Raw genomic sequence first — 130,710 nt, forward strand, 5'->3', positions numbered from 1 at the left:
TGGACAACCAGACTGACTTGGAAAGTGGGACTAAAATAGATAGAGTTAAGATTAACATAATATGAGGGCACAGCAAGCTCCAAGCTTTTTGAATATTGCATGGAAGCTGGAGATGGAGAGACATTCTGTATTCATAGGACAGAGAGAACAAGAGCCTGTAATGGATAAACCCAGAAGTTAACCTAGATGTGGCACATTGAAAATTTCACTGGCATTTAAATTGGTTTAGTATTGTCTCATGCACAATGAAAAATTTTGTTTTGTGTGCCATCCATACATATCATTTCAATACAACAGTGCATTGAGGAGCTATAAGGGAAAACAATAATGGAATGCAAAATCCAGTGTTATGGTTATAGAGAAAGTGCAGAACATGCAGACAATAAGATGCATGGCCATAACGAGGTAGATTATGAGGTCAAGAGTCAATCATTCAATAGTCTTATAACAGTGGGATAAAAACTATCCTTGAGCCAGGCTTTTGTAATGGGATGTGGAGAAGAGGGAATGTCCAGGATGGATGGGATCTGTGACTATGTTGGCTGCTTTACTGAGGCAGAGAGAAATATAGACAGAGTCAATAGAGGGGAGGCTGGTTTCCATGATGTGCTGAGCTGTGTCCACAATTTTCTGCAGTTTCTTGTGGACTTGAGCAGAGCAGGTACTCTATCAAAATGTGGAGATCTTCCAACATCCAGGCACTCTTTCTTTTTTTTCTTTCTTTCTTTCTCTTTTTTTTTCTATAGGGAAGTTAGGGGGGAGGGGTTAAGGGGAGGGGGAAGGGTTATATACATTTTTTTTCTATACTTTACTCTGTAATCACTTAAAAATGCAATATTTAAAAAAATGATTTTTTTATGATGCATTGATAAAAATTGGCGAGAAAGGAATCTTCTTTAATCTTCTGAGGAAGAAGAGCTACTGGTATGCTTCATTGGGCATGGCATCCAAGAGGATGGACAAGTTCAGGCAATTGGTGATGTTCATTCCAACGCACTTGAAGCTTTCAACCCAGCAATGTAGAAAATTGCTCAAACAAGAAGCAGATTAAATCCAATCCAAAGAAACTACAGTGTTTTCTCTATCTTCATCTAAGCTACGGAAGGTGTCATAACAAAATGCTATTAATCAATAGGAAATAATATTTGCATGAACAGTGAATGCGCCTTTAAATGCCATATCTCACAACACACCATCAGGCTTGGATGTTGCTAAATTCACCAGATGCGTCACTCTCCTATCACCAATCTATAAGCAGTCAGGGCTCATACCTAACATGCATATGGCTCACAACATGCACTCTACATGCCTAACACCATCGCACAACTTGAAAATATTACCAACTATTCAAACATGACATCCTTTACTGATTTTTCCCTTCCTCTTGCAAAACTACAACTAAAAAATAGATGCATAAGGAAGGAATGTGTACACATGGTCATCTTAATTTCTATAATGAAAACAGTACTACTCCTTAGTACATGGGCCTTTGCCAATTTTCTGGTATTTGGGCTGAATCAAAGACATCTTCATTTTTCGTCCTGCTTCCCATATCTCACTTTTCATTAATTTCATCTTCTCTTCTAAATCATGTTGGAGATCTGACTACACTTGTAGATTCTACCGGTTTTATGCCCGTGACATCTTAGAATCAGAATCAGATTTATTGTCACTGACATATGATAAGAAATTTGTTGCTTTGCAGTAGCAGTACAATACAAAGACATAAAATTCTGTAAATTACATAAATTTATAAATAATGCAAATTAGTGAATAATGAGGTAGTGCTTATGGACCATTCAGAAATCTGATGGCAGAGCAGAGAAGGTATTCTTAAATCACTGAGTGTGGGTCTTCACGCTCCTGTTTACCACTCTGATAGTAATGAGAAGAGGGAATGATCCACATGGTGTGTGTCCTTCTTGAGGCACAACCTCTTAAAGATGTTTTAAATGGTGAGGAGAGTTGTGCCCTTGATGAAATTAGTTGAGTCTTTTGTGATCCTGTGCATTGAAGGCTCTATTCCAGGCTACAATGCAAGCAGTCAGAATGCTCTCGTACAGACATGTATAGAAATTTGTAAAAGTCTTTGGTAACATTGCTAATCTCTTCAAACTCCTAGCTAGATAGAATATTGACACCCAGGGATTTGAAGCTGCTCTCCCTTTCCTCTGTTGGCACCTGAATGAGGAGTGCAGAGTTTTCTCCTGACTTCCCCTTCCTTAAGTCCACAATCAGTACCTTGTCTTGCTGAAAGTGAGTGTAAGGTTGATGTTGAGATATCACCAAACCAGTCAATTCATCTTACTGCTGTCAGCACTCCAGTTAGCATGATCCAAGAAGTAGTGTGGATGACCGGCTGCAGCAGAAATGGACACCACAATCCATCACCTCAGAGCAGAGCATAGTTCTCACTATATGGTTGCAGTCAATGCAGTTAATTTACCCTGGTTCAAAGAGTAATGCAAAAAGCCAAACAGTGTACAGCACCAGGAATGCTTAAATTGAGATGATAACTTGGTGAAGTTGCAACAGAGAGCTACATGTTTTCTAAGGAGCAAAACTCTATAAAATAGACAGAGCTATGTGATCCTGCAACAAATGAATCATAATCATAATCAAGTTTATTATCAAGAAGACAGGAAAGTCAGCTTCCCTGAGATCTACCATTCACTAACACACTGGCCAATTTACAATGGCCAATTAACCTATCAACCTCATACATATTTAGAAATTGGAAAACCTTAAGGAAATCCATGGGAGAAAATGCAAACTCCACATAGAAAGCACAGAGAGTCCTAGTGGTCAGGACTGAACCCAGGTTGCTAGAACTGTGAAGCACTGTTGTACTAGCTCTGCCAGTGTGGAATTGTTCAGGAGTGGTCAATTAACAGTTGAGTTTCTACCTTAGTGGTGTTTTGACCTACATTGTTCAGTCTGTATGGTAATTAATAAGATTAACAACAAGATGAAAAGCATTTGAGTGGTGAGAAAATAAAATAGATTCCTAGTTGACACTTGTTCACCTTGTTGTAGTTGGAAAAATGACAAACTACAGAGGCAGCATGAATCGGAGCATGAGTGGATTAACTTTAGAATGCGCATCCAAAAGGTTTTGTTGATTCAATTGTAGTACGTAAATAATGGAGTGAATTTAGAAGGCAGGTAGAGAATGAGTTATGCTTTTCCCAATGCAACTCAAGGCAAGGAGAGCATCATGCTAAAATAAGAATGAAAAAGCAATTCTAGGTTCAGATCAAATTTCCTGTAATTATGCCACATTCCATCGTGATATAAGAGGACAATTGAACAGATAAAAGGAGAAATCAACTCCAAAATTAGCTCCATCCTCATTGGTGGTAGGCCCCAAGGCCATAAGAAAGCTGAAGCATTTGCAACCATGATCTGCCAGAGGTGCCTAGTGGATGATCCAGCTTAGATTCCTCATGAGATTCCCATGATCACAGAAAGCAATTCTCAGTTAATTCAGTTCATTTCACATAGTACTAAGTGACAGTTAAGGCAGTGTTGGATAATGCAGAACTAGATAACATCTTAGCTGTAGTACTGCAGAAATAGGCTCCGGAACTAACAGTTTTTCTAGCTAAGTTACTCCAAAACAATTAGAATATTAGTTACTCAACAATATAGAATGATGTCCTATCCACATAAGCCATACAAATCCAAACTGGATAGCTACAATCCAATCAGTGTATTCTGAATTATCAACAACATGATTGAAGGTGTATCAAGTGGCACTAACCCTCCAACAGTCTACTCATCAGTGTCTACTTTGGACCATTTAGTTCCATATTTTACTGTAGTCTTGGCTCAAGTAAGGACAAAAATTTTGACATGAATTTGAATTGACTTTATTTCTTACATCCTTCACATAATGAGGAGCAAAAATCTTTACATTACATCTCTGTCTGAATGTAATTTGTAATAAATAGTATGTAGAGTAAGATATACAACAGAACAGTCAATATAGCTTAGAAATACAATTGTGTCAGCGTGAATTAATCAGTCTGATGGGCTGATGGAGTCTGTCCCAGAGTCAGTTGGTCCTGGCTTTAATGCTGGGGAGCCATTTCCTGGATGGTAGCAGTTGGAACAGTCTGTGGTTGGGGTGACCCGGGTCCCCAATGATCCTTCGGGCCCTTTTTATGCACCCGTCACTGTAAATGTCCTGAATAGCGGGAAGTTCACATCCACAGAGCAACCCTCCAGGAGAATCCAGGCAGAAGACTTGTTGTTTAAGCATTTCAATGGTTTCTTCAACAACATGCACAAAACGCTGGAGCAACTGAGCAGGTCAGGCAACATCTACAGAGGGAAATGTACAGTCTACACTTCAGCTTTCATCAGGACTAGGCCTGAAGCATCAACTATTCATTTCCTTCCTTAGATACTGTCTGATCTTCTGAGTTTCTCCGGCACTCACTGTGTCACTCAGGATTTCCAGCATCTGCAGAACTTCTTGTGTCAATGGTCTGTTTAATCTTACTTGATCATTTGTGTGGCAAATGATCTTTATTGTGTGAATGCAGTAACATACAAGAGTCATTAGCAGATAGCCCAATCATAGGTCAACCACTCTTTGGTATGCTGCAGTGGCTCAAATGTAACTGGCACAATAAATGGTTACAAAATGAAAGTGTAAGTGCTGGTGCAATTGGGCTTTATCATACATGTTGAGCAGAGCCCCTTCTAGTTCCTGTAAAGGACAGTGTTAACATGTAGACATGTGAAACAATACATTCTGTTTTCTTAGTGCCCTCTCTGTAACAATAGACAGCCAACTTTTGATATGTTGTGAGAATTTGTAATTTCAGCCTGAAACAACCTAGATACATCAGAATTTGTTGTCAAGGTCAATTCAATACCCACCGGTAAAGCAGTCATATTTAATGGTTATTTTTGTGGTTGCAGTAGCTGGAAAATTTTATTGAGGGCATCTTTATTGAAATATAGATGCCGTATGCATGTTTGCTTGCTGAATGTCTGATAGCAGAATTTCTCACTGATCAAACATGTGGATATGGCCTCTGCTCAGAGCTCCTCTTCCATTAGTTCTACTCCTTCCTTATTTAGTACCTTGTCCTGGTCCGTGCCGTGGTTCTTATTCTTTTGCGCAAATTATATGCCATGAGAAATCATTATTATTACCAATGTATCTGAAAAAACTGGTGCAGAAGACTCGAAGTCAACAAAAAGATCTTCAGCACCTCCCACACCACTTCCTGTAGAATTTTGCAACTGAAAACAATGATAAAAACCACTAAGTCCTTGTAGAATCATAACAGCCAAACAAAATCAACAAGTATCTAACCTTTGATAATCTCTATAGAGAACTGGTATAGGGTCCTTCCTGCAGGCAAGGGGAATAAAGAGATTAGGTGGGTCAATGAGTTCCCAAATGCCAGGTGTTGTATCAGCTTGCATACTTCCTCTGAACATTCAGTGTGCCCACAAAGAAACCCTCCCATTATGGTGTCAGACACATTTTCTTCAAGGATGCACACGTGCCTTAAAAGCCATCTTTGAATTCTAAGAGTGTTGAAGGCAATCAGGTCTAGTTTCTCACCTCAGCATTCTCCTACAATGAAGAAATTCAGAAAATCACTCTTTCGTGATGTATTGGTGTTAAAGAACTTTTAATAATAAATGATCATCTGAATCTTCCTTAAGATCATCATAAGGAAGAACTGTTAATTTAGGAACAACTTGTGGCTCTTTAAAGAGATAAATTGGGGATATATTTGGAATTTTAAATAACCAAGTAACAAAATTGTTTTCTATATTAACTACAATAGCTGGCACATTACAGAGAGAGAACAACTTAGGAATGAGCAGTGCCAACTTTAAAAAAAATAAAACTGCAACAAATGATCAGAAATCAACATTTTTAGCTATAAAGTATCTTACATGTGTCAAAAAGCTAAATATACAATGTTTCTTTAAGTAGTGGGTGAACAGATCTAATTCTTTACTTGTAACTGAGTATTTGCCTTATTAAATATTTTAATTTGTTATGCCAACCACTGGGGCATAACATGCTTTTGACAGGAAATTACTGAAAATTATTTTTACAATAAAGTTTTAGTTTCGCATAAACAATTCAGTAAATAATTAATAAACACAATGTGTAGTAAAATTACTGTTGCATTAATACAACTTGAAATGTAATAGATATAAAAAACCAATAATTAAAACATGTATTTTCAAATGATCATTTAAGACCTCAAAAGTGTTTAAAATAGTGTAATAAGTATTAGATGAAACATTCTGTAATATTTTAGAAAAATAATACTTAAATAATGTTGTTCTAATGAAAGGGATAGTGAAATTAAAACTACATAACTTTTCTTTGAGTAATAGTGAAACTTGATATTTTCTGAATAAATCTCCAATCAAGTTGAAGAGATCAATCTTTCAGGAAGGTTAGAAGCTAAAATAATAGTCTACCTCTTAGATTAAGGGTTTTCACAAGTGTTGAAAAACACAGGTGTCAAATTCAAAAATTCTCCTTGTTAAGAGGCAAACCTTCAACAAAGAACCACAATGAGACTGGGTCACAAGATGTGATGATGATATACAGTACTTATCCCAAACATATTTCCTGCTGAGTATCAACAGAATCATGGAGAGGGAGCTAACATCACATTTAAAAGCAAACCACTACATATATATCCCAAACATGCTTCACTTAAACAATTATAAAATATTCAGCTGCAATATGAAGAGAAATAGAATTCAAAACTCTAGAGGAATTGAATTTAAAACAAAGTTAAATTGAAATTCTATTTGGAAAGGACTGTACTACATACAATTCTGTTTTCTCTGGAATTCTGTGTTATGGAAGTTGTATAGGTATAAGAGAAGATGTTAAAAAATTTACAAGGATAACACCTGATATAAGAGAAATAACCAAACAGCCTAATGCTTTTTTGTCTAGAAAGAGAAACCTCAAAAGTTGATCTGTTAGGGGACCCCTTCACATGTGTTTTACAGTAACAGTGCAAGAAAGGAAGCAACACACACAAAATGCTGGTGGAACACAGCAGGCCAGGCAGCATCTATAGGAAGAAGTACCGTCGACGTTTTGGGCTGAGACTTTTCGTCAGGACGTCAGAAAGGAAGCAAGTCATTTGCTTCTTCATCCTGTCAGAATCTTGGGATTCTGGTTCATGCAATTCATTGTCACCCAGGACCTCTTCAGTGGCTGCATTTGTCCTCACTAAATTCCCAGGATTCTGCCCACTCCAAATGTTCTCTCTGTCATCCACGAGGCTTCGATCATTATTTCTACACTTGTCTCTGCTGTTTACTTCCTCCCTTAATCAAATATCTAATCAGGCATCAGCATTCAGACATTCTAGAGCACTCCTATCCAAACTTTGAAGTACAAAGGAATGTTTTAAAAAAAGAATACTTAAATAATTTAATCTATCAAAAGAAACAGAGAAATTAATACCATTTAACCTTTCTATTAGCAATGGAAAAACCTGAATGTATTTGGTGAGATCACCTTTTAGAAGAACTTCAACCTAAAACAACAGTTTCAGATTTAGATTAAGAGTTTTCCCAAATATCAAGCAACACAGGCATCAAATTCAAAGATTCTGCCCTTCCTCAGCAGTAGTGAGGAAGAAGGGTGAATAGAATGATGATTCTTACATATTTCGGATCTTGGTCTTGGTCAGGAGTTCCTGAAAATATGCTGATTGGATGAAGTGAACTATTGGGAGAAATAGGATATAAAAGCAGAATTTAAGTATATTGCTTAACATTTTGAACAATCTCATTTGCTCTCAGTAATGATACTTATAACTTTACCTCTCTGACCTTTCTGGATCTCTCTTTCTGTATTAAAGAAGGCAAAACATCCACTGATGTTTACCATAAACCCACTCACTCCCACAGCTACACATCCTCCCACCCTGTCTCTTGTAGGGATACTATCCTCTGCTCTTAGTTTCTCCATTCCCACTGCATCTGTTCATGAAATGAGCCTTTTCACTCCAGGACATGCCCAGAAAAGCCATGGGATGTTGGCAGAGCTAATGATGGCGCTGGGGGGGGGGGAGGGTGATTTCTCCCAGCTCAGCAGTGAAACAGTTAAATTCTTCCGATTCTAATGTCTCTATTTTCCTTTCAGGGTTGCTGGGTGCTATTGGGATCTTTGATCTACAGCAGCACTGTAAGACTGTGGTTCTGCACAACAGCATGGTGCTGTACCTGGGGCTCACCAATCAGCTGTGCTTCAGCATGTCCAAATTTGGCCTGACATCAGGAGCCCTCTGGCCCATTGTGGCCCTGTGGACATGAATTCTTGCCAGTGTCACGTACAGAAGCGTAGTGGGAGCCAGAACATTGAAGACACCAAGAGTGGCTTGATGGAGGGCTCTGCACTCAGTAATCACTTTGCCAATTGTCAAGTCAGGAAACTTGAAATAAAAGAGCAAACTGACTGTAACATTGAAATAGCGACTGTTGCCTCCCTGTCACTGTGGAAGGGGCAATATCTGTTTCTCCCTTGTTAATCAGAGAGAGAGCCTGTGGGATGTTGGAAATGTTGGAATGAACAGTTAGTTTTTGATGGACTGTAGAGCATGGTCTCTCTTTGGGGGCTTTGCTGTTGCTAGCATGGTGGGTGGTGGGAATGCTGATGCTTTATGCTAGAATAAGTGGGGAAAGTGTTGATGCTGCTTGAGTGTTGGAGAGGGTTAGGGGGCTTTGGGGTTGTTATGGTTTTTCTGTCATTCATTCTCTGGGGGGGGGTTTCATCTGTTTTGAGGATGTCTGCAAAGAGTAAGAATTTCAGGTTGTATATTGTAAACATTCTCTGATATTAAATGGAACTATTGAAATGTCTTCATTTTTCAGAAAGCATGTTTTTTCCTCTACAGTAATTGTTGGTGCCCTCATCCACAACTCCTCCATTTCCTGCATTTCTGGTTTCACCCCAAGCTACCCACAGAATAAACAGAGGGAGAATTCCATTGGCCCTTACCTTTCAATCCACCACCCTCTGCATCCAGCGCATCATTCTTTGTCATTTGCACCAACTGCAACGCAATCCCACCACCAATCCAAGCTCCCGTTCCCCAACCCTTGCTACTTCCCACAGGGATCAATCTCACCGTGACTCCCTACTTCATTAATCCTTTCCCACCCATCCTTACCTGTCACCATGCATTTTTCCCCTGCAACCATAGGAGGGTGCAAGACCTGCCCCTACACCTCCTTCCTCACCACCATCCAGAGACGCAGCCAGTTCCTCCAGGTGAGGCAGATATTCACATGCATATCCCTCAATCTTGCTTATTCATTTCGTTGAGATGAAACCCAAACTGGGAGACTACCTTGCCAAGCAATTGTGCTCTTTTGGCCTGCTTGAGCTCCTAGTCACGAAGAATTTCAACTCCCCTCCCCATTCCCAAACTGACCTGTCTGTCCTTAACCTCTTCTGCTGCCAAGGTGAGGTCCAATGCGAACTGAAGAAACTATGTTCTGCCCGTATAGTCTACAACCAGATGTGAACATTGAATTCTCCAGAAACAGATAATCTGTTCCCCTGCGTTTCTTTTTCTCTTTCTTATCCATACAGTTTCCCTCATCTCCACCTCCCCAAACCAACTTTTCCAATACACACCACCTCGGGCCCTTATTAGCCAGTTTTTTCTGCTTGCTCACCTGGTTTCATCTGCCTTTCACTCACACACAACCAACTTGATCCCCTATTCCCTCCACTTTCACAACCCCACCATTCCCATCCTACCATTATCTCTCCTTTATCTGATTCCACATATTATTTTCCATAAGTGACATTCACTTGTTATTACAACTAATCACTTCCAGACTCTGTCACTATTGGCATTGCTCCTTTTACCAGCGATTTCCAATTGCCCATCACCTCCTCCTCAGCTGGATCCACCCATCAACTGCCAGCTCCTGCCTCATCCATCCCCCTCACTTCTTTTTTCTTAACACTCTCAGTCCTAATGCTGGGCTTCAACCCAAAACATTGCCCATCCCTTGCCTCCACAGATACTGCCTGACCTGCTGAGTTCCACCTGCTTTGGAGGGGACAGTCTGATGCATTGGCATCAACTTTCAGCATGTTTTTTTTACTTCCGTGCTCAGTAGTTAATGCATGATGGCTGGAGACATCAAGCTGCTTAGCCAGTGTTTCTGTGGCCACTGCTTCAATACTTGTACAGTAAATCCACATTTTTTTTAATTCAAGGGGCCCAACATCAAAATATTTTGAATCATCTGTCTACCATTTTTATAACTGCATATCAGTAAACTTTCCTTGTAGTGCCTCTCATTTACTGCTCAAGCATTTGTCATCTAACAAAATATTTGATGTTCCACGCAAATCTTCAAAAGTACTTTAATTTCAGACCAGTTATGTTCATTGAGTGCTATATTGCTGTGACTTGTAATACTGAGTCTGACTTCAACTGCTTTAATGACTGATTTATCTAATATTATTGAAAAGTTAATATTAAATCTGGTTCTACCACCCTCTTCAAATAACAAACTCTGGAATTTTGCCAATTTTCTTAAACCATGGCAATGCTTCTGATCTGCTCTTATTCCTCCAGTATTACTTCATAGAAAATATGGACAAATGTCTTTATCAAGCTAAATTATTATCAGTAACAAGTAGAGGAATTTCTTGGACGCTAACTTTAGTCAAAGACAAACAGTGACTCAGAAAGCAACGTGGGTAAGGAAGAAACTCCAAGTGATACAGTGACAATTAAATGTAAATAACAACACTGGGGATTTCCTTTGGGGTTCTTCTGATTGGTCACCAGAAGATTTGCAGAAACCCCATCTGTGCTTCTATCAGTAGCTTCCCTGTTTGCCATACCAATGATAGATAGAACCCCAGAGGAATTTTTGGGAAATATTGTTTTTGATTAATTTCCAATACCTATCAAAGATAAGATTAATTTCACTTCCCAGTGTCTGTAAAAATAATAAGCATACAATTTAAGCATTTTATTGATTGTTGTAAGACATATAAGTCATAACATATTATTAATGTTTTTACATTTCTAACATTGAGTAATTGGGTGCCTCTACATTTATCTTCTTCCCAGGCTGTTCTTTTTAAAGGATGGAGGGTTGAATTAGTGGCCAAGTCCTTATTAGGGTTTAAGCAAACCTGAAGGCTCCCTCCATTACATATCTATTTTCAGGCACTCACTCATCTACATAACATTTATTGATCATACTCTGTTCCTCATTTCTGTCTATATTTCAATCCCTAGATGAGAGTTCATGTCAACATGAAAATCAGTTTTTGAACTCACTCTACAATATACTATAATTTGTCTTTTTCATTGAAACATGGAGTGCACTATAATAAATTAGTGAATTGTGGCTTATTGTAAATAGAGTTTAATGACTTAAGCTGACTTCTATGAATGCCTAGATAATGTTGGGACTTGAAAGCATGGTCTGAAATGCTGCCCAGCTGCAGAAGTCGCAGAAGGCTGCCAGCCATGTTTCCGAGATTCTTTCTTTCATGCTGGACTATTTGTCCAAGGTTGGCTCCTTATGCCTGCTTTCTGGCAAACCTATGGATGATGTACAGGGGTTAGTTGATGTGGCATCACCATGAATGCACATACTTTTAAGTGCTTCCATGGGGCAGAAATCCCTTAATGTGCTGAATGGGAGCATAGCTAAGGGCAAAAATTATGTTAGACAGGGAGAAGAAGCCTCTTGGATGTGCAAGCATGAGGTTTCAAAATCAAGAGGCTATTTTTGTGTGAGGTACAGCATTCAGTATAGTGCCTATGCATTGTCATCAGTGTGCATTTAGAACTACAGTATCCTTCACACTTACTGTACTTGTTTAGCTACCAGTATTCTTTCCCATTGAATCTTAAAGAAGATGTGGCTTCATATCCACTATTCTGACTATGTCCATAGATTGGGATCATTGCTGGAGAAGATGAAACCAGCAGAAACCAAATAGGTTATATTTGGTCAGAACCAAGATCAATATTCATTAGTAACAAGTGCCTACTGGGCAGGGCGGGGGGGGGGGGGGATTGTGGTTACTGAAGGTTTATGTTATAATGACTCTATCCTCACTTCAGCAGTAAGACTACAAAGCAGAAAAGAAGGAAAGAAATGAAAGACAAGAGAAAGAAGCAAAAATGGAAGGCAGGAAAAACAAAGCTGAGTGACAAATATTTCAGAAGGACAAATGAGAAGAAAAAAGGGTGAAATGGCATTGTTTGTCAGGAAGGAAATCAATGCAATGGCGAAGAAGAAAATCATGATGTGGAAATTGTGGGCTGAACAAGGAAACACCAAAGGGAAGAAGATATCAATGGTGATTACCTGGAAGCACACAAGTGGTAGTACTGATCTAAGGAATACAATTAAAATGAAATTTGAGAAGAATACAAGAAGCATACAAAGCAATATACATATAGATCAAACATGATAAACATTAACTCTCTGAAGGAGAAATTCCTGGAATGTATACACAATGTTTTTTTTTAGATTTTACGTACATTGAAAGCCCAGTGAGAAAATAAGAAGCCAGCCTGGACTGGATACCTGAATAGGAAAGAAAGGACTAACAAACCCTTTATATACGTCCTTTAGGAATGAGTGACCAAAACATTACAAAGTTCTACATTAAGAAGGAGAGTGAATTAGGATCCTAAATCTGAACAAAGGAAACTACAATGGTATGACAGATTGGGCATTCTTATTAAATGGGATGAAGGTGGCTAGGCATGATAATAAGTACCTGAGTTACCACAATTATTCATACTTGTCTGACATAAAAATAAGTCATCAAAGAAAGCTCAGCCATGGATTACAAATGAAATAAGGGTTAATTGTAGACAGAGGCATGTAAAATTGTCAAAGAAAGCAGCAGGCCATAAAACAGTAAGACATAGGAGCAGAATTAGGCCAGTTGGCCCATTGAGTCTTTACCATTCAATCGTGGCTGATATATTTCCCATCTCAGTCCCATTCTCCTTCCTTCTCCCCGTTACCTTTGACACTCTTACTAATCAAGAACCTATCAACCTCTGCTTTAAATAACCATCTATATCCATCTTGGCAATGAATTCCACAGATTCATCACCTCTAGCTAAAGAAATTCCTCCTTATCTCTGTTCTAAAGAGATGTCCTTCTATGCTGAGACTATGCACTCTGATCCTAGACTTTCCAACTAATGTCCGCTCTATCTTGGACTGAGGATTGGATGTTTGGGATTTAGCAGTGGATCAATTAGATGGAGAAGATGGAATATATGAATATGCTCCCAGGGAACATAAAAACTGACTCAAAACTTCCATAAATATGTGAATAGAAAGCTTAGTGGAAATAAATGAAAATCCCTCTACATTAAGGAACAGGGGAAATTACAAATGGAAGCAGAATGACGGAATAATCAAATACATAATGCACTGGTGATCATCACCCTAAATTTTTTAGACTGGTGCAATTTGTATAAGAATCAACCTTATGAATTAAAGTGGGAAGATTAAAAACTGGGAATTACAGACTTGTAAGCTATTATCAGTGATGGAAAAATGCTGGAATTTATCATAAAAAATCTAATTAACACTTGAAAAGCATTGAGTAAGATCAGCATAGGTTTACAAAATGGAACTCCCGTCTAGCAAATCTGAGTGAGTAAGTAGGTGAGTGAGGCCTCCGTTGGTCAGAGTTGACCATGGATGTTGCATCCTAGATGTCTAGATACACAAGCCTGAGCAGTACAAAAAAGAGAGTAAGCTGTTGCCCATGTAGCAAACACACCCTCCCCCCACCAGAATCTGATGAACCCAATGGAAAGGCAGAGACCGATACAGTTTGGTACCAGCAGCATTGCAAGAGTTACCAGTCAGCATTGAACTCAACCTTAGGGCCTTAGGGACTTGAGCTTCAGATTTTTCACTCAGAGTTTACTCCTGAAATCTTCCCCAAGAGTGGGTAGAGCCACAAGGCAGTAAAGGTTTGAGATCAGAGTTTCCCTTCTCCTAGATGAGCTGTCAACATCAGCTGATGAGCCCCAAGGCACCAGTAACCCACTTCTGCCCCTTTTGCTGTCAGTAGACAGACAGACAGACATACTTTATTGATCCCGAGGGAAATTGGGTTTTGTTACAGCCGCACCAACCAAGAATAGTGAAGAAATATAGCAATATAAAACCATAAATAATTAAATAATAATAAGTTAATCATGCCAAGTGGAAATAAGTCCAGGACCAGCCTATTGGCTCAGGGTGTCTGACACTCCGAGGGAGGAGTTGTAAAGTTTGATGGCCACAGGTAGGAAAGACTTCCTATGACGCTCAGTGTTACATCTCGGTGGAATGAATCTCTGGCTGAATGTACTCCTGTGCCTAACCAGTACATTATGGAGTGGATGGGAGTCATTGTCCAAGATGGCATACAACTTGGACAGCATTCTCTTTTCAGACACCACCGTAAGAGAGTCCAGTTCCAACCCCACAACATCACTGGCCTTACGAATGAGTTTGTTGATTCTGTTGGTGTCTGCTACCCTCAGCCTGCTGCCCCAGCACACAACAGCAAACATGATAGCACTGGCCACCACAGCTTCATAGAACAACCTCAGCATCGTCCGGCAGATGTTAAAGGACCTCAGTCTCCTCAGGAAGTAGAGACAGCTCTGACCCTTCTTGTAGACAGCCTCAGTGTTCTTTGACCAGTCCAGTTTATTGTCCATTCGTATCCCCAGGTATTTGTAATCCTCCACTATGTCCACACTGACCCCTTGGATGGAAACAGGGGTCACCGGTGCCTTAGCCCTCCTCAGGTCCACCACCAGCTCCTTAGTCTTTTTCACATTAAGCTGCAGATGATTTTGCTCGCACCACGTGACAAAGAAACAGTTCTGCTGGGCTTAGTAGCTAAGCCACACATGAAGACCAGGACCTGGACTTGGATGTCAGAGGCTATTTGAGGTGCACGCCATTGGGGCCATTTAATAGGTAGTGGGAACTTGTCACTGTTACCACTCCCAGTTATAACAACCTTAAGGAACTAAATCTACTCATGTTATTTCAGGATGTAGCAACTAGAATAGATAAGGGAGAACCAGTAGATGTGGTATATATACTTCGATTTTCGGGAATATTTTTAGAAAACTCCCATATCAGAAGTGTGTGTGCAAGATGTGGAACCACATGTGGAATTGTGGTTCAATTACCTAGATTGAGAATTGGTTTAAAGACAAAGATCAGAGAGAGGGAATCATGTATTTCTCTAGTGGGGCATTGCAGAGAACAGTACTTGGCCTCCTGCTATTCATAAACTATATCAAGAACTTAGTTGAGGGAATTTTGGTTAGGCCACATTTGGAGCACCATTCTAGTCACCACATTACAGGAAGGATGTGAAGGCTTTGGAGAAGGTACAGAAGAAGTTCACCAGAATGCTGCCTGGATGAGAGAATATTAGTTATAATGACAGGTTAGACAGATATGGATATTTCTGCATGGAGTGTCAGAGGCTGAAGTGCAACCTTAGAGAGATATAATATTATTAGAGGTATAGACTGAATAGATAGTCAGACTCTTTTTTCTCTCCCAGGGTGGAAAAGTCAATACACAAGGGTATAGGTTTAAAGTCAGAGAGAGAAGGTATAAAGGAGATTCAAATCTTTACATAGTAAGTAGTAGGTACCTTATATATGCTGCCAGAGGAAGTGATGCAAACAGATACAACAGTAATATTTAAGATGTATTTAGACAGGCACATGAACAGTCAGGGAAGGGATGGACAATTCAGATTGGTTTGGTTTGGCATCATGGCCGGGACTGACATTTTGAGCTAAGGGCTTTCTTCTGTGCTATTCTGCTCAATGTTCTATGTTTTAAATATTACACCTACAGTTTTCAGACAATGCACAGTGAGAAAAAGATTGAGGAGAATTGAGGAAACTCTAACATGGTTTCGACAAATTAGATAAGTAGGCAGATGCATAGTGCATGGGGGATTTTAAGGATAACTTGATGGTAACCTGTAACTGCAGATACTGGAAGTTGTAGTGAAAGAAATAAACAGCCGGAAGAACTCCATAGCTTAAGCAGCATCTGTGGAGGTAAAGTGATAGTTGATGTATTGGGTCAAGATCCTGAATGACGATTGAGTGCTTATAAGGAAGACATAGTATAAAGAGTTGAGAGGAAGAGCTGAGACAAAGGCTGGTAGAACCCGATTGATGGGGGTTGGAGGGAATGATTAGCAGATTGAGGAGGGGCAAGGGTAGAGACAGAGGCTGGTGGATGATAGGTAGAACCAGATAGGGAGGGTAATGGACAGATTTAAACAGGTGAGGAAGGAGATGAAAAAGAAACCCAAGGAAATGTATATGTGTGACAAAGAAGATCCTGCAAATCTTGAGCAACACATACAAAATGCTAAAGGAACTCAGTGGGTCAGGCAGCATCAATGGAGGGAAATAAACAGTCGACATTTTGGGCTGAGACCCTTCAAGGAAAATATGTGTGATAGGCAGACATAACAAGGTAGAGGATTTTGGTGAAATTGGGTAACAATGTGAGAGAGATAGTAAAGGTGAAAAAAGATCAGTAAGAGTGGGAAAGCATCACAGGCCAAAGGTAACTTCAAATTGCAAAATTCCATGTTCACACCATTGGGCTATAGGCTACCCAAGTGGAATATTTTTACTACAAAATATGTCGAGGCATCTGAGTACAATCTTCATATCATCATGCTTTAGGAAGAGATCATATAATTGATGCAGATAATTGTTGACTCCTCTGAGGACACAGTGCAACTTTTGTAACACCATGTTTAGTTGAAGAAAATGAGGCACAGTCTTTCTATCAGTTTAAGCAATGCACTGTGAGCTTCAATTGATTTATTTAAAGATACAACACGGTAACAGGCCCTTCCAGCCAAAGACAATCACCAATTTGGATAGCATCATTGTTTCTTACAGAATATTTCATGTCCTAGTAATCTATTGCATTACAAAAATTATTTTAACCTAATCACTATTGATACATTATCACACCTCTTTATACCATTCACTTAGAAACATAGAAAACCTACAGCACAATACAGGCCCTTCAGCCCACAATGCTGTGTCGAACATGTACTTACTTTAGAAATTACCTAGGGTTACCCATAGCCCTCTATTTTTCAAAGCTCCATGTACCTATCTAAGAGTCTCTTAAAAGACCCTATTGTATCCACCTCTACCACCGTTGCCAGCAGCCCATTCCACACACTCACCACTCTCTGCGTAAAAAACTTACCCCTGACATCTCCTCTGTACCTACTTCCAAGCACTTTAAAACTGTGCCCTCCTGTGTTAGCCATTTTAGCCCTTGGAAAATGCCTCTGACTATCCACACAATCAATGCCTCTCATCATCTTATACACTTCTATCAGGTCACCTCTCATCCTCTGCTGCTTCAAGGAGAAAACACCAAGTTCACTCATCCTATTCTCATAAGGCATACTTGCCAATCCAGGCAACATCCTTGTAAATATCCTCTGCATCCTTTCTATAGTTTTCACATCCTTCCTGTAGAGGGGTGAACAGAACTGAACTCAGTACTCCAACTGGGGTCTGATCAAATATGATGGCAGAATATAGTATTAATGGTAAGACTCTTGGCAGTGTGGAAGATCAGAGGGATCTTGGGGTCCGAGTCCATAAGACACTCAAAGCTACTGCGCAGGTTGACAGTGTTGTTAAGAAGGCATATGATGGGGTTGAATTCAAGAGCTGAGAGGTAATGTTACAGCTATATAGGATCCTGGTCAGACCTGAACTTGCCTTTTCAGAATCTGCTTATCAAAAATCCTTGTGATCTTAAATATCTTATCAGATTACTTCCACCTTTTTTTTGTTCTCACAAAAAAAAAACAACTGCTTCAATAGTGCCTTATCAATACAGAACCACTGATTTCTGGTGACACATTAGTAAACCTATGCCTTACTTAGATCAAGCCCTATCTTTTTTTGATATTCTATTACTTTACTGATGGAATGACATGCACTTATTTTCATATCTTTATCAACATCCCCATTTTACCACTTCCTGTCCTGTACCCTAAAAAAAAATCCTTTCTTTTTTTATACATGTTTTGTTATTCTTTACCTCATATTTTGTTGCGGCACAGTAATATTTGGATTTCCACAAAATCTGCAAAACTACTCAGAGATTAGGTACAAGGAAATGCCATTGATATGAATAAGTACATGGAAATGGAAGACAAAGTGAAAGAATGTGAAGTTATCATTTCACTGGTTGAATGGTGCTGGTACGACACTGAAATGTTATAAAACACTGAACAGGCCCTGAAATCTGAAAGGCCATTCCTTTGTGCAATGTTTGAGTTTTTTTAACAATAACCAAGAATGTTGATGAAGACAAGGGGGCAGACATAGCCTATAGGAGGTATTTGATAAGGTTCCATATGGTAGGCTGCTATAGAAAGTCAGATGGCATAGAATCCAAGTGTACCTAGCTACTTGGATACATAATTGACTTGAAGGTAGGAAGCAAAAAATGATGGTAGAAATGTGTTCCTCAGAGTAGAGGACAGTGATTAGTGGAATGCTTCAGGGGTCACTTGTGTCAACTATTTGGATGAAAATGTACCATGGTTGGTAAGTTTGCAGATGATACAAAAATAGGTTGTGTCGTAGATATTGAAGATGGCAATCAAAGGATCTTGATCAGCTAGGTAAGCTGTCAAGGAATGGTAAATGGAGTTTAGCTAAGTGCAAGGTGCTACATTTTGGTAAGACAAATAAGGGTAAGCTTTTCACAATGAAGGGTAGGGAAATGATCAGTGTTGTAGAACCCAGAGTCCTAGATGTACACAGATGTGAATGGGACACCCAGATGGTATGTTGCCTTTCAGGTGCCAGGAACCATTTTGGAGGGGGGAGGGAGCAGCCAGATGTCTTGGTACATATTGGTAGCAATGACATACGAAGGAAAAGCAATGAGGTCCTGAAAAGAGAATTTAGAGAGCTTGGTAGAAAGCTGAGAAGCAGGATCTCCCGGGTAGTAATTTCTGGATTACTGCCTGTGCCACACAACAGTGAGGGTAGAAACAGGATGATTTGGCATATAAATGTGTGGCTGAGAAGCTGGTACAGGGGGCAAGTCTTCTGGTTCTTGAATCATTTGGAACTCCTCTGGGGGAGGAATGACCTGTTCAAAAGTGACAGGTTGCACCTGAACCTGAGGGGGACCAGTATTCTCGTGGGCATGTTTTTAGAGCTGTTGAGGAGGGTTTAACTAATTTGGCATGAGGGTGGGAACTGGAGTGAAGGGACTCAGGATAGGACAGATGGTAAAGAAGTAATACAGCATGCAGTCAGACTGTCAGGAAGGGCAGGCATATGATGGGACTTAGTTGCAGCCAACAGGCTGAGTATCAAAACATTAAGGATGCAGAATCAGAAAGGATAGCGAATACGGTACTCAAGGTGTTTTATCTAAAGGCACGTAGTATAAGAAATAAGGTAGATGATCTTGTTGCACTGTTACAGATTGCCAGGTATGATGATGTGGCCATCACTGAATCGTGGCTGAAGGTTGGTTGTAGTTGGGAGCTGAATGTCCAAGTTTAAACGTTATATCAGAAGAAAGGTAGGCAGAGGGGTTGGTGTGGCCCTACTGGTAAAGAATGGCATCAAATCAGTAGTAAGGTGTAACATAGGATTGGAAGATGTTGAATCCTTGTGGGTTGAGTTAAGAAAATGCGAGGATAAAAGGACGTTGATGGCAGTTATATATAGGCCACCCAACAGTGGCTGGGAGGTGGACCACAAATTATAACAGGAAATAGAAAAGGCGAGTCAAAAGGACAATGTTATGGTAGTCATGGGAGAGTTTAACATGCAGGTCAATTGGGGAAATCAGGTTGGTAATGGATCTCAAGAGAGAGAGTTTGTTCAATGCCCAAGAGATGGCTTTTTAGAGCAGTTTGTCATTGAGCCTACTAGGGGATCAGCTATACTGGATTGAGTGTTATGTTATGAACTGGAGGTGATTAGGGAGCTTAAGGTAAAATAACCCTTAGAAACTGGTGATCACAATATGATTGAGTTCAACTTGAAATTTGATAGGGAGAAAGTAAAGTCTGATGTAGCAGTATCTCAGTGGAGTAAGGGAAATTACTGTGGTATGAGAGAGGAGTTGGCCAAAGTAAATTGGAAGGAGCTGCTGGCAGGGATGTCAGCAGAGCAGCAATGGCGTGCATTTCTGGGAAAATTAGGAAGGCGCAGGACATGTGTATTCCAAAAATGAAGAAATACTCAAATGGTAAAATAGTACAACCATGGCTACCAAGGGAAGTCAAAGCTATTGTAAAAGCAAAAGAAAGGGCATATAACAAAGCAAATATTAGAGGAAAGATAGAGGATGAGAAGTTTTTAAAACCCGCAGAGAGCAACAAAACAAATCATTAGAAGGGAAAAGATGAAATATGAAAGCAAGCTAACAAATAATATCAAAGTGGAAAGTAAAAGTTTTTCAAGTATGTTAAAAAGAAAAGAGAAATGAGAGTGGATATAGGACAGTTGGAAAATGAGGCAGGAGAAATAATAATGGGGGGCAAAGAGATTAGAAATGGCATCAAAGGTTATGGGGAGAAGGCCGGGAACTGGGGTTGAAGAAGAGAAAAAAAAGGATCAGTCATTGAGCAAACTCGATGAGTCAGTTGGCCTAATTCTACTCCTATGTCTATGATTCCCTGAAAGTGGCATCGCAGATCAACAGGCTGATGAAGAAAGGTTTTGACATAGATTGAGTATAAAAAGTGGGAGGTTATGGTGCAGTTGTACAAGACATTGGTGAAGTTGTGCTTAGAGTATTGTGTTTAGCTTTGGGTACCCTGTTACAGGAAAGAGTGCAGAGAAGATTTACTAAGTTATTGCCAGGACCCAAGGGATTGAATTATAGAGATAGATTATGCAAGCTTGGACTTTATTGATTGGAGTTTAGGAGAATGATGGATGATCCATTAGATGTGTATAAAATCATAAAGGGCATAGACGAGGTGGATTCATACACTCTTTTACCTATGGTTGGGAAATGAAGAACGACAGGACACAGGTTTAAGGTGGAAGGGGTGAGATTTAATATAAACCTGAGTGGAAATTTTTCACCCGGAGGGTGGTCTGGTAATATGAAATAAGCTGATTATCTATTGTTCAATAATGAAGTTTATGAAGATCACTGAATCTCAGACACAGTCCTGAGGAACTCAACTAGTTATCATTGGTGAGGAAGCAATTGTGAGTAAAAGACTGAAAGAAACTCAAAGATAGCTTATCAGTCTCTTGAACTGATCTTTGCCAAAAGATAACTCATGAACTCTCGATCTCTCTATTTACCTCATTTTCAGCCTTGCACTTTATTTACCAAGTTGTAAATGCAACACCAATGACATTGGTACTGGTAACACCATACTCTGCGTTTTTATGCTTACTACCTTGATGCCAAACATAATTTACTAAGCCTTTATAAGGCTTTTCCTCAGCCTCCTACATTTCAGTGAAGATTAACATAGCCTACTCAATCTTTCCTTGTAATTCCAGTCACATGGTAGGATATCAGAACATCCAGGGACATCCCATGGCAGATGCACAAGCTCCACGCTGACAGCATCAGAGTCAGAAACAAACCTGAGTTGCTGTGGCTGCAAGGTAGCAGTGCTAAATGCCACATTACTATACCTTGAGGGAAAGATTCTGACTATGTCTCCTATCTCTGCCAAACATAATTTGTTAAGACCCTATAAGGTTATTCCTCAACCTCCTACATTTCAGTGAGGATAAACACAGCCTATCCAATCTGTCCTTACAATTTCAGCTCTCCAATCCAACTGAACCTCTTCTGCACACTACCACATCCTGTAGTATAGTGACCAGAAATGAACACAATACGCTGAATGCAGTCTAACCAATGTTTTGTACAACTGCAGTATGACGATCCACATCTTATACTCGATTCCTCTGTCTATGAAAGGAAGAATATCATATCCTTGTCCATTTGTCTCTCCCCACTAATCTCCTTCCTGCAAGTGGCCTTAGTGCTACACCTGCCCATTCACCTCCTCCCTCACCTGCATTCAGGGCCCCAAATAGTCCTTCCAGTTGAGGTAACACTTCGCTTGGGTCATCTATTGTGTCTGGTGCTCCCAATATGGCCGCCATTGATGAGACCCATTGAAAATTGGGGGACCCTTTGTCAAGCACCTCCACTCCATCCGCCAAAAGCGGAACTTCCTGGTAGCCAAACATTTTAATTCTGATTCCTATTCCCGTTCTCAAGGTGGAGGAGCAACAGCTTATATTCTATCTGTGTAGCCCAGACCTGATGGCATGAATATTGATTTCTCCTTGTGATAAAAAAAACTTTCACTCCCCCTCCCCCCTTTTTTTTATTCCCCACTCTGACATCTTACCTCTTCTCACCTGCCTAGCACCTCCTGCTGGGTCTCTTCCTCCTTCCCTTTCTCCTATGGTTCACTCTTCTCTCCTAGCAAGATTCCTTCCTCTTCAGCCTTTTACCTTTCCTACCCACCCAGCTTCACCTATCACCTTCTATCTATCCTCCTTCCCCTCTGTCTATCTTTTTATGCTGGAGCTTTTCCCCCTTCTTTTCTAGTCCTGAAGAAGGGTCTTGGGCCAAAATGTCGACTGCTTATTTATTTTCAGAGATGCTTCCTGACCTACTGACACCTCAACTAACAGGCTCTTGAGCAAACGAAGAAAACTATTGAGATGTCCCCACAACCATTGATCTCCTTTTAAGGCCTCTTCATCTTGTTATTTATTGCTATTTATTTATATTTGCACTACTTGATTTATGCTCTACTTGATCTTTCATTGACCCTGTTTACAGTTACTATTCTATAGATTTACTGCATATGCCCACAGGAAAAAGAATCTTGGGGTTGTATGTGGTGACATGTATATACTCTGAGAATAATTTTTACTTGATCTTTTGAAAGTTGAACTTTAAGTTCCTACAGCACTTTCTGTATGTTGATAAGAATGCCATATGCCTATATCACAATCCTATCCACCTGTGTTACCACTGTCAGGGAGCTACCAATTTTCATCCCATGATTTCTCTGTCTGCCAATCCCGTGAGGATTCCTGCCATTTATTCTACAGCATAATTTAACATCTGCAAATTTACTAATCCTACCCTCTACATTCTCATCCAAGTCATTTATCATATTACTGACAACAAATGTAAAGAACCAATCAGTGCAGTACACACTTGTTGCAGATTTCCAGTCAGATCAACACCTACTCTTCATCTCTTCCTCCTATCACCCACACACTTGTGGATCCAGTTGGCCAACACACCTCAGATCCTTTGTGATTTGATCTTCTAGAGCATATATGTCAAACTCAAGGCCCGCGGGCCAAATCCGGCCCGCGGTGGAATTATCTTTGGCCCACGAGATAATATCTAATTACTATTAAAGCTGGCCCCAGTAATTGAAGCGCCTATGGCGTATGATATGGCTAATGCTGAGTTTATTCAGGTACCAGGTTTTCAGGGTTTTTAGTATTTATTCGGCAGTCTTGCTCGGCAGTCTTCTTCATAAGAAACGGAATTTGTAAAGTGAAACACTTTGTAGTTATAGCAGAGACTGAGACACATGAGAGCAGGCTGAAAAAACGGAGGCAACGAAAGCTGCGTTCGCACGCGTCCGACAGATCCAGCCCGCATGAAGCTGCATTTTGCTCAATCCGGCCCGTGACCTAAAATGAGTTTGACACCCCTGTTCTAGAGCTTCCTACATTGCAGGGCCTTACCAAAAGCTCTACTAAACTCCAAGTAAACCATGCCTACTGCTTTCCCTCATTAATTTTCCTTATAATGTCCTCAAAAGACTTTACCAGATTTGTGAGACTTGATCTCTCATACTCAAGATCCTGCTGAAAACTATTAATGAAGTGAAGGTAAGTCCTGTTCCTCAGAAACTTGTCCAACAACTTTCCTATCACTGATGTAAGACTCACTGACCTCTATTCTCCAGGCTTATCCCTATTGACATTTTGAACAAGAGGACTACATTAATTACCTGGCATTCTTCTGCCACCCCTTACCTTACCTACTCCCTCGGAGCCCCAGCAATTTCCTTCCTTGCTTCTATTATCATCCTGTCAAGCCTGACACTTTATCAGAATCAGAAACAGGTTTAATATCACCAGCATATGTCATGAAATTTGTTAACACTGCAGCAGCAGTACAATGCAATGCATGATAACCATGGGGAAAAAACTGAATTATTGGATGTGTGTGTGTGTGTGTGTGTGTGTGTGTGTGTGTGTGTGTGTGTGTGTGTGTGTGTGTGTGTGTGTGTGTGTGTGTGTGTGTGTGTGTGTGTGTGTGTGAAATAGTCAAGTTTAAGTAAGTAGTGCAAAAATAGAAATTAAAAGAAGTAGTAAGGTAGTGTTCATGGGTTCAACCTCTCATTGTCTATTTAGGAATTGGATAGCAGAGGGGAAGAAGCTGTTCCTGAAACACTGAGTGTGTGCCTTCAGGCTTCTGTACCCCCTTCTTGATGGTAACAGTGAGAAGAGGGCAAGTCCTGTGTGGTGGGGGCCCTTAATGATGGATGTCGTTGTCCTGAGGCACCACTCCTTGAAGATATTTTGAATACTACGGAGGCTTGTACCCTTGAAGGAGCTGACTAGTTTTACAACTTTCTGCAACTTACTTTGATCATGTGCAGAAGACCCTCCTCCATACCAGACGGTGTTGCAGCCAATCAGAATTTTCTCCATGGTACATCACATCTGTAGAAGTTTCCAAGTGTTAAAGGTGACAAACCAAATCCACAGTAGTGTGCTCCAGTTTATGTGACACTTCCTCCTTCCTGATACAGACCTTCTCTGGAATATCAGAGTAACCTCCTCTGAACTATCCAGCATTTATTTCCTTTTCTCTACTGAACAGTAATAAGAAGTATTAATTTAGCATCCAGCTCATATTCTGTGGCTCTACAAGTAGATTACTCCTTTCAAACCCTGAGGGACCTATTTCTCACTTAGGTATTCTCTCTCTTCGAATATACATATAAAACCATTTAGGATTTTTCTTACTCCTATTAGCTTGGGTTCTTTTTGCCTTCCTAATTTCATTTTTGTTTTCTTTTCTATCCTCAAGTGACATATAGGAAATAGGTATCAAATATAGAAACATAGAAACATAGAAAACCTGCAGCACAATACAGGCCCTTCGGCTCACAGTGCTGTGCAGAACAGGTCTCTACCTTAGAAATTACTAGGCTTACCTATACCCCTCTATTTTACTAAGCTCTATGTACCTATCCAAAAGTCTCTTAAAAGACCCTATCGTATTCACCTCCACCACCATTGCCGGCAGCCCATTCCACCCACTCACCACTCTGAGTAAAAAACTTACCCCTGACATCTCCTCTATACCTACTCCCCAGCACCTTAAACCTGTGTCCTCTTGTGGCAACCATCTCAGCTCTGGGAAAAAGCTTCTGACTATCCACACAATCAATACCTCTGATCATCTTGTACACCTCTATCAGGTCACCTCTCATTCTCCTTTGCTCCAAGGAGAAAAGGCCGAGTTCACTCAACCTATTCTCATAAGGCATGCTCCCCAATCCAGGCAACATCCTTGTAAATCTCCTCTGCATCCTTTCTATGGCTTCCACATCCTTCCTGTAGTGAGGCGACCAGAACTGAGCACAGTACTCCAAATGGGGTCTGACCAGGGTCCTATATAGCTGCAATATTACCTCTCAGCTCCTAAATTCAATTCCACGATTAATGAAGGCCAATACACCATACGCCTTCTTAACCACAGAGTCAACATGCACAGCTGCTTTGAGCGTCCTATGGACTCGGACCCCAAGATCCCTCTGATCCTCCACACGGCCAAGAGTCTTACCCTTAATTCTATATTCCGCCATCATATTTGACCTACCAAAATGAACCACTTCACACTTATCTCCACTTCTCAGCCCAGTTTTGCATCCTATCAATGTCCTGCTGTAACCTCTGACAGACCTCCACACTATCCACAACACCCCTAACCTTTATGTCATCAGCAAACTTACTAACCCATCCCTCCACTTCCTCATCCAGGTCATTTATAAAAATTACGAAGAGTAAGGGTCCCAGAACAGATCCCTGAGGCACTCCACTAGTGACCTTCCTCCATGCAGAATATGACCCGTCTACAACCACTCTTACCTTCTGTGAGCAAGCCAGTTCTGGATCCACAAAGCAATGTCCCAATGAATCCCATGCCTCCTTCCTTTCTCAGTAAGCCTTGCATAGGGTATCTTATCAAATACCTTGCTGAAATCCATATACACTACATCTACTGCTCTTCCTTCATCAATGTGTTCAGTCACATCCTCAAAGAATTCGATCAGGCTCGTAAGGCATGACCCGCCCTTGACAAAGCCATGCTGATTACTCCTAATCATATTATACCTCTCCAAATGTTCCTAAATCCTGCCTCTCAGGATCTTCTCCATCAACTTACCAACCACTGAAATAAGACTCACTGGTCTATAATTTCCTGGACTATCTCTACTCCCTATCTTGAATAAAGGAACAACATTCGCAACCCTCCAATCCTCTGGAACTCTCCCGTTCCCATTGATGATGCAAAGATCATCGCCAGAGGCTCAGCAATCTTCTCCCTCGCCTCCCACAGTAGCCTGGGGTACATCTCATCCGGTCCCAGCGACTTATCCAACATGATGCTTTCCAAAAGCTTCAGCACATCCCCTTTCTTAATATCTATCTACATGCTCAAAATTATCAGTCTGCTGCAAGGTATCACTACAATCACTAAGATCTTTTCCCATAGTGAATTCTGAAGTAAAGTATTCAATAAGTACCTCTGCTATTTCTTCTGGTTCCATACACACTTTCCCACTGTCACTCTTGATAGGTCCTATTCTTTCACGCCTTATCCTCTTGCTCTTCACATACTTGTAGAATGCCTTGGGGTTTTCCTTAATTCTGCCTGCCAAGGCCTTCTCATGGCCCCTTCTGGCTCTCCTAATTTCCTTCTTAAGCTCCTTCCTAGTAGCCTTATAATCTTCTAGATCTCTAACATTACCTAGCTCTCTGAACCTTTTGTAAGCTTTTCTTTTCTTCTTGACTAGATTTATTACAGCCTTTGTATACCACAGTTCCTGTACCCTACCATAACTTCCCTGTCTCATTGGAACATGCCTATGCAAAACTCTAAACAAATATCCCCTGAATATTTGCCACATTTCTTCTGTACTTTTCCCTGAGAACATCTGTTTCCAATTTAAGCCTCCAATTTCCTGCCTGATAGCCTTATAATTCCCCTTACTCCAATTAAACACTTGTCTAACTTGTCTGTTCCTATATCTCTCCAATGCTATTGTAAAGGAGATAGAATTATGATCACTATCTCCAAAATGCTTTCCCACTGAGACATCTGACACCTGACCAGGTTCATTTTCCAATACCAAATCAAGCACAGCCTCTCCTCTTGTAGGCTTATCTACATACTGTGTCAATAAACCTTCTTGAACACACCTAACAAACTCCACCCCCTCTAAACCCCTCACTCTAGGGAGATGCCAATCGATATTAGGGAAATTAAAATCTCCCATCATGACCATTACACCTTTCCACGATCTGTTTCCCTATCTACTTCTCGATATCCCTGTTACTACTAGGTGGCCTATAAAAAATACCCAGTGAAGTTTTTGACCCCTTCCTGTTCTTAATCTCCACCCACAGAGACTCCGTAAACAATCCTTCTGTGGCGTCCACCTTTTCTGCAGCCGTGACATTCTCTCTGATCAACAGTGCCACGCCCCCACCTCTTCTGCCTCCCTCCCTGTCCTTTATGAAACATCTAAAACACAGCACTTGAAGTAACCAATCCTGTCCCTGAGCCTTCCAAATTTCTGTAATGGCCACCGCATCACATCTCCAAGTACTGATCCATGTTCTAAGCTCATCCGCTTTGTTCACAACACTCCTTGCATTAAAATAGACACATCTCAAGCCTTCGGTCTGAGCATGTCCCTTCTCTATCAGCCGTCTATCCTCCCTCTTGCACTGTCTACAAGCTTTCTTTATTTGTGAGTCAACCTCCTCTTCCCCAGTCTTTTCAGTTCAGTTCCCACCCCCCAGCAATTCTAGTTCAAACTCTCCCCAGTACCCTTAGCAAACCTCCCCACCAGGATATTTGTTCCCCTGAGATTCAAGTGCAACTCGTCCTTTTTGTACAGGTCACACCTGCCCCAAAAGAGGTCCCAATGATCCAGAAATCTGAATCTCTGCCCCCTGCTCCAATCCCTCAGCCACGCATTTATCCTCCACCTCATTCTATTCCTATTCTCACTGTCATGTGGCACAGGCAGTAATCCCAAGATTACTACCGTTGTGGTCCTGCTTCTCAACTTCCTTCCTAACTCCCTGTAGTCTGTTTTCGGACCTCCTCCCTTTTCCTACCTATGTCGTTGGTACCAATATGTACCACGACCTCTGGCTGTTCTCCCTCTCACTGCAGGATATCTTGGACGTGATCTGAAACATCCCAGACCCTGGCACCTGGGAGGCAGACTACCATCTGAGTTTCTTTCCTGCATCCACAGAATCGCCTATCTGACCCTCTAACTATAGAGTCCTCTACCACTACTACCTTCCTCTTCCCTTCCCTACCCTTCAGAGCCACAGGGCCAGACTCTGTGCCAGAGACATGGCCACTGCTGCTTCCCCCAGGTAGGCCATCCCCCCCAACAGTACTCAAACAGGAGTACTTATTGTCAAGAGGTACAGCCACAAGGGTACTCTCTAGTACCTGACTCTTCCCCTTCCCGTTAATGACTGTTACCCACTTGTCTGTCTCCCGTGGCCCTGGTGTGACCACCTGCCTGTAACTCCTCTCTATCACCTCCTTGCTCTCCCTGACTAGACGAAGGTCATTAAGCTGCATCTCCAGTTCCCTAACTCGGTCCCTCAAGAGCTTCAGCTCAACACACCTGGTGTAGATATGGCTGTCCGGAACATAAGCCTCCTAATTACCTGATTAAGCCTTTAATACCCATCAATAACCAATGTTTGCTAAACCTATTATCCTTGCTTCTTACTCTTACAGAGGTATGTTCACATTAAACTATTACTATATTGCTTTTAAATAACTCCCACTTATCGGCCCTCATCCAGCTCCTATTTTACACTATCAGAATCTACTGCTGATGACTAGAAAATCAACTGAAGAGCCAGAATGGATTTGTCTCACAATTTTTGCACAAGTAATTACTATATTTACCATTTTCATGGATAGATACAAGTTTTGTAGCTGTATCAAAGTACCTTGGCTTGAATAATGACATAGTAAATTTCCTGATTTTAAGCCACTTCTTCAAATGTTGGTATAGTTGACACTTCTGGGCCAATCCTTTCTCTTGAGTAGTTTCTCTGCCAAAATTTTGCAGACAGCTCAGTATTTCCTTCTAATCAAAGTTACTATTTTCTGTCAAGTGCACAACAATTTGGTGAAGGCACAAGTAATTGCCACATCTGTGCCATTACTGTTTCTGGAAATGGACTAATTTGTAATTGTGGTTCTCAGCAGATACACAACTACTATTGTTGTCCTGAAGTTAAGAAGGTATCACACAGATGGAATAAAAATGGTTTGTTAACCAGAACAGAGGGCATCTCTCAAGAACTCTTAAGAGATAAATTAGAAGGTCATCTTAAACAGAAAAGCTGAATGTAAAAAATAATTATTAGTTACCCAGTTTGCCCACAACAATATACATAAATTTTAAGAAGATGGGTTTTTATGAAAGCAACAATCTCATGTACCCATCATACATTACTATTATTTTATTGCAACAGAGCAACATAGTTAAGTGAGTCTTGATGCAATTTATGTTTTTTTTGCTCTGTTGATTTTTTTCTGGTAACTTATTTCATAATTCTATTACTTCTTCAAACATCTAGCTTACTTTCATAATCCATATTTCCCAACAATTATTTCCTGATGCTGGGCATACAATTCCTTCATCTCAGCAAATACTTGTCATCAGTTATGCTTCATCATTCCTTTCTATCTCATTTCTTTAAAACATATATGACATTCCATTTTTAAGATTGCTCGGTAATAGACGATGCAACAAAATATTTGCAATTATTTTTCCCGTCCTGTTGCAGATTATGTCTCACAATAATCTGTTCAAGAAAATGCTTTAAAAGTTAAGTTATGAATATGTGTACATTCAGATCTAATTGTATATTAGCAGTTTGGCTATTGAAAGCAGTACTCTCTCCCTGTACCACCTACTATCTATTAAAATGAAACCTGAGAACTCTCACAATCCAATCAGATGCCCCAAATCCCTTACGGTTATGTATAATAGGCTGATATTTTTGGACCTAATATCACTAAAATTTTGGCCCACTCTCCATCCTAACCACCCCCCTCCATCACAGTGACCTTCACCACCTGCAGGTCTTATCGTGTTGTGAAAATTATTGCCACACGCAAGCAGGTGTCATACTGTGCTGAACGGTCTGATCTGATAATGTTACCATATAAAATGCTACATCTGCACCAAGTGATTAATGGCTGGAAACGGCTGAGAAACATCAATGGGTTTGGACAGAAAGCAAACTGGAGTGTGGTGCTAGGCCTTGCCTCTGTAGAAGGAAATGTGAGCAAATGGCAAACACCATGAAGGTTGTTGGGGGGAGGGAGTTAGGGGTGAGCTGGGAGTTTAGACAAGTTCACAGTTCAGGCTAAAAGTGGAGAACCAAAAGGCACTTAGATAAAACTCTTGAAGCCAACCCAACTCTAAGCATACCGGATTCTGCTTCTCTTTAGGATCAACAACTAGGCCAGGAAGGGAAATTTATAAAAGGGCATCAGGCATTTCGGTATCAACTGCCAAAGCCCTTGGGATCAATTGTAAAGGATACTCCTTTTTCACTAGAAAGAATACCATTAGTCAGTAAACTGAGCTGCAATATTGACCATCACTGGGTAAATGCTAATGACAACAACAATGACTAGTCATCTACTTCTGTATGGCGAAGTAAGTCTCATTATTTGCTTATCATGGTGTAGTGCACCATACTCATCTTCAAAGTATTATGATGGTATTGGGTTTGCTAACCACAAAGTTCTAAACTCAAGCCCTGTCCAACATAAATAGCCATGGGTACCTCCACTAAAGGAAGGTTATACTGTAACTACCAAACCTTCAAAGACTAGTTCACTTCCCTGTTTATCCACCATGGCGAGCTTAGCTGCCAACACCCACTATTTGAGAGGCACATCCCCTCTTCCTACCAAGAAAGAGGTGCTTTCAGCCAACAAAGTAGTTTAAACACAGTTCACTTATTTTCAGTGATTTGTGTTTAAAATATTGTTAAAATACATTTAAAACTCACAGAAGATTCTTATCTTATAAAATACTTCCAAATTATAAACTATTTCTAGAACGCAAAGTATTTCCAAAACACAGATACATTTCCTATAAGCTAAAAGGACATAGCCATGAACCACAGATAAACTAGTCATCTGTCAGGGGAATGGGTTCCAGTTCACCACATGTTTCTATCATGCTTCTTCATGTTCCATGGCCATTCCTAATAAGTCTGAACTGTCATCTGCATTTATACTATTTTTTGCTACTGGGTGCTGTCACATGTGATATTTTTCCAGATATCTTTTAACAAAAACTGGTTAAAAGCTTCTGGAGACAGAAATCGCAGGTACCCATGAAGCTGACTCCTGAGTACACATACCTTCCAACTATTAACAGATCAGCTATTTGACATGCTAAATGATAATATCCATCTGGTCTGCAAACATCTTTGAAAGAAGCAACTTAGCCAGTGTTGTCTTTTGAAGCAAACCAAAGCAAACAACCCATTGTCTTATACTAAAGCTCTTCAGCAATAAGCCCAGGTGATGTGAGCTAGTATCCTGTGTTCTATAGACAGTGTGTCTGTTTACAAAGCTGTCTAACTTCAAACTGAACACTGCTTGCAATTGACATTAAAACTGAAGATTGGTTCCCGTTTATAACAAGAAGCTAAAGAAAAAATATTGGTTGGAAGTTTAGCTTATCAAAAACAACATTTTGATCTTTAGAATTATTAGCTGCTGTGTTTAGAAAACTGAGCTTGACAAAAAAATCAAACCTCCTGGCCCAGGACAGTGAATATTAATCGCAGTATCACCTGCTAAAATTAATCAAATCCTGACTTTGAAAATCCTGACAGTGTAATTCAATACAGTGAAATATGAAGGATCGCTGATTTTATAAGAAAACGAACTGTGCTTTTTTTTTAAAAAAAACTAACTACTAGAGGAACTCAGCGGATCAAACAGCGTATGTGGATGCAAAGGGATGGTGGAAGTTCTGGCTGGGCACCCTGCATTGGTACATTTGCGAGGAGGTAAAGCCAAGGGAATTTGCTGCAAAATTCATGGCTACTAAAACTGATCTTGCGTGTTTCATGTTTTAGTTCACGAGAGTGGAGAAAAAGTGGTCACTTTGAATAAAGATGGAGATGTCTCAAGTAATTCGAAATTGAATGTACAACCATAAGGTGACATGGCTGACAGTTTAATCTTCGACTTCTTCGGTGTTCCTCATTCTGGGAATAACAACCGGGCGTATGTGGTCCACACTTCCCCATTGCCCCTCACAACGTGTAACAACCCCGCCGTGCTGACACGGCCGCAGTTCCGAAGCTGTGTAACACATACCGCGATGTAAGGAGGAGCGCCTGATGCCTTCTCCCAGCACTTGACAAAAAGGGCATCTGCCGCCAGCGAGCCCTGGGCTCTTCCACCAATCCCAGCACGAGGGTGTGTGCGCGTGGCCGGCGCATTGGAAGGAGGAAGTCGAGCGGGGAGCGATGTACAGCTGCGGGGACTCCAAGTGCAGCCTGCACATGGAGCAGGAACTGCCGGGCTGTGTCTGCTGCCAGCGACCAGGGATCCAGGTAGGAAAGAACAGCCATACAACTCGTCTAACTTTACCCGAAACTTCACACGGCGTAAAAATGGCACATACATACACGGGACTACAATGATCTGGGATTGTCATTTGCAAAAAATAATGCGGAAAGTCTAACATTATTTTGTCATAGTTTGTTGGAGACACCTGTTAGCTTGGTTGCAACGCCTTTCTGTCATTGCTGTCTCGACTAGTATATGGCCGAAACGATTTCGGGAGCTTATCATCAAAAATTTGAATATGGATCTTTGACCGTCTATCAATCTATCTATCTATTTATCTACCTACTTATTTATCTGTGTATCTAGAAGTTTTTTTTTGGTGGGGTGTTATTCATATAACTTTGTAGCGTTGCAGAATCCCTGAGCACATTATAGCCAATATTAAAAACTGTTTCGAAAGAATAGTTTCCATTATAGCGTATTGTCGGAATTTGAATATGAAACTATGTGTCTCGGTAATCTATTGAAATAATTTTACAGTGAGAAACGATTATGCGACGTTGTCGTTTATTAACTCTGTTCAGAAGCTGACACACAGGCCACTTCATTTTCCGACGTTGCTTGAGGAATTTGCAAACTACAGCGGTGCACTTCTCTCTTCCCAGGATATTACACTACTGAAAGTTTCGAATAAACGTAATTCTGGAGATTAATTGAAGACTTTTTCCCCCCATTAGAATCGCTAACATGCACGGTCTAGAGAATGAGGAAGGTTAGTTGAACTATCTTGAGGAAGTTGTTTAAAACAACTTCTGTTTTTCAGATGCGGTATAGAGAACTTTAATCGATCGTTAATTTCAATAAATTCCGACTTATAGCTATTTGCGGCCACCTGTAATTTATCCAGATTTTCAGATAATTTGGGCAAATGTTTCCATATGCAAGGAGGATGCTCACATAGATTCATTCCCACCTAGAGTTTGAAAATTAATATTATTCTGTATATTTGTGAATTCATAATTATATAGAGTTGGGATCTGTAGTAGGAGGAACTCGTTTATTTTGAATGCTTGCTATATGCCAAATTAGTATTCAGATATTTGCATAAATCTTTATTTGTGTGGGCGGGGTGGAGGACATTAAAATGAACATTGGATATTTTAGGATTTGGTCATGTCTGACAAGTTTGTAGATGATGGCTTTTAAATTGTTATTTGATAATCTTGATAATATATTGCAATACTGGTTTTGCAAGGTTTAGTTTTGTAATTGCTGAGTATGAAGGCTGACCACATTTCCAACAAACATGCCTGGATATCAATCAAGAGAAATTGCAAACCTACAAAAATCTGTAAATTATTTCTACCCGACTGAACCTCAAGCACCTATTCTCTGGTGTTTGCAGTTGCTTCGAACCAGTGTTTAGAACATAAAGTGCTATTGCAGAAGGGTTACAGCTTCCCACCATTTGTTCCAAATCTGTGGAGCCATCTGTCAGTAAAACAGGAAGGCATGGGTTCCCTTTCTCTCCTAGGCTTGTTTCGCTATTTTAGGGAGATTCACTTCTCCCTGTGTAGGAGCTAACTAACAAAATTGGTCACCGAGACTTCCCGAAGAAAGGACAGAGTCTAAGGCTGCTTTTCCGCCCATCTGCTGCTGTATGAGGTGTATTCATTATTAATCAAGGCATAGCTGGTGCTGCTCAAATATGCAGTCCTGCTTGGGTAAATGAGACATTCTTCTGTAAATTGCTTCATTTTTGATTGCTGATTGTACAAGTGTCACAAAGCTGACTCAAGGTTCATCGATGCATGCTCAGTAAATTAGAGAGAACATAACTATAGATCAACCAGAGAATGAATTCTGTGCTTCTCTTCACATACAATGACCTAGGGCCATTTAATTTTCTGCTTAATTTTGTTGCAGTCAGTTTGCATTTTTGGGTTATTATGGAGTGGGAAATTAACAATAAATAACAAATTTTGTCAACCTCTGCCTGTAATGAAATTTCTATAAATCTTTGTAATCTGTGTAAGATCAGGATCTCCTTGTCAGAAAGTAATGCGCAGGTTTTTTTAAGAGTATTTGGAACTGCAGAAAGAAGGGCATATTTTTTCCATATTACTTAGCGAGTTTGAATAGTAAAAAGTTTCATTATCATCTATCCAGTAACACGCCACATCATTCCTTTCCTCACAGCAGAGTGCCAGCAAAATATGGAAACTGAAGAGGCACAGGACGTTTCCCAACTGTCTGTTGAGACAGGTAAATGGCACTTATGTATTTGCTCCAAACTCAAGTACAGTTTATTTCATTGATTAAGACATATTTGCTCCTGATTTTTTTTCATTTTTAATATTTTGTGTGATATTATATGAAGTTAATTTCTCAAGTTTTGCATTATTGCACATATGACAGTTGAACTCTCATGAACTGCTGCAGAAAGGGCGGAGAGTACACACCCGCAGGCAGCGTTTTAGATAACACTTTTTTAGGCTGATGCTTGGCTTGCAGAACATGAGCAAATCCCTTTTAACAATATTTTTCCATGAATAAGGTCAACTGTTAACAAAAAGATTTGTATCAGTAACAGAGAAGTGTTCACAATGGATTGAGGAACAACTCATAGGATCGATTGCACAATGTGAAAGAAAACAAAATTTCTACTTTGTATGAACGTTATTTTAATATTGTAATCAAGATTTAGTATTTATTTCTTAATACAAAAACACATTTTGAACAATTTTCATGTTTAGAGTTTGAATTTCCTTTAATTTTCATATTTCATTTGATTATTATGTTGTTTAAAACATCTTTTCTTCCTTGACTTTAAATATATTGAATTAATAAATTTTATTCAGTCATTTGCTTTGAAACATTACCTGGTTAATTCCTTCAGATGAAGACTTGTTTCTCACCCTTGGCATAATTTTCCCACACATGTGGTACACATATAAAACATTAAATACAATGATTAGTGTCACACATCCACCCCCACATCCACACCACATTATCTTCGATATTGTTCCACGTTAGCCACTGAGGTTTTTGAGTACCAAGTTCTCATATTCACAATGATAAGACGGTGTTTCTCCTGCACAGTTCTCTACTGTCTATTTCCTGAGCGGTTAATATTTAATTTGTTGTATGAAGATAAACTGTTAAAATTAAATAAAATTGCTGACTACCTCATTTTATGAGTTACTTGATTATCTTTAGAGAAAAACCGTGTTACTTAATAGAAATATATAATGTGCGTATTAACTCTAATTGTAATTCTGGATTTATTTCACATGTGGCAGTTATTCCCCCAAGTCCAGGTTCCTCCCAACAGCTGCTTATCTGTTTGTCCCGTTCTTAATATCAGCTGGTCAGCTTTCTCTCCAAGTGCTTTGAAACAACCACTCATTCCCTGGTTAAGGTCTTTTTCAGGACTTGCATCTGCTCAAAGCACTTTAGCTTGCCGATGAATTCTTAAATATACTTCCAATGTTACAATCTTTTCATTGGAGTGAACTGTGATGCTTTTCTGATTTGTTTACATCCTGATGTCGAGGTCTGCAAGAAATTGCAAAATAAAAATCAAATGACAAACTTTGAATTTACAGTCAAATATTTTAACAAACAGAACATTTGCACCAAAATATTTAATATAACAGGAAAGATAGGAAGGGAGGCAGCACTTGTGGAGAAGCATCAGAAGAGTTACTAACCAAACTTATAATGTGAATTCAATTTATCTCTCAGATACCACTTGACCTGTTGAGTACATCAGGATTTTCTGTTTTATATCTGACTTCTAGGACCTGCAGTATTCCACTTTTAAACCAATCCATTAAATTTGGGCCATTGACTTTGTATACTGAAAACACTAATAAGTATTTTTCAAAAAGAGTTAGCATATATTTTTTCAGTATAAATACATTCTTGCTTTCTACCTCTAACTCCTTTATTCTCTAATGGCCTAAAAAAATTATAGTAAAGAAAAGAAAGGATTTCACTTAAGTAGTATTTTTCAAGATCTCAGGATGTGCAAAGACAATTTATTTGTTAATAATTATTTTTTATATAATGTTATGTGCTGCAACACAATAATCAGAATCAGGTTTACTACCACCGGCATGTGACGTGAAATTTGTTAACTTAGCAGCAGCAGTTCAATGCAAACAATTCAAACAGCTACCAGAAAAGATATTGGACTAGGTTTCACCTTGAGCACCAAATAAATATCATGGTATTTTGTTAGGTTTGTATTCATCTGTAGAAGATGGTTTTCTCTGAATTTTGCATTTTGTAAAAAACCTGTGCCCTCTATAATCAACCAAACTGATGAAAAATAAGCAAAGGCAGGTTCTGAACTAGGAAGTGTTAATTAGAATCATAAATTCAGTGTCAAATTAGTACAGGAAGTAAAATAAAGAAAAGAAAGAATAAATTGAAAAAGAGGACAAAAGTGAAGCAAGAGCACTATTTTAATTAAACAAAACCAAACTTGGAAGCTGAAGAAAATGGAGTTCATATTTGTAAAGGTTACATTTTAATTCCTGAGACACAATTAGAACATAACATCCTTAAAAGAGTGCCTTACAGAAATGACAAGCCACAATTTGGTGGTAAACTTAGTATAAGAACTTAATGCTACCTAATACATTTGGAATTGGACTGCAAGTTGCTACTTCTTCAGTTATCAATGAAATAAAATGTCTGCAATTGCCTTTGCCAATGGTAATATCTTTGAATTTTTGGATCTTGTGCTAGAAGATGAGATGATTCTTTTTTGGCCCAGACATGCTCAATTAATCAAATAGTTTTATTCTGTATCATTTTTTAAAATTAATTCAATGATTGCAGTCAGTCTGAAAATCTGCTTCAGAGGGCGTTCTATTTTACCATGTAACGATTTTTAGATAAGACTAGCAACATTTCAAATGTAGTGCAGCTAAAGTAAATGCACTAACTAGGCATCTGTACTAGACAAACCTTGCTGACTGAATTGCATGTAAATAAAAATGAGTGCAGATCAACTCATCAGTATTTTCACAGCAAAATCTAGAACACGCACACTGAATCATTTATTTTAGCTGCATTGCCTTGAAGGTGCTGCTGCCTTACTGAAAGATTGCTGTAAGGAAAGTTAGAATGTCTTCCGAGACATATTTTCAAAGTGATTACAAACATAGAAATAAGTTACAAAGTGCAAAACTTATGGCATAGAGTGGCACTGTTAGATTCACCGAACCTATGCAGGTCAAAAAATGTCACTGAACTTAATCCCATCTTCTAACAGTAGATCTATAATTCAAAAATATTACCATTGGCAAATTGCCAGCATTAGCAAATTGTGAATCACTGTTAAGCAAATAATTGGATCAGTCAATTGAACAATGTGACTATGCAAGGTGGATACTCTGCAGTAAGTGTTGCAACTTCAGGCTTTCCAAAGCCTTTCCCTATCTATAATGTTGTATGGTGGAATATCCTTGACAAGTCTGTTCCATCAAGACTCAGTGCAGTAAAACAGCATATTTAAATGCTAACATCCATGTTAACCATTCACTCATTTCACCACCAGCAGACAATAACAGATTGTGCTGCCTCTATAAGATCCAACAGGTATTTCCCAAAGCATCCTTGACAAAGCCTTTGAAGCATGTAACCTCGGCCATTGAGAATAAAGGCAATACACACATAACCGCAACTCCACTTCAAAGTAATATATTTATAATATTCTACTATTCTTCATTGACTTGGGTCATAGTCATGGGGCTCTTTACCTTCTTACACCATGGTGTAACTTCACCACAAAGACTACAGGACTTACGAATTCAAAGCATCACCAGTTTCTCATAGGTAATTAAGGAGGCAGCACACAGCTGTCTCTATTCTTAAGCAATGTCTATATTTCATGAATAAATCAATTTTCAGATATATTGTTGAAAAAAGTTATAAATGCAACCAATACGACCAAGGATAATTTGTCACTAATATCAATCTGGATACAACAGCAGCTAATTTGATGTTTCTCTAAAGGTAATTTTTTTCATAAACTTAAAGAAAAGTAAAACATATGGAACAAGCTTCAAAATGTGGGATTTTTGTCAAGATACTCAGTTACATTTCTCTTTCCAGTGTATTTTCCTATGATGTAGTGTGAAATAATGTACATATTATATACCGTCAGTGGCTACTCAGATACAGGAATCTCACCTGAGTGAGTGCATGTTTCTGGCCTTCTGCAGTTGTAGCCCAACAACTTCAAGGTTCAGCATGTTGTGTGTTCAGAGATGCTCTTCTGCATGTTATGGCTGTAATGTGTGGTTATTTGAGTTACTGTCACCTTCCTGTCAGCTTGACCCAGTATGGCCATTCTCCTCTAACCTCTCTGATTAGCGAAATGACCTCAGGGCATGGATCACCACATTGAATTATGATATCGTAGCTATTAGTGAGACTTGGTTGCAGGAGGAGCAGGACTGGCAGCTGAATGTACCAGAGTTCCGTTGGTTTAGACGCGATAGAGTAGGAGGAATTAAAGGAGAAGGGGTGGCATTACTAGTTGGGGAAAATGTCATGGCAGTGCTCAATCAGGACAAACTGGAGAACTCAGTTAGGGACGTGTTATGGGTGGAAATGAGGGATTAGTATTATATACAGCCACATTAACATGGCTATATTACAGACCATCCAACAATCCACAGGATTTTGAAGAATTTGTGAGATTGCAGGCTTTTGCTATAGAAGGTGATTTTTAACTTTCCATGTATTGACTAGGACTCTCATACTATAAAAGGAGTAGATGGGATAGAGTTTGTCAAATGTGTTCAGGAAAGTTTCCTTAGTCAGTATGTAGATGTCCCAATGAGAGGGCATGTGATACTGGATCTGCTATTAGGGAATGAGACAGTGCAGGTGCCAGAAGTTTGTGTAGAGGAATGCTTTGCATCCTGGGATCATAATGCCATTGGTTTCAGAAGGATTGCAAGGGACAAAACTGGTCCTCTGGAAGACCAGAATGGTAATCTATGAATGAAGCCAAAAGAGGTGGGGGGGACTTTGTTAATTTCTTGCATCTGTATTGACTCAGGTGACAGATGTATGGAAGTGAGGCAAAGCAGCATCGGCTTCATGGACCCTATATAGATTATGGAGGGTTTGCTCTCTTGAAGCAAATTAGGGTTGATAAATCCCCAGGGCCTGACAAGCTGTTCCCTTGGACCCTGTGGGAGACAAGTGCAGAAATTGCTGGGGCCCTAGCAAAGATAATTAGATCATCGTTAGTGACAGGTGAGGTACCGGAGGACTGGAGGATAGCTAATGTTGTTCCATTGTTAAAGAAAAGCTCTAAAAATAAACCAGGAAATCATAGTCCATTAAGCGTGATTTCAGCAATGGGTATAGTTATTGGAAGGCATTCTAAGGGACCAGATATATATGAGTAATTGGATAGATGTGGACTGATTAGGGATAGTCAGCATGGCTTTGTGTCAGGTAGGTCATGTCTAACCAATTTTTTGAGTGTTTCAAGGAAGTTAACAGGAATATTAATGAAGGCAAGAGAGTGGACGTTGTCTACATGCACTTTAGAAAGGCATTTGACAAGGTTCCTTAAGGGAAGATGGTCAAGAAGGTTCAGTCACTCAATATTCAGGATGAAGTAGTAAATTGGATTAGACATTGGCCTTATGGGAGAAACCAGAGCATAGTTATAGATGGTTGCCTCTCTGACTGGAGGCCTGTGAGTAGTGGAATGCCGTAGGGATCGGTTGTCATTTGTCATCTATGTCAATGATCTGTTAACTGGATAAGCAAATTTGAAGATGACATCAAAATTGGGGGTGTTGTGGACAATGAGGAAAACTATCAGAGCTTGCAGCAGGACCTGGACCAGCTGGAAAAATGGGCTGAAAAATGGCAGATGGAATTTAATGCAGACAAGTGTGAGGTATTGCACTTTGGTGGAACCAATCAGGGTAGGTCTTACACAGTGAACAGTGGGCACTGAGGAGTGCTGTAGAACAAAAGGATCTGGGAATGCAGGTCCATAATTCATTGAAAGTGGAATCGCAGATAGAGATAGGGTTGGAAAGAAAGCTTTTGGAGCATTGACCTTTATAAATCAAAGCATTGAGTACAGGAGATGGGAAAGTTATATGAAGTTGTATTAGATGTTGATGATGCCTAATGTGGAGTATTGTGTGCAGTTTTGGTCACCTACCTATAGGAAAGATGTAAATAAGGTTTAAAGAATACAGAGAAAATTTACAAGGACATTACCAGCTCTGGAGAAACTGAGTCATAAGGAAAGATTGAATAAGTTGGGACTTTATTCCTTGGAATGAAGAAAATTGAGGGGAGATTTGAAGGAGATATACAAAATGATGAGGGGTATAGATAGGGTAAATGAAAGCAGGCTTTTTCCACTGAGATTGGGTGGGTCTACAACTAGAGATCATGGGTGTATATATTTTATATTGGGATGGGAATTTATCAACATTTATAAGTTCCAGAACCCCTGAAAGTATCCTCTCTGGTTATCATTCAACAGACACTAAATTGGTCAAGTGGCATCTAAGGAGAGGAATAAACAGTTGATGTTTTGGGATGAAACCCTTCATCAGGACATATATATGTGTTTATAATTGTCATTTCTATTATTTACATTCCTCTATTAACTTCAATGTCCTTCTCATTCCTACTAACCTTAAAGCCAGGGACAATGTTTTCAATTAGAACATTTATTATCTTCCTCCTCCCACACTCACTGCTTTGGTCTCTAAAAAGACCTAATCTTTATTTTACTCTTTTCCTTGGCATTTTTTTGAATTTATCTGCTTATGATTTGTTGTGCTGGCTTTGTATTCCAGACTCTTCTTCTGTTTGATCCCTCTGCCCTCTAGTTATTCTGTAGTGTCAATCTCTCAGTGTTGTAATAAGCTGTATTTTATTTACCTTATACTGTATGTTCTGTAACATCCACTGAGATCTTAATTTCTGAGTTCCCCTTATTCTTTTATTGTGAGCGTATTTGGTCTGGACTCTTATATCTCCCCTTAACTGGCTTTCTTTTCTCCCTGAATCATACATGATTCCGGTGGGTCCTGAGATGTTTGATCTGGAGAGGATCTTTCCTCTTATGGGAAGGTGCACGAGGTACCTAATAAAGTGGTCACAGACTGTATATAACATAAATTTTAAGTAAAGGGGGAGAGAAGGTAAATAAAATACTAGATGCTCTTGGAAGTCATGAATTGATATTCATGCTGTAAGTTCAAATCTGCTTCATGCAGAATGGTTTTGACCTTTTTATAATCTGCTGCTGCCAATGACTTCATGGGCCAGATTTTACCATCCTCCATTGGTCAATGTATCCTTGTCTTCCTCATCTGCCCACTGCAATGCAGACGAATGGAACATGCCAAAAATGAGATCTTAAGCTCATCCATCTGACCTCCCACTCTGAGGCCAGGAGTAGAGTTAAGTCACATTAAGCTGAGGATAATTTGTATCTGGCCCCTGACCATCATGATGGTTGGCAATCTGACGTGATCCATCTCTTTTAAGAGGGGTTACCAACCTGGACAGGTTAAGTAACTTCCTTCTTCCTTTATTTTAATTAATATTAATGTTTTCATTCATTAAGTCAAATGAATATATATTTATTATTATTGATACTTTTAAATAAAATTATAATTTTTAAATTTAGTTTAATCTACCCCCACTGTTCTGCATATCCTGATTAACAGAGACAGATAACAACAACTGATAGGACCTTAGACACATGAGATATCGATATAGTAAGGGTGGGGTCTCAGGTACCACCACTTGAGATCAGCTTGCTGTTCCCAGCAAGTTCTGTTTCATGGAACAGTTGCAAAAGTTAAACCTCATGCTCAATTAAATATGCAGGTTACTGTAGCCTCTGGAATAAGGGGAGATTAGAAGTGCGGAGGTAGTAATGGGGCAGGTCAATACTGACAATTTCCATCTGCTTTCCATGTACTGACCTTCATGGATTCTAACTTTGTAATAACAAGCCGAGACTCAGTGGCCTGAAGGACCAGATTCCATGCTACAGGACACTGACTCAATAACTCTTATGGGATTTCTTACCCTTTAACACTTTGTACACTCTGCTAAATTTACCTCCCTTTTTGTACCATAATTAAAATCCAAGTATGATTTAAATAATAGAATAATTCTAGGTTTGACTTGAATGATTGCATGAAACCTTTGCATTCTGTCAAGTAAGTAACCTGTTAATGATTTCAAACACTTTGATGGCCAGTACATTTTCCTCAAGGCTGTAATTTAAATTAATTCTTAAAGTGTGTGAGATAAGAAAAATAAATCACTGTTTTCTTTAGTAATTACACCTGGTAGAACACCAATCATTGAAAGCATTTGGATTCATTTGAGTTCAGAAAATAATTTTGTACGTAATATATGTAATGTGTTTGCGACTCATGGGGTTGAAACATTTATGTTATGCCAATATTGAAAAAAAAATATCAGGTAAAAATAAATAAGTTTTTTGCATCCTGGTAGGCTTTTACATACTGAGTGGCCATAAGGCTTTGTTGTGGACCCTTAGCTAATTACACTGGGCTGGGCATTTCTGGCATGTTTGCCTCTCTGAGTCAGCCCACTTACCCCATCTTGAGGGAAGTACACTGTGATCTAAATATCCATCTTCGGATCTATTTCTTACTAGTGATCATCTTTCCCACCCTTTAAGACCCCCATGTGCCTGTATTTAGCTTTCTGGATATGAAAATCTGATCTTCGGGATGCTCCAGTCTGCATGCCGACTAGCTACAGGGAAGATGACCCACAGCATGGAAGCAGGCCCTATGGCCCATCTAATCTGTGCTGTCCCAGTTTTCTGCTGAACCCCATCTGCCTGAACTCAGACCACAGCCCTCCAAACACCTCTCTCATCCGTGCACCTATCCAAACTTCTCTTAAATGCTACAGTCAAACCTGCATCTACCACTTTTTCTGGCATCACGTTCCACACTCAGAACACCCTTGAGTGGAGTAGTTTCCCCTCAGGTACCGCTTAAACATTTCACCTTTCAACCTAAACCTATGACTTCTAGTCCTAGTCTGACATAAACCTAGAGGAAAAAAGTCTGCATGTACTCACCTTATCTATGACCTCTCGTAATTTTATATACCTCTGAAGATCTCCCTTCATTTCCTTTGCTCCAAGGAATTAATCTATCCAAGTTATCCCTGTAACTGAGGGCTTTTGCTTTCAGTCAATGCTGTCATGTTAACAATTCTTATATTCAGATACACAAGCAGTTTTAAATAATTGTAAAACATTAAAGATATGAAAAAGTTGTTTCCCTTTCCTTCCTTTTTGAATCCGCAGACTTAGAATACTGACTGAGCTCATTAGAGACTCGGATTTTCAGGGCATAGGTTTAAGGAAGAATTAGAGATCTAGGCACATTTGAAGACGTCCATTTTCATCTAAAAGGTGGTTGAAATGTTTTGTAGAGTTTCAGGTGTTGGGGAGACAGGTAATCTCACAGTATTTGTATTTGGATGAGCACTTGAAACAGCGTTTCAAAGGCTATGGGCTAAATGTTGGAAAATGGGATTATTACATATAGGTACTTGTTGGCCCTGTTCTTTAAATTACAATTGTGACCATTTCACAGTCGAATCATGCCAATCATGAAATTTGCTTGGGCATTCCTATTGTGTCACCCTATGGTACTAATGCAGTTTCAGTACCATAATGTAGGCAGTGGTGTTGCTCCTCATCCAGTGCTCCTTTGAGTGCTCTAGAGGGAAGACAGCTTTTTAATTCCAAGGCAATAACTTATAAAGACTGTAGGTAATGTAAGTCAAATAGTGACAACATGTTTGGATCTCTCTACCCACTCACTGAACAGACCTTCCTGAACCTACCCACCCTCCTCACATCTACGGTTCACCCTGACTGGAGGTGCATCTGGTTTCCCAGCCCCTATATAACCACATGTTTTAATCAGTCTTCCCCTACCCACATCCAATACCATCCCAATTCCCTTTCCACCCATGGACAATGCCAAACCAACCCCACTCCCCTGCCGCAAGGAGAAACAGCTTAATTTCCCTCTCTTTCCACATTCAGCACTCTAATACCTCTTCTCTACACATCTAATTGATCCCACTCCCATGTATTGTGGTAGTGTACTGTACTGAACCTTCATGACTACCCATGGGGTGTGATTTCATAATCCCATCCTCTATCCATATGCAGTTCATCATACTCCCCATCCCCTACACTATGAAGAACTGGCCCAGTGCACTGTCCTGCCAGTATGTTGAGTCATCCTGTTCCTTCTCCCCTGTCCACATGAAGAAGTACCCTGATACCACTCCCCTGGCCACACAAAGCACCCTCCCTGCTCATTTACCACTCATTTCCTTCCCTACATCCATCGTGTACAATCCTGCATCTCTCCTCTCGCCACCTTGAGTTCCATTCCAAACAACCCCACCTGCCCACACACACCACCAACTCCTGACTTAATTGATACCTGCAATTTTTCCCCCTTCCACTTTGCCACTGAACTCCATACCTTAGACTTTGAGTGGTATGTTACCTGGAGTCAAGGTAAGTTCCACAAATATTCCAGCATCCCCATCATAGGCTGAACTGCCATATCCAACCTGACCTGAAAACGTGTTATCAAAAAGATGGGATGCATTGGGATTTCTAAGGAAATATCGTTAATATGATACCAGTAAGTGTCAGCTCACAGAGGGATTTTGATCTGTTCTTTCATGAAACATAGCAACTTAACTTACAGGTACAGTACAACAAAATATATGCTGGCTTCAGTACAAGGGAGTCTGATGTATAAGAAATATAAATGTTACTGTATGGAGCTTTTATGTGACCAAGCATGGATTTTTGAAATTTTATGTAGAAATTGGACAACATAATGCCTGGTTTTAAGTGTACAAGCGTTTGAAAATAGAATGATATTGTGAATATGTGTTCATCGCTGAGTTGCACAGTTTGGGGAAATGGAACAGCAAACTGCCAGCACTGTTCTATACCGAAGCATGTCAGATGTTTCTTGGGATGCACGGAGTACCACTATTCATCATGCAGCACATGCACTTTGAGCTCATTTTCAGATGAAACGGAAGTCACCATTCCTATAGTAGATAAGTTGATGCATGTTGTCATATCACTTTGTCCCTTGCAACTACCTGATGGAAAAGGACACACCTTGTATCTCTGGTTTAAAGGGACACTCAATTAACTGACATGTAGATTCAGTTGATTGATTTATGGATGTGGAGATTATTATCTAGGGAAGGACTGAGAAAGATTGATTTGTATTCTCTTGAGAGGCAATCCCATTGAATCCTTCTGAAAGGATTGACAGGACAGATGGCTTTCTCCAGTTAAATATTTGAGAATTAGGAGGTTGAGCCTCGGGATAACAGATTAGCCATTTTAGTCCGCGATTTGCAAAATGTTCTTTTACTCAGGCATGGTGGATCTTTGGAATTTTCTTTGTCAGAGGGTTACAAATGCTCTGTTATTGGCATTTATTTAAGACTAACATGAATATAGTTTTGGATATGGGAAGAAATGAATAGGAGAGTGGATGGGAGTAAGGCTTGAGGCATTAATGCTAGCACATTATTTGCTAGCTCTACTGTCTTTTCATACTTCTGTTCACTTTATATTCTTATGATGGATGGAAAAAGATAATTTAAGAACAATTGCCATTATTCCACAAGCAAAACTTTCCTCCCATTCATTTGACATTATTCTAATAAAGATCTCTCATCTGAAGGGTTATCCCTGTTTCCCTTCCACTGATACTTGATGAGTGCAACTTTTTTGTTTAAGATTTCTATTTTCTTTGTATTGCTTAGTTATTGTAATCAATTCATTTTTGTTTAGGGAGTAAAGAAGCTCTTCCTATAAATGAACAAACTGAACAACTTGAGCAGATGCCCATCCCTGAAGATCTATCAACCAGTGCTGGGGGCAAAAGCAACCCACAGGGTGACAAAGTCATTGGTAAGTGTAAAAATTTTGGTGTGGTTACTAGGGGTGGTGAACGTGTGGCACGTGTGTCTAAAATTATACACACAAAATTTTGTTATGATGCATTAAGCAGTGCTGCCCCTCAATTCTTTAAACCTCGCCCACAATGTAAAGATACATAATGATCTTTACTGCCAAATGAGGCAGGATTTTTTTTACTGCCTATTCACATTTCTTATGTATGAGATACAATAACAATACTATTTAGAAATGATGTTTCTTCAGTTTTCTTTTTAAAAGATTTCTAAATGACTTCATTGATTTCAGTCGGTCTCTGTTAAACTTTCATTAACAGTAAAATAATGAATATATGAAAATAAGCAAATGACTCAGCCTTTTTTCCGTAAAAAGGTCCACAATTATTGTTACTAATTCATTAATCAGTGATAATCTCTGTTCAAAATTACTATGGCACACAAGAGGAATTTTTTTAGAAGATTATCTTCAATTTGGGCGCACGCTCTCAAAAAGATTCATCACTCTGGAACTGTGCAGGTCATTCAGACAAACTGATCCCTCTCCCAGAGTTAATGGAACTCCTCATCATACTTTTTACCAATTTTTACCATCTTTAACTACTTTTAACCTTTTCTCTCTCATGCATTTATCTGGCTTCCTCATAAATATACTGTTCTAATAAAGGCAGAGATAAGATGCTATTAAAATGTGTTGTCTAGAAATTCATCCCTAATCAGTATCATTCAACGTATTATATAGCAGTGGTAGCTCAAGGTACTCTGCTAACAAAATGTCACATTTTGGAGGCAGTAAACTTTGTGCTTCAAGCTTTGTATCATGATAAATTGTATTCAGCGTTAACAGCTAGAAAAGGAATTCGGTTTCAGTAAGCAAACTACCAAGTTAGGAGAGCTTTGATGAGTATAAGTGCACAATAAAATATGCCATACAGAATAGCATGTAATTTTTTAATGTGCAGAAGGGCTCCAAACAATTCTACACTGGTCTTGGTATTGTAGAGTTACAGTGTCATAGAGTGTTGTAGCATAGAAACAGGCCTTCTGGCCCATCTAGTCCATGCCAAACTGCTATTCTGCCTAGTCCCATCAATTTGCACCTTCTTGCATAGTGCTCCATATTCCTCCCATCCATGTACTCATCCAAATTCTCCTAAATATTGCAGCCAACCCTGCATCCACTACTTCTGCTGGCAGCTTGTTCCACACTCGCATCACCCTTTCACCCGTAACCTATGACCACTAGTTCTGGTCTCACCCAACCTCAGTAGAAAAACAACCTGCTTGCTTTTACCCGATCTATACCCCTCGTAATTTTGTATACTTCTTTCAAATCTCCCCTCATTCTTCTACATTCCGGGGAACAAAATTCTAACCTATTCAACCTTGCCCTATAACTCAGGTTCTCAAGTCCTGGCAACAATATTGTAAATTTTCTCTGGACTCTTTCAATCTTATTGATATCTTTCCTCTAGGTACGTGATGAGAACTGCATATAGTACTCCAAATTTGACCTTAACTAAGTTGTATGTCTCATACAACTTCAACATAACATCACAACTCCTGTACTCAGTATTCTGATTTATGAAGGCCAATGTGTCAAAAGCTCTGTTTACAATCCTATCTACCTGTGATGCCACCTTCAAGGAAGTATAGACCTGTATTCATAGATTCCTTTGTTCTACTGCACTCCTCAGTGCTCTACCATTCACTGATAAAGTCCTACCCTGGCTTGTCCTCCCAAAGTGCAACACCTCACACTTGTTTGCATTAAATTCCAACTGCCATTTTTCCACCTGGTCTAAATTTAAATGTGCCCAGTGATTTGGCTTTACAGCCATCCAGGGCAATGAATTCCAGGTTCACCACCCTCTGATTAAAGACATTCCTCCTCATTTCTGTTCTAAAAGGACATTCTTCTTTTCTGAGGCAGTGCCCTCTGGTCTTAGACTCTCCCATTATTGGAAACTTTCTCTGCACATCCACCCTATCCACTCCAATCAATATCGAAACTCCAGTAAGTTCAGACCCAGAGACATCAAACACTTCTTTCATTCCTGCAATCATTCTTGTGAACCTCCTCTGGACCCTCTCCAATGCCAGCACAGCCTTTCTTAGACGAGGTGCCCAAAACTTCTCACAATATTCTAAATGAAGTCTGACTAATACCTTGAAAAGCTTCAACATTACATCCTTGCTTTTATATTCTATTCCTCTCAAAATGACTGCTGGGACTACATTGCCTTCCTTATGACTGAGTCAACATGCAAGTTAGCCTTCGTGGAATCCTGCACTAGGTCTCCCAATACCATTTGTTCCTCTAACTTCTCAATTCTCTCTCCATTTAGAAAATACTCAATGCCTTTACTCTTTCTACCAAAGTGCAGGACTATATTCTGTACTTCTCTGCACTGTATTCCTTCTGCCATTTCTTCATCCATTCACCTAATCTGTCTGTGTCCTACTGCAGACTCCCTGCTTCCTCAATACTAACTGCCCCTCCACCTATCTTTGTATAGTCTGCAAACTTGGCCACAAAGCCATCAATTCTGTCATCCAATTCATTAAACATAATGTGAAAAGTAGTGAACTCCACACCAACCCCTGAGGAACACCAATAGTTCCAGCAGTCAACCAGAAAAGGCTCCCTTTGACCCCACTCTTTGCTTTTTGCCAGTCAACAATCTTCTGACAATGTTATTATATTTCCTGTAATACCATGGGCTCTAATTTTGTTTAGCAGCCTAGTGTATGGCACCTTGCCAAAGAACTTCTGGAAGTCAGAGTAAAAACATCACCTGACTCTCCTTTGTCTGTCCTGCCTGTTATTTCTTCAAAGAATTTCAACAAATTTGTCAGGCAGTATTTCCCCTTAAGGAAACCATGCAGACTTCTGCATATTTTATCATGTGCCTCCAAGCACCCAAAACCTCATCCTCAATAATGGACTCAAACATATTTCCAACCACTGAAGTCAGGCTCATTAGTCTATAATTTCCTGATTTTTGCCTCCCTCTCTTTTTAAAGAATGGAGTGACATTTGCAAATTTCCAGTCATCTGGAACTGTTTCAGAATCTAATGATTCTTGAAAGATCATTACTAATGCCTCCACAATCTCTTCAGCTGTCGCTTTCAGAACCTTGCGGTGTAATCTGTCTGGTCCAGTTGACTTATCTACCTTCAGACCTTTCAGCTTCCAAGCACTTTCTTAGTAATAGCGACTAAAGTAATTTCTGCCCACTGACTATATTAGAATTCTTTGCATACTGCTGGTGTCTTCCACAGTTGAAGATTGATGCAAAATATTTACTTAGTTTGTCGCCATTTCTTTGCCCCTTCATTGCTGCCTCTCCAATGTCATTCTCCAGTGGTTCAATATCCACTCTCATTCTCTTTTCTTCTTTATATAGCTGACAAAATTCTTTTACATTGCCTTGTAAAAGTTTTCAGCCCCCAGCACTTTGTTCACATAAATAACTATTATAACCAGAGACTTTGATCAATTTAACTGAGAAATTTTATTTGTGAATCACATGCATCTTTTTTTCACAGTAGACCCCAAAAAACAGGGAAATTTGTAAAGCATGAAAAACTAAAAATTCAAAAACTGAAATATCAGCAGTTCAGAAGTATTCATTCCCCTTTGCTCAGTACCACTTGCTGAACCACTTCCCACAGCTATTACAGCCAGTAGTCATTTGGATAAGTCTCTGTTAGGTTTGCACAACATGATAAAGCAAGATTTGCAAAGTTGCTCCAGGTTTGCCAGGTTAGTTGGGGAGCAGTGGTGGCCAGCAATATTGCTGTCTTGCCAGACATGTTTGATTGGGTTAAGGTCAGGACTGACTAGGCCTCTCAAGAACATCACTTTTCTTCATTTGAGCCACTGTGTGGTTGCTCTGGGTATGTGCTTCGGGTCATTGTCCTGCCAAAAGACAAACTTCCTTCCCAGTTTAAGTTTTGTGGCAGAGGCTAGCTGGTTTTATCCATGATCTCTCTGTATTTAGCCTCATTCATCTTCCCAGCAATCCTGATCAAATTACCAGTCTCTGCTCCCCAAAAGTATTCCCATAGCATGATGCTACCAATGCCATACCTTACAGTAGGGATGGGGTTACCTGGTTGATGCACAGTATTAGATTTACACCACATTTACTGCTTAGCATTAAGGCCAGAAAGTTCTACTCCGGTCTCATCCAACCTTCTTCCACATCTTTACAGTATCTTCTAAGTGATGCCTTGCAAAGTTCTTAAGGGCAAGAATATGGTTTTTTTCAGTCAGATGTTTTTCTTTGCCACTCTTCCATAAATACCCTTTTTGTGTGAAGCCTGAGAGATTATGAAGTCATGGATTTCATCTCTGGTTGATGCCACTGACCTCTGCAGCTCACTCAGAGTGACTGTTGACATAGGCTCTCTTACAAGTGTCATTCTTCTACAATGACTAAGTTTAGATGGGCAGCTTGACCTAGGCAATGTGGCTGTGGTTTCATACTGTTTCCACTTATTCATGATGGAATGCGCTATGGTCCGAGATATGTTCAGTGCCTTTGAGATGGTCTTGTACCCTTCCCCAGATTTGTGCTTCTCTATTATCATTCCCCTGACTTGTCTTGAATGCCTGTTTGTCTTCATTTTGGTTTGGTCAATATCTACCATATGGTTGGATCTTACAGAGAAGGTATTTATTCTTATGAATTCACTGAACACATGGGATCCTCCAATTTCCTAATTCAACAAATAGGGTGAGTTGGAAGGGTAATTTAATGTACCTATGGGATGTTAGCAGAGCAATTGGAAAGGGGGTGAATACTTCTTCAGCCACACAATTTTGTTTTTTAATATTTAGTAAATTGTTGGCAGATTAAGATTTTTTCTTTTGATTTGACATGATGCACAATGTTTTGTAGATTAGTTCAAAAATCCTACTTCTACATATTTTAGATTTAGAAAATAAGAAAGTAAAATGTGAAAATAGTTATGGGGCCGATTACTTTTTCAAGGCACTATATTATCTAGCTTGCATTCATATTTCATTTTTCCTCTCCTGATTGCTGTTTTTAGTTGCCTTCTGTTGGTTTTTAAAAGCTTTCCATTAATTTTACTACATCATATGACCTCTCTTTTGTTTTTATATTGTCATTGACTTCCCTTTTCAGCCACGGTTGCCTCATCTTCCCTTTAGAATATTTCTTTAGCTTTGGGATGAACTGATTCCATATCTTCTAAATTACTCCCAGAAACTACAACCATTGCTGATCTGTTGTCTTCCCTGCTAGTGATGGTTGAAATAATGGCAGAGGACTACATAGACCAGGAATATTCATGTGTGATAACTGGGCTGTGGTGATTTCAAACATAGAGGCCAGGTGTGACAAAATAGATTTAAATCTGTTTTGTGGTGAGCCTACTGATTTGAGCTGGGGTTACGTTCAGGACAGTCAGAGGAGAAGTCGGGCAGGTTTTCTGAGAAGTGGTAATTCCTCTTGCAGAGAATGTGAGGAAGGGAGACATGATTATTCTTGATGTTTACTATGGTAGAAAAGCCTGCTGGCAATTGTTTGCTTCATTCTGAGAAGACACATTTGTATAATGGATTCTAAAGATGGTGAAAGACAACCCAATCCTAGGCCAGTGCTCACACACACAGTATATTAGCGGAGATATTTTTAGGTGCCCATTATGAATGCCTGAAAAATCATATGATCCTAAGACCAGAAGATATTATTCTGTGGAATTGGTTCTTTATCTTTCTGCCTCTTCAAAATTATCTTATCACATACCTTTATCATTTTAAACACTGCCGTCTGATTATATTGCAAAGTGCTTTAATCCTTTGAAGAATTTGGAGGACTATGAGAAAAGAATAGGATTTACTCCAATTGAATAATTCTTCTTACGGTACAAATCAAGTATGATGAGGCAAATGGCTTTCATGGTATCTGTAACCCAGTTAAACTCAGGCACCATCTTACTGTGTTCTGAGTTCCTTCTAAAACCAACATACCTTGGCTACTTGCTGGATCCAAAACCGAAAGTAGGATTCCTAATGCAATCTGACTGTAATGTGTTGGTCCAAATTCTTTGCATTCTAGCCTGTGTGAAATGGAACCTAGAAGAGCATCAGAATAGACCCTTGGACCCACCATCTCTATGTTAACATGAAACCACATGTTAACGTGAAGTCACTTATCTGCCTGCACATGGACCATATCCCTCAATTCCCTGCCTTTGCAATGGCTGCCTAAATGCTTCTTAAACATTGCACTTCCATCTGCTTTACCACCTCTCTGGCAGGTGTTCCTGGTGCCTACAACTCTGTGTAAAAAGAATTAACACATAAATCTCCTTTAAACTTTCCTGCACACAGCATAAACCTATGCCTCCAGCATTTGACAGTTATATCCTGGGAAAAACACTCTGTCTACCCTGTCTCTTATAATTTTAAATACTGCTGTCAAGTCACCATCCACCACCAGTACTCCGGAGTAAACAATCCAATTCTGTCCAACCTCTCCTTGTAGCTAATACCAAGCAACATCCTGCCAAATCTCTTCTGCACCCTTTCCAAAGCCTCCACATCCTTCCTGTAATGTGGCGACTGAAACTGCACAAAATACTCCAAATACGGCTTGACAAATGATTTACACAGCTGCAACATGATTTCCTGACTTTTATATTCAACACCGTGACTGCCAAAGGCACATTTGCCTATCTACTTGTGTTGCAATTTTCAGCGACGTGTTGCCTCAGATCACACTGTACATCAGAACTTCAAAGGGTCCTGCCACCTACTGTATACTTTTGTTTACATTTGACCATCCAAAATGCAAACTTGTCCAGATAAATCTTAATCTGCAACTCCTCTGCCAACATTTCCAACTAGTTTAGATCCTGTTGTTAACATATTTCATTATACACAATGCTGTCAGTTTTTTGAGTATTTGCAAATGTATTCATCAAGTCACCTACATTTTCATCCAAATCATGTACATGCACAACAAACAACAAAGGTCCCAGCATTGATCTTTGTTTAACACCACTGGCCACAGACATCCAGTCACAATAACACCCCTTCACCACTAGCCCAATTTGTCTACTATGACAATGCTAATTTTGAACCTAATCTAGCAAGTCTTTATGGATTCACTGTGCCTTAGTATTCCAGATCTGTCTCCCAACAGAGACCTTGTCTTTGGCTTTGGCTTTACCAAAGTCCATGTATACAACATGGATATTTTAAATGGAATTTTGCATCTGTATTCACTCAGGAGATAGACACAGAGTTTATAGAAGTGAGGCAAAGCAGTAGTGAGGTCACAGACTGTATACAGATCACAAGAGAGGTGTTGTTTGTTGTCTTGAGGCTAATCAGGGTGAATTTGGGCCTGGGGCCTGGCAAGTTGTTCCCTTGGACCCTGTGGTAGAAATTGTAGGGGCCCTAGCAGAGATATTTAAAACATCCTTAGCCGTGGGTGGGATGTTAGAGGAAGCTAATATTATTATGTTGTTTAAGAAAGGCTCTAAAAATAAGCCAGGAGATTATAGGCCAATAAACCTGACATTAGTAGTGAGTAACCTATTGGAAGGTATTCTAAGGGATGAGATATATGGGCATTTGGATAGATATGGGCTGATTTGGGACTGTCAACATGGCTTTGTGCATGTTAAGTTAGCTCTAACCAATTTTATAGATTTTTTCAAAGAAGTTTCCAGGAAAGTTGATGAAGGCAAGGCAGCAGATTTTAGCAATACCTTTGACAAGATCCCACATGGGAGGTTGGTCAAGAGGGTCAGTCGCTTGACATTCAAGGTGACATAGTGAATTGGATTAGACATTGGCTTTAATTCTATGCGTCTCTATTTTCTGTGAATGCCCACAAGAAAATTAATCTCAGGTAATATATGTGACATATATGTACTCTGATAATAAATGTATTTTGAACACTGAACTTTGATGGGCAGATGGAAGTAGGTGGGAAATAAGAAGTCTTAGTAACAAAAGAGAGAGAGGTGGAGAAGGTAAATAATGGGACAAAGACCTTGGGTGGATGGCTGAGAGTGGGAAAGGAACATAGCAGGAGTATGTTTTTACTGTTCATACCATTATGTTATAGAAAACTACCGTAGTTGAATGAATTTCCATGCCTAAAAAGAAAGCCTTTTATGCATTTTGAAAGAATTCATCAGATATGAACTGTTACAAAACTGTAAAGTTTTGACAACAACAAGTGTAGGCTTTGTGAATTCAAGCTAAAATGTTAGCATAGAAAATCTTGGGATCAAGTCACCAACTTGATGTCTCACAGCCAGATTCAGTAGATGGGAACATGGCTTACAGGCCTTTCAGGTGCCAGGTTAACTGAAGCATATAAAAATAGCAAATAACTAAACAGGCCGAACAAGTTCCACAATGGAGCCCTGCCCTGAATAGAAATCAAACATTTTTAAACCTGTCCTACAACAGCCTGCGTCAACATCATATTGATATTGTGATTTGAAAAGAAATTGTTTTAGTTCCCTTTTGTTCTTGTAAAAATATGCATTTTTGTATTTGTGTGTAATAGGAAGATGTATCATATAATCAAGAACTGAAGTCAATGAGCCATTTTATTTCCCATCCATCAACTTATGGGCATATGTATCCACACCCAAATTCCTATAAGCATTAATCTGGCGTACTGATATAAGGATGTATTTAAAGTACATTAAAACCTTTGTTGTCTGGAATTCTTGTGTACTCAGGGGTTAGTTTCTATTAAAGATTGTTTGATGTCACTTCCAGCACACAAGTGTATAGGGGAATGGAATGATTGTTATTCCAGATTTAATGCAGTACTAACAAAAACAGCCAATAGGATAAAGAACACAATAATAATAATAAAATAAATATAGATACATAAGATAGCTTATATAGATAAAGTGTATATAAAGTGTACATAACATGATGCTAGGTACAGGAGTGTGTGTACATAAGGCAACTCTGGCAAGTGTGTGGTTGGGTTGGTCAGTGGGTGGAGGTGTTGATCAGCCTTACTGCTTGGGGAAAGTAACTAATTTTGAATCTGGTTGTCCTGGTGTGGATGTTATGTGGTTCTGATGGGAATGGGACAAGCGGTCCAGGAGCAGGGTGGGTGGGATCCTTCATGATATTGCTGCCTTTTTCTGGCACCTTTCTATATATGTCCATGATGGTGGGTGGGCTGATTCTGGTGATGCATTGAGTGGTTTGGCTACCCGTTGTTGAGTCTTCCTGTCTGCTGCAGTGCAGTTTCTGTACCATGCAGAGATGCAGAGATGCAGCATGTTCCGATGCTCTCTACTGCGCATCTATAGAAAGCTGTGATTATTGATATGCATGTTGAATCTCCCAGTAATCTGTGTTACTAATGGAGAAGTAGACTGCCTTTTAATTATTTGAATCTATGTTTCTATGGTTTGTTGTGGAATACTGACTGTAGTAGTATAGTGGGCTCTACTTATAAACAAAACCTAGAATCACTGTAAAGTGAAAGTTATTAAGCATGCAATTTCATGATAAAGCATTGGCTAGGTTTGAAAAGTGCTAAAGAAAAATTTTGATAATTCTAATTGAAATCTTACTGATTGAAATTTTACTCTATATCTACATTTTAACAATACCAATATTTTAATAATGGAAAAATGTATGGTTGTCTTTACTCTTTGGGCATTAAATATAAGGAAAATTTGGCCTGGATATTGCCTGGTTTTAATTCCATTGAAATAAACAGAAGATAAATCCAGCAAGTTCTGTTTGAGTCATCTCATCTAACCCAGCAGTCTTCTGATGTCTTCATCAATGATATGTAGTAAAGATGGCAAGATGCAGTTTAGAGTCACTGATAAATTGTTACTTTAAATGGCTTCAATATATTAAGAAAATGCTTAAAGTCCCATGTACTTACTTCTGCAATTACACTCAATAATACAGAATATTTGGCATAATGGCTTCAAAAAGGGAGAGAGACAATAAAGTTAATGATTCAGTTTCAGGACTTTAATCAGAACATTTTGAAGAAAGATTATCAACCTGAAACATTAATTCTCTTTCTTTCTCCACACATTCTACATCACATCAGTATTATTTCTTTTCTTTAGTTAGGATTGGAATCAGAATCAGATTAATGTAAAGCCTGTTAAAAATAACTAGAGATGGAGCATGTTTTGGAGCCAATAATCCAAAACAACATTACTTACCATTCAGAAAATTATTGGCTAATAAATGGATGCCTTTGTAGAATAGGAAGGCTACAACTAAATTACCAGATTGGATAACGGTAAGAATTGATGTCTATATGGACAATTAAAAGCCTCATATTAAAGACTATCACATAGATTCATTTTCGAAACCCAGAGCACCTGTGAATAGTAGAAGTTTTGAGATGAAATTGACAATAGAACAAAATTAAAGTATTTCACCTTGCATTGCTGATCCTAGCAGATACTTCATTGATTTCAAAGGGTGTGGATTTTCTCAGTGGTAAGAATTAGTGGTAATATCTCATGGTGAGAAAGCTTTGGGTAAACTATCATAGATATGAGTACATGTTTTAGCAATTAAGTGAATGGTCAGATGATCTACTTTGGGTATTGGTTAAGTCATCAATTTTTGACAAAGCATTTAGCAACTTTTGTGCAGGTGGGATCATTCTGAGGTGAAAATAGTTTTCACTAATAACATAAGGTCTACTTATTCATTTGCTAATGTATTTTTTTACTATGCCTGATTTTCTTTCCCATATAAAATGATATGAAGCACTTAAAAGATTTGGCTGGAGTACATTTTGTGCTATTTTTACCTCTCTGTTTTCTCTATTTGTACACACACCTGAGCGGAACAGCAAGACTCAGTTTAGCAACCCATTCAAAAGACAGTTTAACACCAAGGTATCAACCATGATCATGACCAGATTGCTCAAATGGTGCTTCAGCCATGAACACTTGTGATGCATAATCAAGACTATTACAGCTGACCTTGACCCTTAACATCCTAAAGCTTTGATTGGTTCATTCTTGCTGAATACTAACAAATAATAAGTGAAGTTGTACACGTGTACACTTCTTGTAGTGCACTTACAACAGAACCATTTTCAAGTGAGGTACAAACAAAGCAAATTCTTCATCACAAAACAAATTATTTGATCAATCAACTCTTCATGTGCATAGCACCTATCCCTGCCTGTGTTGGGATTCTGTGAATGCAGCCAATCAATTAATATTCTCAGAGTAGGTTAAAATGTTGGCACACCAGTGTGGGTCAAAAGGCCTGTAGTGGCTCAAAAGTGTCATAGAAACATAGAAAATAGGTGCAGGAGTAGGCCATTCGGTCCTTCGAGCCTGCACCGCCATTCAGTATGATCATGGCTGATCATCCAACTCAGAACCCTGTACCTGCTTTCTCTCCATACCCCCGATCCCTTTAGCCACAAGGGCCATATCTAACTTCCTCTTAAATATAGCCAATGAACCGGCCTCAACTGTTTCCTGTGGCAGAGAATTCCACAGATTCACCACTCTCTGTGTGAAGAAGTTTTTCCTCATCTCAGTCCTAAAAGGCTTCCCCTTTATCCTTAAACTATGACCCCTCATTTTGGACTTCCCCAACATCGGAAACAATCTTCCTGCATCTAGCCTGTCCAATCCCTTTAGAATTTCATATGTTTCAATAAGATTCCCCCTCAATCTTCTAAATTCCAGTGAGTATAAGCCTAGTCGATCCAGTCTTTCTTCATATGAAAGTCCTGCCATCCCAGGAATCAATCTGGTGAACCTTCTTTGTACTCCCTCTATGGCAAGAATCTCTTTCCTCAGATTAGGGGACCAAAACTGCACACAATACTCTAGGTGCGGTCTCACCAAGGCCTTGTACAACTGCAGTAGAACCTCCCTGCTCCTGTACACAAATCCTTTTGCTATGAATGCCAACATACCATTTGCCTTTTTCACCGCCTGCTGTACCTGCATGCCCACCTTCAATGACTGGTGTACAATGACACCCAGGTTTTGTTGCACCTCCCCTTTTCCTAATTGGCCACCATTCAGATAATAATCTGTTTTCCTGTTCTTGCAACCAAAGTGGATAACCTCACATTTATCCACATTAAATTGCATCTGCCATGAATTTGCCCACTCACCTAACCTATCCTAGTCACCCTGCATCCTCTTAGCATCTTCCTCACAGCTAACACCGCCGCCCAGCTTCGTGTCATCCGCAAACTTCGAGATGCTGCATTTAATTTCCTCATCTAAATCATTAATAGTATATCATACTAGTGCGGTACCCCACTTGTCACTGCCTGCCATTCTGAAAAGGTCCCATTTACTCCCACTCTTTGCTTCCTGTTTGCCAACCAATTCTCTATCCACATCAATACCATACCCCCAATACCGTGTGCTTTAAGTTTGCACACTAATCTCCTGTGTGGGACCTTGTCAAAAGCTTTTTGAAAATCTAAATATACCACATCCATTGGTTCTCCACATCCACTCTACTAGTTACATCTTCAAAAAATTCTATAAGATTCGTCAGACATGATTTTCCTTGCACAAATCCATGCTGACTTTGTCCGATGATTTCACCGCTTTCCGAATGTGCTGTTATCACATCTTTGATAACCGACTCTAGCATTTTCCCCACCACCGATGTCAGATTAACCGGTCTATAATTTTCTCTCCCTCCTTTTTTAAAAAGTGGGGTTACATTAGCCACCCTCCAATCCTCAGGAACTAATCCAGAATCTAAGGAGTTTTGAAAAATTATCACTAATGCATCCACTAATTCTTGGGCTACTTCCTTAAGCACTCTGGGATGCAGACCATCTGGCCCTAGGGATTTATCTGCCTTTAATCCCTTCAATTTACCTAACACCACTTCCCTACTAACATGTATTTCCCTCAGTTCCTCCATCTCACTAGACCCTCGGTCCCCTATTATTTCTGGAAGATTATTTATGTCCTCCTTAGTGAAGACAGAACCAAAGTTCAAAATTCAATTGGTCTGCCATGTCCTTCTTCCCTATGACCAATTCACTTGTTTCTGACTGTAAGGGACCTACATTTGTCTTGACCAATCTTTTTGTTTTCACATATCTATTAAAGCTTTTACAGTCAGTTTTTATGTTCCCTGCCAGCTTTCTCTCATAATATTTTTTTCTTTTCCTAATTAAGCCCTTTGTCCTCCTCTGCTGGACTCTGAATTTCTCCCAGTTCTCAGGTGTGCCGCTTTTTCTGGCTAATTTATATGTTTCTTCTTTGGACTTGATACTATCCCTAATTTCCCTTGTCAGCCATGGGTGCACTACCTTCCCTGGTTTATTCTTTTGCCAAAATGGGATGAACAATTGTTGTAGTTCATCCGTGCGATCTTTAAATGCTTGCCATTGCATATCCACCGTCAACCCTTTAAGTATCATTTGCCAGCCTATCTTAGCTAATTCACGTCTCATACCTTCAAAGTTACCCTTCTTTAAGTTCAGAACCTTTGTTTCTGAATTAACTATGTCACTCTCCATCTTAATGAAGAATTCCACCATATTATGGTCACTCTTACCCAAGGGGCCGCGCATGACAAGATTGCTAACTAACCCTTCCTCATTGCTCAATACCCAATTTAGAATGGCCTGCTCTCTAGTTGGTTCCTTGACATGTTGGTTCAGAAAACCATCCCGCATACATTTCAAGAAATCCTCTTCCTCAGCACCCTTACCAATTTGGTACACCCAATCTATATGTAGATTGAAGTCACCCATTATAACTACTGTTCCTTTATTGCACGCATTTCTAATTTCCTGTTTAATGCCATCCCCAACCTCACAACTACTGTTAGGTGGCCTGTACACAACTCCCACCAGCGTTTTCTGCCCCTTAGTGTTATGCAGCTCTACCCATATCGATTCCACATCCTCCAGGCTAATGTCCTTCCTTTCTATTGCGTTAATCTCCTCTCTAACCAGCAATGCTACCCCACCTCCTTTTCTTTCCTGTCTATCCCTCCTGAATATTGAATATCCCTGATGTTGAGCTCCCATCCTTGGTCACCCTGGAGCCATGTCTCTGTGATCCCAACTATATCATATTCATTAATAACTATCTGCACATTCAATTCATCCACCTTGTTACGAATGCTCCTTGCATTGACACACAAAGCCTTCAGCCTTGTTTTTACAACACTCTTAGCCCTTATACAATTATGTTGAAAAGTGGCCCTTCTTGATTTTTGCCCTGGATTTGCCTGCCTGCCACTTTTACTTTTCACCTTACTACTTTTTGCTTCTACCCTCATTTTACACCCCTCTGTCTCTCTGCACTTGTTCCCATTCCCCTGCCACATTAGTTTAAATCCTCCTGAACAGCAGTAGCAAACGCTCCCCCTAGGACATTGGTTCCAGTCCAGTCCAGGTGCAGACCGTCCTGTTTATACTGGTCCCACCTCCCCCAGAACTGGTTCCAATGCCCCAGAAATTTGAATCCCTCCCCCTTGCACCATTTTTCAAACCACGTATTCATCTGAAATATCCTCCTATTTCTACTCTGACTAGCACGTGGCACTGGTAGTAATCCAGAGATTATTACCTTTGTGGTCCTACTTTTTAGTTTATCCCCTGACTCCCTAAATTCACCTTGTAGGACCTCATCCCGTTTTTTACCTATATCGTTTGTACCCATGTGCACCACGACCACTGGCTGTTCACCCTCCCATTCCAGAATGTCCTGCAGCCACTCAGAGACATCCTTGACCCTTGCACCAGGGAGGCAACATACCATCCTGGAGTCTCGTTTGCGGCCGCAGAAATGCCTTTCTATTCCCCTTACAATCGAATCCCCTATCACTATAGCTCTCCCACTCCTTTTCCTTCCCTCCTGTGCCGCAGAGCCACCCATGGTACAATGAACTCGGCTGCTGCTGTCTTCCTCTGATCAGTTATCTCCCCCAACAGTATCCAAAACAGTATATCTGTTTAGGAGGGAGATGACCTCAGGGGACTCCTGCAATACCTGACTACTGCTATGCTGTCTGGCGGCCACCCCTTCCCTTTCTGCCTGTGTAGCCTTTACCTGCGGTGTGGCCAACTCACTGAACGTGCTATTCACGACTTTCTCAGCATCGGGGATGCTCCAGTATGAATCCAATCACAGCTCCAGATGCTCAGTGCGTCTCCACCAGGCTGTTGTACAAAGAATCTGCCTGCAGCCACGAAAGAAAGTACATGGTTCAAGAACAGAGGGACGCTGGAAGGTCTGCCTCACTATGTTGGTGGTGATCTGCATGTTTTTTACTGTTACCAATACTGACCAGCTTCAGGCACTGAATGAGTGCTCAGTGCCCACCCGTTGGCTCATAAAGCAGGAAGTCTGATATGTGTGGTGTCAAACCGGTTGACTGTCCACACCAATGGTTATTGAGTGAGAGAGAGAACTTTGGAGAGTAAGGTGTTGATTGCCATACACCTGTGCAAATCCCTCTTCTTTCTGAGCATTGCTGTTTCTGTAGCTCGATGCATTGTTCCAGTTAAGAACTCATTGGTCAGATTGCTCCATGCCAGTGATTATTAGGGAAGCTGTGTTTGTGCATCTCTCTCTCTCTCTCACACACACACACACACACACACACACACCCTGTGGCAGTTGCCTCAGACAGTGGTTGTGGGCATTGACTTAACAGATGTTTTTCACTTGTTTCAGTAACTCTGGAAGCATCTTTTAAAGTCATGCCTTGTCTTGCTGATTTTCATAGTGCTCTTTTGTCACAGACAAAAAGGTGCTTACAAATGGCCCAGTAACTTCTTTCCTTTGAAGGTTACATTGTATATATACTGTACGTATTTCTTAGTCTGATCCATCATTTTAGTGCTGTTGATCGTCACTTGATTTGCCTTCTATGTGTTTAATAGATTTGTACTGCAGAACAAAGAGCACCACAAAGGCCTTGAAACCCAGACATGATATAATCCTCAGACAAAATGTCTATGGTTGTAATTTTTTTCAAAATAATATAAACAATATTTTACTCTGAATCATGTCAAATAAGTTGAGTCACTTGACAAATGATTGGCAGCATAAAGGAATCAGAGGCAGGTTTACTATCACTGACATATGTAGTGATTTTTTTTTGCTTTGTAGCAGCAGTACAGTATGAGACTTAAAATTTACTGTAAATTACAAAACTAAATAAAAAGTGAAAAAGAGGAATGTGTTCATGGGTTCATGAATGTTCAGAGATCTGATGTTAGAGGGGAAGAAGCTGTGGGTCTTCAGATTACTGTACTGACTCATTGATGGTAGTCATGAGAAGAGGGCAAGTCTTGGATGGTGAGGCTCCTTGATGATGAATGTCACTTTCTTGATAGATCATCTCTTAAGATGTCCTCAGTGGAAGAGAGAGTGATACCCATGACGGAACTGGCTGAGCCTTCAATCCTGAGCATTGGAGCCTCCACACCAGGCAGTGGTGCAGCCAGTCAGAATCCTCTCCATCGTGCATCTGGTGAAATTTGCTAGACCCTTTGGTGACATACAAAGTCATGCTCAAACTCCTAATGAAGTTTGTGATCACATCAACTTGTTGAGCACAGGATAGTTCCTCTGAGAAGTTGAAGCCCAGGAACGTTAAGGTGCACACCACACCACACCACAGGCTGGTGCACGTTCTTCTGACCTCTTCTTCCTGAAGTCCTCAGCCAATTCCTTGTTGAGTACAAAGTGTTGTTGTGACACTATTCAATCTGTCAATCTATCTCATTGCCATCTGAGACTCTGCCAACAACAGAGGCCACATCGGCAAATGTTTGTGAATATAGGAAGAGCTGAGCACTGGAAGCATGCATCCAAACTGCAATTAATAAACGACATACTGATGTATGTTTTACTGTTGGTTAGATGTTTCAAAGCCAATGAGAGACACAGTCAGATTGTATCCGCTGTAGACTTGTTCTTGCTGTAGGTGAATTACAACAGCTCCAGGTCTTTACTCAGGCAGGAGTTCATTATAGCCATGATCAATCTCTAAAGTACTTCATCACAGTAGATATGAGGTTACCAGGTGATAGTCATTGAGACAGCTCACCTGCTACTACCGGTAAAGTTTGTGGCATCACAGAGTTAATTACCTAAAGAGTCTTGAATATCATAATGTTTATTACACAATAGACACAATTAACATTGAGATTACTATGGAACAGATTTTGATAGAAGGAAAAAACTGAAAAATTATAATGGAAGTGTTTTGTCTATAGAGTTGTGATAGTTATTGAAATACAAAACATTTAAAATACAATGGGCCTTCATTTCCATGTGGATTCTCCAAAATTTTTACTGTAACTTCATTTGTGGGGAGAGAAACAGAGATTTCAGTAGGTAATTTGACAAACCACTGGAAATTAATAACATCAATGTTTATCATTTTAAATGCATTCTAAAAATAGTGATAAAGTTCTCAGACTCATGGATTATTTCAGTAATGTCTCCTACTATAAAATTGCCTGTTGTTCTATCAAAAATCTAACAGGTTTTTCACCCTGATAATAGACTAATAACTATCATATAAAAAATAGAGCATAGAACAATACAAGCCTTTCAACCCTAATGTGGTGTTGCTATTTTAACCTACTCCAAGATTAATCTAACCTTTCCCTCCCACATAGCCCTCCATTTTTCTTTCTCCTAAGAGTCTGTTAAATCTCCAAACGTGTCTGCCTCTGTCAGCACCCATGGCAGTATTTTCTATGCACTTCCACTCTCTGTGTTAAAAACTACCTCTGAAATTCCCCCTTTACTTCCCGCCAATCGCCTTTAAATTATGCCCTCTTGTATTAGCTACTGCTGCCCTGGAAAAAAGTCCCTGGCTCTACCTATACCTCTTATCATTATGTACAAATCTATCAAGCCAACTCCCCTCTTCCTTCGCTCCAACGAGGAAAGCCCTAGCTCACTCAGCCCTTTGCTCAAATTGTATTTTCAAATATAAGAACATTTTTTAACAATTTGCACTCTTATTGAGTTTCTTTGGTCTTATCTCCTTGGGTGTCCTACAGTGTGAAGATAAATGAAAGTTACAAAATGCAGCTGTCATAAACCGTTATTGTCATACAATATTTTAAACACATTTAAAAGTTCTTATTAACGTTGTAGTGCTTAACAGACTGTCTTCATTCATACTCATTTAAAAACAGATACACTGAATTACAGGCCTGAGGCCTGTGTTCCAAACAGAAAGCATTTCTCAAGAAGTTACATTTGTTATTATGAAAATAGCTGAGTGTGCAATTCATGAATACAATTTCTTGATCATTAAGGCATCTTCAACTCCACTGAATACTACTTTATAAAACAAAAATTCTCACTAGAATAGTCAGTGTGGCTAACATAGTAACATAGATCCTTAGGCCTTCTTCACAATTCAGTATGATCATAGTTGATTTTCTACTTTAGTAGCTTGTATCACTTGGGTTCCCGTATCACTTGGGTTCCTTTGGCATTTGCTTTAATTGCCTGCTGCGGTAGAAGTTCACATTGGTTCACCAACGACTTCTTCTGATAAATAGCATTCCTCCTGCTCTAAATTCTGCAGCCATCTGGAATAACGTCATTGTATCTAGTCTGTCTAGTACTTTTCTGTTTAGAGTTTTGGATTAGAGTTTTAGTTGGGAATATAAAGTACATAAGCACTACATTATTATTATGATACTAGCTTTAGTTATTTTCCTAAATAGGAGTAAAAGAAAACTCATTTTCAGAATCTGGTTAGTTATCCAAGGAAGTCAAAGTAGGAATTTCAGTAGATGCTTATTTGCCAATTACAAGGCCTATGACTGGTGGAATTCACTCCACAGTGGCCTTCTTTAGATGTGTTTTCTTTCTATTGCTCATAAGCTATATGGAAGTGAGCGTGGCTGATAAGGTGTTGATGTGATTGAGTTGTCTCACAAAATGCCCAATACAGTGAAAGTGGAAAACATTTTGTAGATTGTCCAAGACACATTAAAAGGAGTTTTGCGTAAAAAGAAGATAACAATCCAAAACTGTAAGGATCTGTTTGTGGTGGATATATTGGGAAAAATAAAAATATTTGATTTTATTGTCAATTGTTCTTTGAGAGTGTATATCAATGTGAGGCCACAGGAAGAATATCAGACATACTTTGTTCCAAATCAGGAAAAATAATTTTTAACTACTTATACATCATTGATGTGGCCGCCCATTTGCAAACCTTTGTGCAGCTTTGGCCACTCGAAAAGGATGTAGCCAGATTGATAGGGATGCAAAATAAATGACACAGATAATTGTGGAAGGATTATTACTAGCATTAATCCAAAGAAACAGAATTTTTTTATACGTGTGTAAAGACAAATCAGGGGCAACCTGAGTGTAGACTTCAAATTGATGAATAAAATAAATATAACACATGTAATTTTATATTGTAATTTTAATTACAACATAGATTAAATATCATGTGTTTCTGGCCATTGTGGAAATACTCATTCTCAAAGTAATTGACAAGTAGGATGATGTTCCATCAGAATTTGTTAATACTAATTCACTGAACTTCATATAAATTATTGTCAGGCAGTGACACTGAACTTATAAAAATGTTAAATATTTATTAAACTCATGTAGAATGATATTCAAGGCAGGCGTATTTTTGAAATTTCATTGATGGAGGAAATTTATCTTGGATAAATTAGCTTCTTAAAGAAAATGTAGTCAAAGGCAGTAAAATTGTAGCTATACATTTTATTATTTTGGTGTGAATTGATAGTAGTCTTACCTTATTCAATAGATCATCATGATTTAAGTTCTTAAACTGGGTATTATTGTTTCCTGCTTAAAAACAAAAGATCTTTTCAGAATTATAATGAAATAGTATTTCCCTTGGGGTTTGACATAGAAATTCTATTTCTATTTTAATAATGTAGCCAATATTCCTTTTTATCATATTAAATAAACTTGGTTATTTTTCTATTGTCTCCAAGGGTAGGCGTCAGATGATCTATCAGGTGAAAAACTAGTAAAATTTTTTAGTTTCTTTCCCCAATGAGATTTAACATCTTGACACTGTGTGATATGGAAATCTGTGCAAACGAATCTGATTGTTAAGTAATTCCCTTCACTGATATGTGCGAAAATAAGTAAAAAGTTTTGCAAAAGTAAGATTCGCAAATTGAAGCTGAGTGATGTTTAATACTGAACCTTTTTTTTAACAACCATTGCAATTGCATTTTGAATACTGTATTACTTTGAGCAAAAATATTCAAATCTTTTTTAATGTAATTAATGTAGATTAGAGTTCAGGTAATGTCTTTGATATGCCGTGCCCTATCAAGTACCAAAGTAAACATAGTTCAATTGAATTATAATTAATTTGTTGAATCTGTATCACTTTTGTTTCCCTGCTTATTATATTTTATCCATTTTTCGCCTAATATGGGATGCTTCAAGATGTAATGGATATTTGATTTTAAAAATAAAAATAGGATCAACAAAAGGGAACTCAGTAATAAAATGTTCAGGAAGAAAATGACACATTCAGCCTGACACATAATTTATGCTGCAGTATATACTATTTTTTGGCAATAGTAAGTAAAACTTGAAGTTTTAAGTATCAGTTAAGCAACAGTCGTTGGCTTCAGCACTCTCTGAATATCGTTTTTTCTAAAAAAAAATACGGGTATCTTTAAGGAATTTATCTAGGAAACCTATTAACTGAGAAAAGCTTTTGTAAAATGTTTTATGCCATTGCCTAAAAATTGGTTTGCATGACATCATATTTTGTGCACAATGTTAATCAAAAATAAAGCACAATTAAATGTTGGGAACAATATGTGAGTTTTCTGTTGCTTGTGATATTCAGGCTGGATCCTCTGTGTAACTAATGCACTAATACACAGGCGTACCAGGCACTCAGAGTCCTGGGGCATACAATGCACACCTGAACTTAAGTTCATCAGTTCCACAACTCTAGTTTGCATCATCATTGTCTGTATGTACCACAGAGTACCTATCCAGAAGTGTTAAAGCCACTCTGCAACTTCCATTAATTTGATTTAAATAAGAACTCACTGAACAGACGGAGCTAGCAATCTGAACTTCCTTCCCTTCCTAACTCCATAACAACTGACCAATCCTCATTTCCAAACTATCATCTCCAATTGTACATCCGCAATTAGCAAGCCTTCGCCAATATTGTATCACCCTAATAACCTACTCAACTTCACCATTCAACTACCTATCCAATCCTGACCCACAACTCCAACCTCAATCTTGATAACATGAACGACTCTTTTGATTACCAGTTTTGTATCATAATAACAATTTTTTTCCAGCAACGTACGATTCTACCCTCTTTACCCCCGTCCCACCCCCTACCCACCCAACAATTGAGTTTCCAATCTTCCAATCTCTAGTCTCGACCTCAGGCATACTCCTCTAGATTCAGCCATTTCAGATTCACCTAATCTCTTTTGCATGCCTTGCAATGCTCATGCTTGTTAAAGGCCTCCTGTGTTCAAGGTCTAACCATTTGATAAAGCACTATTGGTTTTGTATGTTGCTGAACACAACTGCATTACTCACCCTTCCAGGATCCATTTTAAGGTATCAGTATTTAGGTGATTATTGAAATGCAATTTTGTTTCTTAAAAATATAAATATCAATAGTGATTTGTGTATGTATGAATTAGAGAAAGGAAGAAAATGGAAGAACTTACAAAGAGCTCTTGAAATAGGCCATAACGTTGCTATCTTGACCATTTTTGTATTTCTGCAAACAAGCTGTAGTTCTGTTCAATGTTGGATAAGATTCTGAACACTTAAATGAGATCAGTATTTTCTCAATATGAATACCATGCAGAAATCTAATTTTTTTGATTGCTGTTATGTGACATGCCAAGTCTGACAATGTTTTTTTCTGAGCAGTACTATTTACAGAATTAATGTTGTTTTAATGAGTATACATTGGTTACTGAAGCGTTACCAATGGCAGTGCAGGTGTCAGCTGTTAAATGTCAGTGGTGAGCAGAAAAGGTACAAGCTTGTGTTATTTATGACAGAATGATTAAGGCCACAAGAACTGATAAACTCAGTCTGCTTGAGAGAAGAAGCTCTTTGCTATGTGGCTTCTGCTCACATAGTGTGCTTACTGATCTAATCTGCAACAAGAGGAAGTTGCTTTTATCAGAGAAAAACATATCTTCTGTTCAAATCAACCTCATCTCTCTGGAGAGCTGAATTATCTTGCAGAATCTAACGGTGACTGCAACAGAGCTCAGGCATGCAATGAACAGGGAGTGGAATTTTTAAGTGCACAATAAAGAGCTCGTGGCAGTAGGTTGCTAACCTCAGTATTTTAGCTTTAAACTCTGATATGTTAACAACAGGAAAATGTTTTAGTTTTCAGTATTTATTCAGTCTGGTGCAGGGATGAACAATGTATTATCACAAGGTTTGATTCTACAATTTTGCAGTATTTTTATGGTTCAGTTTGGGCGGGCTGTATCTGGCCTATATTGTGGAGACAACATCAGATGCATTTAACTTCTGTAATAACACAGCAGTGTATTTGGAAGTGCAAGAGATGATTTTACTCTACTGTGAAAATAAAATATTACATTCTATCTCTAAGCTTAAATGGTTTCCAAAGAAAGTTGTTTGTAATTGACAACTTTTTTTTTGTTGGTTATAAAATAACCAACAATGCATGCATTGTGTATTTATGTTAAATTACAGCAGTTTTAAATTATTTCAGCATCAAATTCAGATTTTGAGAGAAGTCACCGATCTGGAAATAAAATGATTTTCACCTGTCTAGTCGGTTCTCAAAATAGTTTTTTATAAAAATGTAATTTCACTGAAAAAGCAAGCAAAACACCTTAGTATAAACATGCTGAGGTTTTTTTTTGAGTCGCTTTTCACATGGAACTACTTCAAATATAGCTCTGCATAAATGCTTGTGATAATGTATACTTGCTTAAAAATTGGATTGCACAATTTTGGATTCTGCAAAATGTGATTGCATTTAGAATTGAAGCATGAAAGATCACAAATTTAGCCAAAGTGCAATGTGAAACATCATTACGACCTGAAACAAGACCCAAAATGGAACCCGCGCCACCCAACTCAACGCTAATCTTGACACTCAGCTCTACAGCAGTCAGCTTCAGTCCTCAGAGCAACACCCACATCGCTGACACACAGTAGCAACAACATTTTGGCTGCCATGGTGAAGACTGAAAGAAGCTGCAGGGAAGAGGGAAGGAATTCTCAAGTTCATTCATTCACAAGGCCTTGCGTGACTTGATCAGCAAGGTGTAAACTAGGATACAGGTCCTCTAACTACAGGAGCTGGAAGACTGACTGGGCTTACCAGAGGAAGAGCCTTGAAATGTCTGGCTGGAGGTGTTCCTTGATATGCTAGTACCTGTAGTGAGACACCCCACACACTTGGGCAATGTAGAGAGAAAAATTACCTTTTCATAAACTGTATGTCACTGTTTATACCTGCAGAGTGGAGATCATTTTGAGAAGGTGTATTTATGTAACTGGAGCTACATTACATTCAAGTGTAGTAATCAGTGCAGTTAGACCTGCGGAGCAAGCTGTGTAGGATTTTTATCTGTCAGCTCGACTTCCCCACCCTACACCTCTTTGACTCTATCTAATTATTGGCGGATTTTGTTTATGATAATATTTGGAATATGGAGGGGTTATTTCATTGGATTTGGGGACTATGATTTCACAAATACCACACAAGGAGTATTTCTCTTTCAGCGAGTCCATTAAACACATTCTGATAATTCCAATCAGCTGAGAAATGAGACTGAGAATGCTGTGCCAGGATCCCTCCCGGTAGCCACCTTCCTCCTCCAATTCTTGCTGTGCAGGCTCTACCTCATGGTCTCAGATGTCCACGTTCTTCCTCTGCCATTAGACAGGTCAAAGTTCACAAGTTCTACGTTCAAAGTATTTATTATCAAAGTACATATATGTCACCATATACAACTCTGCAATTCATTTTCTTGTGGGCATACTCAATAAATCCAATAACCGTATTAGAATCAATGAAAGCCCTTACCAGCAGGGTAAATAACCGTGTGCAAATACAAAATGAAAGAAAGAGAGAAAGTATGTAAGGAGTCCTTGAAAGTGGGTCCATAGGTTGTGGGAACAGTTCAGTGATGGGGCAAGTGAAGTTATCCCATCTAGTTCAAGAGTCTGGTAGCTGAGGGGTATAAATGTTCCTGAACCTGGTGGTGTGAGTCCTGAGGCTCCTGGACTACTTTCTTGAAGGCAGTATCGAGAAGAGAGCATGACTTGAGTGGTGGGCTCCCTGATGATGGATGCTGCTTTCATGCGACAACAGTTGTATACTTTACCCGTCTGTGGTGGAGTGGACTGTATCCACCACTTTTTATAGGGTTTTCTGTTCAAGGGCATTAGTGTTTTCATACCAGGCTGTGATACATCCAGTCAATATACTCTCCACTACATGTCTACAGTTATAGCAGTTTGTCAAATTTTTAAATGTCATACCGAAACTTCATAAACTTCTAAGGAAATAGAGGTGTTGCTATGCTTTCTTTGTAATTACACTTATGTACTTAGACCAGGACATGTCCTCAGAAATGATAACATTGAGGAATTTAAAGTTGCTGACCCTCTCCATCTTTGATCCCCTGACTGGTTCATGGTCCTCTGGTTTCCTCCTCCTGAACTCAATAATCAGCTCCTTGGTTTTGCTGACATTGAGTGAGAGGTTGGTGTTGTGGTGTCACTCAGCCAGTTTTTTAATCTCCCTCCGATGTGTTGATTCGACACCACCTTTAATGCAGCCTATGACAGTGGTGTCATCAGCAAACTTAAATATGGTATTGGAGCTGTGCTTAGCCACACAGTCATAAGTGTAAAGCAAGTAGAGCAGGGGTTTAAGTACACATCCCTGTGGTTCATCTTTGCTGACGGAGATTGTGGAGGAGACATTGTTGCCAATCCGAACTGGCTGGGGTCTGAATTTGAGGAAACTGGGGATCCATTTGTGCAAGGAGGTGTTGAGGCCAAGGTATTGAAGCTTATTGATTAGTTTTGTGGGGATTATAGTATTGAAGGCCAAGCTTTAGTCAATAAAGAGCATCCTGATGTTTGAATCTTCACTGGCCAGGTGTTCCAGGGTTGAGTGAACGGTCAATGAAATGGCATCTGCTGTGGACCTCTTCTGCTACTAGGCAAATTAGAGTGGATCCAATTTGCTTTTCAGGCAGGAGTTGATATTTCATCACCAACATCTCAGAACACTTCATCACCATGGATGTCAGTGCTACTCGATGAACGTCATTGAGGCAGGTTACCACATTCTTCTTAGGCCCTGGTATAATTGAAGCCTGCTTGAAATAGGTGGGTATCTTGGACTGAAGAAACAAGAGTTTACAGATCTCAGTGAACGTTCCAGCCAGTTGATCAGCACAGGTCTTTAGCACTCAGCCAGGTACCCCACCTGAGTCAGATGCTTCCTGTGGATTCACCCCCCGAAGGATGTCTTATGTTAACCTCAGAGTCTGAAATCATTGGAGGTTGTGGGAGTTAATGATGGTTCCTCCATGTTTCCACATTCAAAGTGAGCTTAGAAGATGTTGAGCTTATCAGGAGGCGAAGCCTTCTTGTCACCTATTTCACTTGATTTCATTTTGTAAGAAGTGTTAGCTTCCAAATCCTGCCACAGCTATTGAGCATCCTTCATTTATTCGAGTTTAGTCTGGAAGTGCCACTTTGCCCATGAGATGGCTTTCCAGAGATCATATGTGGACCTCTTGTAATTTTCTTGGTCGCCAGACTTGAATGCTTCTGATCTGGCCCTCAGCAGATTGTGGATGTCATGGCTCATCCAGGACTTCTGGTTGGAGAAGACTCTGAATGACACTCGTCTACAGCTGTCCAGGTAGTATACGGTGCTCTGAGATGGATATATCCATGCTTCCTACCATGGCATACCCTGTCCAAAAATGTCCATGGTGTCACTACTGACAGACCCCGAAACCATTTTCTGTGCAGTTAAGCCCTAGGGAGCATGTTCCCTGTTAGTTTTTCTATACTCTGTTGACTTAGGAAGGCATCAGAATGTCTGAAGTCATTCTGCATTCATTTAGATGCTGCATACTCTGAGCCCCCACTCTCAGAGGACTGTTCCTTTAAAAGCAACAAGTTGATACTCAAGCTTCCTCATTCTTCTGATAGTTTTCCACACTGGTTGAAGTGTGGAGTTTTGGACTTCATTTTTATGTTGTTGTAGTTGGGAACATGTGGCATATGACTCATAACATTATTCGGAACATGCCTGGAAATGATCCAGATTTATGCTTAGCTGTCTTTCAACTGGAAATGATGGATTTACTCTGACTAAAATTTAAATATTTGTGATTAGTTCCTAGAACTGGGTACTGCGCAGCTGAATTACTCTGGTGTTCAGTTGTGTATGATATGGATTTTGCTTGTTAGCACATCTTGGCCCACCCAGAAGTAAATTTGTAAGCATTTTTAAATGATCCCAAAGTCACTATATGAACTACCTAAACAAAAAGATATTTCCAGATATTTGTCATTCTTGGTGTGAACTAAGTTACATTAGTTCTAAATTAGTTCAACATTACTCTCATGATTTATTTTGAAGACCTGTCCTTGCATTATTTGCTACTTTTTTTCTTAATTTCCCTTGATTAACTTTGTGTAAGATACGCTTTTACTTTTTGCGCTGGCTACAACAGCAATCCCAATGAATATTTTTCCCAAAACTTTGAATTCTAGACCTGCTTTTAAAAAATAATGCAAAGAAGCAACTGTTCTTTCACATTGTCAGTAATATATTATTTCCAACACGATTGTGAAATTTTTGAGTATTCCACAGGATGTAAGTCGATTTCTTAAACTTTGGAAGTTTCACAGGATGTAATACAAATTGCTTAATATGTAAAATGACTATGAATTCTGGCAACTTTATTGAAGATGAATTCTAGAGTACACTTCCAATTAGGACAGATATAACACTTTGATTATTTTAGTTTAAAACACACTTAGAAATTGTGGCTGTAAAATTCAGCCACTGTAGTTGCCTTTGTTTGGACTCATATCAACATGGTCCCAAAGCAACAAATAATCCCTGCAAACAGTTGTTGGTATCTTTGTGCTAGTCCTGATATTGTTGAGAGGACTAACAAAGTTCAAAGTAAAATTTATTACTGAGTACATACATGTCTCTACATACAACCCAGAGATTCTTTTCTTGTGTGCATACTCAGCAAATCTATAGAACAGTAACTGTAAACAGGATCAAAGAGCAAGAGCTTAGAAGACAACAAACTGTGCAAATGCAAATATAAATAAATAACGAGCATGAAATAACAAAATACAGAATCCTTAAAATGAGACCATTGGTTGTGGGAACACCAACAGCATGAGTGTCGTTATCACCTTTTGTTCAAGAGCCTGATGATAAGGAATAGTAATTGTTCTTGAACTTGGTGGTGTGAGTCTTGAGGCACTTGCACCTTCTGCATGATGGCAGCCGAGAAAAGAGTATGGCCTGGGTAGTGAGGATCTTTGATAATGGATGTTGTTAATCTAGGACAATGCAAAGATCTGCACAGAAGGATGGAAAACTGGTGGATTATGATATCTGTGTTTGTGCACTGATCAGTTAGTCATAGAGGTGAACAGAGCAGCAACAAGAAACCATTCCTGTCTACTCCCACATACTGTCAGCACTGTATGTCCAGTTTAAGTGGACATGAAGTTGCTAGAAGGGGAAGAAGGAATGGGAAGAGTAAAAGCATTTGGCAAGTGACCATATTAACTGTGATCTAAGAAACAGTTCTCTTACATGAACCCAGGTAGGACAGAGTGTGGAAGTATCTCTGTTTCAGTTAAAAAAAAAATAATTGAACTTACTTACTTGTTGAAACCAGAACTTCAATTTAACAATAAAGGCGGAATATAGTTCCACAAGCAGTCAGCATGAGAAACTAGCTTCTTCGTAGTGTAGGGAGCTATTGACTTGCATGTATGGTGTTTTGCAGGAATCACACTTCATCTCAGTAGTGTATTGGAGGATTCCATCCTCTCATTATCCTGCCAGTAAATGATGAAACAAAGGTAAATATTCAGTGATCCAGCAGCGTTAACTGTACTTGAGCCATCACACTAAACCAAGAGGTTATTACTGAGCAAAAAGGATGCCAGTGCTTCTTGGACTGTTCTGTAGGAACCATGTTGCACTCGGTAAATAGACCATAAGCTGTATATTGTTGCACAACTCTCTCATGTTGCTTCTACTTCTAATATCCAACCATACAGCAGCAGTTCCAAAAGCATGTGAAGAAGGGATAGTGCGACCTTGGTAGCCTATTTCTGCATGGATGAGTTACAGCAGATGTACCAATTCCCCTTCATCAATATCTCCACAGTCTACAACATCGCTCATCCCAGTTTTCACTTGGCTGCAGGGCAAAATAAAAGCCAACCAGAAGGAAGTTTTTCAAACAGAACTTATCCATTAATGATGTCAGATTGTACAGATAAGTGAACTAAATGCTTCTGTGCACTCCTTCAGAATGTATCTCCAGCACACTGAAAGTTTATTTAGCTCCTATTCTGGTGTCTCCTGTAGGACCACCCCATGGGCTGCAGTACAGCTGGTCCATGTCCGCTGATTATCATTTGAAGAGACTGCAGTAACTTAGGAGGATAACCTCAGGTATCTCTGGGCCAACATGGACAACAAGTAGCCTGACAGTTAATTAGCTGGCTGACAGGCAACAGCAAGATCCCAGCACACAACAATTGCCTTTCCCCAGAAAAGCATCCAGAAATCCTCATAATGTCATGAAGGGCAGAATCAATGCCATCCAACACCCTTCGAATGCCACAGCAGCACTGATGTAAACTAGGATGGCAGAGAATACAGCTTGTGTGAATGATGTATGAACTTCCTGGCAGCACCCCAACACTGGTTGCCGTCTGTTTGTGCTGAAATGGAAATGAGTTTGCAGGGGTTGCTCATATGCACAGTCTCCCATGAGATCCTCAGAGAAAAGCATGGACTCCAAACTCTACACAAAGCTCTGTTCTCCTTGCTCCATACATTGAGTTCAGGCTTGCTGGCACACCTGTCAGTCAATATCCTTCAGCCGCCTTCTGTAGCAGTGGTTCCCAACCTTTTTTATACCATGGACCAATAGCATTAAGCAAGCGGTCTGTGGACCCCAGATTGGGCACCCCTGCCTACAGAATCTGTAGGCAGTCCAACCAGAGTACTCACCTGAAGTCTCTGCAGCAAAAGTAATTATAATTTAACATTCAAATTTTGCTCTGTTTCGGTTTGTGAGCTAGTAAATAAACTAGTGAAACTATATGGTGAAACTAGTAGGTGAACTAGTAAATGTTATACCAGGTGGTGGAAACCTTCATCTTTCTCCCTGCACAGCCTTCTTGGCCTAAAGTCAGTATTGGCCTGTCTGAAAGGAGGAAGGGGAGCATAAGTCAGTGAGGGCAACTTTACATAATCTTTCTATTGTTGAAAATAAATTGGAAAGAGGACCAGCAGTGAGAAGGAGGATGAGGTTTGAGTATCTTACTGTCTTCTTCTGTCCAGTGGCTCATTATGGCAGCATCATCTATGGTATTACTAATCCCTTCAGTTCTGCTGCAAATACAAAATGGCTGTTCACCGAATATCTGATAATATGCTTGCGTCATTCAGTTATTGCTCATGAATAGCTGACAGTGTGAGGAAACTATAAGGCACAGATGTGTGGTACATGGGTGAAGATGCAAAGAAGCACAATTTATTAAGATTGCTGGCAAGTTAGTAATGATATTGAACAAATGACAACACTACCAATACTACTACAGTACTATAAAACTGTGTATTATTCCCTATTACTTACTGACAGAAGAATTCGCCCATGTTGCATTCCTGTGACTGTAAATGAACAAAGTCAGCACAGGCACCTGGTGCAGATAATGGACTGGCATCATACAATGCGTTCAATGATTGCATCCTTCCAAATCTTCATTTTCATTGTAACATTCAGATGATCATCACACCTTCAAATTCTTTGTGGGCAAAGAAGTGAGATCATTTCATTTTCACTTCCAATCATTTCTTGCATCTCCAAGCCTGAATACTTGAAACTGCATTGAGCAACACAGTTGTGAATTGTCATATTGCTTATCAGTGATAAAAATCGCTGCTTTTTGAGCACAAGTAGATGCAACTGACGCTAATTAAAAACTGTTAGCTCTAAGCATGGTATAATGTCTTAACAGCCACCCAAGTGCATACATATCTCGAAGCTGTTCAGCAGCAATCTCCTGTCCCAATTTAGCAGTAGTACATGCCTTTAAGAGCTGTTGAGACACGGTGTCCAATGGTTGTCACCTTGGAGCAGGATCATGGTCTCAAATAAATGAAGGGAACCCTGGCTGTTTTCATAGTTAGACTTTGTTCTTTAAGTGTTGCCCCAAATAAGTGGCTGCTCCGATTAACCAAAAACCACTGTGTTGCATTTGAACATACATTCTCTGACCTGGACTAAATTATAAAGCCTTTAGTAACATTGCATCCAGATCCTTGAAGGTTGACTCTTGGCACTGAAAATCACCATCATCTCCTCACACTGCATTCTTTGTGTAACTGGAGAAAATCCTGCTCCCTTTCAAAAATGGTTTCATTTCCACCCTCCCTCCCCCCCCCCCCCCCCCCGGTCTATTGACTGTGTCCTCCTCTATACTATTGAAAACCTGTGGAGCTTGCTTTCTCCCATGTGGCACCATTATGGAATGCTTCCCAGAACATACTTATTTGTGGAATTCTTGTCAATGCCTGCCATAGATACTATGCACCGTGTGCCTGCAGCAAGCCTGGCCTTTAACAGATTGGTCTTGATTTAACTGGTGCTTAACAAACTTGAAGGTAGATTCACATGGGAGGCGATTAGTCAATGGAGTTTGATAAGGAGGCAGTTTTGATATACTGACTGCATTTAGTGGAAGAAGTATGGGTTAATTACATATCTGTAACAGCTTACAGATCCAGTCCAATAATGTTCTTCCCTAAAAGTAGGGTAATGAAGTTGCTTTTGTGTGAAATAAGGAAATTGTGAAATACCTTAGCACAAGTTTGATGTGTTCAGAGGGAGTTACAATTATTACCAAGGAAAATTTCAGCGACTGAAAAATGATTTTTGAGTGTATCACCAAATGTTTCTCAAAAACATTATGAATTTCTGATACAAATTGTGAAGACAAACGAGAAGACATATTTTAGGATTCAAATGTTGTTAAAGTTCACAACAATTTTAAAACTGTGACTACAATTCATAGATTCTGTTTAGATAATGACTTTTAAGTGAAGTTTTACTTAATGAATATATATCTTATTTTTATAAATTACATTTGAATGTAGCAGTGAAAATTCTAACACATCAGTGAAAATGAATTGAAAACAAACTCTGACCTGTACAGGCATTGCAAACTAAACAAATGTAATGTTGTCTGAGTGATGCCCATGTGTAGGGAGATAGTCTGGAAATGGTTAAAGCCATTCACATACAAAGTCAATTTCAACAGTAGCAGCATGTCTTAAAGTAATGTTGAGAACCTATGTCAACATTAAAGTCCTACCCTTTTCTGGATGAAATGATGACTTCATTCTTTCCAGATATTCCCAGCCTTCTTTCTGTAAGTTAAGATCTAAAGTCCTTCATAGTTATGTTGTCTGACCTCTCCAAGGTGATAACCAGTATTGGACAGCATATCCCAACAGTTTTTAGAGGCACGAACGACCCACATCCATCAGCCACTCAACACACTAAGAACATGTGCCCCAAAATATTTCAGAGCAAGTGCTATTACAAGAAATAATGGAGCATATCTCCCACTATTTCACCTCTGTATGAGTTTAAAACACAATTACATGCTCTTATCCATAAATAGTGTGAGAGTTTCATATAAGCACTACGTCAGTGTGAGCACTGGACAAATCATACCACACAATTTCCTTTTGATAATTATTAAATACCAAGCCAAAGCTTTCATTTCTCAAAGCTGTACTTGGCCACACGATCTGATAGGATGATAGAGAAGGTGTACTGCCTGCTTACCTGCATTGGTTGTGACATTGAGTATGAGAATAAAGACGTTATGTTATGTTGCAGCTAGACAAAATTTTAGTTAGGCCACTCTTGGAGTATTGTGTAGTTTCTGGCCTCCACATTTTAGGAATGATAGCTTTGGAAAGACTACAGTTTACCAAGATAATGCCTGAATTAGAAGGTATGAGCTATAGGAGAGGATGGACAAACTTTGGTTGTTTTCTCTGGAGAATTAGAGGATGAGGCGAGACCTGATAGAAGCTTATAGGACTATGAGAGAAATCGATAGCATGGCCAGTCAGAAGGTGAATGTCAGATACGAGAGGAGGTGCATTTAAAGTGAAGGGGAAAAGTTTAAGGAAAGAGTGTGGGGCAAATGTTTTGCACACAGATCAATGGGTGCCTGAAATGGACTGCCAGGAGCTGTGGTGAAAGCAGATACAACAGTGGCATTTAAGAGGCTGCTAGACAGACTCTTGAATATGCAGGGAATGGAGAGATGTGAATCATATGAAGTCCAGGAAAGATTTAGTTTGACTGGGCATCCATGCTTGGCATAGATATCATAAGTTGAAGGACCTCTTCCTCTGCTGGGCTGTGCTATGTTCTATGATTTTTGAGCATTTAACTGTATCTTACATTCACTATTTTAAACAGATGTTAAACCAAATAAAAATGTGTGAAATTGCACAGTTAGTAATGTAGCAGGCTGAATTTTCTAAGTGGCCTTTGTTGATCAGAAATTTGTAGCCAAAGCCTCTTTATACAGTGTATACAATTCAATCATTAGTTCACCTCATTAGCTTCTGGAGAGCAAATCAGTTGGGTTTCTTACAAATGGCATATACATAGTTAAACATGCACAGGCAATGTCTGCTGCAGAATGTTGCAATTGTCCATTATGTTGAAATATCCATGAAGGCAATACATTAATATTTTTCATACTCAGATGCTACCACTTGGTCACAATTGGAATGCCTCTTTTTCTGGGAAACATTATTTGCTAACCGTACCTTCTGATAGTTCCTAAAACTTGACAAGTTAAACTTCTTCAAGCACCAGAGTACATAGACTCTTTGAATTATTTTTGTCACGTGGATATGTGGTGCATTCAATTGAACTGTAATCCCTGAAAGCTATTTTAGAATTAATTTGTCTTTCACAGTAGAGCCATAAAATATTACAGCACATCACCGGCCCTTCAGCCCATGATGTTGTGCCAACCGTTTAACCTAGTCTAAGTTCAATCTAATCTTTCCCTTCTCCATAGCCCTTCATTTTTCAATTATCCATGTGCCTAACTAAGAGTTTCTGAAATGTCCCTGAAGTATCTACCTCTATCACCACAGAGCGTTCCACACACCCACCACTCTCTGTGTAAAAGAGCTTACCTCTGACATCCCTATACATTTCTTCAATTACCTTAAAATTATGTGCACTCATATTAGCGACTTGCAAAAATTATGAGTATTGTCTATGTATGATTGTTCCAGTGGATCAACATTTTTACACAATAGGTAACAATTTCCAGGTTTGTACTAATCTAATTGATCATATACAGAGCAGTGGCCAAGTGTCCTCCATGCTTCTGAATGACGAGCTAGTCCAAGATCATTTTAAGATCTCTGGCTGAAAGAGATCTGCTGCCACCAACCTGGCCAGTTGATAAGTTCTAAGTTGCCATTGACTGAGAAGGATGTTGCTTTGGCAAGACTTAATAAGTTTTGCTATTGTAGATATTCCTAGAATATTGTTAGATTATTGTAATGCTCCAACTGATTCAGGAAGCATGAAGGATGTTTAGTATCTTTACTAGCCATGGCATATAAATGACCATTGCTCACCAAGGTTGACTCTCGTTTGCCCTTAGATGTGTCATAGCAGGCCACCTAGTTGATCACACCACTTGCGGGTGGATAATAAATACCAGCCTTGTCAGCAAAACCCACATCCTGAAAATGAATTAAAACAATGCCAGAGGAAGTCATTTTTTAAATGAATGATTGATTTTAAAATAACTTCATGCATTCATGCAAATGTGGCTGTTGTGGCTCACAAATACAGGCTTTGTGGAAAAAGCTTCAGCCATAATTTAGTTTAGCTCCCTTAACTTCTCCAAAGACCCGGTATTTTTTAAACAAATGATGCTGTAAGTAGGGAGCAGAAGGTTTTCTGCTGTTCAGTCTGGCAACGTTCATGTTTATATTTATTTTCTATCTTCATTTATAGTAATGTTTGTTTGTATTTTGACAAAAATGGCATACTATTACACTTCAGAATCAAGAGTGGCTGCTTGCAACTTTTCTTTCTTTTGCACGTTTGCTGCTGACAAGGAATGGTTTTACTGGGAAAATGACATTCAAACATTAGGTCATATAAAAACTATGCCATAATTTTTAACAACCATAAAAATTCAAGTTGGGAGGACTTTCGGATCTTATACCTTTCACTGAATTGATATTCCAAAGTGAACCAATTACTATTTCCGTTCAGGGAAAAAGAGGGGCAAATATATAGATATAGCCTGGGACGGTGTTTGTAATTGATACTCTACGAATATGAGGGGAAAAATTGCTAATTCACTAATACTTGACAGATGTGTTGAATTAGTTATTGCAAATCTCACAAAGCTTTTAGTTACTGATAATTTCAAGGAACTTTTTTTTCCATTAGCATGTCACAGATATTATTATTAAAAAGACAGTTCTTAAACTCTACCCTCCTCACAATGGGAGAATGGATCATGGGGAATCATTGCATGAACTTTAATCAAAATTAATGAAGAGAAATTGCATGGTCATAAATTGGAAGCACTGATTTAGATTTTATTTCTTGTTACTTATTACTCAAAACTCTATGCTAACAAGTGGCAAATTTTAAAATATCCTCTTGCATTTAGCTGTGCTGTGTTCCTTGTGCACTGTATGAAAACCCCCATGGTCTGTGCCATAAAAGCTAATTTTGGAATGCAGACATCAGTGACTTTCATTTGTAAACCGTATTCTCATGCACCTTATATATGTGAGAGCGGGTGTGTGCACATGTGTGTGCTCATGTGGGGGTGGGTGTGAATATGTGGGCAAGTGTGAGTGGGTGGATTTGTATGTGAGTTGTATGGCTGTGTGTTTTGAGTTGGTGGTGTAAGTCTGTATAAGTCATTGAGTGCAACTTAACCTCCCAAAACAATTTACGATGTTTCTGATGGGTTACTCTCAAAGGCTGAAGAAACTCTAAAAAGACACTGATATCAAAGTAATTTATCCCTTCTGCAGCTTGCAAACTGACCTATTTTTGACCTTGAATCCTTAATTATAAGAATCTCACAAGCATTGAAATATGTCATTATGTCAGAACAAACAGATAGCAAACTGCTTGCTGTACCTGTTCTGCATTGTGACCTAGACCATGGGCTGATAAACAGCAAGTACCATTTGTGTATGAAAGTGCCAAGCAATGACAAGAGGAAATATGATCACCTGTTATTGATATTCCATGGTCTTCCACCATCAATATCCTGGGCAACACTCAACTTCCTCAGCCACATACAGTACATACCATACATAGAGGAACAGGTCAGAAACTGCGTATCTGACTTTGAGCACGTACAAGGGAGAAATCACAACTTCTGCTCCAACTCTCAAGAAATTCATCATCTTCCAAAACAAATTAGCCCTTTTGCTTGGCACCATACCTTCCAGTTTAAGATGGCGCTGCTGAAGTTCAGCGACTATTTGTTGGTGGCCAATGAAACAAAGAAAGCAACTAAATGCTTTGCTATTCGCACATTTTCTGGTAAACGATTGTTACAGACAGTGGCCTGTGGCTTCCCTTTCAGGGCTGAGCTGAACCATCTATACAACCTGGCATTTTTATGGTGTGGGCTGGGGTCTCGGAGACACAAGGCAGTTGCCGCATGTCTGGGCCAAAGTTGCTGGAGTGGACTTGGAGGCAATTCGATTCAGCAGAGCTGAGGCGAGGCCAAGTTGAGGAAAGATCCATGCTTTGATCAACTTAAGAGCCAAGCCAAATTGGAAAGGTCAGGTACTGGCCAAATTGAATCAGCAGAGCGCAAGACCAACGGCATATCAAAGTGGCAGAGAGTGAGGAACAACCAAGGTGGGGACAGTTTAAGCTTCGGGCCAGATGAAATGGTCAGGGAGTTGGGGTTGGAGGCAGGGGATGGTGTGGCTCACTGCTACATGGAGTTTACTCGACTGTGCTGGACTGAGGCTGTGGCCTGAAACTAGTGGACTTCTGGATCAGCTGCACTGATGCCTGGATTTGTGAAATTCAGTTCTGAAAGCTGTTTGCTTGCTTTCATTGTTTGCACAATTTGTTTTTTTCCCTCTCTCTTTCTACACACTGCGTGCTTGAGGGTCTTATTTTTAATGTGTTCTATTAGGTTTCTTTGTTTCGTGGCTGCCGGTAAGGAGACAAATCTCAAGGTTGTATAAAGTATGCTTACTTTGATAATAGACGTACTTTGAAGTTGGAACTCGAAACATTCTAAACACTAGTTCTTTTCTCCACTGTTGCACAATGGCTGCAAGATCCAAAACTGAAACTTCTACGACCACAGACAATGGCAGCAGGTGCACAGAAACATCGCCCACAGGTTCCCATTCAAGTTGCTTACTATGCTGACTATGAAACATACCGCCTGTCCTTCATCCACCCAAGTTCTAAATATTGAAACTCCTTGACCAATGGTTTTGTGGGATATTTCCAGCAGAATGACTGTTGTGATTCACCACCATGTTCCCAAGCATTATTAAAGATAAGCAATAAATGCTGGCCTTGCCAGTGACATCCAGATAATTAGACTTAAGCATTGTTCAGTGATTTTCCTGTATTCTTCTGAATTGCTCTTCATTACATGAGTATTCATTATTTTAAGTTTAGTTCTGCCATTTAGGTGTGCCTGCTACAACTACATTGCTAAGAGATGTGCCATGTAACACATTGAAGCAAGATCAGTAACCTTTCCAGAACACTTCCCTGCTGACTGATGTTTCATTTCTTTTTACCTTAAATAATTTTCTGTATGGTTTGTCTACTTATTCTACTGATTTCAAACTTGAATGTTGCCAGGGGATTTTTGTTGAATTAGAGCAGAAAAGATTATGCTTCAAAAAGCTTTTGGTCTGCTATTTTTATAATTATTAAAGACTACATAATATGGCCCTTGCAGGCCTCATTAGAACATAGTGGAGATATACAAAACCTAACCATTTGCCTGCTTGTTGGGAATAATATGGGCAACATAACATCCTTTTATTTTATAGGCCACTATAAGGAGGCTGTTACTTTTTCATTCTGACAGGAAGCTCTAAGTACTTTGAAATTCTGAACTGTACTTCAATGTTGCAACTTGTGAATCTGCCCAAGTTATTGATTCTATTGATAATCACTACTTGCGCACAGTTGTTAACGTACCCTAATTCCCACAAGCACCCGCTCACCACAGCTTCCTCACTCTGACAGAAACCTACAGGCTAATTCCTTTTCTCTTGAAGACACACAGATCATAGCCTTTCACCGATAAATAAAAGTGCAGATGCTGAGATCTGAAATGCAAATACCGGAGTACTGTACTGGAAATACTCACTGGGTCAAGCAGCATCTCAGAGTTAATATTTCAGGTTGAATACCCTTCATCAGAATTCAGCCATTGGCCTGAAAGAATATTTATTTTACACTCCACAGACATTGCCTGACCAGCTGGGGGTTTCCAGCCTTGTCTGGCTTTATTTTTAAAATGCATTCCTTTTTATTTCTTGTAAACACAGTAATACTTCATAACGATGTCCATAACACCTCCAGATAGTTTGCACGTTTACTGAGAGCCTCCCAGCGTGGAAGTAGGCCCTTTGGCCCATCTCATCCATGCTGACCTTGCTGCCCAGTGAGCTGGACCCATCTGCCTGCGCTTGGCCCGTAGCCCTCTAAGCTTTCCCATCCACGTACTGACCTGGGTGGCTTTTAAATGTTGTTAAAGTGCCTGCCTCAGCCACTATTTCCAGCAGCTCATTCCAATATGGAACCATCCTTTGTGTGAAGAAGCTGTCCCCGATGTCTCTTTGAAATCTCTCACCTCTGAGCATAAATCTTTTGTTTTTAGCACCCCCTCCCTGGGGAAAGGCTATGTGCTTTCACCCTGTCTATACCCTCATGATCTTCTACACCTCCTGTAATCTTTTACAACCTATCTACAGCACTACCTATTTTAGTAACATCTGCAAATTTACTAACCGTGCCTTGTAAATTCCATCCTATATAAATTACAAACAACAAAGTGCTGGAGAACTCAGCTGGTCAGGCAGCATCCATGGAAATGAGCAAACAGGCATTGAGATATGTTGTCATGTTTCAGGCCGAGACCCTTCCTCAGGACTGAAAAGGAAGGGGGATGATATCTGATTTTTTAAAAGGAAGTAGAGGAGGGGAAGGAGGTTAGTTATAAAGCAATAGGTGGGTAGGACAGGTGAAACGGGAATCTGATAGGAGGGGAGAGTGAACCATAGGGGAAAGTGAGGGAGGGGCACCAGGGGGAGGTGACAGACAGGTGAGAAGAGGCAAGAGGCCAGAGTGGGGAATAGAAAAGGGGCTGGTAAGAGATTTTTTTAACCAGAAGGAGAAATTTATATTCCTACCATCCAGTTAGAGGCTAGACAGAAGAAATACACTGTGCTGCTCTACCCTGAGGGTAGCCTCATTGTGGCACAAGAAGAGGCTATGGACCAATGTGTGGGAATGGGAACTAATATGTTTGGCCACCAGGAAGTTTCACTTTCAGCAGATGGAGCAGAGTTGCTCGATGATGTGGTTCCCCAATTTACGTAGGGCCTCGCCAGTTTAGGGGATGCCATATTGGGAGCACCAAGCACAATTAATGACCCCAGTAGATTTGCCAGAGAAGTGTTGCCTCACCTGGAAGGACTGTTTGGGGCCTGAATGGAGGTGAGGGAGGAGGTAGATGGGCAAATGTAGCACCTTGGCCACTTGCAGGGTTAAGTGCTGGAAGGAAGATTAGTGAGGAAGGACGAATGAACAAGGGAATCACGGAGGGGAGTGTTCCCTATGGAACGCAGTGAGAGAGGGAGAGAGGTAAAGATGTGTTTGGTAGTAGGATTCCTTTGGAGATGGTGGAAGTTGTGGAGAATGATGTGTTGGATGTGAGGTCCCAGCTGTCTTTCCCTGGAAACCATGTGATGTAACCTTCCACACTAGCTTGCCATGGAGGACCTTGTCAAAGGCCTTGCTAAATTCCATGTGAACAACACTCATTGCCCTACCCTTATCTACCCTCTTGTTCCCTTCTCAAAATACTCAAAGGGATTTGTTAGACAGGATGTTCCACTCACAACATCATGCCAACTGACCCAGATTAGACCCTGTCTCTCCAAATGTTGCTAGATTCTGTCCCTCAGAGTCCCCTTCAGCAACTTACTCATCATCGTGTTTGGCCTGTGGATTCCAGACATGATTTGCTACCATTTTTCAACAAAGCTACCACATATGCTAATCGAAAACCTCACCTGTGGCTGAATATCTCTGCGTGGGCTTCCGCAATTTCTTCTTTAGCTTCCCACAAGGTCTGAGAATGCATTAGGTCAAGCCTGAGGACTCACCCACCTTAATGCTCTTTAAGACCTTCTTAAAGGTCTTCCACTTGTGACATTTTGATTCTTGTATTTTGCATGCATTACATACATGGAAAATAAAGTACAAAATCTTTGTAACCTTTCATACTATGTAAAGTTACCCAAAAGACCTTGATCTTTCATCTGAACTGAGCTGTAAGTGAAGAGGATGTATAGAATAGGAAAAGGAAAAGTAGTAGAATTCAATCCCACCACAGTTCTTTGCATCTGACCTCTTAAATGAAGCTGCCGAGGGAGGGTGTTGCAACTTCCTGTACTTTATACTTGGTCTCACCACCTCCCACCCTTAGAAAGTTCACAGGCACCTCTATTTTGATTGCAAACTTTAAAACCAAAATTCATTGTTTTCCTTTTTCCTACCAAAAACCCATCAGTGAATCAGAATCAGGTTTAATAGCACCGGCATACAGTATGTCAGGAATTTCTTAACTTTTGCAGCAGCAGTAAATTGTGATACGTAATACTAAAAAACTAAATTAGAAAATGAAATGTATAAAAATTAAATAAATAGTGCAAAAATAGAGCAAAACAAAGAAAAAATAGTGAGGTAGTGTACATGGGTTTATTGTCTGTTCAGAAATCTGATGGCTGTTCCCGATACGTTAAGTGTGTATCTTCAGGCATCTTGGTGGTAGCATTGAGAAGAAGTCATGACCTGGGTGATGGGGATCCTCAGTGATGGATGCCACCTTTTTGAGGGATTGCCTTTTGAAGGTGTTCTTGATGCTGCGGCGGCTAGTGCCCATCGTGGAATTGGCTTTTTTTCTGATCCTGTGCAGTGGCCATTTCGAACTAGACAGTGATGTCTAGTTAGAATTCTCTCAGTAGTATATCTGTAGAAATTTGGCAGGGTCTTTGGCGACATACCACGTGCTCTCAAACTCCTAATAAAATGTAGCCTACTTTGTAATTGCACCAAGAGTAAAACTGCTTACCCTTTCCACTGATGATCCCTTGATGAGGATTGGCATGTGTTCCCGCAACTCTTAGCATAATCTTAACCCTTTGCTTTAATTGCGCTCTTTAATTAAGGAAGCTTCTATCATTCCCCTCTTCTAATCCTTCTTGCTTCTGCCAGCAATGTATCTGTCCTGGTTACTGAACTTGCATAATCCAACACAATTGTTGTTAGACTGAATATATTACTCTATCAATTAACTTAAAGATAAATTTAAAGATTAGAATTGTAAAACTTGTTAAGTGCGTGGCTAATATACTTATATTTTAAATTTCAGATTATTTAAATTTCAATTTTCTGCACATTTATCCCCTAGTAATTAAGTCTGTAAGACACAGTGGCCACTTTATTAGGTACAGGAGGTACCTAATAAAGTGGCCACTGAGCGTATGTTCATGGTTTTTGGCTGCTGTAGCAGAACCATCTCAATGTTCAACTTGTTGTGCATAAAGAATTGCTCTTCTGCACACCACTGTTGTAACACATGGTTATTTGAGTTACTGTTGCCTTCCTGTCAGTTTGAACCAGTCTGGCCATTCTTCTCTGACCTCTCTAATTAACAAGGTGTTTTTGCCTAGGGAACTGCTGCTCACTGCTACCCTATCTGGCACCAATAATGATTCCACGATTAAAGCCACTTGGATAACATTTCTTCCCCATTCTGATATTTGGTCTGAACAACAGCTGAAGCACTTGACCAATCTGCCATGTTTTTATGCATTGAGTTTCTGTCACATGATTGGGTGATTAGTTATTTGCATAAACAAGCAAGTGCAGAGGTATACCTAATAATATGGCCACTGAGTATATTTCCTGAACTTTTATGTGGTATGTTTTTCCCATTTCTGCCTATATTAGAAATAATACAAGAGCTGTCTGTAAAGTACATCTCATACCCTAATTGTATAAATCCCAAAGTCAGAGTTCATCAACATTTATATATTAAATTACTGGCATTATCCAGCATAGGTACCGCAAGTTTAGGATTCCTACACAAACGTCAAAGTCACTAACTGCTGGCCATTCTCTGCTGTCAATTTATTGACAGTACTTTGCTGTTGAAATTCTCCTAGAGTCCATCAGCATAGAACAAACGTGCTGGAATTTCACAATAGTTTGAGAGATCTGCCCACCGAAAATGTGCCCGGTTAGACCTAGTGCAGGAAAAGTCTCTGTTCGACAATGAGGGACCTGGATAAGAATAGTTTAAAAGTGCTCAATTCATTTTAAATTTTTGGTGATTTCATTTAATTTCAATTGGTTTTGAATATTTCTGAACGCCAAAAAAAAAATTCAGAGGCATTCAGAATATTTGAAAGCTTTGACAGACGGCTAAAGCTGGGCTGAATGGCCTTGTTATATGTTGTGAGGATATACAAAGTAAGTACAAGTAAATTGCCTCTTCATCTGCCAGAGTGTTTGGCACTTTGGACAGTTGAGAAGAGTGAATAAAAGGGGAGGTGTGGCACCTCCTACAATGCAGTGGTGGAGGAAGGGAAGCAGTTATTACTGTAGTTGGAAAAGTGAGTTCTGAACTGATTTGTTCACTTGTGCTCAGATATTCCAGTTTATACATCAATTGCAAAATGACAAAATGATCATCACAAATCACTCAATCTAGTACAGTATTGAACTTTTAAACTCTTTATTTAGACTGGAAATTCATATTCTGTTCTACAACAAGGCATTAAATTGGAAGAGTTTAACAAATAGTTCTGATTTTATTTCTGGAAATAGACATTAAGTGAAATAGACTTTTGTTAAAGTTAAATCCTCAAAATATAGAGTCATATGGTCAGCTGATTGGGAATACATTATTGGGAAACAACTGGAGCAAAGTAGCGGACACTGGGGTAATAGGGTGACAAGAAAATCAATGGGATTTTCCTTTCGGGATTATTGATACTGAATTATCTCTTTGGATTTTAAATGTGTTCAGTGAAATCACTACCATGATGTATGTTATCTTTTACATTTCTGAGGAGCAGTACAGGTAGTTGGTTGACAGCATGTATCTGACTTTTTTTTAGAAGTCTTGGCATTTTAATTATATTATTATTGTGGCCACTTTACAAAAATGGCTTGTTTAATATCACTGCACAATTTGAGTCTCTTTCTTCATAAGCAACAAATGAGAAGATGTGAAAGCATACCTATCAGTAGAATAGAATTATGGCTTCAGTTGCTCTTAATTGAAAATAACATTCTTAAAATTATAAATCAAGTTAAACTGAATTGCTATGAAATATAATTATGAAGACTTTTATGTAAATGATTATTAAAATGATCTGCGGGTTTTGATTTTCAGAACCTACCTTTACATTCCTTCAACAAAAAATTAAGAAAAAATGAGAATTTGTATTCCCAGTTTGTTAGAAGAGGTTTCGTTTTAGGTGTTGATACAGGAAGGGAGAATTGTTATTATGTTTTATGATGAAAACAGTTTATTTAGATACCATTCTACATTATTTTTCAATGATTATTATAACTTAGCTTATTTTTACAGTGAAGTATTTTTAATTTAAATTATTCAGATAGATTAAATCTTATTGAGTATTGAAACTAATTAATTGTTAAAGTTACAATTGAAATTGGAAACACAATGAAACTCAAATCAACTGTATTTCGCTGTAGATTGATAGTAACACACAGCATCCTCTCTGAACCATATCCAAAATTAAACTCCATTTAAATGCGCAATGGATCAGTCAGTATGTAACAGAAAAGGGTTAATATTTTAGCTGGAATATATTGCAATTGAGTTTTTAATTTATTTGATTTGATATGCAAATTGAAGCCTGTCAGTTTGATTGTAATATGGATGGCAGTACCTGGAAAGGCTACTATGCAAAACTATAAGAATGATAGGATTTAATAAGCTCTGGCATAATATTTTTGTTGTTCCATCTTCCGAAGTACGTATTTTTCTGGTAGCTACAAATGTGGCTCTCAGAACCATCATTTGAAAGGTGTATTAACTAATTTTAAATTGTAAAATGTATGAAGTGTTCTATAGTGTATCATAGGTTAGAGATACACTGGAATGAATGAATTATGGAAAAAAATCTTTAAATATGCTGAATGCAGCTGCCCGGAAAAGACCCCTTTTTTCTCCCTGTTCTCAAGAATTATTTTTTTCATCAGAGCCCTGAACTTGATGTAATTCAGTTTCAAAATGTAATAATAATTGGTGTATTTTCAATTATTTTTGATAATAACATTTTAATTATTAATTCATTTCATTATTAACAATGGCATCAACCTAAAGAAAGACGGAGACCTAAGTACTCTTTTTGAAACGTATGCTAAGAGTTATTGCTGATAAGCTAGCTAAATACAGCTCATTTCATGTTGGATATGAAACTGCAGCTATGCTCGGAACAGAAGACTACAAAATTAGAATCACTATGATTTAAAGGTGCCATTGTTTCAATTTATGGAAGAAATCATTTGTAGCTATTCCTATCTTCCAGGAAACATTTGGAGTTATTTGACATTGCCTTTTTAGTGAAAGGGATTGCATATCCTTAGAGCTTTTAATTAGCAATCAAGCTAAATAAGATTGCTGAAGTTGCTCCTGACTCTAGTATTGTTTCCTATTTGATGCACAAAATAATTTTAAGAGATAAAACATGTCAGCAAATTTCCTGCTTGTTCTTTGGGGGAATACTGTGTAAAAACTGCACCTGTGCCAGAAATTCTTTTTATTATTTAATGAAGTTTTACAAATGTGTTCAAGTCTATTTAAAGTTGGTCATTTTAGACTTGTAGTACACAGATGAATCTCTGATAGCTTAAGCTAATGATGATATGGGAAGTGGCTGCTTGATCCATCGGATCCATGCTGACTCCCAGGAGAGTAATACCATTAGTTGTATTCTGGCTTTTTATTTCCCCATACTTGTGTGACTTATTCTGTCTCACACATGCCCATCAACTCCTCTTTTATTCTCTTTGCACAGACCCACACTGACTGGTAGCATGCAGCAGACAATTAATCTCTATATTAGTTATATTTTATCATTAATTAATTAATTTATCTTTAATGATTTAGCAACTTATCATTAATCGTCTTTTTCTAAACTTTTCTAAAGGATAGCGCATTAAAAAGTGATATATTTTCTTGTCTTCCTCTCCTGTGTGCAAATTATCATTTGTCTCTATTTCACCGGCCAAGAAATCTACATTATTTATATTTTGCCTTTTATTTCTTCCAGCAAATTCCATTAAAGTAGAAACTCCAAGTGATGAAGAGAATGGAAGAGCCTGTGACACAAATGGTGAAGAGAGTGCTGAAGACCTGCGTATGATAGATACATCTGGGACTAAATTGAATGGACCACACAATGGCCAAGGCAACAAAGCATTTTCTGGAGTTGGTGGCATTCGACTTCCAAATGGCAAGCTGAAGTGTGATATCTGTGGAATAATTTGCATTGGCCCAAATGTCCTCATGGTGCACAAACGTAGCCACACTGGTAAAAACAGGCACCGCTTTTTTCTGTTTTTTACCTTCATCACTTTCATTTGGGTTTTACTATGCCGCATTTTTGCATGTCATTTCCAAAGTTATCATAACCGAAATAGTACAATGCTTCACATTAAAAATAAGAATGTGATGCACAAATTAAAGTCAGAGCCTGAAATGTATTTTTAATAAGTTTCCTTTTTTTGCTTGCTCATTGGCATTTCTTTTTTTTTAAAGAACCATTGGAAAAGACAAATTAAAAAAAAACAACATGCCACAACATTCAGAAATCAAATCTGTTTGTTTGGAAACTGCTGATCAGGAAGAGCAACTCTTAACACACAATGATGCAGACACTCCATTTAAATGAGTTTGAATCTTCATTGTGATGTGCCATTTTGATTTATATAAAAAAAATAGATTTTTCAGATCAAATTGACCCAGCCACTGAAGCGTTGAGAAACTGGCAAGTTTAGTCTGAATGCCTCATGTTATATCAAATGTGCAGCTGGCAGAAATTAAAGAACAGCAGCAAAGATACATCTTTTTTTCTGAAATTCCACACTTAACGATATATTTTTTTGCTAATAAATATGCTCTGCCTTGCAGGGGAACGCCCCTTCCAGTGCAGTCAGTGTGGTGCATCTTTTACTCAAAAAGGCAACCTACTTCGTCACATTAAGTTGCACTCTGGTGAGAAACCGTTCAAGTGCCATCTTTGTAACTATGCTTGTCGTCGTCGAGATGCACTTTCGGGTCATCTGCGGACTCATTCTGGTGGGTATAATTGTCAATATTGTGTGCATTAAGTTCTTTACCTAATGGTCAAAAAGGGGCACAGTAAGAAAATGAAACCTAGAATCTAGTGTTGCTGATAATATGGAGAAGTATTTACTATGTCCATAATGTACCCCCTCTGCATTCTTTTAAATGTGACATTACCTTTCATTAAAATGATGTGCAGAGGACAAATTAACAGCCAATGTGAAATTTGAGAGACAGTAATTTCCAGACTTCTTGCAGCCTTTGAATTGATTCTGATCTACAGTTAATTTTCTTTTATTTCCTCTGAATTTCCTGATTCACTGTACTGAGACCAGTTAAAATTTATGTACAGATGACCCATCAGAGATCAGATAACTTCTATAAAGTTTGTTCCACAAACCACTTTTTAATGAAGCCATTAGCAAAACTATTACATTAGGTGCTATTTAACAATAGGAGGTATAAACTTAATTTTACTTTATATGTCTTTAAGCATCAGGCATGGTGCCTATGTAACATTTGAGTCATTTGAAATGTTGCTGAATTGAGAGACAGGAGAGGTCAGTGAACATGAGATTGGTAGATCAATAGGAATTGACACAAGCCAGGATATCAGCTGCAGAGCTTTGGATGAACTGAACTAAGGATATATGCTAAGGTATTAAGGTATAACTAAGGTATTATTCAGGTTCCTGTGTAAACACACATGGGGAGTCAGGATCATGTGTAGGCTTCATGTGAAATAGCTTTAAAAGTCAATGTATAATTGAGGTGAGTTATGCAGAAGTAAGTTCTAGTTCTGAATTGTGTTTAGCTCACAGAAGAAAAATTGTTGATTTTTCTTCAATTCTTTCTTCAAAAATTGTGTGAGAAGAGTATCTATGTTAGAGCACAATAGATTAAGGATTCAGGTTTATTTGTCATGTGTACAGTACATCAAAACATACAGTGGAACGTGTTGTTTGCATTAAAAACCAACACACACGGGGGTTGTGCTGGGGACAGCCCACAAGTGTCACCACACATTCTGGCATCAGCATAGCATACCCACAATGCTCAGCAGAACAACACAGACCACAACAGGCAACAAAACAAGTGCAAACACAAGTGCCTTACCTCCCACCCACCCACGCACACACACAAACGTTTAAACCCAGGGCGGACTTCCAGCCTCCAGCCTCCAACATAGACTCAGGCTTGCAGACAGCGGGCTTCGGCCTTTCCAGCAAACTCACAGAGATTTGTTGACCCGACTCCTGCCAACAGACCTTGACTTCTGGACTTCGGGCATCAATCCTCAGTGTCAACCTTAGAGCATGCCAATCATTGAACACTAGGCCTTGAACTCCGGAATTGCCAATGATGGGACCCCAAACATTAAGCAATGAACTCTGGTCTCACTGATTTGTGAACCCTGGGGAATATCAGAACTCATTTCACTTTCCCACGCGTAATTCAGACTCCAGAATCCACTGACAAAACACTGGCATCTGAACACAGATATCCCACATCTGATTCTCTGGTCTTCAATCATAATGTAGGGACTTAGACTTCAGCTGACCTCTAATTCCCCCATCCCTGAACCCTAACCTGCCTTCGAACTTCTCTCTCATCCCCAAAAAAACAAACCATGGACCTAAAAATTTTTTTTAAATGAAATTAAACAATTTAAAAACAACTAAATCTGAGCTGTTAATCAATAGAGGTTGCAGCTCGGTGCCGTCTAAAAAGATCAGATTTCTTGAAGAAAAAGACAGTTCAATTAAAGGTAACTATATAGGACAGGACGTTACATAAATGTTGACCCTAAAGATGCCTTTTATAATTTGTTTGAGATGCCGATGAATCTGACAATCTTAAAATGCAAACATTATGTTTATAACAGAGTACTGGTAAATAACATACCATAAGAACATATGCACAACAGGGTGATCTAGTGGAATCTCTGTGGTAGTTCGAAAAACAATTAAATAGACTGAGCTGAGAATGGATTGCTTTAAAGAACAGGACTCTCAGCAAGATTTATAGGCTTGTGTAGTGCAACTATTAATAGAGAAGTATCAGGCTCCATTTATATTGTAGATTAGAATTCCTCCAAGTGGTCTCCCAATCCACAGATCAAATCTAGCAGAAGATTTTGAAAAACAAAGCAATTTTTGATTTTGTGTGATACTGGAGTTTGAGATCAGAAGATAAATGTTGTACATTGGATCCTGGACTCAACTTAAAAATTCTCCCATTATGTTCCAGTGCTTTTTTTTCCCTGTGATATCTCTGTAATCACTACAGTCCTACAGTACTGCAAGCCCTCAGCCAGTTCCCAAAAGGTTTCTATTCTGAAGCTTCCTGTCCTGAAAGCCACATTTTCACCTAGGCTTTAATCTCATGCACTAGAATTCGCTCACAACCTTTGCAGTTCCCACTCCCTCTTAAAGCTCACCTCTGACCATGGTAGAATGAATTTAAATTCCAATTTCAGTTTTAACTTCAATTAATGTATTGTTCAAAAACTGTGTCTAGTATGCAGCTATTCTTGAATCTTCAATTTGGCATTATTAATGGACAATTGCTAAATAAGTTCAACTTCTTTGCTTAAGAAGACATGAATAAATGGGTAAAGGGGCATTCTTTACAATTTCACAGGTTGGGTTATCCACTCTCTTCTACTTCCTTTACCTTAGATATATTTAATGACATGATATTCATCACTACTGTAGCTGGACAGGGGTAACTTCTACTCAACTCATAATTTGAGTCCACCAGAATAATTTATGCCAGCCAGTGCTGTCAGCACTGGACTTTGAGGCGAGTGGTCCCAGGTTCAAATCCAGCCAGCTCCTTGCACACTTTCCATCCATGCTGGGTTGAGTGTTGAGCTAGCAACTCAGCCTCATTAAAAAAGACAAAAATGCTAAACTGATGGCAAGGCATGGAGAAAAATAACAAGAATAATTTATGTTCAAATTATAATACAGACCATTTGAATCTCTGTACTTACTGAGCACTAAGCACTCGTTTTTCCCACTGATTTATCCTCAATCGTTATTCTTCCAACATTCTCATTAATTCTTCTCTAATTTCCACCAGTCATCTTCAGACTGGTGCATACTTACAGAGGTCAAATAACCTCCCAAACTGCACATTGTGGAAGGAATCAGAGAACACACCTGGTCACAGGGAGAATGTGTAAGCTTTGCATAGACGATGCCAGAGGTCAGGACTGAACTGTTTCTTCCAGAGCTCGGAGGCAACAGCCGTACTAGTTACACACTGTGCCTGTACTCTTCACAAGCTTCCTCAAGTGCTATTTCTTGAAGTCCTCTTAGTATATTCCTCTCCTACATCATCCAACATGAATCTGGATTCCCCTTAGCTACATTCTTTACTTCAGCTATTGGTATAACAATGATTTCTATATTCTTACTGCTCTTTTAGATAAAGTATTTCTCTTGTCTTTCTTCGTGGCTCAGCTGACATATGGAAACAACTTTATTTCATCTACTCCTTCAAATGCTTTAGTGATTTACAAGACCTCTGTTCTGTGTCACCTGTCAAATCTGTGCTGAGCAGTGAGTGGCCCTATTACCAACGTGAAAATTACTTTTCATTACTTTAACTCTTTGGAGTTTTTCTTCTATTTACATAAAACAACAGATACAGAAATCGGAAGATCCTTCTGTGCTTAGATTGCCGTTCAGTAAAACAACTGGGTCTTTTTCCTGGGCTGCCCCAATTCCATTAATGCCTTCAAATCTGTTGAGCTCTACCTACTCAGTGAGTCAGCCTGTACACTCCTCTGGGGAAGTAATCTCCAAAGAGTGAAGGCATTTCTTCTTCACTCTGTCTTACCTGGCTTTTCGTGCATGGTTCTAGTCACTTGTCAAGCTCAGTATCTAGCCTATCAAATCTAATAGGAAGTTTGTACATTTTGAGACCATTCTGATCTCTTGTTTAAGGAGTCATTAAGGGCTGTTTTAATTCCCCCCCCCCCCAAACAACAATCCATTCATCCATCACAAGTACATGCTTCCTTAAAAAGGGTAATCCTAACTACATGCTGTATTCCAGGCTACATATAATTGGAGCAAAATATCTATTATTATACTCAAATCTTCTTGTGACAAAGATCAACATATTCTGTGTACAAGAACAGGTGTTTCTGAACACATTGATCTCTGATTGTTTAAAAAGCTGTATTAACCTGTCTGAACATATATAATCCCCAGTGCCATAGATTGCAATTTTTTTCTCTTATGTGGCACTTTATTGAAGGCCTACGGAACATTCAAATGCACCACATCAGCTGGTTGGCCTTTATTAATTATGGAGTTATAACCTCAAAAAATTCTATCTAACAGGGTTCCCCTTTCATAATTCAATGCCAAATCCTGTTTTTGCATTCAAACAGCATCCTTATTAATAGATTTTAGTATTTTCCCTAACGTTGATGTCAAGCTGTTTTCTGTGGCCCTTCTTTCATTAATAGTGGGGTTATATGAGCCATGTTCCATCCTGAGTACAGTTCTAGAATAGACACCTTGTACAAATGCATTTACTCAATATCTCATTGCTCTGGTAATGTGCTGATTTTCTTCTCCTAGCTCCTGAGTAGAACCTCAGAGCTTGCCTTTCACTTACCTTGCGATGGGCAAAAAGGAACTTGCCGGAACTTAATAAGGGCAATTACAATGCTATGGGAACAGAGCGGGGAATTAAAATAAAAGAGATATTTCGTAAATCCAAGCAGAGGTGTAAACCAATGTGAAAGGAAAGCTTAACAAGGAGATGCGCCATTTCTGGATAAATCATGAAGTTAAAGATGCTACCAAGTTGAAAGAAAAAGGCACACATGTTGCAAAAATTTGTAGTAGGCTAGAGTACAGGAAACTTATTAAAAAGAAAGTTGGAAGATATGGATCATCCACCTTGGAATGGTAAATGAAAATATAAATTAGAATGAAACTATGCATTGTTACGAAAGGGATCCCGGTGTCATAGGGCACACCCATGTGCATGTTACCAACAGGTAGAGCAAGTAATGAGGAATGCTGCTGGAATGTCGCCAGAGGTCTAGAAGATTAATGTCAGAAACTTGTGATGCAAATTTGCAGTGTACTGACAAGACCACACATTGAGTACTCTGCTGGATACAAGCTGTAGCAGTTTGATTGCTGGGGTGAAAGGTGTTTCACTGGGTGGCACAGTGACAAAGCCATTGTATCTGAATGCATCTTTCAATGCAACTCAAACACCAGTCAATGCTTCAGCCTCACAACATAGTAAACAGATACAGCAATAGACTAGCAAATAACACCTATCAGATATTCAGACATTCATGCAGTACAGTGGTGTAGCTAGGAGATCTGCAGTTCAGGGTTTCAATGGCCTGGATTTAATTCTGTTCTTTGGTGGAGTCTGTGTAGAGTTTTCACATTTACTCTGTGGCTGTGTGGATCCCTTTGATATTTCAGTGTTTTTCCTATTTCCTACATAGATGCAAGTTACTACTTTCATTGGCCACTGTGTTGCCCTTGGTGTGTGCAGTTACGTGGTAGAATCTGGAAGAAATTGACAGGAATGTGGGGAGAGCAGGGAAAATTAATGAGAGAATGAGAGTGCCCTTTAAGCCAGAATGACTGACAGGGTCAAAATGGATCCCTTCTATATCATGAGGAAATATGGGAATGAAGGTGTTGTTATATGAGGAAAGATAAAGGAGTTTGACATGTACTATCTGTAGTTTACAAGAATGATAGTGACAATTTAAAATAAAACACTAAAGGGGCTTGAGTGTGTAGATACTGAGAAGGTTTCTTCTAGTGGAGGTATCTAGAATCAGGAGGTCATAGTTCCATAAGAGGTTGCCGAATTAGGATAGAGATGAGAAGGAATTTTATCTCTGAGGGTCACATATCTTTGGATCATCTACCCCCGAATCCTGTGGAGATAGAGTCATTGAATATATTCAAGCTGGATATTGACAGATATATGAACTGCAAAGACCCATGGTAAGATAGCAGGAAGGTAATGCTAAGGCCAAGATTGAATCACTTGTGCCTTTATTGTAGCATGGAACAGACTTGAGGAGACAGTTGGTCTGCGCCTACTCCTGCTTGTAGTGACATGTCACTAACATGATGCTGCTCAGTCCACTGAGTTCCTCCAGAAGATTGGATGTTGCACCAGATTCCACCTTCTTGTGTCTTCATTCATCTCATTTACAGGTGTCCTTGTGCACATCTGATGCCACATTTGCCTTTTTAACAAAAACTTTCCTCTGAGAAGTGTCCACTGACTCTGAGGATGCAGAATTCTGTTTCTTTACTAAAAACGGTGTGTCATCTTGCACAAATTAATCATTTTCCGCTGCCTTGCAATGTGTGTCACGATCCATTTAACTCTTCATTTTACTGAAAATGACCTTGCAATCTTGTGATCACTATTTAGCATTCTGTAGTGGAAGTACGACAAGTGATCAGCATCACTTGTAGTAGACCAGCCAGTGCTATAGGTAACATCTGATAATGTTGCAGTGATGATACTGGGTATCATTAAAGTAATTTACTAACCAACATTATGGATATCAATTGAAGATGAAGGCTAGATTTTTATTTTACTTGTATATAAAGTGACATTTTTTCAAAGATTTCACAGATCTTGTCATATTGTTCAGAATTTGGCCCTTTCGAGGCATCGCCAGGTACTACATTGCTCTGTTTATTTTCTGTAAAAATGTGGAAGAATTGTCATTTGGCAAGTTTATCAGGTGGATTGCTATAAACAAGTTTGTCATGTGTTCCCTGAAGTCACACCTTTTACAGCCATGCAGTTCCCAACTACCTCGAAGCTGTGCGTTTGCAACCAGAGGACTGTGAGCAGAAAGTAGGCCACCGTCACACTGAGCTGTCAAAAGGCCATTTAAAGCGTTTCTGAACACCTGGATAACCAGACATTTAGAAACAGCAAACATGTATTTAAATTAGTAAAAATATTAAAGCTATTGGAAGTGAGGTTTTATTAATAAATCTGTTTTAAGAAATGTTCTATTTACATTGTATTTATATTAATTAACACAAAATTGATAAAAAAAAACTGACTGCAATTGCCTCATAATAAGGTTCGACAATCCAATTCCAATAGAGTCATTATTAAGGACCCCCATCACCTGGGGCATGCCCTCTTCTCATTGTTACCATAAGGTAGGAGGTACAGAAGCCTGAAGGCACACACTCAGCGATTCAGGAACAGCTTCTTCCTGTCTTCCATCTGACTTCTAAATAAACATTGAGCCCATGAACACTACCCTCATATATCTGTTTTTGCACTTTTTAATGTATTCAATATACATATATATACTTATTATAATTGATTTATTTGCTTCTTTTTTCTTTCTATATTATCATGTATTGCATTGAACTGCTGCTGCTAAGTTAACAAATTTCACAACACATGCCAGTGATAATAAACCTGATTCTAATTCTGAAGGCTGCAGCCAAAGCAAACTTAAATCTCAGTAGAATTCGGATTCTGTAAGAAAAGCTGGACATACTGACAAATGCTCTGTAGCAAGCTAGTGGTTCCCTATAGAAACACTGGAAAGCTGTTGACATGGTCTAGCCACTTACGTGACAGGTTATTTAGCACATTCAATGTAGCAAAGCTCTCTAATGATCACAGAGTCTTTCTCCACCCTCCGTAAGAAAAGCTGTTTTGCTCTTTTTAATCACTGACCCTTCCAGGACTAACGGAACTCAGATTCCCTTCACTATTCACATTTTGCAGAATGTTATCATTTATCCAACATACATAAATGATACAACAAAATCTAAATTGATTTTCAAAACAATTGATTCCAAAACCTCACTACAATGTTTTCACTATTTTGGCAATAACTTTAGAATATCTGTTTTTATTTGTCTGCTTGCTTCTTTGAAATTCCATAATGCCCCTCTTCCAACCACCATCCTCCTTAGGAGAAAAGTTTAACAGGATAAAGTTTGTTCTGAGTGGTTTGTAAGCCATCTCCAAGAACTAGAATCTCACGAAAGGCATATAAATCAATAGAGCCAGTTCTGATAAGTGAGATGAGTGTAAATGGGTACTTGATAGTAACTGTAGATATGATGGGCCAAAAAATTCACAAACAAGAGAAAATCTGCAGATGCTGGAAATCTAAGCGACACACACAAAATACTGGAGGAGCTCAGCAGGCCAGGCAGCATCTATGGAAAAGAGTACAGTCGACATTTCGGGCCGAGACCCTTCATCAGGTCTGGGAATGAGAGTTTGAATGGTGGGGAGGAAGAAACACAAGGTGATATGTGAACCTGGGACGGGGGGGAGGGGAAAATAAAGAACAGGAAGGATACATGGCTGTGGTAGCGAGTCTAGGTGAGCATATGGTCGAAGAGTTGGAGGGCAGCAGAGATCACAGAGGGGGAGCAGTGAGAGGGGGTTTCACTGAATTTCTGTCTTCTGTCAAAGGGAAGATTTAAACTTCCTCAGGGTAAGCAGACCTGGAAGAGACTTTGCAATGTAGTAATATAATCACAAGGATTTTTTGTGTGTTGGTTGAATTGGTTTCCATTGTAGCTGACTCTACGACACTGTGACATTAACCTTAATCCACATGGATCAATTAAGCAGCCTGGTCAATTTCATAAATACTTCCTGAAAATGAAAACTGTTTAGTAGCTCAGGAGGCTAGGCTTAATCAAATGAATAGTTTAATCAGGAAGACCTTGAGGTTTAATAAACATGTTTTACATTAATACTTTGCAATTATTGTTATATAAGATATAGTTTGAGCCCAGGTTAATACCTGATAACTTTGTAATTAGCTTACAGTCAACAAATTTGAAGAAAAAGTGAAGTCTATTCTGCATAATCCTTTCAAGGCTCTTTCTCTTTGTATTTAGTTGGAAAACCTCACAAATGTAGCTATTGTGGGCGAAGCTACAAGCAACGCAGCTCACTTGAGGAACATAAAGAACGTTGTCATAATTACTTGCAGACCATGGGACTGCACAGTGGTATCTATTCAGGTAAAACAAAAAGTCCTTTTCATGAAATCTAATGCTTTAGCTAACATGTCATGTAACACAATAATTATCCCTAAAAGATGAATAATATATAAGAAAAGTACTAAGTGCAGAAACTAAATTGTGTAGCTTGTTCTTCAGCATAGCTTTCTAATAAGTAAGACAAGAGACTGCAGGTGATTCATTCATCAGCTTGGTGCAAGGTCTTGACCCAAAACCTTGAGTTTTACATTCTGTCTCCAGATTCAAATTGACCCAGTGAATTATTCCAGCGTTCTGTTCTTACTGATTTAAGAAAAAAACATTGGACTGAATGAAGTTCTATAATGCTCCTCTTCCAACCATCATCCTCCTTCCTAACCTCTGATCAGCAGAGACCCCAAGCCTACCAATTAACACAGTGAAGACCTTAATCTCAACCCTTAGTTGCAACAAACCTAATTGTGTTCACCAATCACCCAATCAACACATCTCTACACGTGCCTTATCTGGTTGCAACCTGTGCTCCAACCAAACTCCTCTTTCTCTCCTTCTTCCTCGTGGCCTGAGCCTGATCGCCAAACTGGTCCCCTGTGAGGGGAGGACGCATAAGGTATGTCCTCCCTTCCTTGTGTTTTCCATTATCTCCATTGCAGCTTTTGTATGGCTGCTATGTAGTGTGCATGTCAATGACCTGATATTCTTCTCATGATGATTACAATGGGAAAGCTGAAAGCAGTTGTCTTTAGAATCAGACAAGGCTCATTTCAATCCATCAGATTGGAAGAAAAGCTTGATCGTTTGTTTTTAAAAATAATTTTCCTTAACTCTTAAAATTTTTCTGGTGTCTGCTGATTGGGCACTAGTACTAAATACAAATTACTGCACCAGTTAGTGTGTGATCCATTTTCCAGGTTTAGATGTTGGCGTAGTGCTGGGTCATTTTATTGCATATAAAGTCAGGTGTGTGGCATTCAGATAAAATGAGACTCAAAGGCAATAATGAACATTGCAACATAGATAATGAGAGAGGGAAGCTGGAGTAGATGGGTTTTGTTCACTTCCTGTGTACTCCACAAGAAACCTGGATCAGGATTGCTATTACTGTTCATGATTCGTAGAATTGTACTTAACTGTTACAAATAAAAGAGATATCTTAGTGCTTTCATTTCCCTATTTGTTAATGCTGAAGTGTGGGGTGACATGTGTTCCACAAACAATCATTTTCCCAAGACTCTGTATCTGAGATCAGTATCAGAACTTGTACCATTATATATCATTATTCCAAAACAGAATGTAGGATACATTCAGTCAAACAGTATCGGTGCAAAGGAAAATATGATGACTAGACCAGAATGAGCAGCCTGCTTGACAAAACTCATCCAGATCAGATGTGGAAAGCCAATCTTACAAGCACTGTGCACCCACGAATTGGGCTCAGAGGTGGCAGTGGCAAGTAGGCCTCAGGCAGTGTAGTACAGAGATCCTGCCCCAGAATACCTCCAAAATCCGCACAAAGATTTTCAATCTTGTTGCCTTCCTGGAGTATTTATTTATTTTTTAATTAATAAATAAATGAATAAACCGTATTTTACAATGATCTTTAATTAGCAATATTAAACTAAAGTAAAATGTAGGAAGATGTAGTATCCTTGTGGGTAGACTTAAGAAACTGCAGGGGTAAAAAGACCCTGCTGGGAGTTATATATCGGCCCCTAAACAGTAGTCAGGATGTGGGCTACAAATTACAATGGAAGATTAAAAAAAACATGTCAAAAGGGTAATGTTACAATAGTCATGGGGGATTTCGATATGCAGATAGATTGAGAAAAATCTGGTTGGAGCTGGATCCCATGAGAGAGAATTTGTAGAACTCCACAAGAAGGCTTTTTAGAACAGTTTTTCTTTGAGCCCACTAGGGAAAAAGCTATTCAGGATTGGGTGTTTGTATTGAACTGGATTTGATTAGTGAGCTCAGGGTAAGGGAGACCTTAGGACATAGTAACCATTATTATGATAAACTTCATCCTGCAATTTGAGAGGGAGAAGCTAACATCAGATGTATCAACTTTACAGTGGAGTAAAGGGAATTATGGAGGCATGAGAGAGGAGCTGGACAAAGTTGATTGGAAGGGAATACCAGCTGAGATGAGGGAAGAACAGCAAAGGCTGGGGTTTCTGGGTGAAAATCAGAAAGTGTAGAACAGATACATCCCAAAGAAGAAGATATATTTATAGAGCAGGATGACACAACTACAGTTGACAAGGGATGGCAAAAACAACATAAAAGCAAAAGAAAGAGCATATAACAGTGCAAAATTTAGTGGAAAACTTTTAAAAACCAACAGAAAGCAACAAAAATGTCATGGGAGGAAAAGATGAAATATGAAGGTAAGCTAGCCAGTAATATCAAAGAGGAATAAACTCTTCTCGGGCTTCAAGCCAGGTACAGGTATTGATAATAACCAATGTTTCGATGACATACTCTGCCATCTCCTTCAGGGATGATGCCTGGGCAATTCAAGTCTGAAGGTATCTATACACCCGTATTCCATTTCCCCAATTGTTTAATCCTCATCCAATCAGGTTTCTATTCTCCCACCTTGTTTACAATCGAATTCCAGTTCTTACTTAGAGCGAGACCTTCTATAGCTATTGACTTCAATGGCACAAAACTACTGTGCCGCCCCAATGGCTTTTGGGACCACCTGGTAAAGGAACCATTGAAATAAAGCTAGGGTTTAAAGAATTTAAAAAAGACAAAGGTCTTGCTGTAGGTAAGAACTGGATTCTAAGCAAGGTGGGAGAATGGAAACCTGACTGGATGAGGACTAACCAATCAGGAGGGATAGAATACAGGGGTATAAATACCATCAGACTAGATATGCCCAGGCATAATCCTTAAGAAGGTGGCAGAGTTTGTCATCATTACATTAATCATAATCAATACCTGTACTCATCTGGAAGCCCGAGAAGAGTTTATTCATCATATATGCTGGGAAAGCATTAGATCCTTTTTCAGCATCAAAGACGATGCCAGATACCAAAATATATATATTTTCTTTATATATCATATATATAAAGCATAAAAGAGAGGCAAGAGTAGATATCAGACTGTTAGAAAACAATGTTGGAGAGTTAGCAATGGGGACAAGGAAATGATGGATTAACTAAATAAGTATTTTACAACTGCCTTCACTGTGGAAGAAAGTAGCAGTATGCTGGATGTTTGAAAGTGTCGGGGCAGAAGTGAGTGCAATTGTTATTACTGGGGAAAAGGTGTTTGGGAGGCTGAAAGGTCTAAAGGGGGAATAAGTCACCTGGACACCTGGACTGCAGCCCAGGGTTCTGAAAGAAATGGCTGGGGAGATTGTAGAGGCATTGGTAATGATCTTTCAAGAATCAATGGATTCTGGCATGGTTCCAGAGGACTGGAAAATTGCAAATTGCAAGTAGGGAGGGAGGCAGTTAAAAAGGAAATTATAGGCCAGTTAGCCTGTCCTCAGTGCTGGGAAGACCTTGAAGTTGATTGTTCAGGATGAGGCCTCAGTACATAGAGATGCATGATAAAATAGGCTGCAGTTTCCTTAAGAGAAAATCTTGCCTGACGAATTTGTTGGAATGCTTTGAGCAAATAACAAGAAGCAGGGTAGAACAATGAGAATTGGTGGATGTCGTATTTGGATTTTTGAGGGACAAGGTGCTGCAAATGAGGCTGCTTAACAAGATTGGACACCATGATATTACAGGCTAGATTCTAACATGGATAAAGCAGTGGCTGATTGGCGGGAGGCAAAGAGAGGGAATAAAGGGAGCCTTTTTTGGTTGGCTGCCAGTGATTGACAGTTGTCGGTGTTGGAACCACTTCATTTTATGTTATATATTAATGATTTGATTGATAGAATTGATGGCTTTGTAGTCAAATTTTCAGTTGGTACAAAGATAGGTGGAGGAACTGGTAGTGTTGAGAAGCAGAGAGTCTGCAGAAAGACTTAGGCAGATTAGGAGAATTGGCAAAGAAGTGGCAGATGGAATACAGTGTTGGGATATGTATGGTCATGCACTTTGATAGAAGGTAAAAAGTGTAGACTATTTTCTAAACAGGCAGAAAATTCAAAAATCTGAGTGCAAAGGGACTTGGGAATCCTTGTGCAGCATTTCCTAAAGGTTAATTTGCAGTGAGGAAGGCAAATACAATGTTAGCGTTCACTTCAAGAGGACTAGAATGTGAAACCACGGATGTAATGCTGAGGCTTTTTGAGGCACTGGTGACGCCTCACTTGGAGTATTGTGAGCAGTTTTGGGCCCTCTTTCTAAGAAAGGATGTGCTGGCGTTGGAGAGTGTTCAGAGGAGGTTCACGAGAATGATTCCAGGAATGAAACAGTTATTGTATGAGGAGTGTTTGATGGCTCCTGGCCTGTATTCACTAAAATTTGGGAAACTGATGGGGATCACATTGAAACATATTGCACTTTGAAAGGCATAGATAGAGTGGATGTGACGAGGATGTTTCCTGTACTGGGGTAGTCTAGGATCAGAGGGTACTGCCTCAGAAATGAGAGATGTCTGCTTAGAATGAAGATAAGGAGGAATTTCTTTAGCCAGAGGGTGGTTATTCTGTGAAATGCATTGCTGCAGGTGACTATGGAGGCTAGGTCATTGAGTGTATTTAAGGTGGAGGTTGATAGGTTCTTGATTAGTCAGTGTGTGAAAGGTTACCGGGAGGAGGCAGGAGAATGGGATTGAGACGGAAAATAGACCAGCCATTATGAAATGGTTCTGCTCCTGCCTGTTATGGTCTAAAATAGCTTAAAATACATGCCTTTCCTTTTGCCTATTAATATACAGACCAAGAATCCCTTTTGATTTTAATAGGGTTCAAAGTTCAAAGTAAATTTTTATTAAAATACATATATGTGACCATATATAACTGTGTGACTCATTTTCTTGAGGCAATCACAGTAAAACAAGAATCACAATAGAATCAATGAAAGGAATTTCAACAGGGCAAACCAAAACAAAGTGCAAAACAAAACAACACTGTGCAAATGCAAAAAGAGAAAAAAATAATAATAATAAATAAGCAATAAATATCAAGAACATGAGATGAAAAGTGCAGAAAGATCAGGTGCTGTTTTCTCCTGGTAGGGATTAGTTTTTAGTTCCAAGTGTTCCTGTCACGTTTTGTCACCCTGTAACCTTATCCTTCAATCTCTCTGAATTATGGAGGACAGCATGTGTATAAATTTCTCTCTCTAGAAGACTTCAACATGATCATCGTGACTCCAGTATTTCTACTATTTTTTTAATGTTTCTTAATTGTACATATGATTTTTTCATGTTCTATCGCTGAGCGGCAGTGAACCATCTGATTGGCCTATCAGATTTCTCTTTGGGAACTAGTTGACTTGATCAGCATTTCTGATCTGGCTATTGTTCATGATTGCACTTAATAAGAAATAAAAAGTCCTTCTGCCAATGGATTGCACCTGAAATTGATCAGCAGATCTTAGTGACAAATAATCACCAGTGGACATATATTAAACCTTAAATTTCCTGGCTGAGAGCCCGGCTTAAAAGTAAAAGATACTGGATTATGAAATTTTGTACCTGCCATGAATATCTGCCTGAATGTTCTCCAGTACTCCAAGTTGGAACGCCATATTACATCTATACAAGATATTAGTGAGGCTGCATTTGGAATGTTCTGTGAGATTCTGGCTGCCGGGCTACAGGAAGGCTGCGATTAAGTTAGCGAGGGTGTGAAAGAATTCCAAAAGGATGTTTTCAGTGATAATAAATCTGATTCTGATTATGGAAGGCATAAGTTCTCAGAAGGGACTGGGTCAGCTGGAATTGTTTTCTCTGCAACGAAGGGGTCTAAAGTTATAGAGACTTTATAAAGGTACATAAAAACATGAGAGGCATTGACAAGGTTGATTATCACACTCTTTTCCCGAGGTAAGTAATTCTAAAACTCGAGAGTACAAATTGAATATTTAAAAGGGACCTGAGGGGTAAGCGTTATACCGGGAGGGCAGTAGGTATATGGAACGATCTGCCAGAAGAGGTGTTAGAGGTGAGGGAGTTACAATGTTTAAAAGACGTTTGGACAGATACATGGATATGAATGTTTTAAAGGGAAATGGGCCAAATACAGTAAATGGGCCTAGCTCAGGTAGGCCCCTTAATTGGCAAGGATGAATTGAGCTAAAGGGCCATTCCAAGCTGCGTAACTCTAGGACTAATGTAATCGTAAGCTAATACAGTAGATGGCAGGACCATTGGGAGCATCAGGTACAGAGAGGTCTTGAGTTCCAAGTCCATAGCTGCCCGAAAGGGAACAGGGTGGTAAAAAAGCCATTCTTTAGTCAGGGTATTGTGTATAAGAATGAGGAAGACATGCTGCAGCAGTATACTACTTCAGTTAGACCAGGTTTGGGGTGATGTGTGAAATTCTGGTCATCACACTACAGAAATAATGCAAAGTCTTTTGAGAGGTGTAGAAAAGATTCAGCAGATGTTACCTGGATCAGAGAATAGTAGCTATAAAATCAAGCTGAACAAACTTGGATTGCTTTGTTGGGGTACAGGAGACTTTGGTGGTAATGTTTATAGAAGTGTATAAAACGTTGAGAGGCATGGTTAGGGTAAATGGTCAGAATATTTTCAGGATGGAAATTTCAAAAATAAGACGGCAGAGCTTTAAGGTGAGAGGGGCAAGGTTTAAAGGAGATTTATGAGGCAAGTAGGCCAAAGGGGGCTGTTCCAGTGCTATGCTGTTCAATGAAAGGTATTCCTTACACAGAGGTTTGTGGGTGCTTACAATATGCTGCTGGGAGAATGGTAGAAACATATACAATATCAGTATAAGGAGCATTTGGACATACACATGAACAAACATTGGATGGAGGGGTGTAGACCACGTTCGAGCAACTGGCATTAATGCACAGTATATTGGCATCACGGTCAGTGCAGACAATGTGAGAAAATGAGCCTGTTCTTCTGCGATACTGCTTTATGTTCAATGTTCCATAAGTGTTCGAATACTAATGTACTTGCAGTTCCTTATTTCTTCAAAGTCCTTTCTGCTATTTTGCTCCTCGTATTTCAGGCTCTATATTGAGGAAGCTGAATTTGTGCAATATCTGAGGCACTGTCAGCAAACTCATCCTGTTCTTTACTGAGTTGCACAATATTCCATAAAGGAGTTCTTCATTTTTTTTTCACATGTTTTTCCAAATTTGGTAGGAAATGCCTTCATAATAAAGCAAAGGCAGGCTGTTCTGCTGCAAATCTAACAAAAACATCACTGAAAAACATGCAGGAAACATAAAATTGTCGTGCACTTTGTTTGGTATCACTGTGCTTAAGTTGTTTTAAACTATTAAAAAACTATCTACTGATTCCCATTAATTTTTCTGTAAAATACCATGAAAGTAAACTAGCTAAATGATTGTAGTTTGGATTGGTCATCATGCAGCAACACACAAAATGCTGGAGGAACTTCACTTCAGAGTTATGAGATTTAAAAAGCTGAAAGAGCCAATAACCAATTAGAAAGGCAGCTAATATTAAATGTAACTCATTAAAAGGTCTGGTGGCATGGTGGCCTTTTTGCCTCCGTTTAAAATTGGATTTTCATTTTCTTTGTTTTGTAGTGAAAGAAGAAAGCAAATCACATGAGCTAGCTGAAGGAGTAAGCAAGGTTGGATCAGAAAGAGCTATGGTACTGGACAAACTTGCAAGTAATGTTGCAAAACGTAAAAGTTCAATGCCACAGAAGTTTGTTGGTAAGCATGAGAGAAAAAAGTACAATATTTGTTATATACTATTTCTCACATACAAGCTGTACACCAGTGTGCACTGGTTTACTGATAGTTATTGACAGAACATGTAAGTACTATTTTATAATCTGACCTGGCTGAATTTGAAATGGCTTTCTCTTATTTAGCCATTCATTCAAGGCCTAAAAGTCACTTTTAATTTGATGCAGTTCAATATTGACACATAGCTACAATTTTAAATCCTTTATTAATAAGTTCCAACTTATTTTTAAATAATCATATATCAAAAATTCTTTAAACTTTTATATTTTTGTCTATCAAGTTATCTTTTTAACATGAATCATTTTAAAAGAAAATCATTCAGGTAATGACATGGAAGTTAATTTCTGTCTACTTATAGGTGCTAAGTTTGTAAGGGTAGTGGCTTAAGTAGAAAAGCTATGTGAATTTGATACTTAACAAAATTTGGATCATATTGAAGTATTCAGAGTAAGGTGAAATATCACTAGTATTAATGGGAAACCATAAAGGAATTTATGTGATTGAAATAATTTTACAAGGGAGACAAAAATTGACATCCTTTGCTGAGAAAAATTTAATTCAAAACACATGCAAATCCTGCAAATATTAATTATCTAGATTTTAGGGTTAGTCAGCTGGACTGATGGAGCCAAGTTAATTCTGGTAATATTCAGTTCTTCAATATATATGACATGATTTGCTAATTTTAAAACCTTTATTTACTTTGGTTCATGTGTTGTTTGAGTGAAATGGGACCACAAGACTTTTTGCAATCAGAATGGACTGGTCATAATGACATACTGAATGACTGTCAAAGGTATAGTCAACTTAGTAGTTTGCAACTGAAGGAATGATCACCTACAGCAGATAAGGAAAAATAGTAATTTATTTATGTATAATAATTCAATGTATTTATCAAACTATATCACTTTTTGGAATTTAGTTAGTTTTCTCTGTAGAATTAAACAAGAATGGTCAATTCAATTTTCAATAGCTAATTTTACAACAAAATGCTAAATTAATTTAAAGAAGCTTTTTAGTGTTATTCTAGTTTTATGGAACTTCATGTAACTTGACTTCCCCAGAAGTATGATGAATAGGGATTTGATAAGTGATTCACAGTTGCTAAAAGTCTTGTTCAGACGGACTATGGAGATATAATATAGGTGTTCACAAAGTACACTGCAGATGCTGTGGTCAAATCAACACGTACAAGCAAGCTGGATGAAACCAGCAGGTGGGCAGCATCCGTTGAAATGAGCAGTCAACATTTTGGGCCAAGACCCTTCATCAGGACTGAAGAAGGAGGGGGCAGGGGCCCCATAAAGAAGGTGGGGGGAGGGTGGAAAACCAATCAGAGGAAAGATCAAGGGGTGGGGGAGGGGATAGACAGGAGAGGTGAAGAAGGAATCTAAGGGGAAAGCACTATGGGTAGTAGAAGAAGGCAGAATCATGAGAGAGGTGATAGGCAGCTAGAAGAGGAGACAGAGTGAAAGTGGTATGGGGGAAGGGAGAGGGAGGGAATTACCAGAAGTTGGAGAATTTGATATTCTTAGTCTCCTGCCCCTTGGTATGAACATCAAATTTCCAACTTCTGGTAATTCCCTCCCTCTCCCTTTCCCCATACCACTTTCACTCTGTCTCCTCTTCTAGCTGCCTATCACCTCTCTCATGATTCTGCCTTCTTCTACTACCCATAGTGCTTTCCCCTTAGATTCCTTCTTCACCTCTCCTGTCTATCCCCTCCCCCACCCCTTGATCTTTCCTCTGATTGGTTTTCCACCCTCCCCCACCTTCTTTATGGGGCCCCTGCCCCCTCCTTCTTCAGTCCTGACGAAGGGTCTTGGCTCAAAATGTTGACTGCTCGTTTCAACGGATGCTACCCGACCTGCTGAGTTCATCCAGCTTGTTTGTACATGTTGATAATGTAGGAGTTGATTGCTGTCAGTGTCATTGTGGAAACTAGCATTTTTTCAGTTGTTTGGGGAGTATGTCAATGACAATAGAATTGAAAGTGGCATCGAAGAGGTGAGAGAATCAATACCAGTATCTTGAAGGGAACTTGGATGGTCAATATTTAGTAGGAATAGGGTGGAGGGAGTAGGAAGTGTCTCCTAGACCAGTTGTGATGATTTTGCAAAAGGCATGAAAGCATACAGGAACAGAAACTAGAGAAAAGTATGAGTTCGGGACCAAAGCTGGGAGATTTTTTTATTGAGTCTGTTTAAAGTGTAAGAGGAAAAAGGTCAGTATAGTCCTATCCTTAGCTGAAAAGAGTACTTCTAATTGGAAGTGAGATTGGATGAAACAGGGAAATATTATTTGAGAAGACAATTTATAGTAGGCAAAAGAAGCAGTGTGTTAATTCTGCAATCTGTGACCCTGGTTAATAGGCAAAGACATGGCCTTTCTCCATTCATGACCGCTGGCGGATATCTAAAGCAGTTAACTGCCCTGTCTGTTAAACTTTATATCTTCATATTCCTTGGGCCATGACATAATGTCTGTAAGAGGGTAGTGGATAGGATAAGAAAGAGTAATGACTTTAATGTAGGAACAAGATCAGTAGCTGCAGTAATGTGGAGGGGGTGAATGATTATACAGCTGAGATTAAAACAATTGGGTTTGCTTTATTATTGTCACGTGTACTGAGATAGAATGAAAAGCTTGTATGCATATGGTTCGTACAGATGAGATAAAATCAACAGAACAGCTCCAAGCAAAATGACAGATTTTTGCAGTGGTTGATACAAAAGTAGGATTGGAAGGTTGGTGGAGGTTTTGGGGGAGTGAGTGGAGGACAACTAAGTAATTATAAACAGCTCTCTCTGTGACTGAGACAATATGGGAAAAATAGGCCATGGGAGAGGTTAGGAGTCCAAGTATACAAACTGGGTAGTTGACATGGAGGATTTGTGGGTACAGAGCTCCAAGAAAAGTGAACACATTAAGATCACCCAGCTGAGGGAGGAAGATAATAAACACTCATCCTGAATGGCAGTAGAGAGAACAAAGGTTTAAAGTGAGAGGCATGGTAGTGGAAAATAATGAGAATCTGAAGAAAGAGAAAGTACCAGAGTAAAGAGCAATGTTGTAAATGGATGACATGAGCCAAATCACCTCCAAGGTTCCCGGAGTGGTGCAGTGGTTGGAATGTATAGCCATTTAGGAGGAAGTTTTCATCACCTACAGTTCACATTTCCAGCAATGCACACATTTGCAGTAATCTTGTGGTTGGTAAGCAGATCTGTTTTTTTTTTAATTCTCAACTAAGCAAATATATTCGAGAGATGTACAGAAAAGAGTGGTGATAGCTGCTCCACTAGCAAAATCCACTGGGTCAGCACCAATAGGATCAGCTGAACTGGAAGGATATCAGAAGGGGAGGGCACTGTAGGCAAGAGAATAGGATATGTTATTTGGAGATTCTGTTAATAAAGAGCCAACATTGGGAGGCATTAAACAGAAGATATGTTTGGTCAATAGCAAAGTTTTCTGAATATAAAATAAAATTAAAATTACCCAATGCAATAGCAGAAATGAACAAGTTAATATACATATAATTCCTATTTTATCTATTAAAACAAAAGCATTGAACAGACTGAAATATCAATTACCTATTTATTAAATTGCGGCTGGTGGCGCAGTGACAGCAGCGCCGGACTCCGGAGCGAAGGTTCCTGAGTTTGAGCCCAGAATCTCTTTCCATCCGTGCCGGGTTGAGTGTCGAGCTCGCAACTCGGCCTCGTAAAAAAAAACAACTGTGAGTGAGAAGGATGTGGGGGACCACTCCAGAATCTTTCCTCCAAGACAACCACTTGAAAAAAAAAGTGGTCGCTGAGGCATGGCAGAGTATGGCACACAAAAAAAAATTATTAAATGCATCCAAAATGATACAGAAATACAGACAAATAAACACCAGGGCCTAACAATTTGCTTTTTGCTGTGCTAAATTAATGCTATGTTTAATAGTAAAGTCCAGTTAGGTTGTTGGGATTACTGAAAATGTTGAGAAATTGGGATATCCTGGCTTTCAGAATTCATTACTATACAGCTTTTCCCTGCTCCCTACTAGGAACTAACTCAAGTCATTTAAAGGGCACTTTCTATGAGGGTGAGACATAAGTGAGGTGAATTTGGAAAATGTTTAAGAACAGGAGGAGGAGGAAAAGTGACATTTAGGTCTCCTCATTGAGATACTTCTATATTATTAAGTATAGATTCTGCCTTGAGCTCCAAATGATCCTATGTAAGCAACGGGACCATCCCTGTGGGGGTCCTTGTATTCACATCTTATTCCTGACTTCCTGTGTGTTTTCCTGCTGGTATCACTGTGAGTGAGAAACAGAAGTCATGGTTGTGGCCTTTTGATCCATTTTCAGTTTGAAATTCAGTAATGATAGCCACGCGCAGTGATGACATGCTGATAGGGAATGTCACCCGCAAGCTGATAGTGAATTGCAATCAGAAGTGACTTGTCCAATTTTTCAGTGGGTGGGACCTCAAAATAAAATGTGTGGGGAAAAACTTCAGAGTCAGTAGAAAATAACTTCTAATGCTTATTTCATGGATTTAAAAAGAATGTAGTTGGGTCAAGTTTCTAAGCATACAAAGTAAATACATTCTGTTCAAATTTCTGTCCTTTTTTGTGGTTTAAATTCCTTACCCATTCCCATCTGCTTATGGCAGATCTCACCATTTCTACTCCTAACACGTAACTTTAGTTTGCTTTGTCCCTTCACAGCACCTACCTTAAACACTGCTCTATCCTTAAGCTCTATCCTTCCTCCTACTGCGCTGTATTTCAGTTTATCCTCCATCATTGCTGTATTTATTCCATGGATATATCAATAGCAATTTGGTTTTTCAGTATTCATATTTACTAATCTATGAAGAATGCTCATAAGTGGATTTTAACTGGTTTGCCTTTAGCACCAATCTTAAAAAATATGGATTTTATTTAGTATAAACATCTGTATCGTAGTACCCTAGAACACATAATTAATGTCATTTCCAAATCAACAGTTCATGCTGACGTTTTCTTTCTTTTCAGACTGAGCAGGTTTCTTTATGGCTTATGCAAGTTTTACAGCTGTGGGATCCATTAGTTGTATAGCAGGAAGTCTTACTTATCTAATCTTTGTAAAGTAATACCATATTGGTTGTTCATATGCTAATTACACAGGTGAAAAGACGCTGCAGCTTGGTATTTCAGAGCTTCAGTATGACGCTAATTCAAATTATGAAAAGGAGAATGAGATGATGCAGAATCATGTTTTGGATCAAGCAATTAACAATGCTATCAATTATCTAGGGGCTGAATCCTTGCGTCCACTTGTCCAGACTCCTGCTGGAAGCTCTGAAGTGATACCGGTAATAAGCAACATGTACCCTATGCAAAAATCACATTCAGAAACTCTCAGTCATGCTAACAGTGCCACGAGCCAAAATGGTGCCGTTGAAAATCTAATATTTATTTCGCAAGCTAAGTCACAATCATCAGAAAGAGAGCCATCTCCAAGCAACAGTTGTCCAGACTCAACCGATACTGAGAGCAATAATGAAGAAAGGAACAACCTTATCTACCTAACTAATCATGTAGCTCCACAGGCAAGAAATGGTTTGCCATTGATAAAAGAAGACCAGAGATCCTATGACATTATGAGAGCAAGTATGGAACCTAATCAAGAAATCTTCAAAGTGATTAGTGGTGATGGAGAACATATGAAAGTTTACAAATGTGAGCACTGCAGAGTTCTTTTCCTGGACCATGTGATGTTTACCATACACATGGGGTGCCATGGATTCCGTGACCCTTTTGAATGCAACATGTGTGGGTACAGAAGTCAGGATAGATATGAATTTGCATCGCATATAACAAGAGGAGAACATTGTTTTCACATGAACTAGTGAACCATTTCAGACTCCCGTTTTGACTTTATTTCATTTTGTGCAATTTCAATTTGCATAAATAATAGGAGGAAAAAGAAAGGAGCAGAAATTCTTGGTGAAATGTTATTTTTATTGAACTTCATTTGCTTCTCTGATCCCAATTGTTTACTGTAAAGTGCAGAGTTTTATACACTGAACAGTTTCATACTACTCCCAAGTAATACATCTGAAAGACAATTCTTGAAATTGTATTTATCATAATATGGCACTTAAATTATTACTTAATGTCTATCATCAATTGAATTGTATATTTGAACAGTTAAGTGGAATCCTCAAATACATGGATACTTAAAAGCTTGCATTTTTATTAGTTTCTAAGGTACAGTCCCTGAATTTTTAAACAATTTCAAGCTCTTCAGTTTAACATTTTTTAATGGATTGATCAATGGTGTGTGAGTAATTTAGTGTTGTAAATTGTAGAGTTAGGCACACAAATAACCTTGTTTCTTGATACATATCTTTATGTATATACTTAGCAGTTTAAACTTAAAATAACATGATACACGTTAAAACTCAGTGATATCTAAGTAGCATCTTGAGTTCCATTGTGTACACAGAATACATACTTAATGACATTGGCTACATTATAAAAAATAATTTCTTTACAAAAATTGTCACTTTTCATTGCTGTTATAAATGTATGTGTTTATTAATGTAAATCTATATTTCAATGCCAATAATGTATGATTTATTTATTACAAATGTGTGGATTAATCTCCTGGCATTTCTAAATGAGTATTGATTGGATAGTTGTTTCTTAATAGAAAGTTAGAAATACAATGTAAGTCAAGTTAGAATATCTCAAACTTCAAACTCATCTGGTAGGGTTGACACTGTACACTGAAAATATGTCCAGACCCCAGATCCATTTAACATTTCCATTTTGAAGATTTATCCTCTTTTATCGAATCCCGCCATGATTTTATTCTAGGAAATGTTTTATCTTAATAACTACATAAATATTCAGTATGTCTCAATTTCTCCTAACCTCTTTATTGTTCTTTGGGTAATAATTTTGCTGTTGAATTACTTGTTACCAAATCAACTAGCTATTGGAAATGGTTGTTTCAATTTATCTTCACAAAACTCCCAAAAGTTCTGAATCTTTTATCACATTACTTCTGAATCTACTTTGCTCAGTTCAGAGAAAACATAAATTAACTATTTGTTTTCTCTAAAGTCTCCTATTATTGATAGAATTATGCAGCTATTAAACATAGTATAGCTAGATGTCAGGAGGCTATACAAGGTTATTGACCAATAATAATCCATGTGATCAAAGATCACTTGTAGCTTGAAAGAAATACATGAATGGACTTGAAGCAGACAGTGGGGAAATTGGGACTTTTTCCAAGTTGTCAGAATGGAATCACTGCAGTAATTACTGGAGTGCCACAATCTACCTGCAGTCTATATTAATCACTTAGAAAGGGCAGAGTACAATGCTTTCAAGTTTGGTTATGGTATCAATTTCACTGATAAATTGACCTGTGAGCAAGATACACATAATCTGAAAAGGGATATACTGTAGATAGAATAAGTTTGCAAGCATGAAGACAATAGATGGAGCATAATGCTGGAAAATGTTACATTATTTCTTATGGTAGGATAAACAAAAATAACTTTTAAAGATTGGGAGACTACTCAGGGATCCATAAGCCACAGAGGTTAACGGACAAAATCAAGAACACATTGGAGAGGCAAATACTATTTTGCATTAATTGCAAAGGTTGCCGTAGAAGATTAAGTAATACACAACCTCTCATTTACTACTGCAGATGGTTGGTTCACCTGATTGATTACTGGGACAAGAAGGTTTTCCGATACAGAGAAATGTAGTAGTTTCATCCTCTGCACAAAATATTTTCCATTTTCTCTATTTACTTCTTTCTACCTCTAATCCATTGCTAGGAGGAAAAAAACTAGCCATCAGATGCATTATGTCTTTTCCATTTTACATCCGTAATATTAAAATGCAATTCATTCATTGTTAAATTATGAAAACATATACTAAGCTGATTCTATTCCCCAATATTATGTGTTTACAACTCGTAATCCACTCCTGGTAGTTCTGAAGTCTGTATATCTCTGAGGTACATTCGATTGATGAGAAAAATGCTACAATGTATAATTATGGCATAAAAGTTCTTACATTACGTACCATTTTGACATCATCAAAAATGTAAATATCAAGGTTTGCTGTTTAAATCAATCCTAAAATGTTTGTACTGCCCATTACAAATCAGCCATGCTCTAATTGAATGGCAGCTTAGAATCAAGGTACTTCTGTTTCTGTGTTCCTCTTCAAAAATTGTTCTTTCAAATGTAATGCAGAAAATTTCTAATATTTGAAGTTTTACATGTTGTTATAAGAGTTCTAGATTTGTTGGATTTTTATTGTATTCAATAATTCTACCATGAAGCTATCAAAAAAATACAAAAAAAAGTTTGATTCATAATGTGCATGTGTTCTTTGAAAGAAGGCAAATACCTTTTTTTTCAAAACCCTAGTTACTTTGGTACAAAGTACACACCAAGCATTTACATTTTAAAGTACAGTATGATAACTTCATGCTTATGCAGTTTGTTAATCACTTTTAAGAGATAAGGTTGACAGAAATGTAATGTTTCATTTTTCAAGTTTGTTTAGAGATTGTATTATAGTGGTCATTTTTATCTATGAAAAAGTAGACCTTGCTTGTCTAAAGGAAGATAATTAAAAATTATAAAATCTTTGAAGTGTCTATCATGCGTTGTTAAATATTAAGGCAACCTATGAAAAATTCTATTCCTAATTATACAGTATTCATATTTATATTTTGACTTCTGTGGATAGATTCATAATGTTGAGAAATTATCAATGTCATTCACTCGACAAAGTGGATTCACAGCACCCTATTGCAACTTATTGCCATGATTTTAGAAAGCCACTGGTAGCTGACAAGAGAAGATTCCATTTCATCTTAAGTATAAATTTAAAAGATGATTTTAATCCAGTTATAATTCTCTGGCAGACTAATTCACCAATGTCCCACTGCCCATTTAGCTTTCCATGTTAAGCTGCATTGAAAATGTATATCTAAAGGAACAAGTAGCATTTTCCTTTAGGTTTGTAGATTGATCTATACTGACATCATTGGTGCCCACATAATGTTCTGGCTATTCAGCTGAAAAATGATACCATGGCAACTGTCCCACCAGAACAGCGTAACAGAAGGAAGGAAGTCTGCCTCTTTTATCTAGAGTTTCCAAGCCATTGCAGATGTTGGAAATCTGAAGTTTAAAAAAAAGCTGGAAAAACTCAGTAAATCAGGCCACACCTGTAAGTTGAGAAATAGTTAATGTTTCAGGTCAAAGACTTTCATCAGTTAAGAGGAAGGGAGAGAACATTTTATCCTAGTCTGCCTCTTCTATATAGAGTTTCCAAGCCATGTATGTCACTTATAAACTCTGCTTTTATTTACCCTGCAGTGGGGATGGAGGGGTGAGGGCATTCCTTTGCCTAATGAATAGCAACAGGGTATCACAGCAAAGGATTCTCACCCATCAAGGAAAGGAGAATCCAGCCACCTAGTTCTGACTAATGTAATGGCAAATCAGTTTCACATCCAGCATCGTGATGAAGCTTAATCTTGCTGTAATTCTTTAGTATTTCAACTGTAGAATAATTTCCTACATTCTGGAACAGGTTCAGTTTGGTGCAGGACCTGCAACTCATGGTAAAGATCAGAACAATGAACCACCAATTTTATGCCATCTTAAATAACTTGAAAAATACATAAGCCTTGAGCATATAAGGATGCACTCATTTACATCAATGTCTTCTGATGCAGAAATGTAGCAGTGAGGTTTATATATGCCAAACTCACTAGTTTAAATATTAAAATATTTTGGAAGGTGATCAGAAGTTCTAATTGAACTCAGCTGACAATCACAACCTCAACCATCCACTTTCTTGAAATCCTCGACTATTTGTGTGTTGGATCCTTGGACTGAAGAGGTGTGGATGATGGGTTGGGGCAAATTTTAGTTAGTGAAGATCTATCTTTCACAAAAATGATAGAATTTTTCATAAAATAAAGAGTAGTTTTCTATTGGTCTTTCTACTTATTGTCCTTACTGGTTCCATTGGTTGGCTTTTAGCCTGATCCCTATTTGAATTTAGCTTTTTTGCACCTGAACTCATTTTTTAATTTTGGTATCTTCATTAAAAACAGCATTTTGGTGGTAGTGGGGTATGTTTAAATGAATGAGTGATCTTTGGTAATGGACAAGCTACATCAACTTGACCTTTAGAGGCAACGAGATTTTATCATGGATTGTATCCATTTGGTCAATGTGTTTATAAAACCTGAATTTGTCACAAACAGTAGAACATAAATCAAGCATGAATTTCAACTAAATGTCACTTCCTTTACACCTATGGCTGAAAGTTTATGGGCAAGGCGTGTATCTTCAGACACTATTTCAACAAATATTTTGTCAGCTGTAAAGGCCTTTGTGTTGTCCTAAAGCCTTGAAATGTATAATACAAATTAATATATTTTTCTAAATGTATGGAAGGCAGTCATATAAAAGTAGCAGAGATTGTGAGAAAGCCTTCTATTTTGTGTCTTAACTCAAAAGGCCAATGAAATCCTGAGCAATTTCAGCTTCTGTTCCAGAGGATTCCAAAAATTTCAACATTTTATGTCCTTTTTGCAAGGGAGGCCATTCGGTCAACTCTCAGAGCAATCCAATTAATCATCTTCCTAAAATTATTTCTCTGCTGTCTAATCTCCCACCTGCCCATTGACTCTTTCAGATTTTTCTGCCATCTAGCTACACAAGAAGTAATTATCACAGTCTTTAACCTACCTCCTAGCATATAATTGGCATGTGAGAAGAAATTAGCACATCCAGGGAAAATCCACGTGGTCAGAGGAGAATATGCAGACTCCATGCTGATTGCACCAGAGATCAGGATTGAACCCAGGTCACTAGAACTGCAAAGCAGCAGTTCTACCTGCTGTACCACTGTGCCACTACATTCTCCTGATTAATAAGCTCATGGTATTTTTTTGAAGATAATGTGATCTATCAAACAATCTAAAAATGTATAATACGCACGAAATACACTGGCTGAATTTTAATTATATTTCACTTACATTTTCTACTTTGTTTAATTATATCATTTTTAGGACATAATGAAAAACCCATTTAAATTGATCCAAAATGAATTCACTGACAATTTTTCTTAAATGAGCACAGATATGCTATATATTTTTCAGCTTTCTTATCTCTTACTCCCAACACTATGCCTTTGCCTTTACTTTAAGCATAAAAAAGTGTCTACTTGATATAAGTTTATTCTCTGACCACACAAAATGCAAGTTTCAGTAGTAGTTTCCATTCTGTGGTGGTTAATTTTGGGGTGTGGGCCTACACCCAGTGTAATGCAAGAAGCAAATTCACTCATTCCAACAGTATATTTGTATGCTTAGACAGTGAAGCTAGGAACTTCTAGCTTCTTTCTCAAAAAAACATAACGCATCAAAGATTATATCCCAAAATGACTGTGTTTCTACTGCTCAGTGGACAAACGGCTGGTATCTAATCAGTCAGCCTCCGTGCATTAAGGAACAGAATTAGCTCTTCCATTTGATGGTCTTACACTGAAGTAATAAATATATGTGCAAACTAAAACATGCTAATTTTCAACTTGGTTTTTTTTCATTGCCTTATTTGGTCCAATTTGAATTAGATAAATTGAGGATATTAGATACTAAGTCAGCACAAAACCTGAGTGCAATGAGTTTAATCTATATTCTCAACAAAAATGATGGGATAAGGTTTCCAATGTATATATTTGTCTGACTTCACAGCAAAAAGGACGTACAGACAGCTTCTTCAATTCCAGGAATGAAAGTAATAGATATAAAGTTAGCTCATCTGTGGTAAAGATCTACGAATTGTTTGATTTTTCTATTATTTAATGAACTTTACATTAATTTGAATCCAGAGACAGGAAAGTGATATTTAGAAATATATTCTGTATGTTCTGTCATATGCAAAGAGGAATGAAACATTTTCCAGCTTTATCTACTGACACCATACATGACAAGTATGATTAAGATCTACACTACTGCTGTTACTGACTGGAAGTCACACATAGCAGCACCTTCCTGTCCCTCGGGGCTGAATAGAAAGTTCTGCTTTGTGAGTTAAAAAAAAAGCAAGAGAAAAGTTACAGAAGCAGTAGAAGCTAAGGTGGCAGAGTAAGGAAGTTGAGCTGAGGCAAATAGGCCATTCGGGATGAGGCCAAGCAGATGGTCAGGTTTTTCACTTGAGAAAATGGGAAGCAGATGCATCACAGCTTCTTTCAGTGCATAACTGGAAACAACCCAGTCACTGAGAACATTTGCATAAGGGGATAATCTAGTACACAAATTGTCCCTTTCATATTCACCATGGATTTAAGCAAAATTGGCTGCTTTCACTTCTTATGTTAAACATTTCTGCCCATTGTTCAGCGTTTTAGACTCTGTGCTTTCACGTGTCTTTGTACATGATGGACAACACCTGACCACGGTGGTACACTTTTTAATCAACTCATCAGAGTACTGGATTCTTTTTGAATTATTTTCAAGCGTTAAGCAGGCCTACTGAAGTAAGACTGAAAAAAAAATTAACCAACAAAGGAGAGTGTCATTTCCAGTAATGGGGAAGGAGATGTAACGCCCTGTTCTTGTCTTTCTGCTGGATCATGTATTTTTTCTCTCTGCGGACAAAAGGAAGAAAGGAGAAGAATGTTTTCCTTTGCTTCTTCTTTTTGTTCCCAAAATTGCTTGCCTCATTTCCTGTGTTTACAAATTTATCCGTTTGTAAAAGAAATTCAAAATCAAGCTCCCTGTTTCCATTTTCAATTTTATTAAGTGTCTGATCTTTTTAGCAGTGAGCACTATTGGTGCCTTAAATGTAACTATAACTAAAATACAACTTTTAAATATCAATAACAAAGGAAAAGGACAACTCTGAATCCTAAATAGAGTAAGAGTGGCATATTATTTCTATCCATTTGGTTTATTCAATAGATCCAGAGCGGGCATTGTATCAGTTTCTACACTGAGCACATAGCAAAGCAAGTGCATGGCAATCAGCATGTGTGAGAAATACTGGTGCCCTAGGAGAGGAATGATAAAATGGGTTTTGTGCAGAGTATAAAAATGAAGATTTACGCATAGATTTATATAAAATATAATTCATGTAGCTTACAAGAAGGAACTGGGGATAATTGTGCATGCAGAGTGCCTAATCTTCCCATAAACAAGTGGAGATATGCAAAAATCTTGGAGAAATGGCGTAAGTTAGCAGAAGCCAGTTATGTGATGTCACTGATCTCTCATAAGAAAATTCCAGCTCTTTATTTTTGGCGGTTAACAAAGCCAGAGGAATATGAGGAAATTCAAAATCAGAGGACTGATGTGCAGGAGGGGTTTGACGTGATGGCAGAGATGAAGATGAACAGAACAATGAAATATTTATTGACCCTGAAGGAAGGAATGAAGACTTGGAACAAGAGGCATTCAAAATGATGTAGCATGTCTGCACCCAATGGCTTTGTATCACATGGAGAGTTATTACCTGATGGTTGAAACTCATAAACATTAGAAAAAATCAATTCAAATTTTCAGTAGTGATTTAAGGATGGATTTATAAAAATCACTAAGGCAGGAATGCAGTTTACAGGTGAATAGTAACTTATGCAATTTCATTCCACTGTTGTGCATCATTTATGTGAATGTTTTGGATGAGAATATGGCTGGCAAATTTGCAGATGATACTAAAATTGCTGATACAGTAAAGAGATTATCTAAGATTATATTATAATGTATTTTGATTAACTGGGTCAGTGGGCTGAAGAATGGCAGATGGAGTTTAATTCAGGTAAATGTGAGGTGCTGTATTTTGGTAAGACAACCCAAGGGCAAACGTGTACTGTAAGCGGTGGAGCCCCGGGGTGCTACAGTGGTGTAGTGTTTAGCGCAATGCTACTACATCATGGGGCATTGGAGTTCAGAATTCAATTCCAGTGCCGCCTGTAAGGAGTTTGTACGTTCTCTCCGTGACTCCGGATGGTCCAATTTCCTCCCACAGTTCAAAGACATACCCATTAGTAGGTTAATTTGTCATTGGAAATTGTCCTATGATTAGGCTAGGGTTAAACAGGTGGGTTGCAGGGCAGTATGGCTCATTAGGCCAGAAGGGCCTTTTACACACTGTATCTCTAAATTTTAAAAGAGAAATAACTAAACAGAGAGACCTAAGGGTGCAAGAACATAGTTCCTTGAAAGTGGTGACACAGGTCAACACGTGGTGAAAATGCACTGGGCAGGCTTGCCTTCATCAGTTCAAATACTAAGTATGGGAATTGAGTCATCATGTTACAACGTACAAGTCATCAGTTAGGCTACATTTGGAGTATTGTGTGCATTTGAGGTCTCCCTGCTTTAGAAATTATGTTACTAAAATGGAGAGAGTACAAAGTGGATTTAGAAGGATGTTACTAGGGCTAGAGAGCTTGGGTTATAAGTAGATGATTTTTTTCTCTCTAGGGTGAAGAAGGCTGATTGACCTTGGAGAGAGCTATAAAATCATGAGTGGCTTTGATAAGGTGAATAACCTTCTCCCCAAAGTTGGGAAATGAGACTTAAAATGAGAGAATAAAGATTTAAGAAGAGCTGGAGAGGGAAGTTCTTCACACAGAAGGGGTTGAGTATATGGAACAAACTGCCAGAGGAAGTGGCAGAGGTGTGTACAATTATGACATTTAAAATGCATTTGATAGTTACACGGATAGAAATGCTGTTGACAGCTATGTGCAAATACGACTAGCTCAGTTAGGCAATTTGGTCAGCACCAACAAGTTAGGCCGAAAGGCCTGTTTGCATGTCATATAGTTCAATGACTCCATGTCTCTAATAAGATAAAGGCCTGGATAATTATTTCAGTCTTATAGCTGAGCCAGTAGCAATACCAAGTTTCATATTTTGTAGCAAAGGATTACATTCTAATGTAGTAAACTACTAGTACACAGGCTACCATGACTGAGATCTTAGGATCCCTTCACATCCTGCCTCTAGTGCAGCCTCGGTTTTAATTCCATCAAACTGTCTAGGACATTGAGATTAGGTGCCAGTACAATCACAGCACAAATTGCTAATATCTGTTTTCTAACTGGAGACTTCTTTCCCTATGATCATAAATAAACTGGTAAGTCAGAAACAGATTTATTATCACTGAGATATGATGTGAAATGTGTTGTTTTGCGGCAGCAGCACAGCACAAAGACATAGAAACCTATAAATTACAGAAATAAATAAACTGTGAGAGCAAAGGAATAATGTGGCAGTGTTTGTTGGCTCATGGACCATTCAAAATCTGATGGCAGGGAGGAAGATGTGTTTCCTAAATTGCTGAGTACTGGTTTTCTGGCTCCTGTGCCTCCCCCCTGAAGGTAGTAATGAGAAGACAGCAAGAGACAAATAGTGAGGGTCTGATGTCTAATGAACTGTCCTACTGCAATGTAATTAGCCACTAGACTTTCCAAAGCAGGATTTAGGATACTTGGTGCATTCTTTCAAACACCATTATTAGATATTTCTTCATAATGTGAGAGTTTTGCTATACCTTGGGATGGTGTAAGGAAGGCTAAAGTTTCCCAAGGATGAGGGATGTGATGGTGATGGTTGAGCCTGAGGTTGGTATGATTGACATGTTAGGCTACAAGAATAGAACATTTACAGAAAGACTCAGAAGTATTGTCATGAAGAAAATTACATTGGAGAAATGCCCATACGCACATAGTATAATTGCCAAACAGCAGGAATATAGTTTGACTCTCTAGCTCAAAATCCTTTCCATTAGTGATTCATAGCTGAGCAAAAGTACTTCAACAAAAACATCTTAAACACTGACTTGACAAACCAATCAGCCCAGCAAAGTTCTCACAGTTCAGTTACATTTAATAAGATATACTGTATGTAACAAATGTATTTCCAGTGTTAGGTTTAATCTTTTGCTGTTTGAAATTTCATAATTCAAACGCAACAATTCCTTTACTGTTTACAGTACATCATTCAGCAAATATATAATGAAACATATTTGGATGCCCTGATTAATAAAAAAAATCATGTACTTCAAAAATGTATTTTCTGATCAAATATAAACAGGTCTGAAAGTCAGACAATTCATAAGTGATAAGTGTTTTTTTCAGAGGGCCAGTGATCAACTAGGAGGTGGGAATTATGTTTTGCTGAAAAATTTTACATCAATCAAAAGCTTGCAAAGAAGTTTGAGTTAGAATGTCTGATGACCATCAAACTAAACATAAGACATAGTATGAAGATATTGGACCCTGCTTGTGTTGCATTCTAACACTACTGCAAGATTTCATACCAGCTTAATGTATTATTTATTCTGCTTTCAAGAATAGTCTTCCTGTACAGGAGAAAGTAGCTTTGAAGCAATCTTTCAAATGTTCAACGCCTAACTCAGCAATACAACTTTTGCTTTGTTTCAACTTGACAAACCATATCATGGCAAGAAATTTCAAGCAAAGGCTTCTCTTTGTACACAATTCATTAAAATGCTTAAAATACTTAACCTTGGTCTCCCTAGTCCATTTCAACTCAGCTGTGACCTTAAACACTTTAATTCTAGACTGGGGGCTAGCTTCCTTATATACTCTGATAAGGCACAGCTTGATCTTTCTCTTCTACTTTTGTTGCTGATATCCAGTCTTGAATTGGGTACAGATCCATGGAGTTCTACAGCTTAGAAAGAGGCCCTTTGATCCAATTCATCCGTGCTGACCAAGATGTCAATCTGAGCTAATCCCTCTTACAGGTACTTACCTTTTCAGAATCAAAATCAGATTTAATATCACTGACATATATAGTGAAATTTGTTGTTCTGCATCAGCATTATAATTCAATACATAAAATATACTATAAGTTACAGTTATATACTGTATACACACACACACACACACACACACACACACACATTAAATGAGCAGTACAAAGCATGAGCAAAAGTAGCGTGGTGGTGTTCAAGAGTTTATTGACTGTTCAAAAATCTGATGGTGAAGGGGAAGAAGCTTTTTCTAAAATGTTGTTTGTCTTCAGACTCAATAATTTCCTCTCTGACTGTAATAATAAGAAGGCATGGGTGATGGGAGTCCTTAATGGTGAATGCTGCCTTTCTGAGGCATTGCCTCTTGAAGATGTCCTTGATGCTCAGAAGGCTGGTGCCCATGTTGGAGCCGGCTTTTGTATCCATGTATCTGACAAAATGCTTTTTTAATATCATAACAGCACCGCTCTGGTAGCTTGTTCTATATAACCACCGCACTCTCTGTGTGAAAAGGATTTCCTGCAGGTCACTTCTAAATTTTCCCCTCTCACCAGAAATCTATGTCTTCTGCTTTTAGGCTTCCTTCCCTGGAGACATGGACTGTGATCAACAAATTTATTTATGCTGCAAAAAGGTCACCCCTCAGTCTCCTACTCTCCAGGCAAAAGTTATAACCTATCCAGCCTCTGATTATAACTCAAGCTTTCCAGTCCAAGCAACATCTTTGTGAATTTTTCCTGCACTCTTTCCCTTCTTAAACACATCATCATAGAATGGGGGTGACCAGACCTGTGCACAATGCTCCAAGTAAGTTGCATCAATGTTTTGTACAGTTGTAACATAACATCTCAACTCATGATAAAGGTGAGTATACTGAATGTCTGTTGTCACTTTCAGGAGACCATATATTTGTATCCCTAGGTCTCTCTGATCTACAATACTCCCTGGACCATACCATTAAATAGACAATACCTGTCCTAACAGACCAAAATGCAACACTTTGCCCCTGTCCAAGTTAAGTTCCACCTTCCATTCCTTAGCCAACATTCCCAGTTCATTAGATCCTGTTACAATCATAGATAACAGTCTTCACTGTCCACTATACCACAAATAATTATTTCATCTGCAGACTAACTCAACATGTTAATGACATTGTCTCACAAATTTAAATACAGTATTGATTACTGTACGCACTGCTGAGAGTGGAACACTATTGATCACTGTACACACTACTGATGGTGGAACAGTATTGATCACTGAGCACACGGATAGTGGAACAGTATTGATCACTGTATACACTGATGATAGTGGAACAGTGTTGATCACTGTACGCATTGATAGTGGAACAGCCTCTCCCAATAAGATTTTGAAAGTTACTGTCTCATGCCTTCAAATTTTGTCTTTCTCTGGTTTAGGATTCTAACTTGTGGACCAGTCCTACCTTCCTCTATAACTATCGATTATGATTATTGGCCCTAAAGTGATTGCTCCACTGACACTTTTGTCAATTTCAGCTTCAAGGTTATGAAGATCTTTCGACAGAATCCAGATTCCTCCAAACAATTCCTCATTCAATATCTGATGTTAAGCCAGGTGTTTACAACTTCAGTACCTTATTGGATCCTAAGCTGGGTTACAAACCACATATTACAGCTCTCATAAGCATTTCTACATCACCCAGGTCGCTCTGCATTGGGCTTTTAAAAATATTTTTCATGCCTTTGCCACCACTAAACTTTGCCATGTTAATGTTCTGCAGGCTAAGCATCCCATCTTTCACATTATATTAACTTTAGTCCTCGTAACACTCACCACAGGAAATTGTACTCAACCATTGTTCTTCTCCATGATGGTTCATTTCAACAATACTATTACTGGTGAAAGAATTGAAAGGAAGAAGTGAATGATTGTGTTGTGGAAGTAATATTAATCATGCTTTTCACAAATAAATTCCTCTCTATGATGAAAGGAAGAAAGTCAATGGCCAGAATTAAAATCAAAATGATGAGAAATTCAAAGTTTTCTAACATATTAACATTATGGCAACCTAATCTTTGGGTCTTATTTATTAACTGTAATGCTTTTTCCCCCTGCAATAGATTGTAATCGATGGAAAATTGCTTGAGGCAATATTAAAAGCTGTTCAATGACTATAATCCCAGTAGACCATTAAGCACATAGTTCTGCTCAGGGTGTAATAGAATAAAGAGTATTCAATTAACTTAACCCACTCTGAAAATGTCAGCAAAGGCTTGAGTCATAATTGGACAATTATTCCTGCCTAAAGTCTTAAATCCTAAAGATTCTATACATGTAAACTATTTTAATTATGCATAATTGCATTATTCTGAATGTATGTACAATAAATTAAAATAGGTTCAAAAGCACTATTGCACAGAGGAAACATGCATTTTACTACAGTTGCACAAAATGAGCATCTTCATCAAAATGAATCCCGCAGTACCATATGTTACTAAAAATTCAAGAAGCTGCAACAATTGTACCCAGGATGATGTAGGAATACATTCACAGGTAGAACTAGAGTGAGATTGGTATATTAATATGTAACCCTCAGCTTCAGCTAGCGGCTTGCTCTGGTGGGGGGGGGGGGTGGGGGGAGACAGCCCCCAGCCCAGCCAAACTTAAGAAATCTTGTTTGGGTGGATGCTGTGTAATGTGTTCCCGTTACAAATTCAGTAATCACGAAATAACGAACAGTACACAAAATGCAATTAAATGATTCAGCTTTATAATTCTTAATTAAACTATAGGGTTAGTAAAGAAACAAACAGAAAAAAAAGAAAAAGGGCCCATTCTCATGAAACAGTCTATTTTACAATGTTGGAGCTCACGGTTTTCCCGTCAATTTGTTCTCCCTCGAGTTTCTCCCCAGGCGTTGACTCCCAACCCCATTCCAAGTCCACTCCATTCTGCAGTCTATGACCTCCCTGTTCTGGCATCTTCTCTCTCCATCTTCCACCAAACAAAAGCCAGTGAACCCCTTCTCTCAGCCCCACAACACGCCTCTCATTGGATGGCACACATTCCAAAACCCCCATTATCTCTAGTCATAACCAAAATATTGCTGCTACAGAGAAACCATTACTTTAGCAGTGAAACATTACAGAGAGGCCATTACATTAGCAGCGAAACCTTACTCCGCGTTACAAATATATGGTAGAAGAAGGAGAGATTAAAACACTTCTTTCGCTACATAATTGTTAAATTTGTGATAATACACTTGCAATTTTTGTCTTTATCTTTTAAATTAAAATAGTTTTTTAACGTTACTTACAAAATAATATAAATTATGATGAAGAAATACGGTACTTAAAGTGTCCGGAAAAAAGCTCAGCTTTTGGATTACCTCAATCTCAACTGTAAATCTGAACTGAGTATCCAACATTTGATTGCCTTAGAATAGAATTTATGAGCTCATAACTAAACGACATTGGAGTTCAAATTATTACAGCATAACTGAATAAAATGCTCTAAAATATGACTATTTAAAATACAGTGGTTTCCAGTTAGTTGGGACACATCAGGACCCAATGCATTTTGGCCTAATTAAGCAGCTGCCCCAATTAGCCAAATTTTCAAGGAAATTGATATATAGATATTAAAAAAATTTGAGTCCATTGGTCCATTTAACTGGAATCCACTGTACTTGCATTCTTAGATTTTTGTATTCATTCTCTTGTGATCAGCACCACCTAGTGGTTTAATTATCACAATGCCTCTACATTCTCCATTTTAGGTGAAATTATTTCATTTTATCCAGTGAGAAAACTTCAAATGTTGTCTAAATAGCACAATGTTTTCTCTCACAAGGATATAATCATGGTTAATGAAGAATATTTAAAAACATCAGTCTTCAGATTAATTGAAAGCTAAAGAAGTGTGATTGAAGATCAAAAGAGAAGGTTAATCTTTTGTGAAAAGGAGATTCATAGAGGGCTGTGCAAG

At 38.8% G+C, this 130,710-nt stretch overlaps 1 protein-coding gene across 10 annotated transcripts; it reads left to right on the forward strand.

The window, feature by feature from the left end:
* Positions 1-32,750: 32,750 nt before the first annotated feature.
* ikzf1 (IKAROS family zinc finger 1 (Ikaros)) lies at positions 32,751-118,592 on the forward strand. 10 transcript variants are annotated; one of them, XM_073054323.1, is made up of 9 exons: positions 32,752-33,059; positions 33,681-33,787; positions 35,215-35,280; positions 46,940-47,059; positions 92,052-92,312; positions 92,912-93,079; positions 101,986-102,111; positions 109,750-109,881; positions 115,082-118,592. In XM_073054323.1, exons 2-9 carry the CDS (start codon positions 33,763-33,765, stop codon positions 115,804-115,806), a joined length of 1,623 nt encoding a protein of 540 aa, XP_072910424.1. In that variant the 5' UTR covers positions 32,752-33,059; positions 33,681-33,762; the 3' UTR covers positions 115,807-118,592. The 10 variants fall into 10 exon arrangements, with proteins under 10 accessions (XP_072910431.1, XP_072910424.1, XP_072910425.1 ...); XM_073054324.1 differs by having other exon boundaries at positions 35,218-35,280; XM_073054325.1 differs by having other exon boundaries at positions 33,753-33,787; positions 35,218-35,280.
* Positions 118,593-130,710: the final 12,118 nt, after the last annotated feature.

This window comes from Hemitrygon akajei, chromosome 8 (genome assembly GCF_048418815.1).
Source record: "Hemitrygon akajei chromosome 8, sHemAka1.3, whole genome shotgun sequence".
Taxonomy (NCBI): Eukaryota; Metazoa; Chordata; class Chondrichthyes; order Myliobatiformes; family Dasyatidae; genus Hemitrygon; species Hemitrygon akajei.

Coding starts and splice junctions, on each gene's coding strand:
- ikzf1 (XM_073054323.1), top strand. CDS start 33,763: ATGCACGGTCTAGAGAATGAGGAAG. Junction 35,281..46,939: donor CCAACTGTCTGTTGAGACAG/GTAAATGGCACT, acceptor ATTTTTGTTTAG/GGAGTAAAGAAGCTCTTCCT. Junction 102,112..109,749: donor GCACAGTGGTATCTATTCAG/GTAAAACAAAAA, acceptor TTTGTTTTGTAG/TGAAAGAAGAAAGCAAATCA.